The sequence below is a fragment of the Aythya ferina genome (assembly GCF_964211825.1).
Source record: "Aythya ferina genome assembly, chromosome: 3".
NCBI classification, from domain to species: domain Eukaryota; kingdom Metazoa; phylum Chordata; class Aves; order Anseriformes; family Anatidae; genus Aythya; species Aythya ferina.
In genome coordinates this window covers 43,351,863-43,484,459 of record NC_140298.1, presented here as the reverse complement: position 1 = coordinate 43,484,459, position 132,597 = coordinate 43,351,863, and the positions used below count along the sequence as shown (strand labels likewise).

Here is a 132,597-nt window from a genome sequence, read left to right as displayed (position 1 = left end):
CAGGAAATACTGTGGCCACTTTACGAAACATCACAGCCCGGGCAATGTGTATACAATTATAGCCTTAATTCAAACAAAATGTAACATGCATGCTTTTATGTTACCCTAAGAAAAAAGAACGCAGCTGATTATTTCACTCGTCCTTTTACCAAATGTTTTATTTTTTTAGTGAGGCATTACTCAAGGAAGAATATAAAAAAAGACTGTATCACAGCAGCCCAAAGATGAACCCAGTCCCTCTTGTCTTTAACAATAGCCAGTAATGGATACCGAGAGAATACAAAAGAGTGTAACAAAACAGACGTGAAAAAAAAAAAAAAAAAAAAAAAAAAAAAAAAAGATAATGAGAATCTGAGGAAGAGAAAAAAAAAATAAGGCAGGTGGAGGAGCTAAAAGAATTCCCCCAGTTTTGTAGGTAGTTGCATGTATGTGTTGTACAGAGGCAGTTTTGCACAGAAGCAGCACGTGTTGAGATCAGCTCTGCTGCTCAGGGGCACTCCAATATCTGGCTGTGGAGAGGGAAGACCATCTGGCCAGGCTGCCAGGGCAGAGTAGTGGGTGTTTGCCCAACCAGTCATTTGTATTATTATTTCTTTTCACTTGAGCTATCTCCCCTAGGACACAACCAGTTTTAAATGCAAGCAGAACTCATGCATTCTCAAAGTATGTGCTGGCATCTTTCTATAACCACCCGGTTGGTCAGAAGATAGATATTATACCAGTCCCACCATACTCCTTTGTCACAAACTCAGCAGATCTCTGTCCCGGAATTATACTGTGCTGTCCTAATCTCTCCCTCTCGCTATTCTTCTTTTAAATTATTCCACTTTGCTTCACAACTTTGCCTGCCCTTGATCTCCTAATAGGATGGTGACCCCCTGATCCCTTTTCCAGGAGTGTTGCCTGCAACTTAACCTTTTCAGACAGCCAAACTTTTTTTTCTCCTCATTTCCGTCCTGCTGTGCCACCAGTTTCATTGTTTCCTTTCTATATCTCTATCTCTGCATTTTCTTTCATTATTTTTCTGCTAGGAAAATGCAGCTTAGCCTACTCACTGCTGAACCACCACAGTAGTTGCTGAGTGATGAAAATCACTGGAATATTAAAGAATTTGCAGTGGCTCATTTAGCAGCACAGCACATGTTTTGTACGAGGACAGTGTGGTTATTTACATTTGCTTGTAATAATTGGAATGTTTCCTATCTGAATGCCGCTGGCTTTAGGCTTTTTTTTTTTTTTTCTTTTTTTTCTTTTTTTGTCCTTATTTGGTAAAATCTCCATCTGTGGTGTGCACAGGACACAGGTCAGCAAGTTGGAGTTCAGTGGTTGAGTGTGGGACACATCTCACCACACTGCGACTGTCGCAGTAAGGGTTTTGGTGCTGAGGTAGGTACCTCAGTTGTTCTGCAGGCATTTCTACATTTATTTATATATATAAAATAACACGTATATAGGTGTGTGTGAGTCCCCGGGCTGTGCCTCTCCAAGGACAGCAGAGGGAGCCCAGAGGACGAGGTCAGGACCATGCCAGCCCTCAGGTGGGCCGCGGTGGATGGTCCCAACGCCACTTCTGGGGACTCTGCCTGCTGAAGCGACAGCAAAAGCCTCTGGCCAGGAGCTGGAGTGGTGCTGTGGAGGACAGGGAGGAGAGGGGTGCATCATTGTTTTGATGAGAAAACAGTTTGTATGACAGACCCTCACTAAGGTGCAACCACCACTGACAAAAGTCCCCCATGCAGGCAAAAGATGGGACTTTCTAAGCTGAAACTTGTTTAAAATGCATGTAAACATGTTCTACCTGAGTATCTTTGCATAAGAAATACCTGTTGGTCAGTTCTGAGCTTTATTCAGCTTGCTTTTCTGTTGCTCTACCACAACCTAGAGAAGGTGGATGGGGTGAACAAGGTCTGCAGGAATTCTGGAAGAGGTGACCCAACACAGACCAGGATGGCTTTTTTTTTTTTTTTTTGATATTAGGAAAAAATTCTTCTCATAAGGAGTGGTTAGGCATTGGAACAAGTTGCCCAGGAAGGTGGTGGAGTCACCATCCCTGGGGGTGTGTAAGGAAGGGATCGATGTGGTGCTTAGGGACATGGTTTAGTGGCCAATATTGGTGGTAGGGGAACAGTTGGACCAGACGATCTCAGAGGTCTTTTCCAACCTTAATGATTCTGTGATTTTATGATTTTTCTTGTACTAGTTTCCTCCACTTTGATATTTAAAATGTCTAGTATTTGTACTGTGCCATTTGTCAGTGCACTACTAATAACTGTAATAATAGTCACAAGATCTCTGGAAGTATTCAGGTGTGGTTTTGTGATGTTTTAAGACACTCAGTTGAATGGTGTTATATAATAAGAAATCCAGACTATTTTTCCTGTGCATTAAAATGTTCTATTTTACATCTCTATTTAAAAAGATAGCATGCCCTGCATCTGGATTACAGGAAAGAAGCTGTCTTTGTATTCCAGCAATACAAATGCAACATACAAACACATATATATACACACACAGCTCATCCTGCACAGCTGTTAATAAATATGTATTTTACATTTAGCCACTAACTGCTGTTCAGGGTTTCTTTCCAGATGCCCAGGGATGAGTTAACATCACTTTGATTACAGGGTAATGCATTCCCTATATCAAAAGCTAGCAAAAGGAGCTCCTTTGATAGCAAAAGAGACAGCCAGTGGTGATTACAACAAGCAAATGTCCTGGGGAGATGTTTGAGGCAAACTGCAGACCCTGATCAAAGCACAGGTACTGTCAGCAGCATAAGGTTAGTGGGGAGAAGCAGTATCTTTTATTAGACCAGCTTGCAGTACTGGAGAACACAGACAACTCTTGATGGCCTTTCTTCAGGTCTATCAGTTAAGCTAATAAAAAGCATCCTGTCTCCCTAAATATGTTGCTTCTTTTGCATTTGCAGACCTCTCCTGAGACAATATTCCTAATGCTAAGGTAGATGTAATTTTTATGACAGACATGATTGATGCCACACTGTCTAACAGTTTATGGGAATAATTTAAGATCCCAATTATTTCAGTACAGAAATGCAGCTCCCAAAGAGAATTTATCTGATTTGTTGAAAGAGAGCTCTGTTAGAGAAAGAAGACACAAAAAGCTGAAAGATGTGTTTGCCAAAGCCCAAGAGTTCTAACATAACAATGGCAAAAACCTATTTTTGAACATTAACTGTAGCACAAAGCTGTCTGACATCTCTCACAGTCAGTCTCTGGCTTTGTGCAACTCAATTGCAGTGACTTCAGATTTTTATTTGCTTCTTAGTCTGTAGCCTCTCACTCCTCTGCCCTACCTGACTGTCTGCTTGCCTCACCAAACAAGATGGAAAAAGCCCTGCCTTCACTTTCACCCAAGAGCTGCTGGATGGACAGGAAACACATCCAAAAGCAAACAGAAAGCTGAGAAGAGCCCTGTCTACCTCACCTGTGTGGGGGATTCACTGCTTCTCAGCTCTCCCTCATCTCTCAGCAGCAGTTTCCTTGGCCCGCAGGACTTGTGACCTCCATGGGGAAGGAGGCTGAGCTAAGATCCTGAGCCACATGTGACACTGGAAAGAGAAAAGAGTGGAACAGGGATGGAGAAGGGAAAGATTAACTAGGATGAGAATTTTTGCAAAGGCAACATTTGACATAGAGACGGGCAACAATTTAGAGAAGAGAGAGCCATGAGTTCACGTTTGGGCTATATGAAATGGATTTTGGGGTGGAAATTGATTTATCCTTAAAATAATTGGGTGCCTTGGAGAATTCTGGGACAGAACTGAACTGGTGGGAGGCAAGTAAAAGCCCTGGGAGGCTGGTGTGTCTGTTTTGTGAGATGTTGTTTCAGTCTGCCTCCCCTTCACCAAGGTGTGCTCGAGGTTCCTTCAGGGAAAGGAGCAAGACAAGAAAGAGTGGGGCAAAATGATAAACCATGCCTTTATTTTTTGTGATACTAAAAAGAATATTTCCATGAGGCATTTTGATCGAAGGTAACGCTGACGTATGCTCCAGTTACAGATCTGCCAGCTTGCTTCCAAATTGTCTGTGAGCAGGAGAACATTTTCACCAGTCTACTCTGCTGCCAAAAAGGCAGGCAAGCAGGAGTGATACGGAGTGGCTGACTAATTTCCAAATGTCAAGGTTTGCCTTTAACTCTCTCTCCACCCCAGTTTCACGGAGGCAGGCTGAAGTTTGTGACTGCAGTGCCTTGGGCAAGAGAGCTGTTATTGCTCTGGATCTGGCTACAGATACTGCGCGCTGCTCCTTGACGTGTTCTGAAGTCTTGTCGCAGAGCAATCCCCAAGGAACGTGTCTTCATCTGTTTCTTCAGGGACTGCTTTTTCCAATCTGTGTAATACTGTGTGAGAAACTGCTGCAAAGTCCTGTGCAAATGTCAGCTGCACTTTGCTTGTCAATGCAGAGCTGAGCTCTTGTTGCAGACACTGGCTTTGTGCAGTACCAGCATGTACCTGCTCATTCCTTTCACAGGCAGATAAGGTACGTTGTCTACAAGACTCTTCAGAGAGCACATCCCCAGTTTAACACTAACACATCTCCAAATGTATTCCTTCTCACTGACAGAAAACACAGCGTTTCCCAAAATAAACACAACCCCAGCTATCCAATCGTTCCGTGCTCCTCCAGACAAACACCTGGTGAAACAGATGAAATCCTGACCTTTCCCTCACAAGCAGCCCACAGAGGCTGGCACAGAAGTTGCCTCCACCAGGCCCGTGGTATAGCCACGGCACATTAGCTCCAGGCACGTGCTGTGGAAACCCCCACCAGCTCTCAGGGACAGAAGTGATTCCGTAGCTGTCAGAAGTCAGCTCCTGAGGTATACGCAGCAATAAACAAGAAGCTTCTGCAGCTGTTGGGAAAGAGGCTGTCAGAAATGTCCATCAGTTTCTGTCCACCGAAGACTGCTCACGCTGTGAGCTGTCAGAGGGTTTTGACAGCTGTATCCCGTCGCAGCTGCAACTTCTGTGAAAACGCTGCAGGGTAATGCCAGATAAGTCACGTATAAGCAGGTAGGCATGGAAAAGCTACACACAAAGATGCAAACAAAGAGATGTGAGTGGGAAAATAAGAACTCTTCACGGAATCATAGAAGCATTAAGGTTGGGGAACACCTCCAAGATCATCTGGTCCAACCGTTCCCCAACCACCAATACTACCCACTAAACCATGTCCCTAAAACAAGTCTTCATTACGCACATTAACTGAAATTTTGGGGAAAATAGGGGAATCACAGAGCACCCTCTTCCCTGCATGCATTTCAGCATAACTGTTCTTGTCCCCCCCCCCCCCCCCTTCTTTTGGCTTCTCCTTTCTTCCTCGGTGACCCTTTTAATGACTGTTTTGGGGGTCCTACTTTCTCAGCACTGTTTCCAGCAAACTTTTCATTTCCTGTTGGCACATCTTTCTTCCTTACTTCTTCTCCTTCATTATCGCTTGCTACACACCTCACCCAGCTGTTGGGGTGATATCCCCTGAACAAGCACTTGGCATTTGCTTATTCTACCCCGTTTTCTTTGCTCCAGCCAAATCCCTGATGTTCTTTGAGCTCAGCTCCTTCTTCTCTGCAGAAGTCTTAACCTTAGGAGAGGCTCTTCTTATCTCTTCACCTTGTTCTTACTTCACTACTTCTTTTTCAATGTCATTATCTCTCTTTTCCACCACCAACGCAACCTTCACAAAGCTGCCCTTATGTTTCTCGTCTTCCAACCCCTCCTTAGACTCTCCTCATTGAATTTCCCAGAAGGATCCCTGCAAAGATCACAAGACCTGCAGAAAGCCCTGCCAAAGTGATGAAATATGTATGGGCTCTATCTGCACAGATAGCGATAGCCCCTTCAAGCCTCCCGTGTCAGTTATGAACTCTGTTGCTCACATGGCATCCTGCAAAGATGATAAACTGAGCATGGACTCCCACAGAGAAAATAAAAGCCAGAAGGGCTCCCCTGGTGCTTCATATTACACTGAGGCTTCAAAAAGATACGGATAAATGCATTCAACCTTCGCAAGACGAGGAAGTACAGCAAAATGCTCCAGAATGACTCATTTAAAGGAGGTTCAGGGATGAGATGGAAATGCACAGCACTGGGTTAAGATGCAAGGGCGACATAGAACAGGGTGGTATACAACTTAGGAAACCTCAGAGCAAAAACAGGAGATAGGGAGAAAACAGAGCTTGGAAATTCAAGGTTCAGTTAACCCAACTGTTGCATATACAGGCAATCAGGACCAAGATAGCTTGGAAAGACTCAGGTCTGTCTCAGCACCTTGCCACTCCAGCCTGTCTCAGTGTTTGTCCCTTGACAATAAAGTACCTGACACTCTAAGCCCTCTGCAGCTTTATTAGTTCTTTGGCCCATATTGCAGTCATCCTAAAGTAGGTCTAGCGTGGTTTAAGTAGCAGAGGGCATACATAAGGGAATATCCTTGCAGATGGGGCTGTAGTTTTTTTGAAAATCCTAAAAGCTTAAAGTAGATAGCAATTTCCCAGCCACTGACATAAATAAATTATACAAGGAAAGCAGGCTAAAATGAGTTCAGTCTTTGGGTGAAGTGTGAGAAGAAAACGAGGTCAGATACCGCTGCTGTCTTACCAAAGCAGGGACAGGAGAATGGTCTGCGGTCTTTTTACAGCCTTTCGACAGGTTCTTAGGTATGATACGTGGCTCTGTCTGGGGCAAGGGTGCTAAACGGTCCTGAGTTCCTCCGCCTTTTAGCGTGAGGCAGCATGAATGTACAGCACACCCAGCCAGCCACATCAGGGATGCCTCCTTCACTGCCTGGCTCACCCGGTGCTTTAAAATGATGTCCATGACACCACCGCTGACATTCACGTATGCAATTCATTTTGCATTAGCAAATTTTGCAGGTCAAACTTCTGCTCAAAGCTAATGGATTCAGTTTCAACTGTCTTAAAATATAGCATGTTTTTTCTGCAGGTCCATTACAACAGGCAGCTTTAGCTTGATCTTTCAACTGCTTTTATATAACCATCTGCTTCTACACCAAAGAACAGATGATGAGAGCTAAACAGAAATTTATTTCTGTAAGACTTCAATAGAGAGCAGTGATGTGTTCAGGCTAGCTTTGTCGTGCTTCCTTCCTCTGATATTTATATTTCTGGTTTTGATCAATTAATCAGTTGTGATTGTGGGTTTTTAATAAACTGAGAACACAAGAAAAAACAAGGTCTCCTTTTCTCCTACAGCTCTGGGCTACCTACCTCATGAGCATAAAACATTAAAAGACTTAATAATACCGCTACTTTTAGTCATCTTTTAACCTACATTGTTCTTGTTTATATTTTACTTGTGTGTTTAATTAAGTGGGCTGTTATTTATTTATCCTTTATTTTTCATCTAAATACCAGTCAAAATGAAGCAGCGCATGGTGGCTCAGAAAAATTACCACACAGGCAATGTTTGAAAGAATGTAGTTGTGCAGTTCTGTGGATGCGAAGGGGAAGAAGAGCCAGAGGGGGACAATGCTTCCTCCAGGCAAGGCTGGCTCTGTCACCTGAGAGGACAACACTGAGCCAGCGGGGCATTGCCATTTCCACCGCCATCTGAGATGTGCCCAAGGGGAGCTGCGCTTTGCTGGCTCAAGCTATTTGCCTTCCCATCTGCTCAAGTTGATTTAGAGACATGCATTACGCAACCTGCTGTATTCCTGCGATGCCGGCGGTCAAATGGATGCGGCAGCACACTTAATGCTTCGAGGAGAAGTTTGGAGGAGAAGGAGCGGTTATTTCAAACCAGGCTTTTCAGTCTGCTGTGGTAAAGATATTCCTATGTGACCAAAAAAGAAAAAAAAAAAGGCTTGAGGAGAGCTGAAGAAGATTAAAACTGAGAAAGGCTGAGGCGCACTCAATTGTATGGGCGAGGATTAATGCTTGAAAACCGGTCAGGACAATGCTAAAGACAGATTATCTGCACAGTTGGGGGGTTTGGCAGGGAAACAGTGTTATTGTACAGCAGCCTAGGGCTGGGTCGCCTGCAGTCCTTCAGACGGTCTGGTACCACTGGGCAGGAACATTTGCAGAGCACATGTTAAGTGCCTTCAGCTAAGAAAGCCCAACACATTTAGCTTGTGAATTGTGATAAAACATTCCTATCAATATTTAGTTTAATGAAATCCCTCCTAAAATTCCCTACATTTTCTGTGATAAAACTATTTGACAGCGTGCTTTACACAGGCCGGTACTACAAATGACACAGTCTTTCCTTCCTGATCTCTCCCTTTATGGGGCTGTCACTCACCTACCAACTTCCACCAATACTTCATTAGCATCCACTTTGAGCAGTCAGCATCTCTGCTTGGCTTCCTCAGCCAGCTCCCGAGTTTCTTGGCCACCTCTCTTCTGCAAAACCCTAACACTTTGGGTTCGGGGACTATATCCACAACAAGTAGGACATGTGCAGGCCTTCTACAGGGAGCTTATCCCAGCCAAGGACCTCACCAAGCTCCCTTCATAACTGAATTCATTTTCAGAAACAAGTCCAGAGCAGAGACAGAAAAGTATATAAGGTCTGAAATGATTAAAAAATGATGGTATTTTTAAGTTAGCGCTTGTTTATCTTCTGATCCATGACAATTCACCAAAGCAATGTAAAATTATCATCTTATGTCTCTCCCTAGCTGTCTCACAGCAGTGTCAGAGCAAAGAATGACTCGGCAAGAAGAGAGCTGGTAAATATAAACAGCTTCATCAAAGGTGCAGGTGCCTCCGGGTGCACGTCACCTGCTCTTGCAGCACTGACAGAAAAGTGCTGATCCTATTCTGAACACTTATATAATTTTTGGAACATAAAAGAGCTAGTTCTTGCTATTTTTTGCTTGAAGTTGAAAACTGGCAAGAATTGATAAGGATATTAAAGTTATTTCAGGTCACTGGTATTCCAAAAAGTTCTGAAAACTCCTCATTAATTAAAAAGCAATTGTACTCCAGTAATCGACCATGTAAAAATGATAAGTTAAACTCAAAGCAAGTAAACGTTGCACTCTAAATCCTATTTTTCATATTGTAGTGGCTTTATGGCCTTGCAAAAATTATGGTTTTTAACCTGTCACAGTTCTTTAAAAAAATGCTGAAGGAGAAAGGTGAGTGAGAAGACCTGTGCTCCTTTCGCCTTTCAGATCTGTAAATTCAAGGTCTGTTAAAGATCTCCACCGCTTTTGCCTCATTAGTGTTCATTTTGGACGGAAGCAGAAATCAAGTTATTGATGGGCCTTAGAACTGACTTTTAGGATAAATTACACTCAAAAACATATTGAGCAATGTAGTTTTTCCGAACTACACGGATACATCAGCACAAAGTTGCTAGTTACTGATGCACAAAGTTCACCCGAAGAAAGAGGAGGCTCTGAAGCAATGAACTTGACCAACGTCCTGTTACCAAAAGCTCATTTTCATGGCAAGTGCAGGCACTGTCAGTAACCATACTTCTGGTGGTTCCTCCTCAAGCAGTCTCTGTAGGCTTCCATCTTCCTTGGCTGACTTATCAAAGAAAGACAAAGGATGCTTTAGTTCATCTTTGCATTGGCAGAACAATTCTTATTTTGGCAAACTTGCCAAAAAAACTTCAAAAATCCATGTTCTTGCCTTTTAACTCATTTGCACACCTGTTTGTTCCTGTCAGGGGCTGATTAGTGCAGCAGTGATTGGCTTGATCTGATCTCATTTCCAGCACAGATGTCGGGTTTTCACAGCTTCCCTTCTTTGCGGATATTGCTATCACGTTTCCCCCTGGAAGGGCTTTGGTCTTTTGTTTTGTTTTGCTTTGCTTTATTTTTTTGTTTCCTTTTGCAACTATAATATATACTGTAGATTGCTTTTTTTCTTTTTTTTTAAGGCTCTGTGTGATGTTCCAGATGGCACCTAGTTGTAACATGGCGAAGTGACTTGAATTGTCACACGGTTTGATCCTGCCACACGTTGTCTCCAACAATACAACAGGTGCATAAGGTACGGGCAGGAATCATTGCACTCCAGAACAGCTTTCACTTGGCAATATGACTCTTGCCAATACTCTTCTCCCCCAGCATTTCTACTAAGGAAGAACAGCTCTGAGGAGCAAAGAAAACCAGAGGGACTTCACAGAGGTGAGCTGAGCTGAGCCTTTGGATCACTGGGGGATCCCCCGCCAGAGCCTCCCTCTTGGCAGGCTCAGCTAAAGCTCTTGGGTAGAAGTCAGGGAAGCAACCACTCAGTTTGGAGAGCCTGAGAGGGGTCTTTTTTTGGTGGTGTGTGTGCGTGAATTGTTTTCCTGCTGTTTGAAATGTAAACCGCTTTGATGGCATTTCTCTGACAGGTTCACTTCGGGTAAAAATCTGGTATCGCAGGTACTCAAGCCAAGAAGTTATTTTCAAGCTTTATGTTTGCTGTACGGAATATATTTCAGTTTTAAATGCTGGTTATATTTCAAAGTTATTCCTTCGCCTCTACCATTACAAAAGTTGATTTCCCATACTAACTAAGGCTCGGTCTTGTTGCTGTTTGGGTGCCACGTACTCAAATGCTGCAAGAGGCAATGAACATAACTCAGCTAGCAGAACATCTGCCTCTGAGTCAGTAATTGCTGAGTGCCCCTGCACTGAATTCAGGGGTCACTGGGCTGCTGAATGTGCTGTTCTCGTATGAAATATGAAACAAAAATTCTAATCACTTGTTGGCCATTAAATAACTGATGACAGTTTTCATCAGAGACTCACAATAGCTTTGCTCCTCTAAGTGTGCCAGGTAATTACATTCTATCTACCTAAATGAACTTTCAATTACAAAGAGTACTTTTCTCCTCTAAACTATTTAGAAATAATGTTATGCACTGTTAAATTACTGTCCTTGACCTATCTCAGTAATAGACAAAGAGATCTGGGTATATGGAAGGATACCTGACCGCAGGCTTTGTCGCAGCCGCGATTCAGCAACCAGATTTTGTTCTCAGGCGTGCACTTTGGCCTCATGAACCCTGTGCAACTTGAGCTGCTGGGAGGTAGAGCAACCACTGACATCTGCTCATCACTCTCCCCTTCCAAGAGCTTGCACAGACGTGCAGGCTGTTTTCACCACCAGGCAGTACTCCAGCACAGGCAGGAGGTGCTAGGTGCTAATGGAATTTGGCCTGGCTCAACTGAAGGATATGTATTTTTTTTTTATGGCCTCAGTTTTGCCTTTAATTATTCAGCACTAGTCTGTCTGCTTGCACTGGTGGAAGAGGAAGGTCGTTTTTCAGGAACACAGGTATGTCTGAGTATAAAATTACCCCTCCTTAAGAGCAAACATTATAGCTATACACGGCTGAAGAGTGTTTATCTTCTGAACAGTGTAACCTGCATCCATCTCACGGAAATATGTTATCTCACAGATTTTTGCATTCAACCTGGAAAAAAATGTCACCTGTAGATTTATTAAGGGAGAATGCAGAAGAAAGAAGCAAGAAATTATGTTTATTAACATTAGTTGAACATGGTAATATACAGAAACTTCCATGTTTGGTTACAATTGAACGCCTTGCAGAGAAATAATTCTTTTTAGAAGTGATTGACTACGGCTCCCCACTCAAAAATACTGCAAGGCAGATATCAAACTGCTAGAGAATCTGCAATATTCTGCAATCCGTAAGCACAAATCATTCTTACTACTTGTGCACATCAGCAGGCATCCCTTTTCAGCAGCACTTCATTTCTGCCCTGCAATTTTGCCTGCAGATTTAGACCTCCCATCATTTTTACCTCAAATGACCTCGGCACGGCTTAGGCAGCATCCTCAGGGTTTGACCCCGATGCAGGTCTCACTGAAGGAAAGAGTCTGCTCAGTGTCACTGGGATAATAAGACAAATACCCTCAAAGCCTGTAGCTCTGATCCCCTGGCTATCTACTTTCAGTAATCAGATTCTGGAAAGCTGTTACTGGAAGTCAGGAGCAAGCAACCTGTTGTTGGGAGGCTAACAAACTGAACCCAACGCTGGAGCAGCAGTAATAAAGGCCCGCTCAAGCCATCATTTTGGAGAGGCAAATGATTCAGCCCAAAGCTTATCAGAACTACACTGAGCTCTTAGGAAGCATGGGGGGAAAAAAAATCAAAAGGCCCTTTGAAGTCCTTAGTTCCTTTTGTATTTTTGATGCAGAAGGAGACTAAGGGAAGATGTTCAATGCCGTTGAGGGCTGTGGGCATGAGGCTCGTCTATTGCATAATTATCTCACAAAACTCTGTCGTGTTCTTTTATGCCTATGAATTTCCACATAATACTGGAATGATTAATTCCTACAACATAGTATTGTTTCTCATTTCATTTTGGTGGATTTGCTTTTACCAGCTGATATGAAATCCTAAAATGACTTTCTTTGTTAATTACAACAGAAAGAAGCTTCGTTCTGAAGAGGAGGGTGTTGCAGCAATATGATTTTGGTGGGGTCTAAATGACAACTCTCTTTTCTGCTAGCTAACATAATGGGGAAGAATCCATGAGACTGGAGAGGTAGGAAGAATAGACTGATACTGTTACATCTGATTTAATGAAGTGAGAGGACACAGGAGATTTTAAAACCGGTGTTGCAGAGCACAGTGATGTACTATGGAGAAGATTTATAGTTTGATCTAAGGTTAAACAGAGACATGAACAAGCCAGATTTTGGCATCATCAGGAAAATAAATGGTCGGTTATCTTAACTCCCATCAATTTTACTATCAGGTCAAGTCAATGTTTATCCTGAGTATGATCCTTCTATAATCCTAAGCCAGAATTTCTGATATGGAAGTACAGACTTCGATTGTGTCTCTTCTCTCCACAACACAAACCAGTAGCATTTGCTAACAGATTAAAATGTGAAACAAAGAAAGAAAAGCAAAACAGTTTGAGAGAGGAATTAGACCTGTAGTGATTACAGAAATTTAACTGGCTATTTGCCATATGCACCCAGCCTTTGGATTTTCATACTGCTTCTTACTGCTTTCTGCTGGGCATAAATTATTTCAAAAATCCCTATCATCCTCATTGTGAAAAGGAGAGAGAGAGAGGACAGAGCTCTGGTTGGAGTAGCTGCTATTTGTGAACAAAAAGGAGAAATGGACCTACGTGCGTATTATTGCTGGCTGGCAGATGCTTTCAGTGGAGAAATTGTTACTCATCTACACTCACAAACCTCTACACACCAGTCCCTATATTTATATATCCCTATATATATATATCCTCCTGCTGTCAAAAGTTTGCTTTTCTAGTTCTCTATAAAAAAAGGAAGAGCTAGCAGTCTGACTTTTCTACAGAAGAATAAAGGGCAGAGTTACATATTAAAGAACAGCTGAGGAAGGCAGCAGCAAGAGTGCATGTGTGGCAGCTGTTGAAAGAGGGACAAAAGCAAAAGGCAGGTGTAGGAACTAAGGGGTCAGAGATCATAACTAGCAGTCATTGGTTCGGACAGGGTTCTTGCAAGGGCAGGAACTGGTGAAAAAAACAGCAACAAGTATCAAAATTGGGACTCTTTACAGTTTTATTTAAAAACACTTTTTGATGTGGTTTTATGACACCTAAGAATTGAACAATCTTTGGCTGAAAATCTCATTTCTGCTTGGCTATGCCACTATGTGGAGCTGTGTATCATGTGTGAATTATGCCCAGCAACTTCTACATTCTCTTAGCCAAAGGACCAAAATCTGTAGCATTCCCAGAGCATCACAGAACAGCATCATCTGATCTCTGTTCCTCCACATCAGTGATGAAAACCAGAGGCCTCATGAGAAATAGAGTATATTCAAGGCATTCTGACTGCAGGAGGAAATGGGAGAGTAAACCACGCGTCACTAATTATTAATTTGTCTTCCATACGCCTAGTTCGTGATATCTGGATCCTGACCTGTCATTTACAAGCAGTCATGGCTGCAAGTTGACCCAATGAGAGACATCTTGCAAACAAACAGGACTTAAAAATGCCAATGGCAGTGACAGATGAGCTCTGGTGCATCTTGTTTGGCAAGTTTAAGATACCCCTGCAGCACAGTGGACAAAATGTGACCTTAGCCACATCACTGCAAAGGCTTAGAGCAAAGGTGCTGCCCTGCACAGGGTAGCTTAAAGTTGAGGTTCACGTCCTTCTGTCAGAAGGGTGGGATAACATTCAATTAAAGGTGCCATAAAGACATTTTGGGGTTGCTACAGTACACGTTGAACTGCTGCAAAAAGCTTTATGTTCTAAGGAAAATCATCCCTAAGAATCACAAAGTAGGCACTTAAAATTAGTAAACATGTTTTACCGTGACCTACCTTCAGCTCTGTGTCCTGGTTCCCTATCCACAGAACAAATAATAATACCATCTGCTATCACAGGGGTGTCATAAAGAAGAATTCATCAGCGTTTGTAGATAAGTCAGTTATTACAGGGGAGAGCATTATAGGAAAGGCTGCAGGAAACCCTCATAATTTATCAATCCAACGTGCTCTATAGTGAATATATATCACCACATCCAGAAAGAAGAGTATTAGAAATGAGGTATAAATGATACACGAGTATCGTCTATTCTCATAATGAATGAGGAAAGGAAAAAAAAACAAAACACATAAGAATATAAAATTAAAGATATACCATAATGCATTTGCATGAGGAAATGGCCTCTATTCTGACACTTCCTAGTTCTTTATGACACAAACTACATGATGTATATTTAATGTGTTTTCTTTTTTAAGGTTGTATCCTTAACAAAGGACAATTGTGAGTAACATTTCTGCATCTTGGTCCTAGGAAATAGCACAGACTAAGAGATTTATACAGCTAAAGAAAGCATGTTTCACAAAAGCACAACGGACAACTGTGAAAGACTCCAGCTTCTATTGTCACCGTGTTATAACTAGGTCAGACTAAATAAAGAAGTTGGTTTAGATTTTAAAGGCTAGCTAAGAACTTAGAATCACAGAATATCCCAAACTGGAAGGGACCCACAAGGATCACTGAGTCCAACTCCTGCCTCCACACAGGACCACCCAAAAATCAACCCATACGTCTGAGAGCATTGTCCAGACACTCCTTGAACTCCTTCAGGCTCGGTGCCATGACCACTGCCCTGGGGACCTGTCCCAGTGCCGACCACCCCCTCTGGGTGCAGACCCTTTCCCTAACCCCCAGCCTGACCCTCCCCTGCCCCAGCTCCATGCCATCCCCTCGGGTCCTGTCGCTGTCCCCAGAGAGCAGAGCTCAGCGCCTGCCCCTCCGCTCCCCTCCCCTCCTGAGGGAGCTGCAGGCCGCCATGAGGCCTCCCCTCAGCCTGCGCTGCTCGGGGCTGAGCAAACCAAGGGACCTCAGGGGCTCCTCAGGCATCGTGCCCTCCAGGCCCTTCACCATCTTTGCAGCCCTTCTTTGGGCACTCTCTTAACAGCTTCATGTCCTTGTTTAATATGAACAAAGGCTAGGTAAGGTTGCCATCTGAGAGATGAGAACCCAGAAAGTAAATTTTTTGACTTTTCGGTTGACAAAGTTAAACAGCAAGCCAGCATAAAGATTGTTAATAGTAATGATATGGCAATAAGGTGCCTAAAGGCCCTGAGTGTGAAAAAAATGCACTTATAATCTAATGGGATCAGGCAAGCTGAAAAAAATAATTATGATAAGCCGGTCTAGATAAAATAAGAATATTCATGAGCTTTTCCAAATAGCTGTCATCTGGAAAAAAAAAAAAAAAAAAAAAAAAAAAAAAGGATGAAGGGATTGGAAGGGATGCAAATAAATAAGCTATATTTGCTTATAGAAAGCAGGAAGATAATAATGTGCCTACATTGTCAGCAAACTGAATCAATATTTTTGCTGTCAGACACATTTAGCCTGCAAGGACAAGGGCTTTCTTAATGCTTTTAATCTACAACAGGAATGGTCTGAAATGCGTTCAGTGTTATAAATGCTAACAGCACTATTTCATTTTTCACAATCAGCTGGGGCAGAAGTCACAACATGACAAATGGAAAATAAAAATCCTCTTGACTCTAATGTACAAAGCATTAAAATGAAGAGCAGATCATCTTAAAAACCAATCCCCGAAGTAGCACATAAATACAAATAAGGATTGGAAAAAGATTCCTCCACCGTAAGCCAGTTTAAAACAATTGTCAGGGGGGTTGATGAGAATGAAATCAGGAAAAAGCCACATGAATCTGCGAACAAAACACAAAACGGTGTGGAGGCTTAACTCCACTGCAACTCCATAATACAGATATTAAAAACCACTGTATGTGGTAGGGCTTTATTTGAACAAAATATTGCACAAACAAAGCGAGGTTGTGGCAACAGGACTACACCTCTAACCATCTGCTCCTAGCAGTCTGGCTGGGCCATGGCGGTGTGCTCCCAGAGCTCCACCTTTACCAAACTGCTTTGGGTTTGGTTTTTCGGTCTCCAGCTGTTGCACAAAGGCAAAGGTCCTTCTGGCAGGCAGGGAGGCTGTCAGAGGTAAGGTGGGGTATATACAATACGGAAGCATCTGCTCTGTATAAAGTCAAGAAGCGTTTAACTATTCAATATGAAGTCAGGAAGCTTTTTACTGCTCAATATTTAGCTTTCAAAACCCCTCTTGCCTTGCCATTGCGCGCAGGTTAGGCTGCCGACCCCAAACTGCCACGAGTGCTCAGCAGCCTCCGGAGGGGGGCCCCTCAGGGGTTTGCACGGACAGATAGGGACAGACGGGGGGGGAGGAAAACCACAAAGGTCTGGCCGAGAGCTGCCCGACCCCAGGGCTGCCCCCACCGCCCGGGGCCTGCGCTAACGAGGCGGCGGCGCTAATTGCCGCGGGCAGCGCTACGGGAGGCACCTGCTGCGCGCTGCAGGCGGCGCCGCCAGCACGGCACGGCCCGGTACAGCTCGGCAGGGCTCGGTACAGCCCGGCAGGGCTCGGTACAGCACAGCACGGCCCGGTACGGCTCAGTACAGCCCGGCCCAGTAGGCGGGGCGGGCAGCGGGCGGTGCCTCCCCGGCGCGGAGCCGGGCCGGCCCTTCCCGTCGCCGCTCGCCGCTGGCCGCCGCCGCAGCATGAGCGGGCCGGGGCTGCCGGGTCCCGGCGGCGGCTCGGGGCTGCCGCCGCTGCCCAAGAGCCTGAGCGGGCTGCTCAACTCCTCCTCCTCCGGCGGCGGCGGCCAGGGCGGGCGCTGGCGGGACCTGGAGCGGCTGTACGCGCAGAAGTCCCGCATCCAGGACGAGCTGAGCGGCGGCGGCCGGGGCTCGCCGCGGCCCCCCAAGCCTCCCAACCTGGACGCGGCGCTGGCCCTGCTCCGCAAGGAGATGGTGAGGGGCGGCGGGGGCAGGGGGGCGGGGGGGAGCCGCGTCGCGGCCTCCGGGAGGCCGAGGCCTGTCTGGGCCAGGGCTCGGCCTCCGGGGCTTTGTCCCCTTCGCTGAGCCCGGGGAGAGGCTTTGTGCCCCCTCCCGAGGGTGCCCGGCTGCGGGGTGCGCGGCGGCGGCCATGGGAGCGGGGCGCCCCCCCCAGCGCTATTGGGGGTTAGCGCCCGTCCCGCCCCGTCCAGGGGCAGCAAGCCCCGGCAGGGCTCTTCTTCGGGCTTTGTTTTGGGTCCGTAGAGCCGTGAGAGAGGCAGAGCTCCTCCTGAACCAGCGATTAAAGGCGGGTTGGGGTGGCTTGTGCCAGGTGCGGCTGCAGTGACTAACAAGCGACGGGCGGTACGCGCCCTGTGCTCCCAAACAAGGCACGGGACGGCTAAAATCTGCCCTTTCCAAGGCCTTTTTATTCCTAACCATGCCAAAAAAAACATGCTTTGAACGTGAGATACTGTTGAGAAACCTTTGTGTAGCTTCAGAAGGATGTGCAGCCTTAGTCTGCCGCCAACAAGTAATTCAGATAAAGTTTTAGACAGCCCTAAAATTGTGCTGGAGCACAGGCAGCACAAGTGGCCGTCCACCCCAGTTTGTTTTTTTCCCTATAGTCTAATAAAGGAACACAAAAATATGATCCTACTCATCATAATCCTACCTGAAAAAGCAAAGGTAGCTCTTATAAAAAGTCTAATTTATTTTTCCTAATGGAAAATCAAACGAGATGCTGGTTAAAGTCATTTGACACCCGCATTCCCCTTTGATACTCAGTTATCCTTGATGATAACTTGATAAAACCCTTCTGAAGAAAAAAAACACTTTGCCTCCAAACACATCAAAGGCGTTCAAGCAACAGTCTCTGCAGTTCCAGGTGTGCTTTTTTGTGGCCCGTACAAATTAGAGAGAGACTCACATCCTAATAGCCCGTCTTTCATCAAGCGGGTAACAGCACGTTATTATTTATGTTGAACGCTCTTCCTCGCACCAGTCAAAGATAGCATTACAACTGGGTAATGAGCTTACCCCAAAAATTCAGCACCAAATGGAGAAGCTATGCATAGCAGCATCTTCCCCTGCAAGATCCTCTGTGTGGGTTTTTTAAGATGGGAAGGTGTTAGATTTAGATGCTTTGCGGGGGGACTGGATCATGAGGAAAAGAGTCGACAGCAGGGGAGTGTGCAGTGGGTTGCCTGGTAGGTGCTGTGAGGAAACCTGAGTCAGAGTCAGCCTGACTGGGATTGAAAACTTCATGCTTGTGCTAGTAAGCCCAGACGTTTCTTTGGGCTTTTGCTACCTTCAAGATTGTACCTGAAAGTTGTGAAGAGCTAGACGCTGTGTTTCTTTCTCAGCAGATCTACTGTTCGTGTTTGAGTTCTTGATGCTGGTGACAGCTATGGGTGTTAAGGCCTGCTAAATTAATTCTGCTGAGCAATGTCTGGCTCTGAGATTAGAGTTAGGTGTAGAATTAATTGTTCTTCACTGGAGTGCTTCACCAAGAAGGAAATTCTCGTGCATTCCTTCGGAGACAAAGATCTTGCATCTGGAATCTCTCTTCTGTCTCCAGGTTGAATTTCCTTGCTCGACCCATTCCCTTTATTCCTAATCCCTCTTTGAAAAATTCCTCACCACAGCCTTGGCCCTCAGCGCTGATGCAAGCTTGCTTAATCTTTCGGATGTTTACAAGTAATAGTTTTAAGCCCAGCTTCACAGAGTTCTTTCTTACCTGAGGTGAGCAGTTTGTTTAGATGGGGCAAGCCAAACCCCTTTAACTGCCAGCCATAAAGGCTGACGTTCAGACTTTATTCTTGGGCAGGTAAACATTCATTAGCTTAACACCTCTGAAGAAATTACCTCAGTAGGACTTGAATAGATGGAGGGGCCTGGATATGGTACAAATACCTCCTTTTCGTTTTCCCTTTTGTAGTCTTTCTTGTTTTGTTTTTGTTTTTGTTTTTTTTTTTTAACAAATTTCTGCCAAAGGGGATTTGCCCAGGTGCTGTTTTCCTCTTGCAGAATACAGGAAGACTCAGAAGACACCACTAAGTGAATTTTGTTTCTTTGCTTACTGCAGACTGTTTGCTTAAACGAGGAGAGAGAAAGCAGGCAGTAGTGTTCTATAAATAAATTTTTAAAAAAATGGAGATGGGGAAGAAGAGCAGTGTTGATCTGAGGGTATTGAAAGGCACATCTGTAATCTGCTGGCCACTAGCATAACATTCCTGAGCTTGCTCCAAGTCTTGGCCTAAAAGGCATGAAAGCATTAATGGTCTGGTTTGTAGGAGACATGATGTCTGGGCTTCCTGGCCTGACCAGGTAATGCACATTGGCTCTGAAAGACACTGTATCCTATCTAAGTTGGAGTGGCATTGTGTGTGATGCTTGTTTTCCCTCTTACCACCTTTAGAAAAAGGAGCTCATAGGATAATTCAGGCTGGTAGGGACCTGAGGAATGCCAGAGAAAGATCTTCATATTAACCCCTTGTGGTTTTCTCATGTGCTGGATGTACTTCTTAGAATTTAAACACGTAAGGAAAGGTTTTGGAGAAGAATTCTCATTCTGTGTAACACGCAACCTGGCTGCGAGGCTGCAGTAAAGGCTAAGTTTTTTCCTCATCTTCAAATACAAATTATAGCAAAAAAAAACATGCAAAACTTTACGAAAATGTGTCTTGGTATAGCCTGTTAGCTTAACACTTCCTATTCTAAAATTTAGGCATAACAGCTGCTTGTTGAAAAACGTTATTTTGGGTAGAGGTTTAAATTTACTGCAAGAGGGAACCTACACTTAATTTGATCTTGCCTGCGTAGGTGAAAATGTCAAAGGAACTCTCTGTTCTGCTGCCACAGAGGGAAACCACTTCAAGTTAAATGACTAGCTTTATTTTACTTTTCATTGTAATGTACACATTTATGCCTGAAATACAGATGCAGACCACAAGGTAACTTCCTTTGCTGTTGCTCCAAGTCTTTAATTAGACCTGGAGCTGATATTTTAGAAATCTGGGGGACACAAAATATTAGGGTCTTCATTACAAAGCAAGCCCGTGTACGTCAAACTCTGGGAGTACCAAAAGGACTCTTGAGTAGCACACAAAGACACACGTCACTGCTTGCAAACCTGCCGAGTGTTTTTATCTGATTCAGCTTTAGTGTTGCTGCCTTCAAGTGGCGTGCTGTATTGTGTTAGACAGTGAGCCTTGTCGAGGCAAACACGTCAGCTGCCTGTGTATGTCAGTATAGAAAAGAAAACTGAGTAGAGAGAGACCTCACCATGAAGTGGGACACTCGTCAGAGCTGCATTTGCAAATCTTTATCCAGGCAGTTTTAAACAAAAGCAGATAGACGTATGAAAGATACGTCTGTACGTGGTGTGGTGGTACTGGAAAAGTGTGTCTTTGGCATTGTTGCAGTAAAAGCATTATGCTGCCAATGAAATTGAACTTGTAATAATGGTGTTTTTTTGGTTGGTTTTTGTTTTTCTTTCTCTCCTGCTCCTCTCCCATCAGGTTGGCCTTCGGCAGCTAGATATGTCGTTACTGTGTCAGCTCTACTCCCTCTATGAGTCCATTCAAGAATACAAAGGTGCCTGCCAAGCTGACTCTAACGCAGACTGCACGTATGCTATGGAAAATGGCTTTTTTGATGAAGAGGAGGAATACTTCTAGAAAGAAGACTAATCTCCAGGCTGGCCTAGGTTCCTTTGTCCTTCTCTCCCTGTACTACACATCACGAAGAATGACTGGAATCTCTACGGATCTCTCTTCCTGAGGAGGAACACCCAGCTACCCCAACTGGTGTTAAATTCACTTATTTTAACAGGCTGTCAGTACAAGTTACTCATGCAAATACCACTTGAGCAAAGTGCTGTACTATAACTTTTGAAGAGTTCTCAAGCATGTTTGACAAGAGTTTTCAGTTTAATTTGCAAGGTGGGTGTTTTCAACTTACGAATATCGGTAGCTTATAACTGGAATTTTGACCATAGAAGACAGCAGTGACTTCCTGAGTTGTAATAACTCCTTAAGGGGGGGGAGGGAAGCCTCCGCTGTGGTGTAAATAGCTGTGATTTATTTCTTTTTTTTTTTGTCAACAGTATTGATAAATGCATTTTGAACAGGTATCTGGATGCACTCACATCCTCAGCTCTGTTAAGCTAGTTCTGCTCTTATCAGCTGCATCCAGTTTTGTACTGGGTGGATTGTTTACACAGTTTAATTTTTTTCTTCTTAAGCTAATTTTGACTTTTCCTTATACCGAGCTTACAAGCTGTACGTGTGACAGTGAATGCTATCAGCAGTTTTTTTTCCTGTTGATCTAATTCACTTTCTTGGTACTGCCACTTGGCATTAACTTTTATACTATTGTCTGGATTTCTCGCATAAACACAGTTCTTTGACCTGCTAAACTCTGTTCTCAAATGGTTTGCTTAGCTTTTGCTACACTGGGTAGTAAAAGCACCGACTCAAACATAGTTTGTCTGCCACTGTGTGGCTTGGAAATAACGTGAACTCTTGTGCAAGTGTTCTCGATCATATGAAGAATAAGGAAACCTCTCATATGACAAAATGGGACAAATTGCAATATTTTATACTGGGTGAACTTTGTTTCTGTAAGGTAGACTACAGCTCTTTTTAAAAATGCAGAATAAGTATTTTGAGCACATACTTTGCATACGTTAAAACTTTTTATACTAACTTGTTCTTTGAAGTATAACTTATTTTTGTTTTCAGAACTTACTAAAGCACTCAGTTGTGTTTTTTTTTTTAATTTCGTAGTGTGTATCTGTAATGCTTCATTAGCTTGGAATATATGAGTTGCCACAATTTTGCTCTTCCCCCAACTCTGTTTTAAATAAAATCAGCTCCCAAAGCGATTTTTTTCATTTCTAACCTTCATTTTAAAGATTGCTGTAAATCACAGTGCCTGAATCTTGACACAAGCTAATAATTAAGGGCTTTAATCTCAAAGGGTTTTTGCATGGTTTATGTCTGGCATGCATACAGTTTACAGAAAGAATTGGAGACAAATTCTGGGGTAGCTCCTCTCTTAGTTTTCAGCAAATGCTAGGATGTTGCAGTGATAAAAGCAAAGAGACTTCCAGGGTGGAGTTTTTGTGTATTCTCTCTAAAACTGGCTTCTTTTAGTAGAAATTAATGGCCACAAGAGTAAAGACTGTGTTGTAATTGTGTATGTGCTTAAGCTCTTAAACTAGTCTGTGAAAATGGTTGGATTTTTTTGTTGTTGTTAATTCTGGTCTAATTACTTCACTCACAAAACTAAAATGAAAAGGCAAACACAAATAATCCAAATGGCTACATTTAAAATGTGTGTGCATACACAGACACACAAGCGTACAACTTCATGCTTTGACCTAGGAATGTATCCGTTTTGAATATAATTTGCTGTGCTTTTGGTATTTATATGAGGCTTTTTCTAGTCTGTTGAAATACTGCTATTTTCTTGCTCTTTCCAAAAAAAAAAAAAAAAAATAAAAGCATGATGCTTAGCATAACATTTTAATGTCGTGTGCATTTTAATTTATTATTTAAATCTGAACTGTTGTTGTCTGCTCCCTGCTTCCCACAAAAAACAAAACAGCCTATCACTAGTCATGACCTCTGCAGTGAAGCAAGCTGTTTTTAAATTAGAATGGAAAAGGTTCTGTCTGTCTGTATTTGGAGTGGGAATTTCCTACTTCTGTTTTGTGTTTTACTTACTTTGAATTAAGCATAGGAAATCTGTCTCCACAAGAATTAAAAATGATTTACAAATCCATACACAGTGCAATTCATGAGCAGTCCCACTGCTGAGAATGGTCTTGAGAGAAATTCACAGTATTTTTTTTTCTTGTATAAATGAAACTTTAGATTGTCAAGGTAAATAAATGTTTTTTAATTTTATTTATTTTATTTTTAATGCCTCATGCTTGTGAGGTAGGGAATGTGGAATGTTTGGCTGATATTCACTGTATTAAGAGAAGCATAGAAGTCTGAAGGCTTTATTCCACAACATTATTTACACTGGAAAAAGGGTGGATTATTCCAACTTGTTAAGTTTTCAGCACCTTCTTCCTTTTAAGACTACCTTACATGGGAGAGAAGTCATGGTTTGTGTTCTGAAGCCAAATTCAAACACAGTGGAGACTGGCTAGCTAGTGAAAAGTTTTGAAAACAATAAATTTAAGTCAGTAAACAATTGTTGCGGAGTCATATTTCTCTGCCTGGTGTTTTGGCTGCTGAGCTGCATCTCTTCACCACATTATAACAACATGAGGTAGGGAAATTGATTTGAGAGACAGATGCTTGGTGGGAAAATACAGCTTAAATACTGAGTAATGGTTACATGCAGCTCCGAGTCAGAGTTTAGTTATGTGCATGATAGAATAAGCTGTGTTACTACAAATGCTTGCTGCTCTCAGTCCAAAACACGTACCGGTAATAACACTTCCCATTTTCCCTCTGCAATTCCACTTTAAATTACATACAACCTTTTAAGGATATAACACAAGAAACTCTTGAAACTTTTTCTGTATTGCTGGACTCTAATACCTTTATAGTTTTCTTCCTTTCTTTGTCAGGAAGTATGAATGAAGCTGGAACCAACGCAGTTGATTTAATTTGTTTTCTGTAAAGACTCTATGGCCTTATTAGCAGTTGGTTTATTCTAGAAAAGGGCTGAGTCCACAGCTAGTATACCACTGCAGTAGTAAAATGGGGACAGCTTCTGTTTAAGCAAGGAAAATGAATTATATGTTGCTGAGTACTTACTGAAGGAGTCCAGAACTGACTCACAGTGGTATCTCCCTTCCAGTAAAGTGAATGAGTGTTAATGTTTAGTCAACTACACAATCATGGAGCGTACAACATACCTCTTGATTCTTCTGTCTCCTTCCTTCAGCACAGCTGTGTGTCTGCCTCACTGTGCCCGTAACATGGTACGAGCATGCTCTCCCACCAGACTAAGCTGTGCTGCATGCAGGAATCGTGGTGAGAGGAAGGGCGCTGGGTCTGTGGGGCAGATGGGAGACCTCGGCCAAAGGAAGGCTTCACAGATGTTTCTGAGCACATAAGAGAAGTAGCTAATGCAGGGAAGATTCTTCTGTTTCAGACTGTTCAGATACATGGCTTTGTACCATGTGAATACCATGCCACTGGCAGTCCCACACAGCACAGTCAGCTTAGCCAACACGGCGTTAAGAGATGGAAAAGACAGGCTTTCAAGAAAATAGGGACAATTTCCTGCTGCTCAGAGATGGAAAACTTAGTGAAGTGGTTAAAAAGGTAATTGTAACCATCCCTTAACCACCACTGGTAATCTACCATCGTTAAGTCTTCACTAGTCATTTTCCAGCACGCCTACCAGTGGAGTACAGTGGTTAGAAATAGGGAGTTACTAGGTCTGTGCTAGCTGTTTGAAGGCTTTTGAACAACATGCATTCATTTTATTGCTGTGACAACTGCAGAGTCATACCAGTTGTAATTAAATCACAGTCTAGTTGTTTTGAAATGCTCTGAGTCTGCAAAGAGAGAAAAATCTTTTCAGAAGATGTGCTCTGCTCAGCAACGCAAGCGTCATACAAAAATAGATGGATGATGCTCTAACAGCATTAAGGGATGGGCGTTTAGGTCTAGCTTCAAGTCCTGGTGGGTTCACCATCAGTCCTGTTGATTTTGATGGGATGGAATTGGAAGCGACGATCTCTTCCTGAAATCAGAACTGCAGCTCAGCATCGTTTGTTTCCACAACTGAAAGAGCTGCATGGTATCTCCAACCACCTGTGCTAACATACAAGAGGTATTCAAATAAACAGCCCAAGTATTTTCAAAGGTGCTACATTGTAATGCATCAAAACTTGCCATAGATGATCATTCCATTAACTTGTAAAAAAGAAAAAAATAAAGTGTTCACAGAAGTTTTCCAATAAAGGCGGAACAAAGTCGCACTCTCTGTTTACAGATAGCTTGGACTCATCTTTCAGGTGCTTTCTAAAGCTGAGTTCTTAATACAAAAGTAATCCAAAATCTAGTATAGTCATGAAATCAAAAGATGGGAAGAATGATTATCCAAAATTACTATTTTTGCAAATAATACTTAAGTTCCTAATTATAGTTAACCAAACTGTCTTAGATGGTCTTCTAAAATATGTTGATTTTTAAAAAATTGTTTATATTTCGTTGTAAAGAATTCGGTTTGCAAATTTGTAAATGTAACAAAGAGAATGGCAAAACTCCCAGAATCTCTATAAAAAGTTAACAATTAATCCACTCAGTGTCTATTTAGTTACTGAAGGCTTTGCTGTGCATTTAGTCTACTTCCTCAGGGAACACAGCTTATGTAATGACTCTGTCCCTGCATTTTACGTCATTTTTATTTTATTTTTTATTGCTAATAAACTAAATCTGACTGGATAAAATTTGCAAAGTTGCTCTCTTTCTAGAAACTGTAAAAATTAGCAGCTGGTAGAGGAGAGAGGCTTGCTGGTGCTTCGGCTGCCAGAATCACAGGTAAAACTCACCTTTTCCTTTCTTTATGGTCACCAGCAGCCAAAAAGCAAAAGCTCTACAGCAGCCTCCGTGCCTGCTGTGTCTTCCCTAGTTTTGCCTGCCAGGCAAAATAAATGTAGGTGGTGTGGGAAGGAGGCGAGAGACTTCAGTGCGTCTGTTAGCGTGGGTGAGAACTGGGTATGTTGCACGGGGGAAGAGGCTTAGGGGAGAACTCAGATATTGCCTTTTGGACTAAATGGGGTGTTGGGAGGTGTGAGTGTTGTGGTGAAGAATACGAGTGCTTTCAGAGGACAGAGGTAAGTTCAGTTTGGAAGGAGATGCCGAGTACCCAGGACACAAGTTGTTGAAGGTCCCGTGTTTCACTAGCTCTGCTGCTCGCAGCTTGAGGGATGTTTCATTGTTTTCCAAAAGACTTTAAAATCTGGGTATGCACTACTTGCTTGTCATGGATTTCTAACGTCAAAGTCATTTGTTGCAGATGCATAGATTTGCGTAACTGGAAAGAATGCATTTTACTTGCCTTGCTGTCTAACTAAAACCATTAATTGTCTTTAAGGAGTTAGATTGCTCTGAGGGCAAGGGGAACTAATTTCCCCGATCTGTCATTCAGCTGACTGCTGGTGACAAGTATGAAATGGGTGGATTCATAGGTGTGTACCTGCCAAAGGGATTCCTACCAACAGGTATGTTTTCTTGTCCAATGTGCAGCTTTGTGTCTTTGAGCCATTCCGAAAGAATTTACTCCTGTTTTCTTGACGTCTGCCTGCAGAGAACACATCACCACAGCAGTTTCAGGTTCATATTCCTTTTCATATAGTACGTACACTTTCTGAGAAAACAACTCCTCATGTGTATATTTTCTGTCCATTATATTTGTTGGTTTATTTGAATCTTGTAAATTTAACTCTAGACAACACTGCGTGACCTCAAGAAATAACTATTTTATTTTATATATATATGCATACGTATGAACTACAGCTCTGTCTTATTTACAAAGCCATCTTTACATTAATTTGAACATTTTTTGGTGAGTTTTAATGCTCCATGTGCTATGCTAAGTGGTAAAGCTTCCTAACAAGCTGTTCCAACTGGCTTCCTAGCTACTGTAACCCTGTAATCAGCTCTGCAAACGCGTAGGGTCTGTTGCAAAGGGCTGGCTTCTTTGGTATTCCGAGGTTGAAAGAATCTGTGAAATCTGTACACATGGTTTGCATGCAGTGATAAGTTATCCCCAGATCAGATTGTCTGGAAGAGCAGACATGGCCCACAATGTATATTTGCTTAAGGGCAGATGTAATAGATTAGAACTGTAGGTGAGTCTCGATTTGTGCTGGACTGGCGCCTGCAACTTGCAGGGCAATTAAACTTCATAAGAAAGTGATGGTTTCATAAGAAAGGAGTTCTCACTTCAGATCACCAGCAGTAAATTTGGCTGTTTGTGTTTAAATGACAGGGTTATTTTGGAGGGGATGAATATTCACTGCACAAGTCTGTTGCTCTGACTTTTTTGGCTTCCTTTCATCCTTCCTATTCAGGAAAATTCATTAGATGAATGTGGAAACAACCAACATTGAGTAATCGAGCCCACATCTGATTTCAGAGGAATGTGCTGTTAGCAATAGAATTTACATTTTTCAGATAAGGCTGGTATGTAATTTAAAGAGACAAAACCTTTTGAAATACACGGGTGTGTGACTGCTTCAACTCTTCACTGAACTTTTGCCATGGTTTTAAATGCATTGATGCTGCAGCAGTATTAAGATAATGTCTTTAAGATAACATAATTTTTTGAGATTTCCTCAATTTAAAGTGAGAGGAGAAATCACCTGCAAGTTGTGGATTATTACAATTTTATAGATGCAACCAGAGCAGACTCCGTAGGTTGCTGTTTGGAAGTGTAAGGGTGTAGAGTTTGGCTGGGTGCCAAACCGCTGCCTTAAATTGGTGCTAGCAGAAGTATTTCAGTTGTTCTCGCAGCGCCAAACACTCTCTCCTTCAGAAATCACAAGCATTTCTTCCATGGGTCAGAAACTTCCCTGTGATTATCTGGCTAGACACATGAGTAATAGTTTGAGAGCTCATTTTGGCTCAGGATACCAAGCACTGTCACAAACAATAAAGGTGCCTGTCTGCGTCCTGGTAGCTATTGCTTAAACTGTTCTGACTCGTCAAACAGCACAACCTCTTAAATCATTTACAAAAGGGCAACATAGTAAGGTCATTACCTCACTTACAGAAGCACCTGTACCACGCAGACAGTAAATTTTGTTATTTATTTTTTCCTCTAACCTCAACCCTTTACGGTGTCTTCAGTTAACTCAATCCGGAATTTAAGAAGGTACTGTAGCACCAATTATTTGTACTGAAAGCCCCCAGAGCCTACAATTTCATTCTGGTTGCTTAAGATATTGGAAAGTTCAAGCATTGCATACAGGCGTGAATTACTAAGAAATGAGGCAACGTTCTCTATAGAAGTACAAGCTTAAACAGGACCACATGTGTCACTTGTATTACTACTAAATACCATCATAGGCTGCTCATACACGTATCATGGAATAAAATTATTTTTTTCTGTGTTGCATTGCACAAAAAGTAAACTACCTAAAGATTTAAACACTTGTTTGGTATAGGGGAAGGACATTTTATCAGAATGAGCTGAGAGAGAAATAGTACATTGTTAGGATGAAAATTCATTTCTCATAGTACAAACATACCCAAATCCTGTTATCACTTGTTACCTTTCTGTGTTTTGAACACGGCACATCCATATTCTAAGGGTCTTGATATTCCTTTGTTCTTCTCTTTATTATTGTACAAATCATGCAGATTCTTTGCTGATATCTTCCAATTACCCTTGCTTTTTCTGACTGACTTAGCCACACTGCTCAAGTTGGCGAAGGATTTCCATAAATACATTCAATCACACCATATATTATTCCTGCAGAGAGAAACAGAATATGTAGCACCTATTCAGTATATCATTTATACCTTTCTTTCTGGGCATTTTTAGCGGAGGAAAGACATTTATGAACAAAGCTCTAGTGTATTTTGGGGACAGTCGTTGCGCTTGCATAAAGGATTAAAATTTAATGATAAATGAGTGAGGTAGAAATTTGTGGTAATCTCTAGGGGGGAAAGGAATTCTCCTATCTGTTTTATGCATTTCTTTTATCTTGCCTCATGTTCTTTTCTGTAGGATTTGCTTGAGGTCTGAGTTTTCATATGTAAATAGATTTGTCTTGTCTTTAGTGCTTTATATGATTATACAATGGGACTTTTTTTCCCTGTGCCACTTATCACTAGCCAGTCATTCAGAAAGTCCTTTCTGTTTCTGTTGCAAATGGAGAATTGTTCTAGTGTTTCAATATAACTTCTCACAGAGAATAAAACTCTTTTCTATGCCTTTAAATGCAGGTGTGGAGAGACAAAATATGTCAATCAGCATTAGAGAAGCCAAGCATATCTCGCTATTACTGCATACGCTACTTTGTAAGAGTCTGTTTAAAACTGTGCTGACTGTAGAAATTCAGATGACAACTTATTTTACAAATTAAATGGGTGTTTGTACAGATGCATTTATTATTCAAGAACAGAGATCTCAATTCACCCATTCTTTCATTGCCTTCTGAATTAAATACTTGAGTTTGCAGGCAGCGATCATATTTTTGTTTAAACTTAACTGTGTGTAAGCCAATGTGTTAGTCCCGATGAGAAGTCTGTAGTAGATTTGAAGAGGTACAGACTGCCTTATTTAAAGTCCTTTACACTTTGCAGTTCTACAGCTAAGGAATCTGATGGATTTTAATGTACCTGGCTCAGCAAGGCTGTTGCAGGGGGCAGCAGAGTTTTTGAAGCATGCAACCAGGAGAATAAAAATAGAGGATGCTGCATAGCTAAGAGATCAAGCCACCATCTTCACAATAAGTAAGTCCAGGTTTAAAAGCTGAAGAACAACAGGACATCAAACTGTTGCTGCACATAGCAAAATCCAGCAGGTCTCTTAATTTAGGAAAGACAGCTGAACTTTGGCTCCTCTGAGGCAGGATCTCCGGCTGCCAGCCAAAACATCTGTCCAGAGTGCCAGTCCAGCCTCATGGCTGGATGAAGGACCAGATGATCTCTGAGTTCACTTTTAGCCCTATCTGATTCTGTGAAAACAGATCTCTTCCCTCCCTGACAGTGGCAGAGCCAGCTGCCAGCTCAGGACAAAGAGCCAAGTGCTCAGGAACAGCTGTTGCGAGGAGTTTAGAGGAGCCAGCACTTTTCTGTATAATGGCATGAAATTGCAGATGGCTATCTTCCACGCAGCCTTTAGAAAGAGGAAGGATCTGTGCATGAGAACTTCCTGTTTTGCTGTCCTCTATCAGGACATAATGTAGAGGATTAAAAAACCTCTCTGAACTTCCTATCAAAGAGCTCCTGCAGCTGAATTAGATTAGCATCACCATGACGGCATTTTTTTAAAATGAAAACAGATGAGTAACAGTGAGAAGGCAGAACTGATCTATATACATTTTTCATGCTGCTTTATCAGGGACTTTTTTCTTAATGATACAATCTGTTATTGTTGCATAGTCAAACTGTTGTGAGGATAAGGTGCCTTCCTCCCAGGTGGCATTTTCTTTCCATGAAGAACCTTCACATGGTGCAGCTGAGGTCATATCTGCAAGGTGGCATAGATAGAAGTTACACAATTTAATACTAAGGCAGAAAATGCACAGGCTGTAAGAAGATGATCGATGGACCTTCCCTATCTCTCTTTGTGTATACGTGCACACATATGATTTAGATAAATTCCACAGTTCAATTGAGTAGGAAAGTTTTTTTTGGGAAAAAAAAATAAAATCTTAAAATGGAAGCAGTATAAAACAAAATTTGAACAGAATTGAGTTTTCATTAAAACTAGTCTCTTCATGTGCTTATGTAAGGAAATGTATATGTAAGGAACCATTGCATTCATTCCTAGCAAAAATCATTTGTTTTTCCCTAGCAAAGATTTTGACTTATCTGTCTGCCCTTTCTGAACAAATACTTCAATGATCAGCACTGTCTTACTGTCATATTGCTCTCTCCCAGGACAGAATGAGTAAGAGATGGGTTATGGTTTCCTAGCTGTGCAACTCGCCTGTCTCTTCCACACTGCAAAGAAGAATTGTCCTCAGAGAAACAGAGATCTTTGATGCTGAAAAAGATGATAAGGAGTGTACTCAAATTGATATATTTACTTTTGCTCTCAATCCTGCAAAGTCCAAACCATTTTTCCTGATTCTGGTATGTGGCACTTCATTATGCAGTGTGTGCTCTCTTCTTCCTAGTTATTATTACATTATTGTTGGCTTTTGATTTCTGTTGATCAAAAGAATGCTGTACTTGTACAGAGAGAAAGAGATGCTATCTCTGCTGTAGCCAAGACATGATACACCTGTGGCTTTGAAGGTAAGAACCAAACCCTTGCACTGAAAGTGAAGTGAGAGACCAAAGAAGGGATCAAAGTTTGGGAGTGATGCAGGAATGACAGCATCAGATGGGCTACAGGCATGTGGGGCAGGAAATCACTGTAAAGGTAATAACCATGGCTGCTTACAAGCAGGGAATTAGCAGTCCTAAGAAGAAAATGCAAGGTGAGTACAAGTGCTTCTGTGTTGACATTTTGCTTTCTTGTATAAATTTGTGCAATGTTAATGGAGTCATTTACTGAAAAGATATTAGTAATTACGAATATGTTTTTCAAAAAAACATTTTTATGAAAGACATACCTGTGCTTTCTACCTCAAAGTCTCATACTGTCAAATAAAACAGGATACCTAAATTCTCCTTTCAGATAGCTGAAAGTAAGATCAGTTAAGGTGCCAGCTCCCACCCCTCCAATTTTCTTAACTAATTTCAGTTTTATTTTGGCACACGTAGCAGCTGTAATAACTTAAAATTCACGATAAGGGATTCATGATTTGCTGTATATACCCCTAAAAGTCTACAGATATTTATGTTATAGAACTGTAGGCCAGCAAGGGTCAGAATTAAAACTTCCCTTGACATAACAAAGAAGAATTCTTTAAACACATCAACTTTGATATTCACATTCTCTGCCCCCTGGCATCTCTGTTTCCATGTCTGACATACATGGTGTTGACTGCAGCTGAGAGGACTTAATGCTTTTCATCTTTTTAAGCAGACATCAACAAATTAATCCTCTCCCAAATCCTGTGGTGGTGGAGGTACAGTCATTTCATGGAGATATGTACATGACTTGCTCAAGGTCACAGCAGCACTGTCTCATATCCAGAATGAGGATACAGACCCCTACTGTTGTGCTCAGATAGCTGTGCCATGCACTTCTGTGCATATTATGGACAATTCTTTTGCCTAAAAATGTATTCAGAATTACAGTTGCAGATTATAAAAAAATTATGGGAGGCATCTGGATTTATTTCTCCAGCAGCCAGCATATATACAAACTATACAAGTTCACACTCATATTATGTGAAGGAATTTAAACCACAGTTTTTCCAAGGAAAAAAAAAAAAGTATCTCTAATCCTATTGAGGAGCAAATAAAACATAATTGGCAGTATTTCCTAGGCACTTTCCAGGCCTGCCATTTATTTATACAGTGCTCAAAAGAGCTTTGCAAATTTAGGACCACAGATCATATTTAGGAAAAAGATTTTACAAAGCTCCTCAAATTCAGATCTTCTTTCTAGTAAGTAATATAGTAAGCATTATTGGAAAGGCTAAGAAGGTCAGCATTTTAAAAGAGCCAGAAGAGAATTCAGGAATCTTGTCATATACTCCTTCCTGCAAAGTCTAACTGCAGCAACTTGGGTTTCAAATTAATCCAGTGTCAAAATTCCTATTGATTTTTAGCAGTGAAGGCATGCATTCACTATGCCTTTTACCACAAGGATTTTCTCTAAAATCAGTGAGACTACTCAAAATAATCTTAGTTTGCATGACTGTTTGTCTTAAACAGGATGATGCCACACTAAAATAATTTGCATTTCATAGCTTTCCTGGTGGAACAGAGAATGGACTTTTATACAAGTTATGAAACAATTATTTTGTGGGCTGATTTTGATCACTAAGCTCATTTTAACACGTCTCCAAACTGAAAATGAGTAATACTTTCAGAAGCTTGAATTAGTGATTTTCAAAAAAATAAGATGAAAAGTGTGTTGATGCTCCTTCCAGTTTTTAGAAACAATAGTGCTTCACTCTTCAACTCCAGATGGCACTGTGGTGCTTAACATTCTCCACTTGGGTGAGAGCTGACGGACTGCAAAAGCACACAAGTTCCTGAAAAACAAAAGCTTTCTTGTTTTAAGAGAAATCAGCTGCTAATAGTTTTCCAGTGCAGATGTGATATTATACTTTCAACTTTGTGAAGACTGGCTTAACAAATGGCAGCTTGTATGCCAGAAACAGGACTTGTTGTGTAAGAAAAGACTTACTTGTCTATACTTGAATGAGGTCACGAGGGTAGTAGTAGCCTTTTCCTCACCAGCAAAACCTAGAACAACGTGCACTATTGCAGAATCAAGGGAGAATCCCTGCTGAGGCATACCCCTTCCTGTTCACAGCATGTAATTCTGTTTATCTCTGTATAATTGGTAATTCTGTTTGTAGGAGTGTGTTTTCAAGGATGGGGTGCAAACCACCGAGATAATAAGGTTACCAGCAACTTTTCTGAAGAAAAACCATAGACTTCACTGTTTTGAAAACATCATTGGCCACTTCATGTTATCAGTTAGACTATTACAAAAATATCTACAAACAACATTTTTCCTTCCTGTTCACCCTTAGAAAATTTGAGTATGATGTTCATGCATTACTTAAGTCATACACTCATACTGTTTTATAACACATTCGTAATGGCTTAATTTTTTTCCTACACGTTAACTTTTATTGGGACTATTCCCCTATCCCCTTAGTTTTTATAATCTTCTCAACTCTTAATTTGGTGGAAGTCTGCCCAACTGCTACCATCTTTTAAGTCTTCCTTCTTAGCTTATATGCCATTTCTTCACTGTTGTACCGAATAATTTCTAAATACTTGTTATTTGACCTATGGACCCAGTAAAGTTCACATTGCATAGTCACTAAACCTTTGCTCAATCCAAGTCTGAGTAACATCACGGATTGTTCTGTGAATTTAATCCAACAGAATTCTGACCTTTCCTCCACTTATCTCCTTCCTCTATAGGCTCCAGAATCCCATTAGATTCTAAGCAAAACTCACTACTATTTACAGGGCTTCATTTGCTGGCTTTTTTTTTTTTTAGCCCAAATAATCCTTTGTACATAAGTCAATGAAACAATATGAGGATATGTAGAAAGGGCAGGCTATTTTTAATATATCTTCTAACAAAGAAGACTATTTTATTACAAAAATTTTTTGAAAGAGGATATATAAAAAAAAGAATAAATATGAGAGACATGACTATTTTAAACAGACAAGCCTTTGAAATAATCTAGGTTCTCCCTGAAGCACCATACAGAATCCTTTCCCAAAGGCATCAATGTGCACCCCACACACATATGCAGAGGAAGTTCTCAAGTCCCCCCTGGACTGACAGAGTATTAGTGCATTTGTCATTCCAGTTCTGGTAAATTAGGAGTCATAAAACCACGTAATGCCGAACGCCCAGATCATGATGATGCCTCTTGAAGAATGAAAATGTGTACAACACCTACATTTGTTCCACAGCTGCGTAGTTTTAATTTTCTTCTCCTTCCTCCTAGTTGCCTAAGAATAGTGGTGGCTCCTGATAACATTACAGAGCACAACACTGAGATGTTATCACTATATGTGATACAACATTACGCACTTCCTTTGGAATGTATTCATGTCCATTCTAGGTCTTCTAAATAAAACTCAAACTGTCCCAAAGATTATTATTTTTTTTTTAATTCTAAGTAAACTTCAAGAAAACTGTTTTTCCCCAAAATTTACATACATTGTATTTACATTTTTGCTGTTGAATAGGTAATATGTATGTTACATGTCACACAAAATCTTTCCTTTCTATTACCTGCAATTAAATGTGCTCCACTCAGCCTTTTGACTGAAATCAGTGCCAGAGCAGATGAGACATTCCTTAAAAACAAAAAAATCTTCTGTGTATACCCATGATGCATAAGATTAATAATAATAAAAAACATAACAGGAACACAAACAAAAACATTGCTTTTACATCATTAGAAAAAAATAAATTGTGGGTGGGTGGGGAGGAGAAAGCAATTCCTGAAGAGGGACATACAGAACGGTAAGAAACTTTATCAGTTGCAATGCTGAGGTACTTCTAAGATGAACAGAGAGCTGACTAAATGCCAGATGACAGCTACAGTAACAGTGGGAATTAGCTCAGCACACACCAGCATCTTCCTAGTGCCTATTCTTCTGTCACCCTCTCTGCTGCAGCAGAACTGCATTCCCTCTTACACTATTGGCAGAAGGAGAAAGAAGAAAATGAAAGCAGGCCAAACCAGCACCCCTCAAGGTTTTCTAAAAGATCTACTGCTCTTTCCCTTTGCATCATCTCAACCTGCAGCATCTGTTGCAATGATGTGTTGGTATTGTAGGAGGACAACAAACACTAATCTATGCACCTTATGCAACATACTCTTCTTAAAAAAAAAAACTTTTGGAGGAGGAGTATCGCCCCAAAAGTAATTATGTAAAGCAAAGCATGTTCTAGATACCATGTTGACAATGCTGCTGCTCAACCAATGAACAACTGCACACCCACAATCAGTTGTCTGGTCATTAATTGACACCAGTAGCAAGGTGGAGCCCTCATACTCCTTCAGAACTATGTGCTTGCTGGAGTACTTGAAGTGTTGACTTGTCTTGTGTTCTTAAAAGAGGCTGTGTTTTTTGTTGTTGTTGTTGTTTGTTTGTTTGTGTGCTTTCTCTGGCCTCACTGTCACATGCTCAGAAAGATAACAAATCTAACAAGTCATATGTGAGTGGTGTCAACCTCTGACCTATTAAAAAAGAATTAGCAATCATTTGCTTTTCTAACAGAGTAACTTAACATGGCTTGTGTTGTTGCAAGGGTTCTAAGAAGTCTGATGTCTTCTGTGCTCATAATCTAGATTTACTCTAAACCTGTTCATAATTAACTTGAAGATGTTGCAAAATGTTAATTTTGTTAATGCATTTTCCAAAACAGAGATAGGAGACTGCATGTGGGAAAAATGAAGTAGGGAAGTAGTATCTGAGTCAGTACAGCCTTCTAGAACTGAAGCAGGAAAATTAAACACTGGATGAAACATGATGGAAACTGATCTGCAGAAGAGTAAGGTTAGTGTCCTAAATGCTGCCTCGAGAAAACCAATTCTGCCAGTTCTCTTGTGGGTCATCTAGCATTCTCCTTGCCTGTTGGGGAAAAAGGATGCAGAACTTCTATAAACGTTTCTTTATTAATACAGTCCAAATCTTGTTTCTTTTCCAACAAATAATACTCCATAAAAGAACATTGCTGAGCAGCCTCATACTTCACTTTTGATGAGATCACATAAAATTCAAAGCCATTTAAAACTATACGTCCTAGAGATTATTCTAGAACTAAATATTTTATTATTTTGGATTGTTATATAAGCACTCAGGAGAATGCAACTTAATTTATCCACTGCAGTTTCAATCTGTAATAGCTGCCTTTTCTCTAAAAATCTGTTTGTATGTGTTCACTTCTCTCTGAAAATCTGGTTTAGTGGAAATGTCAATTTTGCCTTTTATATTTTTCCACTAACTTTTTTCCTTCCGTTTAAGGGAAGGATTCATCCCCATCTTTCTGACAAAATGCAGTGATGGTTAGCAGTGCTGATTTTTTTCAGTGTACCTTTTTTTTTTTTATTACAGCCATACAGCCAGAATTGTAAGGCTATTAGGATAGCGACATATTCATATTTTTAATGCAAAAAACTAAGGCTGAAGTTTTATGGCTCATCAAATTAAACAGGACACCTTCTGAAGTTTCTCTTTCGAACTCATCCTAAAACCATCCACTCACACCACTAATGAAAATTTTTGTTATCCATCATCTTCTTTATCACTATAAAAATAGTGTCTTCGGAGCCTGCTGGCAGAGATCATTCTCAGAAAATGATCACCACGTTGTATTTCCTTAGGTCTGCGCTGACATTTCAAACATCCCATCCAATTTTCTGGACCAAGCAAACCACACCATTTTCCAGAATTAATCCAAAGACGATGGCCAACCAAGAGAGCATTCGGTTCAAGTTCAATGTAACTGCAAAAGAAAACAAAACAAATGTATTGATTTCCAGCTAAGAAGTCCACAGAAACCATGTGAGAATTCATATTAATTTGTACGTGTAAGAAATCACACCAGTGTGTTAAAATCTGAATTCCAAAGCCATGCATAAAATTAACATGAAATTTTCATCTTCCAGACATACAAAGAATTCTATTTAATGTTTCAATGATCCACGCTAAGGTGTCTCAAACCGTAACTGATGTATACTATGTAACATATACAAAGAGATGGTGGATAAAAAAAAAAAAAAAGAAAAAGAACCTCTTATCTAAGTTTTTTTTTAAAATTCACTTGATATGAAAGTTTAAATATTACTGTTTTAGGCTGAAGCTATGTCAGTGATGTCTGATACTGATACAACAACAACAAAAGTGACTTAAAAAAACTTTAAAAGTGACAAAAGTGACTAACAGCTGCATTCTCACACAAGTTCTACACAAATCATGTAGTAACAAAGCAAAAACATACCTCTAATTGCCTGAGAGTTTGATGTCAAGACAAATACTTTTATAAACACAAGGCACAAAGGCGTATAGTCATGTTCCCAAATAACAGCTGGAATTAGCAAAAGTTTTCCATAGCCAGACAACAGCAGTGCTTTGAGAAGTAAAATGAAGTCAGACTTGGTTTTTAGCATCTCAGGTCTCATCCACCACAAGGCAATAAAGATGCCAACCAGAAATGAAGTTTGTTCTAAGAGGATATAAGAGGAGATGGAAAGAGAGAATGAAGCACCAAAATCAAGTCTTTTTTTGAAACATTTTAATGAAATGCTTTGTGTCAAATGAAACTGAGACACTGCTATTTAAAAGACATATGTAAACATGAACATGTCCTCCAGCTCCTGCATTCATTTTAATAGTCATATGTGACTATTACTTACCTAAGCTAATTCTGTATCATTACATTCAAAATAACTATCACAGATTTCTGTATGTAGCATGGTCATACTTGTAATTTTTGACACCATACAGCACAGGCAGTTTAATACATTAAAACTCTACTTTTCAACAAAAGGAGCTTTTTTTTTTTTCTTTTTCTTTTTCCCAAGCTGTCTGTTCATCTGTAAAATAAGATCATCAATACTTTTTATTTTTGAAAAGGTCACCAGCAATGAACCCTTTCCATGCAGCACCAGGAGAAACACTGAAGTGAAAATATCATTGAGCTATTAGACTTTTCTTGACACCTTCTCTCTGTGTAACACTGGAACTCATGCAGATGTCAAAACAACTCTCACAACAACTGGCTGAGCTCTATACTAGTTTTCAAACTATGAGAACGGTTCAGACCACGATTTTGAATATTGCTACTTTTCAGTGATTTGATATGCACCAACTAACAAAAAAGGGAGGGGGCCGGACTGCTCGAAGTGATTATGGGACCCCTCTGTTGTGGGGTTGCTGAGGGTCGAAGAACAGCGAGTGCCAATCGCTACCACAACTGTGCACCGGCGGCAATATCGCACTAACCGAGACTCCCTGATTCCCATCCATAAGCTAATTCGTCAATTGGAGAGCCAAGGAGTGATCAGCAAGACTCATTCACCTTTCAATAGTCCCATATGGCCAGTGCGAAAGTCTAATGGCGAGTGGAGACTAACAGTGGACTATCGTGGCCTGAACGAAGTGACGCCACCACTGAGTGCTGCAGTGCCGGACATGCTGGAACTCCAGTACGAACTTGAATCGAAGGCAGCCAAGTGGTACGCCACAATTGATATCGCTAATGCATTTTTCTCCATCCCTCTAGCAGCAGAGTGCAGGCCACAGTTTGCCTTCACTTGGAGGGGAGTCCAATATACTTGGAATCGGCTGCCCCAGGGGTGGAAACACAGCCCTACCATTTGCCATGGGCTGATCCAGTCTGCACTAGAGCAGGGGGAAGCTCCTGAACACCTGCAGTACATCGATGACATTATTGTGTGGGGTGACACAGCAGAGGAAGTTTTCGAGAAAGGGAAGAAAATAGTCCAAATCCTTCTGAAAGTCGGTTTTGCCATAAAACAAAATAAAGTCAAAGGACCTGCACGAGAGATCCATTTTTTAGGAATAAAATGGCAAGATGGACGTCGTCAAATCCCAATGGATGTGATCAACAAAATAACAGCTATGTCTCCACCAACTAACAAAAAAGAAACACAGACTTTCCTAGGTGTTGTGGGGTTTTGGAGAATGCACATCCCAAATTACAGTCTGATTGTAAACCCGCTCTACCAAGTAACCCGTAAGAAGAATGAGTTTGAATGGGGCCCTGAACAACGACAAGCGTTTGAACAAATTAAGCAGGAAATAGTCCATGCAGTAGCCCTTGGGCCAGTTCGAACAGGACCAGATGTAAAGAATGTGCTCTACACTGCAGCCGGGGAGAACGGCCCCACCTGGAGCCTCTGGCAGAAAGAACCTGGGGAAACTCGAGGTCGGCCCCTGGGGTTCTGGAGTCGGGGATACAGAGGATCTGAGGCCCGCTATACTCCAACTGAAAAGGAGATACTGGCAGCATATGAAGGAGTTCGATCTGCTTCGGAGGTGGTCGGTACTGAAGCGCAGCTCCTCCTAGCACCCCGATTGCCGGTACTAGGCTGGATGTTCAAGGGAAGGGTCTCTTCTACGCATCATGCAACTGATGCTACGTGGAGCAAGTGGGTTGCACTGATTACTCAGTGGGCTCGAATAGGAAACCCCAGTCACCCAAGAATATTGGAAGTGATTATGGACTGGCCAGAAGGCAAATACTTTGGGATATCATCAGAGGAGGAGGTGGGTCGTGCTGAAGAAGCCCCACGTTGGGCGCCAAAAAGACTCGTGGTTTAACCCGGCTGGCAGCTAAACACCACGCAGCCGTTCGCTCACCCTCCCCCCTCCCTCTCTGGGACGGGGGAGAGAAATGGAAAGTGAAGCCCGTGAGTTGAGATAAAGACAGTTTAATAAGACAGGAAAATAATAATAACAAAATAATAATGACAATAATAATAATAATGATACAATGGTGATAATAGGAAAGTAATAATAACATGTACAAACAAGTGATGCACAATGCAATTGCTCACCACCCGCTGACTGATGCCCAGCCTAACCCCGAGCAGTCCGGCCCCCTCCCCCCGGCTAGCCACCCCTATATATTGTTTAGCATGACGTCAGATGGTATGGAATACCCCTTTGGCTAGTTTGGGTCACCTGTCCTGGGTCTGTCCCCTCCCAGCTCTTACTGCACCCCCAGCCTGCCTGTTGGCAGGACAGAGCAAAAGGCTGAGATGTCCTTGGCTTGGTATAAGCACTGCTCTGCAACAATTAAAACATCGGGGTGTTATCAGCACTCTTCTCATCCTAAGCCAAAACAGAGCATTCCACCAGCTACTAGGAAGAAAATTAATTCTGTTCTAACTGAAACCAGGACAATAATGCTGATAATATTGGTCTAAATTGTAATCAATGTTGAGATATGAATTTCATAGAATCATAATCATAGAATAGCTTGGGTTGGAAGGGACCTAAAAGATCAACTAGTTCTAACCCTCCTGCTAGTAAATTAGAGAACATGTGCATAATCATTTAACCATGCTGGGTCGGACATGACATCTATTCTAATGTGTTGTGTTTTTTTTTTTCAATACAGGCTTGCTGAAAGACTCATAAAATTATTGAATGCTTAGAATGTACACTTGATAGTTAAATGAAATAATTATTGATCTTACCTAAAGAAGCAATACCAAACATCCTATAAAAATCCCATTCCTTGGCATATCTGATTAAGTCATCAGGATCTGTATTTTGGCTTGAATCCTGCAGTTGGAGCCACCTGAGATAAGCTTCACAGAGCAAACAAAATACGCAGAGCTTACCATGAATCTGGTAAATGAAAGAACAATAAAATCATTACTGTTAAATCAGCATAAATTAAATCAGTGTTAAATTAGTATTTGATATACATTTCTATATCTCTAAACAAACAAGCTCTGTAGTTATTTTCTATTTGCTTAGTAATATAAGCAAATTACTTCTGTTGAGCCACTAGTTTAGCACATCATCTTTTTAACATCAATTAATCTGATAGGCAAATTAGAGGGTGTAGAAAACTGTGTTAACAGTTCTGCACAGAAGAAAATACATAAGTAGTTTTTAAAGCCTGCTTTTTATTTTTATATTTTTTAAATTGTTAAAACTTCAGAGAACAGTTCCTGATTTTTACAGCTATTCCAACCGATTTAACAAACCTAAATATTGTCTTTAACATAAAAAAGTCAGAAAGTGGGGGCATGGCAACTTACATTTATCTTTGTATTGAAAAGAATGTGTCTGTATGCTTGTGCTTTACACAAAATTGCATTAATCAAGATGATAACAGGATCATACTCAATGTATTTGTCCACAGGTTTCTGGCAGGATTTCTGAAAATCATAAAATAACAAGAATTAGGAAAAAAAAAAAAAAGAAAAAAGTTTATGAAATGTTCCTCTGAGCTTAGCACAACTGCAGAAATACAAAGTAGCTAGTCAATTCTTGTTAGTCTTTCCTTAGTGTAATCTTAATTTTCAAAAGGTTTTTAATTCATCCACAAAAATTGTACTTTCCCCCTTTGACACTACGGTTAATACAAAGATTTCCTTTGTAAGCCAGAAAGATACACCATTTATTTTTGTAGGCTTCAGATTAACACAGATCATTAAATTATGAAGGATGTACTTAGTTACCATTTCCTTCTTTTTAAAGAGACGCTTGATCCTCCTGACAAGAGGCTCTTGTAACAGTTAACAGAATGGCTATGAACAGTCCTACAAGAGCCTCAACCAGGAGACCTGAGGGGGAAATAACTTGTAGGAGCAAGCAGAGGAGCAGCAGCACCTCAAGTACTGTGATCAGCTTTCGGCTCCTCTCTACAAGGACATGGAGGCCCAGGAACATGTCCAGAAAAGGGCTACGAAGCTGGTGATGGGCCTGGGACACAAGTCCTGTGAGGAGCGGCTGAGGGAACTGGGGGTGTTTAGCCTCTACCAGCTCCGCCTGCAACAGCTTGGGCTGCCACGTCGGAGGAAGAAGGCGCAAAACAAGCACGGGAGAAGAACAGCCCCCGTGCGTCCCCTCCACAAATTCATCTAGAGCGTGCATCCCGTGTACCGGTGACAGGAAAGGCAGCGCGGCGAGTGAGTGCTGCTCACAACACTTTACATTTGGAGGCTCTGCATAGGGACCTGGAAAGCTTGGATCAATGGCAGAGGCCAAGGGGATGAGGTTCAACATGGCTAAGGGCCGGGTCCTCTGCTTTGGCCACAACAACCCCATGCAGCGCTACGGGCTTGGGACAGAGTGACTCGAAAGCTGAGCAGAGGACAAGGATCCAGGGGTGCTGGTAGATACTCATCTGAACATGAGCCAGCAGTGAGCCCAGGTAGCCAGAAAGACATCCAGCATGCCTGGCTTGTATCAGGAATGGTGTAGCCAGCAGGACCAGGGAGGTGATCGTCCCCCTGTGCTCTGCTCTGGTGAGACCGCACCTCAAGTGCTCTGTTCAGCTTTGGGCCCCTCACTACAAGAAGGGCCATCAAGGCCCTGGAGCGTGTCCAGAGAAGGGCTACGAAGCTGGTGAAGGGCCTGGAGCACAAGTCCTGTGAGGAGTGGCTGAGGGAACTGGGGGTGTTTAGTCTGGAGAAGAAGAGGCTCAGGGCAGACCTCATTGCTCTCTGCAACTGCCTGAAAGGAAGGTGTGAGGAGCTGGGGGCCGGCCTCTTCTCACAGATAACTAGTGACAGGACTAGAGGGAATGGCCTCAGGTTGTGCCAGGGGAGGTTCAGGTTGGAAGTGAGGAAACATTTCTGCTCAGAAAGAGCAGTCAGGCACTGGGACGGGTTGCCCAGGGAGGTGGTGGCATCACAAACCCTCTGGGGGGTTTTAAGGAAAGGTTGGATGTGGTGCTTAGGGACATGATTTAGTGGGCGACAGTGGTAGTAGGGTGTGGTTGGAGCAGATCATCTTGGAGACATTTTCCAACTTTAATGATTCTACAATTTTATTCAACCAACAGCCATTTTGGGGCTTTCTTCTTGATAGGGGCTTCCACTCTGCCCCCAAGAGGGTTTTGAGGAGAACCGTGCCACGGCTGCCCCGCTCGGATGTGGCTCTGCCCACGGCTCCCTCTCACTGAGAAATCCAGGGCACAGTCCCAAACACAGGGGGCTCAGGCCCACCGCCCCGCTGGTCAGACAGACACCCCTCTGCAGACTGCAGTGGCAGCAGCAGGCTTCGAAGCCCAGCTGCCCGCATCCTCCCCAGCCTCACCATGGCCTTTGTTGCCTGCCCGTCTCCAGGCGACAGGCCCTGTGACCTCAGACAGGGCTGGGTATAAAAGCAGGCTGCGGCTGGGCACCGCTGCTAGTGCTGTTGGTCACTGCCGCTAGTGCTGCTGGTGATTGCCACTGGTGCTGTTGGTCACTGCCTCTAGTGCTGTTGGTCACTGCTACTAGTGCTGGTAGTCACTGCCGCTAGTGCTGTTGGTCTCTGCTGCTAGCGCTGGTGGTCACTGCTGGAGCTCTGCTCAGCGTGACAGCCATCCCTGCGTTGCTTTGTGTTCATCAGGAGAGAGCAGCATGAAGTTCATCCTGGCTCTCCTCCTGGTCACGGCTCTGGCCGTGGCTGTGTTCCAGGCATGTGGCCTTGGCCTCTGCGGCCACCACTGCTGGGAAAGGGTCAGGGTCAGCCGGAGCCTAGGCGCCAAGCACCAGGTCTCCAACTGGCCCTGCAGCCTCGGCCTTTCCAGCTGCCCCAGCTGGATCCGGCTCAGGCTGAACTCCGTGGACCCTTCAGAGGGCCCAAAGCTACGTCCCGTCGGCACCGAGCGCCAGCCCTCCGACCTGCCCTACCCCCTGCTCCACTTCTGGGAACACCTTGCCCTGGGCGGGAGAGTCTGGCTGCTGTGCACTCACTGGGACACCATCTGCTTCCTTGGCGTGGGGCTGCTTGCCCACAGCCTCTGGAGAAGAGTAAAGAGACGCCTCAGACAGGTGAGTGCTGGAGACGCCGCGTGCAGGAAAGGGCCAGCCTGTGGCGAGCCCCCACGGCTGCCCGGAGCAGTCCTACGAGGCTGGAAGCTCCGGAGGAAGCCGAGCCCAGCAGGACAATTCGCCACCTCGTGAGCCCTCGTCCCTGCCCTTCACTGTGCCACTTCTCTTGTTGCTTCCAGGGCACGGGCCGGCGGGCCTCAGCTTCCTTTTGGACAGACCGCCGGGGAAAGGACACTCTGGATGATGGAGCCTTGCTCTGCCGGATGGAGGCCAACGCTGCCATCATGGTGAGGTGCCTGAAGCGCCTCTACCAGCTCCGCCTGCAACAGCTTGGGCTGCCACGTCGGAGGAAGAAGGCGCAAAACAAGCACGGGAGAAGAACAGCCCCCGTGCGTCCCCTCCGCAAATTCATCTAGAGCGTGCATCCCGTGTACCGGTGACAGGAAAGGCAGCGCGGCGAGTGAGTGCTGCTGGCCATGGGTTTGGGGAGGCTGATGCTCCAGGAGAAGGGGGTAGAGGAGCTCGGGACCCGTGGCTGGGGGTTGCCCCATAGGAGGAGCCCATGACCCAGGGAAAGGGGCGCATGGCCCGGCCACCACCCACGGCCCTGTAAGATGGCAGTGGCCAGGGAATGCCCATGACCTGCTGGGGTAGCCCTTGGGCTTAGGACCTTCAGGCCCGTGAGAGGGTAGGCATCGCACTGGGAAAAGGGGCAGGTGGAAGGAAGTGCCTGGCTAATAATCGTGGCACAGCATTTTCAGCCACCTGACAGTCAATTCTCTTCAGATTGACAGCGAGCCGGTGAGGCAGGACACACCTCAGCCCTCCGAAGGCTCTCGCTGCGCTGAAGGCATCTCCCCTGACAACTGGATGCCAACATCGCCCTGAACACCTCCTCCCTGCGTGGGCACCACCGACAATGCCAGCTGTCCCCTGCTGGGCTGCCCACGCCCAGCCAGAACAACAGCCAGCGGGGACTCGCCATTCATCTCATGAGGACCTCTGAGGAGAAGTCTCCTTTTCCATCCTCCCTGAGGTGCCGCTGGGACCGCTGGCATCCCAAAGGACGTGGCTCTGCTTTGTTGCTCCACAGAGGACAGCAGGAGCACGCGTGTGCAGCAGAGCTGGCTGGGAGACTCTGGAAAATTTCTGTTGGTAGCAGACCACTTCTCCCAGCTCAATAAAGATCATCCCTACACAACCTGTGTCCGTCCTTTTGGTACCAAGGGGCTTGGGGCAGCAGCCACATGGGAGGCAGTGGGGCAAGTGAGGGCTGCTGGGTGTGCGTTGTAGAGAACACACCTGCAGAGGAATGAGGGAGCTGGGCCGGGAGAGAAGAGCTGTGAGGTGCCGCCCAGGCGCCCCCCAGGCGCCCATGCCCCAGGAGGAGAGACCACATCCTGGCAGGGTGCCCGTGTCCCACTGAGGTTTCCTGGGGGTGCCCATGGCCCTGGGAGGTGGCAGTGGCTGGTGAGTGCCCAGGACCCCGAGAGTCATGGCCCTGGGGACTAATTCCAGACTAACTCCACTCCTACTTCACAACACTGTACATTTGGAGGCTCTGCATAGGGACCTGGAAAGCTTGGATCAATGGCAGAGGCCAAGGGGATGAGGTTCAACATGGCTAAGGGCCGGGTCCTCTGCTTTGGCCACAACAACCCCATGCAGCGTTACGGGCTTGGGACAGAGTGACTCGAAAGCTGAGCAGAGGACAAGGATCCAGGGGTGCTGGTAGATACTCATCTGAACATGAGCCAGCAGTGAGCCCAGGTAGCCAGAAAGACATCCAGCATGCCTGGCTTGTATCAGGAATGGTGTAGCCAGCAGGACCAGGGAGGTGATCGTCCCCCTGTGCTCTGCTCTGGTGAGACCGCACCTCAAGTGCTCTGTTCAGCTTTGGGCCCCTCACTACAAGAAGGGCCATCAAGGCCCTGGAGCATGTCCAGAGAAGGGCTACGAAGCTGGTGAAGGGCCTGGAGCACAAGTCCTGTGAGGAGTGGCTGAGGGAACTGGGGGTGTTTAGTCTGGAGAAGAAGAGGCTCAGGGCAGACCTCATTGCTCTCTGCAACTGCCTGAAAGGAAGGTGTGAGGAGCTGGGGGCCGGCCTCTTCTCACAGATAACTAGTGACAGGACTAGAGGGAATGGCCTCAGGTTGCGCCAGGGGAGGTTTAGGCTTGAAATGAGGAACATTTCTTCTCAGAAAGAGCAGTCAGGCACTGGGTCGGGTTGCCCAGGGAGGTGGTGGCGTCATTGTCCCTGGGGGTGTTCAAGGAAGGGTTGGAGGTGGTGCTTGGGGACATGGTTTAGTGGGTGACATTGGTGGTAGGGAGACGGTTGGACCAGATGATCTTGAAGGGATTTTCCAACCCTAATAATTCTATGGTCACAGCCACCACCACAGCTCAAACAAGGGCACTTGCAGAAGGCAGTGCACCTGTGGGCCGGCTTTCTCCTGCCACCGATCCTCCAGCCTCTCCTGAGCTAATCCCACTCCCCTAGGCCTAAATATCGGCTGCCATCCTCAGAGTACCAAAGTCACAGAAACGGTCCCTATTTCCATTTTAATCAGCGCACAGCTATGCATTGCCAACACAGAAATCTGCACAGCAGCTTTCTGAAATGCTGCCACAGTCAGAAAAATCAACATTAGACAACGTGAACCTACAGACAAACTCTCAGCAAAGAGCAAAAGGTTTCTGCCATTTTAGAGTATTCCCTGTGTCCAAAGCTAATTCTGATAAATATAAAGGCAAAGATATTATTGGAGAATTTGAGCAGGTAAAAATTCACTAGCAAATTGACTCAGAAGACCGATTTCCGTATCAAGAAAAGCATCTGAACAAATGTTTCGTAAATCAAATAGACTGTCCGAGGAACATTGCTACCACTAATCAATGCTTCTTGGTCCAGCTCAAGGAAAACAACAACAAACTTATTTGGATCAGAAAAGAAAATACTATGTATAACAACAGTGCAGAACTCAAATATTAAAGTTAATTTAAAAATTAACTTAATTATCCAACCGTTGGAAGGGTCTAACGTTAAAGTCAGAGTGATGGAAGAAAGGATGTAATTACCAGAAGACCACAGTTACAGCATTTAATAAAGAGAAAAATCTACCACAGAAGAAATTTTAATTATAATTAAAGGCAATGCCTTGCTTCATTTCCTTCTACAGGAAAATCATGAACACATTCATTTAGGCAGCTATTTACTTATGTCAAATCTCTGGGCTGATGTAGCACAGGTAAACTCCAATTTTTTTGTAAGTTTATTCACACAAGCACTGGACAAGCACAAACAAAAGATTTTTCTTCAACACAGCATGTGTTGTAAAGGTTAAGGATGAAGGATATCCTCCATGCCCACAAATTCATAATGCTCTCCACTCTTCCTAGAACTGAACGTTTTTACACCAGGGCCCAAAACCTTTCTGAGAGGAGTAAAGAACCGTTTTTGCAAATGAAGGGGTCCTGGCCAAACACCCATCAAAACCCCTACGGCTAAAATCTACTGAGAAGTTTTCACTGATGGCTGAGAAGCATTTTAGATTATTAAAATATATCAGACCAACCCTCCAGGCAAAACAAACCATCTGGAAATTCTACCACAAACATACAGGGCGACTGCCACAAGTAGAGCATTAGCCTTGAGTATGGGGCTTCTCCTCCAGAGCTTCTGGCTGCCACAACCAAACAAATCTTCTGCAGCTGTAAGGATGATGCTTAATTCAGTATTTCAGCATACCACCACCAAACATTTAAGAATCCTATTTCCCTTGCGTTATTTTAATGGCAAAAAGAAAATCTGACATATCACAAAACCCAGCATCTTTCAAGGACATTTCACACGAAGACAGGAACCTACATTAATGTCTGCCTGTCTTTGTGAGTTAGACCAGAATCCTATTCTTAATGTACTCAATTTCTATTTGCATATTAACCATATAAAGGAAAAATCCTTTTTGCTTATCCAGCCATTGACCTAGCCAAAGTGAGTTTTTGGGAGATTCAGGGACTTGTGAGATCTTTGAAGCATCGCACTGAAGACTTGTATGTGTGCTGACACAGACTTACCAGACAAAATGAAGACATTTCTTATATCATGAGGACGTTACAGAGTAAGTAAAACCTCCAAAATCAAATTTTCTCTGTGCCTGGCTTTGCTTTTTTTTCTTTTTTCCTACCCCTTTTCCCACTGTAATACTAAAACATCTGCCACTAACCTTAAACACCTAGCAAGGAAACTCGTGACTAGAGCCTGACTTCAGCAAAATCAATGCAAGCAAAGGTTAATGCAGTTCAAGTGCATGTATGTTTATCTTGACAGCTTTAGCTAGGTAAAATGATGTAACTTTATGAACATCGATAATCCCTAGCTCTTCTGCAGCAGATCAGCAGGAGCAGCTCAGCTATGCAGAACTGGCGGCAGGCCTCCTTCTAAGATTTCAGCCAGGCTGCTCAGAGTGAGCTAAAATACTGGTGCTCATGTCTAATTTCCGCTGTACAGCTGTAGACAACAGCCCATTCAGCATCTCCGGTGAAGTATATCTTTAACAAAACGGAGCTTTTTCAGCTTTCTTTGGTCTTTCTCAAATAAATGAATAATTTATCACAACCAGATCTAAACCTACTGAAAGGAGTATCTGGATTTCGGCATGTTTTTAAAACAGTTTCTAACTTCTTCCTTAAACATGCAATTGACGTCATAAACAGGACATAACTGGTATGTTTTCTTGAAAAAATAGATGACTTGGATTACAAGCTATTTTCAGGTTATGCTGCAGAAGAGACAGGTCAAATGTGCCACCGTTAATTTCACTTACAGATTTTCTTCTAAATTGCTACATTTCAGTTTATAGGAACGCTTGATACTAACACACTCAAGTCCAATAAATACTTCTATCCTCTAAAAAATGCTATTTTGAATGTATTTCAGTATTCCAATGAATTAAAATGAATATTAATTTATGAATTATTGACAGTATTTGAGTAGGTTACTTTACTTAACTTACTGTTAACTTACTTCAAAAAACAAATTTCTACTCTATCACACAGAATCACAGAATTTCTAGGTTGGAAGAGACCTCAAGATCATCAAGTCCAACCTCTGACCTAACGCTACAGTCCCCACTAAACCATATCCCTAAGCTCTACATCTAAACTATGATAACTAGGCACATTTTTAAATCAAAGTATTTTATTTTAAAAAAGACATCTTTAAGATGCAAGCCTCTTCAAACACCAGTATACCCACGTTCTTCAGTTAAGCTTACAAGATGCTTTCTGATCAAAACAATCAGAAAAAAGATCAGAAAAGCAATATATATTTTAACAGCAAGTTTTATTAAATAAGAATAAAGTACTAAAATGCTAATTATTACTGCATTTTTACCAGCCTTTTATAAAATTCTGTTCAAAAGGTGTACCTATTCTTTATTCATCAGAGATACTCAGCTGTGAACACAGTCCACAGATTTATGCAAAATAAACAATGGCATATAAATATTTGGGGAAGTACCTACTGTCACCGAAGGGCTATGTTCCTGAAGTATATGAACACACATTTTTAGAGTGCTCTCTCCAACATTAAAATATACTGGATTTTTAAGTAAAAGCATTTGAGAATGGGGCTGGAGAAGGAAAAAGCATTCTTCTTGAAGAGAGTCTAGAGCGTACTACAGAAAATAAATACATGTATTGAATAACCAGGCTCCATCCTAAATTAAAAACAACATGAATACTACACCACAGCAGGAATATATTTGCAAATCTGTGGATAATAGGAACACCAGTGCAACAGTTTCATTTTAGTATTGCTTTTTCTAGTGTTTAGAGTTTGGCAAAATGAAGCTACAATTTTTTGCTGGTCTACCCGTAGAGCAAATCTTACCATTTCCATGGGTTCAACATGAACACAGGTTCAGTTACATAGGTTCAGAGGGCAAAATAACATGCAGCCATTATTTTGAGATATTACCCTTAACCCCAGCAGCACCCTTAAACAATAAAACGTAATCAGCCGTGCTGCTTTCAGGAGTGGGTTCTTTATGAGGGATGCAGCTGTATTAATATGCCAAAAAATAAAACATTTCAGTTTGAAATGCACTCCATTTCACAAAATTAAAATTAAATATATTTTTATAATATTTTTCCTAAATGAAACACATTGCAGCAGTGAATTGCTCTGCAGATTGAGTTATGTAAATACGGTACTTTATTTTCCAGGATGATCTTTTTACTCTCGAGAGATCCTTCACCTTACCACATAAATGCTTTGCATTCAGAGCATTTATAGTCTCTCTGCTTTGCTGCAATAAAAGAGCTTTTCAATTATTTTTTAATTGCAGAAAAGCTAAATGAAGTGTGCCCTGCTCAGGCAATTTGGCTTTCTTATTACAAAACACAAGGGGGATCCTGGCTGAACGCTATGCATTGCAATGGATAATTTATTTTCCTTTGTTAGGGTCTGAAGCTATTAACAATTTTGAAACTCTTTTTAAACAAAAAAGTGGTTTAAAATCAAATACAAAAAAAAAAAGAGCTTTTCCTTCTGCTTTTGAATCAATCAAGTTCACTAATTCCCTTTTATATTCTTTCCACTTCAACTGCAGAATTTATCTGAGGTTAGCCCAATTTTTTTATTTATTTTTTTTTTTTTTCCTATAGCATTAATACTATAATGGCTACGTTATCAGAACAGTACTTTTGTTACTGCTGTTAACAGCTGGTTCAGAATATTATTAACTGAATATTCTGCTATGTTACTTACACATCATTTCAGTGTTAAGGATTTGAGTGTTAAAAATCATTTCTATAACGGAACACCTACACTTACTTTGACCATCACTTCCGGGTAAAAATTGGGAAAATGTCAGCAAGCTTACAGTGAAGGACTCACACCGGACTGATGAGTGACAGACACAGCAGCCACCAAACCTTACCTTCACTGGAGGCAATTCTCACACATCCACCCCGTCTGCCTCACTAATTATCACACTGAATCAAAAAAACACACTGAACAGGTTCTTGCTGAGGAGGTGAATTTCCTCAAAAAAATACTATCCATTTATAAATACCTCTAAGTCCTTTTTAAGGAGCAACAGCCCACCTATTCTTTGTAATGACATTTCCACAGCAAAATCCATGCAAGATGAGAAAAAGGTTCATTCACTAAATGCAAATCTCAAGAATGAATGCACAGTCTCAGAGGTCTGGGGTTGGCTTCTGCTGAAACTAATACCAATTAAACAAATTAGATTTAAGAAAAAAAGAAAGTTAGAATTTGAAAAATTTGTAGCAGTTGGCCACCCCACAGGACTTTTAACAAAAGACATGACTCCTCCATCCCAAATTTCATGGCACTAAGTGGAATTTTATGTTTGATAAAGGAAAAATGTTTCCTTAAGTTTTTCAGTAGCCTTTGCAAACTTATTTCCAGAGTACATATTAACACCTGTGAGGTCTGCTTGTCTGCATCAGAATTACACCATGGAGCTCTAAGAAACTTATTTTTTGTAAGAGCAATAGAAACTATTACTGGAACTAAGCTGAAGCAGTGCCATATTAGATCAAATTTCCTAAACTGCACTCTATTATTGTGGCCTGGAAACAGATGAGCCGTAGTGGAAGCTTTTAGTATTTGCCTCTGGAAAAAAAAAATCCATTCTTCTCTCGAGCATTAAGAATGGAATACAGAATTGTGGTATTTTGCGTGGATATACAAATTCAAATCTTCTACCCGAATATTAGTCCCAGATCATGTTAAACACACCTTAAAAATAAATGTAGGGCTAGATGGAAGATCATGTTTGGAGAACTCAACTTCTTCAACCTCAAGATGATGTTCCAAATGGTGCTGCATGACAGGACCATTCTGACAATGGCAAAGACCTTCTAGGTGCTGATTTATTAGCTCATCAAGGAGCACTTTAAAATAGGATTGGAGCAAGTTCATAGGGTCAATATAGAATAGTGATAGCTGTGACAATGTTCTACATGCTCCTAATTTTCTGGAGATAAAAACTAAGTAGATGAGCCTATTACACTTTATATTATTTTAATATGAAACAGATAGTTTGTATTTTCCTTTACGTGTCACTATTTCAAGGACTACTTGAAAATGGGAATGAGATACAAGTATCCCACTGCTGTTTAACAAAAAAAAATATTTGGATAATGTCCATTGTTTTCACTTTGAGTATGATTATACAGTCTTTTCCAGGTAGGTATTCTTCATTTTTTTGTTCTTTATGCCATAAAGGACTAGCAGTCTAACTCCATGCTCTGATTTCACAAAGGATGTTCTCAGGTCAAGTGAATACGCCTTCTGGTCTCACCTTAGTCCTCCAAAATTTCTGAAATACATTCAGATTTTCATGACAGTTCCCACTGTAATTTAGGGTCTACATTCCAAGCTATATAAATGTCTGATCTAAATGATATTTCATTCTGGTAAGCAGGATCTTTGCATTTTTTGAAGTGCAGAAAATTCTACTGATTACAATTTTCAGGGTAATGACAAACTCACTCTAACACTGCTCTTGAATTTCGTGAAGGGTATCAAGTGACATTCCGTGCTTGGATAGTTCTTGTCAACAGCACGATGCTGAATGTTACTGCGGTGACAAGAACGTTCTTCCAGATTAAAGGGCAGAAATGAAACAAGAATTGCCCTGTTATTTTTATAATTGCCATGAGTTCTTGATAGCTGAAGATGACAACAGTGCTTTCCTGCAATACATACATAAAGCTGAATTTAGATCAGCTCACTTCAAGGAGCCTTTTGATCTTAACAATTTTCTAACATTCTGATCTCCACTCGATAAACTGTGAGGCGACGTGCTTCTTACCGCCTGTTCCTCACATGGCCTGCTCCTCCTCTCAGCCCATCCTGGGTGGCCAGAAATGGAGACAAAGGATTAGAGATTATGTGATAACACCAAGTAAGGGCCACTAGGACTAAAACAAATCAAACCATGACAACCCACAACATAGGTGCAGGAAAATGATTGACAGGAATAAGAGAAGAATGCTACACATCTGGACCTGTATGGAGAAAGGTAGACTCAATTCCAATTCATTAGGACAGTGTGGTTCGTTTATTCTTTCTTTTACACTGTTATTTGCTCTTTCAAACAGTTCTGCATTCGTGATGAACACAGCAACTGCGACTTTTGACTGACCTTAATGGGATGCCAGAGCTCCAAGAGAACAGGGTTCTCTGTCATCAAATGGTTAAATGCTAAGAGGAGCGAGTGCCATCTACTGGATCCCGGTTTCCCTTAGAGATTATCACAGCCAAATAAAAACTGTAATTGATAACACGGGTTCACAAGATGTACTAAGTCTCATGGGATATGGCTGCAGGCATAAACATTACACTTGTCCCTTCGCATCCAACTTGTCCTTGATTCCAAAGACGAGTTTGAAGCTCCAAAGTAAACTGAAGGATTGATATATAATATTAATGCTAAGAAGTGACAAAATCTGTCTTTCCCTGCAGTGTACAAGCCTACAGCCAGCAGAAGCCAATTTCTATTACCTAGTTTGTCTTCCACCTCAGAAAAACTGTTGCTCTCTCCAGTTTTTGATCAATCTGTAGAGGTTTTTGTGTATGTTTTTAGCTGTTTTATGTTCTACAGTAACAACCCATTTTAACATTTTGATCTTTTACTATCTATCCAAATACAAATCAGCCACAGATCTCTACAAAATGTGTGCTTCCAATCTCTATTTCTGATTTAAGAAACGCTTGAATGACCCCAGATTTTACAGGTGTACAGGAATTTCAGCACAAACCTGGCCACAGCCTCACAGTTAGCCAACTCACCCAACTTCTTGCAGTGCTCTCCGAGTGCCAAGGGCTGTGTAAGCAGGTGAGATGAACACAAACGAGGCCTGAACAGCACACAACTAATTTAAGCTTTACTAGAGGGTATCATGTGATGTGTAAACGTGCCAGGTTCCCAGAGTTTATAAGGAGAAGTATAGCATATTGTGAAAAATGCGGATAATTGGCTTAGTGAAGATGTACATTAATAAATCCCTCCGTGGCATATCTTTTCCCCCACGTTAAAATATAGGGTGCTAGGTCGCTCAGCTTTTCCACGTTACCAAAAAAGAAAAAAAAGGAAAAAAAAAAAAGAAAAATGAAGAACATAAACAAAGAAAAACAAAAAAGAAGAAAAAAAAAAAAAAGAAAAAAAAAGGGAAAAAAAAAAGAAGAAAAAGAAAAAAAAAAAGAAAAAATCACCCCAAAACCCAAACCACCTCAGAACTATCCCCTGGAGGAGAACCTACCCAAATGTCACCAAACCTTGATAGGAGTAACTCGGAACGATCCGAAGGCCCCGGTTAAAGCACCAAGAGCTTGTTTATTACTTCCCCGTGCGATCTCCAGGGGAAGGCAGGGCCGTGCAGCCGGGACGAGGCGGCTGAGCCCCCCCCGCACCCCGGTACTCACGCAGAGGGCGATGCGGAGCACCCCGCGCTGGTAGTCCCGGTACAGCTCCTCCGCGCCGCCGCTGCACTCCACGCAGCGGTACGCGCCCGGCTCCGCCATGGCGCCCGCAGCGCCTCCCTTCCGCCTTCGGAGGCGGTGCGGGGACCAGCCCGCCTCGCGGGGCGTGCCGGGAGTTGTAGTTCGCCGCTCCTCTCCCCGGGGAGACCAGCGTGGGGGCCGGACTCCGTATCCCAGGAGGCTCCGCGGCGGCGCCCTCCTCCCTGCCCGTCCCTCGGCGTCCCCCCCTGCGAACATGGCACCTGCCGGCGGCGGCGGCCGCGGGGCCGCCCGGGGGCTGCGGGCGGCGCTGGCGGTGGCGGCGGCGCTGGTGCGGGCCGCGCTGTCGCTGAGCGAGCGCTACCCGGCCGTGTCCCTGCTCAAGCAGGAGCTGCACCGGCAGCGCCAGGGCCCGGCGGCGGAGTGGGCAGAGCAGTACGCGGCCGAGTGCGGTGAGACGGGACGGGGACGGGGACGGGGACGGGGACGGGGATGGGGCTGGGACCGGCAGCGGGGCGGGGAGGGGGAGCCCCGGGGTCGCTCAGGGCCGGGGGGGATCGGGGGGTTCGCAAAGCCGTGAGCCGCGGCTGGCTGCGAGGGCCGGGCAGACTTTCACCCGGCGCCGAGATCAATAAAAGCTGCGCAATGTGGTGGGGAGGGCTGGCGGAGAGCCCTGTGGCTGGCGGGGTACGGGGTGCTATGAGACAGCCTTTAATTTAATATATGGATATACACGCTCACCCTACTTGCCCTAAAACAGCAGCGCAGCACTCCGCTCCTTGCTATTCAAATCTTGTGGCCAAGTGAGTCGCCCGCTGGAGGAGTCCCTGAAGCTCCCAGCTCCTTGGGCAGCTCTCCCAGCAGCCGTGGCTCTCGCTGTCTCCAGGCGTTCCTCTTGCTGCCTGCCGCCAGCTCCAGGAGTGTCTCCGCTGATCCCGCTGAAAGCTGCTAACAAAGCAGGGTGATACAGGCTTGAGTGTATCTAACCTGTAGACAAAGACAGCTCCACTCCTCCTGTATGCACAGCATCTTCATTGCCCCGAGAATTGCAAAGGTGAAAGGGTGCTTTGCCCCCTCTGCCTTGCACCAGGCAGGCTGTTACCATGCCCTGCCACCTTGTTCAAAAACTCGTTCATTAAATTTTCACTGCTATACAGAAAAGGATTCTGGAGTTAGCAGCTCCTGCCGGCATCTCTTTATTTTGACACGTGAAGCCAGATGTGCTCAGTGAGCCTACGCTGAATTCCCCATCACTGACTTAAGAGCACCAGCACAGAACAAATAACCTATTGATGATGCTGCCCATGGCACGGGAGAGAAACATTTTGGCCAGCATAAAGAACAGGGCGGTGCTGAAACCTCTCCCCAGCAATGATTTTTCTGGGAGCTGTGGGTGGTGAGCCACTGTTCTTACAGGACTTTGTGACTTCAGACTTTCACCTTCTGCTTTTCACTAGCCCTGCTTCTGTTGTAAAACTTCTCCCACCCAGTTATCATTTATGGCTCAGCTTAGTTCCAAGTTTCTGTTTACAGCAAATGGTTTTAGATACTCTTTGACTTCCTTATAAGAAGGCTGTTTCATTTTGTTTTTCCCCTGCACTTGAGCGAAATGGGGAGTTAGCTAACTGCAGGCCTTATGTCATCAAACTACAAGAATAGCACTGCCTGCCAAACTTAATGAGAATGCATGTACACCCTCCTCCCCCCTTTCAAATTTAGCATCAAGCTTATTTCCACTCTTGTTTGTAAATAAAATACCTGGTATTTGTGATATGGAATCAAGGAAGTAATACTGTTGCTTTTTCTTGTTTGCTTTTGCGGTGTTTCAAATTGATAGAAGCTGTAGGATCTGAAGATTGGAAAGCTCACAGCTCTGTTGGGCTAGTAGTCAAAGCACCATGTAGGTGAGATAGTGACTCCTATGGTCAGTCTAGGGGCTTTTTGTTTGTTTGTTTGTTTTTGCTGTTTATTTACTTCGTTAATCTTTTTCTTTGCTGTCCTAACAAGCTGTGTATCATTCCTAGATTTGAGTGTAATGTTATCATGTAATATACCTGTGACAGTCCTGCATATGTTTAGTCAGTTATGGTTTGCCATGTTCTCTCTACTTTCTGCAGTCTTTGTTAGCTCTGTGTCCTGGACTTCCAGCAGCAACTCTTTGCCCACCTCCATATGATCCCTTCCATTAATTTTCTTCCGCAGGTTTGGAATGATGATTTGGTCTTCAATTTGTTGGGCAAGAAAACAGGATCACAGTGCTAGCTGGGGACAGACCTACCCCATTTTTTTTTCCCTTTCTTGATTCCAGTTTCCCTCCCCCTTTTATTACTCCCCTGCTCTTTTTTTGGGGGGAAGCTAAGATAAACATGAGGAAGTGTGGGATGTGTTGGCAGAGCATGTGTGTGACTTCTTGAATTCCTAAAGGTCTTAATTTTCTCTCTTTTTTTTTTTTTTTTTTTTTTTTTTTTCCCCTAGACTCATCGTTTTTGCACTTCCGTGAATCAGATTGTGACATAAGAGGGACTTCATCTTGCGAGTCTGTGCTTTCTCTCAACACAGAAAAAATTCTGGTAAGCTGCTAAGAATATAATGTACAAAACAGTTTTTAGTAGATTGAAGTGACACCACTTTAATTCCAACTGGTTATGCAGTTAATTTTCAGCAAATAACTATAAATAGAATCTATTAATTTGCAGGCACAGGTCCCCAAAGGGCTTAAGTACAAATGAACTAAAGTTGCTCATGAAGGAATGGCTTCGTAGTACTCCAGCATAAGTTTTTAGGGCTGTCAGCAGTATAAACCATTGAAGCTTTCTTTTGATTATAGGAACAGAGCAAAAAGTGTATAATGGGTTTGGGAAGGTTACTGTTGCACTCGTAGGTGGTTGAAATATCTTTGTCATGGGTGCAAGTGATGGGACTTCTTTTGACTGAACAAGACAAAAATAAAAACCAAAACCAGAAGGCAGGAAGACAAAGCACAGTCCTCTCAGTAGAGGAAATGAAGTTAAAAATCTCATCTGAAGCTTAAAGTGTTAAGCTGTTTTCTGCAAAGTTAAAGATGTACAGATGTGCAGTTCAAAAGAAGAGAACTGAGCAGTGAGAGAAGTTAGTTTTTCCATTCTTACTTCCAGTTTGAAAGGTTTACTGAATGAGAGTTTTGCATTTTTCTAATGTGTGTTGCTCTGCTAGGCTTACAGCTATCTTTGGAAAAAACTTATGAAAACGAACAGGGTAGAGTATGTCAGTAAATGGGGGGCTGTCTCAGGCAAAATCAGTTTGTGCAGATAAGATTTGTGTTCCCAAAATAGTTTAGGCTTTGCTAAGCCTGTTGTAGTCTCAGCTGTAACCAATTGAAAGTTCTTAGGACAGCCTTTTTTCTTTAGCATGGCACTACTAAGTTAAACTTGTCTTTATTGCTGGAGCTATGCTTTTTTGGTATTTCATTTTGTGTTTTACTCTTCTGTAGTACTCTTCCCTTTGTAGGAGACAAAGGAATAGTTGATGGGGTAAAAACTGAAAATTTCCTATGAAGTAACATATGTGTTAAACTTCTAAAACTTCACGTTAGACAGGTGTAATGTGTAAACAGCAACCACTCCTGGAATACTGTCAATGTTCTTTCATTTGAAACCTTTAGTTAGCCTTTTGTTAGAGAGGATAGTGGCAGTATCTGACTGAAAAACAATTTTTTTTCCCTGTGAAAGACTAGGATTGAATTTGTTTTCAATTAGAGCAATCACAGTAGTCTTAACGCTTTGATTTAAAGCATTCTCTGTTAAAGTTCTGTTAAATTCTTTGTCGCTGTTTGCTAAACACTACAAACCATGATGTTTTACAGAGTCAAGCGAAGTCACTTGCAGAGCAGAAAAGATTTCCATTTGCTACTGATAATGACAGCACAAATGAAGAACTGGGTAAGGTGTCTTATATGAGGTTTGTTTGTGCAGGTGAAGTACATGCTGAGTAGTAGTACTGAATGCTTTGAAACTAAACTATTGATTCCTATGTGATACATTAATTTTAAAACTATCCTAAAAAGCCCAGTGCATTTTCAATGGTTACGCAAAGAGAAAACAGATATGTTTTCCTAAAAATCCTCTCTGCTATGCTCACTGGAATTCTTCCCTGAGTCTGCTTAAGCAGGTGTTCAGAAATCATTGTGATTAAATCCTATTAAACAGTCTCAACTACTTTCTGCTTCCCTTTTCTGTCACTATTGATGGCTAAAACTATTCAGGCATCCAGAAAAATATCAGTGGGATGTGCTTTCTGAAAAGTATAGGTCTTGGACCTGTTTTGTGCTCTTCACACACTCTTTGTGCTTACAGTCAGTAAGAAGGCTTTCTGAATTTGTGTCCTTCTGCAGTCCACTACTTGTTGATGTTTTTTCAAAGCACTCTTGGGGCAGAAGATGGAGGCATTTCAAATAAAGCGACAAGAAATCCTTTTCTCAAAAGCTTTGAGGAAGAAGTTAGTTGCACTGCTTCTCCAAAATGGTATCCTGTGAAGGAAGCAGTGGGCACTACGAGGCAGCAAAGAGATTGGTGAGAATGTGTTTCAAGGAAGACAGCAAAGGGTCTTTTGTATAAGAGCAAAGAGAGTCTTTCCTCATAATTTGTGTAACAAAGTAAAAACAATTGGGTAGTTATTTGTTGATGTAACTTCTGCCTTCAAGGATTTATCCAGCAAAAGTTAAGGATTTAATCTTTCATATTGCTAGCATACCTAACCATGTTTCCAGACTCTTTTAGGGAATGCTGAACTTCCAACCAGCAGAAAATATTTGATGCTTTAATATCTGCACTGTAGACTCTGAAGAGTATGCCAGAGGGTCCCTATTATCATGTTTTGCCTGTAGGCTGACATCTAGCTACCCACTTTATTTCAAGTATGTCCTGCTGTGAGGAGCCTGGGTCCCTCTTGTTTCTGTGCTACTGCTTGTAACTGTCTGAGGAAAAGTAGCATGGAATGTATCTTGCATTCTGAAGAAACTTAGTATGCAGATACTTGGACAAATGGATCATTGTTAACCCTTGTATGTCATTATGAAAAATCTACTTGTAATGTTTCTAGTACTTGAAGATTAATTGGAAAGCTGGAATTGAAAATGCTGATATTCTGTCAGCTACTGTCAATCACTTGCCATAGCTTTACAGACATGGTCTACAGCCTCGTGTTTTGCCAAGAGTCTTGAGTGAAGATAAAACTGAAACTCATTATCAGCAAGACAAGTAGTTTCCATTTTCTTGCTTCCTCAGCTTTTTTGTTTAATGATAGCATGTTTGAATTCATCTTCTTTTTATTTGCTGGTTGTTCTGTGTGCGGGGATTGGAACCATAAAGATGATACCAAGAAACCTGTAGGCTTGGAGGATAGTGAAATGACAAAAACTCAACAGCTCTTCAAACTGTCCTTGATTCTTCCTGTTTTCTTTCAGTTGGTGGCTATGCTATATGTCTGCACAGAGTGAAGCTTTTTATGTATTGAGGAAAAAGCTTATATTGCACATGCACTTCCTTCTGTGTAAAATAAATGCTCCAAGAATTAAGGAGTCTCTGGGTTAAACACATTTCTCACTTCTTTCACTTATCTTTTTTTCTTCCTTTAATGAACAGAGTTTAGTGACACTGCCTGAAGATTGTGGCCTGCCTGAAAAATCTCTGTGTCTTATAAAAATACTTGTGTTCTAATTGGCTTTATTTGTCTGTTTATGTTTGAGTAAATAATTAAGCTGATAGACCTCATCCATTCTGCTTGGATGACTGCTAAAACTCAGTATAAGAGTGAGGAAAAGTAAAATTCCAGTGCCCAGTTCTGCTCTCAACTGTTCATGTGAACTGCTGGGGGAAATGTTTTTCTTTACCTTTCATAGCTCTAGTTTGCAAGATGCTTGCTTTTTGTGGGCAGCGTGGGCAGATCTTAGTCCAGAGCTAAGACCGGTGAAAGATTGTTTCATTAAGCATGTTGTAGGTATTCAGCTGTCAAAACTGAACTTCAGTCGCATAAGCACAACCACAGCTTTTCAGTCTTGTGACTTGACTATTTTTGTATCCTGTGAAGATTACAGGAACATGTTACTAAAAACAGTGGTCTGTTTCTTTTTCAAATACTTAGCTTCTGCTCCAAAGGCAGGGTACAAGAACTTTAAAACTTTTTGTGTTTTAAAATGGGTAAGGATTCTGTGTTTTTCAATCTCAGTTTTATAAACAACAGAGTCACTTTTGTTTTTCTAGGTACTTCAAGTGAACGAAAAAAATGTGAGCTATTAAAGTTTAGCAAAATGTATGCAAAGAAATAAAATCAGATGCTTTCTAATAGGAGTATCAAAAAACTATCAGTGTTAGCCAAGCGCACTTACAGTTGAGAGTTCACATAGGGCTACCAAATAGGGTTGTGGTACCTTTCTAACATGAACTCTTTCTTAAACTGCTCGCAAAAAAAGAGAGGAGCGAGGGACAAAACCCAAAATCAGGTGAGCATAATCCAAACTGAAATAATTAACAAAGGGTAGGTAATGGTTGAAGAAGGCAATTTCAGTGGCAGTTTAGAAAACAATTGACCAACTAATATAAGTTGCTAGTATGTACATTATGTATATTCCTGTAAATGCAACCAAATTGTAAAATGTATGTGTGAAGGAAGCCAGCTGTTTTTTGATGTTTTACTTATGCTTGTAATTTCTTGTTAGCAATTGCTTATGTGTTGATTGGCAACGGCCTGTATGATGAAGCCATACGACAATTTTCAACAATGCTTCAGGTAAGCTTTCTTTTTGGACTCCTCAAGCTAAATGTAGTATTTAAGGGAAAAAAAAAAAAAAAAAAAGAAACACATCACTTTATGAAATTATCCGATCTAACCTATGGCTTTTACTAAACCATATTGAATTAAGGGTTTAAAAATGAGAATAACAGCTCTGATATTTATTTTTTGTCCAAGCATAAGCATGCTCTTAAAGTCAGGTGATTCATATCTTGGTTAGTTGGTGAGTATTTTTCTCATCTGTACGAATAATTTTCTTTATGATGTTTCGATTTAAAAAAGCATCTTCAGAAACCGATTTGTGCAAGATTGAAGTTCCTTTAATTCCTGTCTTAGTGTGTAGACTGAGATCATTTAATTTTGCTGTGTATGGGAGGAGATGGGCTGCAGTTAGGATGCTCCTAGTAACATCAGGAGAAAACAGAGCAAGATAACTTACTGCTAGTGTCAAGTTCCACCTTGCATTCTTAGTGATAATACTTTTGTATGATGGATTTATCCTTCTCCAGTGGTAAACATGTGATGAGTTTGTAAGTAAAACTTAGCTAATACTTCAGGATATTTGTTTCTGATCAAGGTAAAGAATTCAGAATCTTCTATGAACCTGGGTAACCACTTTTGAAACAACAACAACAAAAACAAACAAACACAACAACAACAAAACCAACAAATAAACAAAAAAACAATACCTAAAGCTGATATCAAAATACTGTGTTTGTATGGCCAAGAACCTGTGACTATGAGAAGTATGTGCCTTCTTTTTTTCTAAACTGGTTGTAGTGCACAAATGGAAGTGGTAAAGTAGTACTGCAAGTATCATGCATGTTTTGACTCAGGTAGCATATGGCTCATACTTTGATTGAAAGTATAATAACAAAACTATTATAAATAATAGTTTTTATTAAAAATAATAACAACATTATTATAGGGAACTTATCAGAGGACAAACAAGCTACGAATCAGAACTTTTTCCAGTTATTTAGAGATCTGTCATTGGTATGCTTCTAATGTAAGGAATGATTTAACTTTTCTAATGAAAAATCCTGCTTCTAAAAATTAAGTTATAAAGCTCTTCCTGCCTTCTCTTGAGTAAGAAGGTAAAATAGAAAGTGAAGATAAGTGAGATATATCAACTGTAGAAAGTTACTGTGAAAAGTGTGCATGTAATAGAGCAGATTTGTAATGCACACACTTCAGCTGAAATCATGATATCATGATTAGATGCCTCAAAGAATGTAGAGTCATTGAGATCATTCACTCTGTCTTCCGTAAGACAATTTTAAATACGCTTATTAAAATGATTATTGGAACATTTAACAGAACAAACCATTCATGCTTAGTCATTATATTAAAAGTAGGGAAGTTACCTGAACTTGACATTGGCACGTGTACAGTTGGGATCGGTTGAAGTCTGGCAAACTGTCAGCATTGGTTACACCACTTATCTGTTGTTTAGTCAATGCAGTAATTTGTTTCCTGGCAGTTGTCCCAGGTAAATGAGCACAGCTACGTACCTGGTTGCAGGTATTTAAATTGGCAATTTCTGACTGGATTTCAGGGAACCCCTAACTGCCTAGAAAAGTTGTGCCAAGAAAACCAGCTCTGCAGTTGTAGTTCTTCATATTTGGGTGGGAAGCCATGGCTGGATTACATTTTATTGCACAAGATGTTGTTTAACTAATAGAACCTCTCAGAGTCTAAACTCCTTCCCTCTTGTGTTATAAAAATCATAAATACAACGAGAAGAAAGGAATAAAAAGTATACATGAAACTTTTCTGTATCTCACTGTCGAGTGCTTTTGCTATAAAATAGTGTTAAAAATGCTGTGGGTAGCATTTCTCATATGAATTCTCTTCTCTCCCATCAGATTTGTTGGAGATGTTTAGCTCTTTTTCCAGACAAATCCTGCCCACTAATTCCAGTATATTAAACTGGAAGGTTGTGACCATATGAAAGTATAGGATGTAATACAATCCATGTGATATCTTTGCCTGGCAGCTGTGGTTGTTCATTGCTTGCTAGTTGATAGCAACAAGAATTAAACATTTATTGAAGAAAGATGCGTATTTTTTAAGCGATTACTACATTTGTTCTTAATCTAACAGGAAGAACCGGAGCTGGTTAGCGCAATCTATGGACGAGGGATAGCATATGGAAAAAAAGGACTCCATGTAAGTAGATGATTATTTAAAGTTATAGGTGACTGAATTATTTGAAACTAACCTATAAGAAGGCCTTTTACAGGAGGAGCTTAGATCGAACGGTATGTACCTATCAAGTTGTAAACTCATGCTCTCTTGCTATAGGCGATGCAGAAGTGTCCCATGTCCTTCCCTTGGTAGGTGCTCTGTAACCTAGTGATCTAGTGGACCATGCTGCTCAGCCCATGGGTGTGTTCTTTGTGGGACTGTGAAAGTAAAGCAACATGAAGCAAGGTTGCCAAAGGAGAATATAGGAACAGTTGTGAGTGGTGAATTTTAATGCTTAGCGCTGGGATCTACAGCTACTTGAAAGAGTTATCAGATAACGAGCAGTGTCTTCTAAAATGCAGGTTTCTGAAGCCCCACAGAATTTATCTTTGTATCTGGTCTGTATTTGGAAATAAAAAAGTCTTTTATTTCAGCATGGAAAATCGTCAGCTCTTGCAGTCCAGTAGGCTTTATATTGCTTCTTGACAGACATGCTTCTTCAAATCTTATTGAACAAATTAATACATTTCAAGTTAAATTACTTAGAGGTGACTGCTCAAAATTTTCCTGAGCAAAAATAAGTTTTAAAATAGATATAGTTTATGTAGCCCGTTAACTCATGATTGAGTGGTCTCTCAGTATTCTAGAGGGAAGAAGAGTTGAATAACTTCTTGAAAATGTCTCTTGTGCGGGATCTTTAATTCTTTAGTGGTGCTGACAGGAGCTTAAAGTCCCTCGTATTTGCATATTTTTAACACCAGTCTGATTTTTTTCCCGAGTTTTGTTAGATGTTGCTACAGTTTCGCTTCAAAAAATGAGGTTTCTGTCAACAACTCTTTTGAGACACTAAGATGGTGTTTAGCATGTTAAAACTGGTTATATAGCAGCTTGCATAGCTGCTTATATAGCAGTTTTTGTAGTTGAAGTATGTGCTCCCATCCTACATCTTATTGAGGAAAATCTAAAAACTTAGACAAGACACTGATGCCATCAACTGATTGCCAGAACTCCTTAGATCGGGTTATAAATGGTATTGATGAAAGCACTGGTGTGCGTGTGTGTGCGCGTGCATGTGTGTTGGAGTTCGTGTGTGAACTTGAGCCAGCTTTGCTGCCAAGAATAAGTTATTAGAGCTGCAACACAAAATTGATGTTTACAAGCAGAGTTCATTTTCTTATAGCAAATAGGTGTTTTTCAGCTATTTGTAGCATGCCGCATCTTAATCTTGTTAGCGGAGGTGTGAAGGGCATTTAATGTAAATCAATGCATTTTCAGAGTCTTAGCCAAATGAATTGTTCTTCATCGCTCAGAATGTATTACTGTAAGTACACACAGTTGTTTACCTTGCTTATTTCTCTCCTTTTCAGGATGTGAAAAATGCTGAACTTGCTCTTTTTGAGCTCAGTAGGGTAATTAGTCTAGAACCAGATCATCCTGAAGTATTTGAACAACGAGCAGAAGTGAGTATTTTTTTCTGTCTTTTCAGGTATTTGGAAGTTGTTAAAATTGCACAGTGTTTTCAAGTATAATTTTCCATGTAATTTCTGGAACGTTTACTTTTAAAATTAAACATACATGGAATGGAATTACTATAGACAATAGTATAGCATATATTATGTTTAAGTGTACAATTATTTATAAAATATAAAATATTTATAAATATGTTTTTTTTTTTAGTAATCTTGATCTAAAAATATGAAAGGCATTCATATAATTGGGAAATGGGCAAATTTTGGTTGGGGGGAATATTTTGCCTAAACTGAAAAGGTTTGAGAAGGTTTTAATTACGTTTTCTGTTGAGTATGTTGGAATTACTTTGAAATACAGTGTTTTGCTTTGGTTGTCTTGTTTCTGTTCAAAATATTAAGTTCCTAAAAATGATGATGGTTGAAAGTACACTGGTATTTCAAGGGAAAGATGCTTTCAGATTTTCTATTTCATAAGAGCTTCGAAAAAGGAGAATTTTCTGTCCTGTTCTAAAAAATATAGTTATTCTGTTACAGCTGAACATGAAAAAGAATAGTTCTCATATTTCTAAAACTAATCCATTCAGCCTGCGTGCTCTAAACCGATGTTTTCGTTGGGTCTCTTAGATACTGTCCCCTCTAGGACGAATAAGTGAAGCATTATCTGACCTCACCAAAGCTATTCAGCTACAGCCATCGGCACGGCTTTACAGGCATAGAGGCACCCTGTACTTCATATCTGAGGTTAGTGGATTTGGATGGTTCTGTTTGGTTCTGGTTGTGTGGGTGTTGCTGGGTTTTTGTTTGGCATTTTCTTGTGTGTTTTTTTATACCAATTGCTACTTTTGTTCAAGACCATCTTTACTATTTAGGCGGAGGGGGGGATAGCCTTGTTTTTAACATATTTAACTTTCCAGCAGTTCAAAGATATTATTCAAGGATTTCATCTGCGTTTCTATTTAATGCAGAGAAGCAGAGGGCAACTACATGGTTTACCTTGCGTGCTTGTCTCCCATTATTGTGTGTGTTTGAGGAATAGGATATGGATAAAGAATTTGATTTATAACCTCCAATTGCATTTAAGGAGTATTATTAAATACTAGTCTAAAAAGGAAAAGTTATGGCCACCACAGTAACTACTATATATGCTTAAAAAACAAAACTAATATCCTGTTTTGTTATGTAATCAGTTTGTGTTGATTTTCTTACACTTTGATGATACGTTACTCATTTTACATTAAAGATTGTCTGAATTCTAGTAGCTGACAGCTCACTTTGCTCTGATCTGTCTCTGTGCCTAGTTTTTTTTTCCATTTACTTTTTTTATTACAGCACTCACTGAAAAAGTTGAAAGTGTATTATTCATTCCTTATTTGTTGATATTCTGAGTGGCAGTTTACAATCATTGCTGTTTGGCCCTGAGGATAACTTCATATATCAAAGAAAATTCTGTAGTTTAACTTTATGAAAATACAAATATATATTACTCTTTATTTGTATAGCGTTTCTTCTGTCATCTAAAATCTACTTTATCACAGGATTATGCAACAGCCCACGAAGATTTTCAGCACTCACTGGAACTGAACAAAAATCAGCCTATAGCTATGCTTTATAAAGGCTTAACCTTTTTTCACAGAGGACTCTTGAAGGTAAAGTTATGTTAAATAACAATTCTCTATTTGAGGTTATTTCCAAAAAATAGTTGTAGAAATCTCATTTGGTGTTGGCATACATATTTCTCTCACATAAAAACTTTAAGGCAAAGGAGTAAAAGCAAAATGAAAATGCTTTTAGTCCAATTCTAACAATGTAATGCTTCATAATATGACATATAAGTACTGCTGGTCTTGATGGGCGTTGGTAAATCAGTCATAACTGATGATGTGTTTATGTAGTGCTTTCAAAGATGTTTGTGTTTTGCATCTCTGCTGAGATCTGCATGGTTGTATTAAACTTTTTTTTTTTTTTTTTTTTCATGAAATGGAGACTCCTTAGAGGAGCCTGTGAATGGGAAAGGGATGAAGAGGAAAATAATATTAGATTCTTTCTTGAATGAGCTAGAATCAAGCTATTATTCAAAGAAACCAGGAATAGAGAACCCTACATCAGTGCCTGTGATATAAGTTGATTCTGAAGTGCTCATAGATAAATAGGGGGGACATAATTGTTCCCTCAGATTCTAAAATGAGCAGAGAAGTTGTTTCCTTTTTCAATCAACTGAAACCAATTTGAGATGCAAAGATATAACTGTGATTCTTAAATTTCAAGAAAGTGGATTTTTTTTTTTTTGCCTTTACTAACAGCTTGGAATTCAGTAAAGGTTGTATGAAGAAAGCCTGACAGAACCAGGAGACAACCCAGAACTCCTGGGTTTCAGCCCAGTATCTTTCATAGTTTATCACTACCCTTTTTGTATCCATGCTGGTATTTTCCCCTCACACACACACACTCACTGTACAAGGTGAGAACTCCAGGATGTCACTGAACTTACTGTCTGTATCTTATCTCAGTCAAGTGAGGTACTTGCAAATAATAGTTGGATTGAATTTCTGATTTTTGATGTAGACAGCCAAAAGCCCAGAAAGTGAACGTGGAAATATAACTGACAAGAGTAAATAATGCCTCAATCTTCAAGATGGGAACAATGCTTTCTTTTTTCAGATTTGCAAATCGACACAATTCTATGCTTTCCTCTACCCTATTTTTTTTTTTCCTGGAGGAAGTATCTTACCCATTACAGCCCTTTCATCCCTCTCTAATATTCTGTTTCTGAGAGATTGTTACTGAGTGGCTCTGTATTTCCAAGCATACCTCTACTCCTGTTTATCCTCTAATAAATTACTGTCAGGAGTGGTTCTTAAAGCAAGGCTGTACAGGTCACCTCTTAGGTTTTACTAGGCTTGCTGGAAACTGAGCTTTGGCTCAGTTTGAGAGGGTATTAATTTTTGGGGGGGGTGTTAATTTTTGAGTGAAAAGACATTGCTTTTGGGGATAATCTTCCGTCATCTAAAACTTATCTAGAGTATACAAGACAGTCAGTAATGGTAGATGACTATCTTATATTTTTGTTCAATAAGTATTTTGGTGCTTCTAGGAGATAGTACTCAGAATATATTTGATGCCTATTCTAAATAAGAATCTTGACAGGATTTATAATAACTCTGTACAAGTAACTTAAGTTTCTTACAAAGTTCTGATGAATAACTAAATCCATGGCAAGTAACTATTGATGCTAAAATGGTACGGAGGTAGTAAGTGACAAACTTTTTTGTTATTATCTCTCTATAGGAAGCCATTGAATCTTTCAAAGAAGCTCTGAAGCAGAAAGCAGACTTCATAGATGCATATAAAAGTCTGGGACAAGCCTACAGGTAAGGACATTCAGAAATAGTTTTAAACTTCTTCTATATGATTGTCTTCTTTAAAATGCACTCCAAAGTTTCACACATTTGTTACAAAACCATGCAGAATCATATGTGTCCTTGATAGCTCCTGTGGCCAGTATGGCTACGTGAGCATGTGTTCAAGACAAATAATTTTCAGGTTTGCTCTGTAGTTTTATTTCAGTCCCTAGCTGCTGTGGATCAAAGGTTAGGTGAATGGCAGGTATCAGTAAGATGGGAACATAACATAGTCATCAACTGAGTATCTCTGCACATTGTAGTTCTTTTCCCAACTTGCTGTGTCTTGTCAACTTTCTATTTCATATTTTACATTACTATTTTTGGAAAGTACTGATCTGCAGCAGAAATGCTGTTGCAGCAGAAGCATATTCTGTTTATCAAGGGTTAAATGGGGTAGGGATGGTACACAAGCATTTCATACAGATTTTAGTTATGTGGTCATGTTCTCTTCAGGCTGTATGCTTCCTTCAGCATACAGAACATGCAGTATTTACTGAAAGCAGTGAATTACATTTATTACATTAATTTTTTATTATTAGCTTTGTGGACTTGTGCCTTATTACAGTCTCTGCATTCTGAGCTCAATATAATGGTTAGTTTCCTCATGAGTTTTTCTGTGGTATTTGTTACTGTGGTGTGTGAATACTTTTCAGGTGCTAATGAATTGTCAGTAATTTAGCCTGGAATGTGGGTAGGTGCCTTTTTACATTTCCAATAAATCCTTTAACTATGTGTTTTGTGTTTGGATGTGAGACTTTCTCTCTCTCATCTTTTATATCCTGTGTCCAAGAAACTTCTGAAGAAGTTTTGCTTTGAGGGATGGGGATGACGGGGAAACAAGCTTTTTAAAGTTTCATTTTGCAGTGGATTGTTGTCTTACAAAGCAAAAGTCACTAAATCAGAGCATTCCAATCAGCTGAAGTATGTTGCTTTTCTCCCCTCTCACTGTCCACCACACTCAAAGTTCTCTGGTCCTCAGGAAATAATGGCAGAAGGAATGTAAAAGAAACTTCATTTCTTGTTTTGCTTGTTTTTTGTTTTATTACACTTAATATGCAAAGCACAATTACTGTTGGCTCATCTAAAATGCTCAGCAGTGAGATAAGGAATCTCAGCCAACAACCAGAAGATGAATGGAATATTGTTTAATAACAGAGGGGACTTATAACTAGTGGCCAACTAGGAAAGTCTGAAATACTTTCCCATAAACACACAGGTGTTATGAGAGGCAGAAATAATACCTAAGTTCTCCAGGACAGCCCTTGGTTAACTTCAGCTGACAGATGCTTCTTTCTTTCTAAAATTACATATTTTAAGTTCACACCTTCTTTCTTCTACATTTCAAATATGGTGCTTAAAAAAAATCTTTTAAAGATTTTTTTTTTTTTAGTGGAAGTAGGCAATTCTGAGTCTCCGATTTGTCCTTCTGCACAACATCAGTTATGGCATTTTATTTAATTTCTGCTTTGAGTCTAGTGACTTCTGTGTTCGTGCATGTGCTTGAAACAGAAGAGCTGTGGTTAATCACTGATCTGTCTAAAAATTCTTTTTGGCAAATGTACTTAAAACTAGTTAATGTTGTTAGTCTTTTCTGGCACTGCTAGTCTGGATTAATTTCAGGTAATGTAACTTGACCTAGAAAGAACTTCAAGATCTTAAATTTTAAAAATCAGTCTCCTGGACAAATATTTGAGGAAAAAATTACTTGTGTACTATTTCTATTTTTATTTATTCTGGATAGTAAAAACAGACACAGAGAAACTAAAAGCTGTCCTGACCATGGAGTAAGTCACTACGTTTGTTAGTATGTTTTTAGTTTCATCTTCCAAACACCACGCGCTTTCTTATTCAACATTTTAAGTATTTTGTATATTAAATACTGTTTATATAAAAAGTTAAAAGACCTGTCAGAGATTGCATTCTCTAAGAATGCATTTTTTGGAAATTTTGGTTCTGTTAGGTTCTGAAACCCATACTTAAATTATTTTTTTTAATGGTTTATGTCCATATAGAATTGTGGAAAATTTTTGTGGTCTTGTGGCATTGCATATTAGAGTACACATTTCAGTTAGTAAAAAACTGTGCAGCTGTTAATACCACCAAAGAACAGTTAGAGAATTACTGCTTTTGCTGAAGAAATTTCCTATTAGTATTGCATTCCATTTTGATGATATCCCCTGTGGACACATGAAACCAACTTTTAAAAAGTAAATTTGCTGTCACCATTAACTTCTGTATTTTTCACTTTATACTTTATGGAATTCCCTAGGGAACTTGGCAACTTCGATGCTGCTACAGAGAGCTTCCAGAAGGCTTTGCTGCTAAATCAAAATCATGTTCAGACATTACAGCTCAAAGGAATGATGCTTTATCATCATGGTAGCTTAGATGAAGCACTGAAGAATTTTAAGGTATGTAGTGTAAGACCCACTTTAAATAAGAAATCAAAGTATTTTAACAAAAATTAGTATACAAGAATTGTTTTAAAAAAAGACAAATTCCAAGTTTTACATTCTGAATGCTAATAAGAATGTGCATTTGAATATAAATACAGTTTAAGTCTGTCATAAAAGATTTATTAAAAGCTTGGAGTTTAGAATTAAAAATGAAATTTGGCTAAAACTAAGATACTTCCTCTACTTTATGAATTCCTAAAGTCATGCTCTGGTTGAAACGTTTTATCAGTTTTTTGAAACTGGTAATTGTGTTCTAGCTAATATTTTACTTTGGGTTGAAACTTAAATGTTTATTTGTACCTGGGGGAAGAAAGGATTTAGTCTTCTTTGTAATTTTAAGTTTAAAATATGCATACAAAGTTCCATTTTTTTTTGAACAATAATTTCTGAGGCATTTTCCGTGTTTTGAAACAACTCATGCTATGTAGGTAGCCACTGACCTTGGGGAAAAAAAGTACATAATTCTTTAGGTAAATAAAATCTTGCCTCTTTCCATGGACACTAAGTAACAGCCTCATTTTGCAGGCAGAACAATAATGATATAGACATGTGGTTAACATTCGCTTTTAAAACAATAATTGAAATGAGATGTGAACATGACTATATCCCCTTTGAATGCAACTGTGCTTATTCTAAGGAGAACAGTTCCTTAGTCATTATGTATTCCTCTTGTAGAACACAATTTGTAGATACTGGTATAATTGAAAAGATGATTTAACTTTTAAGACAGAAATGTTCCTCTAAAGAGATGTAATTGTTAGAAAAAGAATCAGAGCATTGTTTAAATGAATGAATATCAGTTTGCTATGTGTTTAACATACAGTAAATATTTGACTAAAATAATGAAGTGTACTAATGCATGAACTAATGAAGATATCACACCATTTCTTCAATCCATATGTTGAACTAGTCAAGAAAACCACATTAATATAATGACTGTTTTTTTTTTTCTAGTTTCATTCAACTAATGAAACTAGACCTGTTATCATTAGTGCAAACACAGTCTACTTTCATAACAATTAGTGTGATCAAAAGCATATTTGCACTGGCAATTCCTTTTCTTTAGTAAAGCTGGAAGTATTTTTCTTTGCTAGCAATCTAACTTTGGTGGAAAGCGCTTCTTAATAATCAGTAAATCTTTTCAGTAGGGAAGGCCTTCTGACAAAACAGGTTAGCTTATTTGAAGATTCTCATTCTCTGTTTCTTGATTTGTGAATGCTTTATTCCTTTAACCTTCTAGAGGTGTCTACAGCTAGAACCATACAATGAAGTATGCCAGTATATGAAAGGACTCAGCCATGTTGCAATGGGACAGTTTTATGAAGGCATAAAAGCTCAGACTAAAGTTATGTTAAATGATCCACTACCAGGCCAGAAAGCCAGTCCAGAATATCTGAAAGTGAAATATCTCCGAGGTGAGTTGATTTTTTTCGCTTTAAATCCTGTAAGAACCCTGAAAGTGCAGGTGTGGTTATAATTATGTCAATTTTAAGGAAACATTGTACATCCTGAGGAGCACAATAGAGTGTGTCATCCAGAAAATGTACACACTTGTTTGTTCATGCAGTTAAAAGTCGGCACCATAAACCTGATGCATGTTTCTGTGAAATGGTAAAGTGGTACTTAGCTGAAGTAGGCTTATGTCTGTCTTGGAAATTAGCTAATAACAAAACTTGATTATTGAAGAGTAATACCTTATTTAAGTTATGTTGGATAACCGACAAATGTATAATCTGTTTTCTGATCTTATATAATTACAGAAGTAGAATGATCATGCGAACAGTATTTAATTTTATTTCTTTCCTCCAGAGTATTCTAGATACTTGCATGCACATTTGGATACCCCTCTTACAGAGTATAATATTGATATAGATCTTCCTGGAAATTTCAAGGACCACTGGGCAAAAAATCTTCCTTTTCTTATAGAAAATTATGAAGAACAGCCAGGGTTACAGCCACATATAAAGTGAGCAATTTTATTTTTTTTAAGCCTACTCACAATGCTTTTTTTTCTGCTTGACTTTTAAAAATGCTATTCTGAGGCACTTATACTGTGGAAATCCAGTGAATGTAGGTTCTTTTGAAAACTGTAGCAACTGGAGTTGATTCAGTTCATAAAAGAGGAAGAATGATACTTACAATGACTTTTTTTCAGTTTGATTTTCACATAAGCAATATTGTTTCACATCATACAGCTTTAATGATTTACTATTCTATTTTGTTTTCTTTGCAATCGGTGTTAAGGCATTGAAAAGTTTGAGATGCTGAGTGCAATGCTATGTAGCACCCTTACTAGTTTCTTGCTATGTGTTAAGTTTTGTTTTGTTTTATTTTATTTTATTTTATTTTATTTTATTTTATTTTATTTTATTTTATTTTATTTTATTTTTTATTTTATTTTATTTTTTATTTTATTTTATTTTTTATTTTATTTTATTTTTTATTTTATTTTATTTTTTATTTTATTTTATTTTTGTTAGAGGTGTAATTTCTCAACTGTTAAGTAGATTTGTTAATAACATATGGGTTTCACTAGGAAAAATATTCTCCAGAATAATTTAGATAACCAATATTTTAGGGGCAGCATAATATCAGCTAACAGAGCACGGGATTTATTAGACTAGTCTTCAGAAATATGCACTTAAAGGAAGGATAGCAGTTTCTCCTGATGTAAATGAATTTCTAGATATATTCTCACTTAATTCCTCTATGTAAAAATAATGCTGAGTTAAAAATATATGGCTTTTGTGTTAAAAAGATGGATTCTATTCCATATATGCAAGTAGCTTTTACAGAATTAAGGGATAATTTGCAGAATAAGACTTCCAGTTTCTATATGTATTCTTTCCTTACTTAGTGTTGAGGTTCCTCAGGTAAGCGTGGCATTTCAAGGTGTGTTATTGGTTAACTTTTAGTGCCAATTACTATGAGAAAGTCTGAAGATGAAATAGTTTTTGATAATAATAAGATGAGTAGAATGAGGATTTGATTTGAGATAGTGTAACTGCCATATACTGTGTATATTTAGTGAGGTGGGAAAAGAAACGAGTGTCAAAAAGTCAGTTTTTGAGTATTTCCCACGTGAACAGTATGGATTACCAGACGAACAAATTGTTTTATAACTTCCAAGACCTATGTTGCCAAGTTATGTCTGATGTATGTTTTTCTCCTCTGTAAGAGATGTGTTATTTCAGAATTTTGAAAGCTATAAGACTGATGTGCAAGAACTCATATGTGTAGCTGATCATCTGGGTTCCATGATGCAGTATGAGACACCAGGATTTCTTCCAAATAAAAGAATACATAGAGGTATACTGAAAAAGCTCTCAACTTGAGAATTAAAAAATGAATGTGGTTACAATTTAATGCCATGCCTTAACTACCTGCAAATTGGTCTTAAGCTCTACTCATTTTGAATACTTATATAAAAAGTTAAAATGAAAATAATAATTATATCAGCAAATTTCCTGGAAAAGATGATCTCCCAGTTTTTAATGATATGGGAATTTTTTTCTGTAAATACATCACTTCCCTGCTTCAGTTTTCCTGTCAGTAGAAAAAGAAGTGTGTGGTTCTGATTGCTTTTCTGTTTTTGTTGTTTGTCCTTCTCTCCTCCTCCTCCCAGCAATGGGATTGGCTACTTTAGAAGTAATGCAAGCTGTGCAGCGGACGTGGGCAAACTCAAAAGTTCGGATGAATGGGAAAACCAGACTGATGCAGTGGAGGGATATGTTTGATATTGCTGTGAAGTGGCGAAGGTAATGATAAGAGAGAAAACAAGCCTTAAGTTGTAATAATGGTGCATGCTTCAGTTAACCAAAGGGCTGTAGTCTGAACAGGTAGAACAATTGTTATTTCTGTGCTAGAAACAGTTGAATAAGCTAAAGGGAGTCAATCTTAGCCTATATACTTGAATGTATCTTTGTGCATATATTTGTGAAAAATCCAATGCATTCCATAAAGGGCTGCATAACAATAAGTAATCTAAACAAAGAGCTCAGACTGAGGCATTCTGGGGTTAGAGGGATTCTTTACTTGGTGTGTTGTTTCATTTTGTTGTTGTTGTTGTTTTTCTTACATTCTTCATGGAAAAAGAGTAGATAAAAGCAAAAGTGTGTTGCTAATGTAGAGAGGATGGATGAGTGTTTTGGTAGGTAAACACAAATAGATCATTCAAAGGTAATTAAGACCAAACCAAATAATGTGTGTTTTTTTGAATACTTTATTGTATCTTCTATTAATTCTCAATTACTTTCACATTAAATTGTTATCAGAAATAGAAATACTTTTTTTTTTTTTTTTTTTTTAAAATGTTCCATAGAATATATTTTAGTCATCTTGAATACTTTTGTTTTTTTAATGTTTACTTGGTTTTTCTACCCCATCTCTATGGAAAAATTGCACAAACTGATTGCTGGAGACCTGAATCTGATTATCTCTTGCCATTGTAAATATCAATGATTTTTTTTCATTAGTGTACAACTAGCATTTTTTTTTTTTTTGCATAAATAATTATTTATTCGAATAAATTCATTTTTGTTAATTTTTTATTCTATGAAGTTATTAGCAAAATACTTCATAGTATTTTGCCTTTCTGAACAGCCTTTTGGAATGTCTTGCTTTCCCATTTGGAGATTGATAGGTTTGGCGAAAGGATTGCTCTGGTTTTGTTTCAAATGCAGTCCAGTTGATTGAGCAGAAGTTATCAGAGTATTGTGTCTGAAACTGCTGGCCTTGAAAACAACAGACGTTTAATAGCAGTCTGTGACAATCTTGTCAGCTGAAATACTCAACATTTGAACTTTTTATTTTTTGCGTGATTAATTCACGTGAAATAATTCACAAAAAATGCAGTAATATAGCCATGTAACATTGATCAGATTGGGCTCATCTCATCAGGTTCCTCAGTAAGAAAAGTTACTATCTTGAACTCTATAGCTCAGACCAGTGGTCAATAAAACTTTGCATCCTGTCAACAGCAAGAGCTAGTTGAAGGTTCGTAAGAAAAAGTGTAAGAGTAAAACAAGTACAAAGCAATCATCCAGAATGGTTTCCCAGTCTGTCATAGTTTTCTGTGGCTTGTGCATTTTATTGAGTCAGAAGTGACCAATAACGTACTCAGAGTTGTAGAATCGTAGAATGAGGCAGCATTTTTCTGCTGTTATTCTGGCAGTAACATCTGTGAAGAACAAGACGGAATCGAGGCGTGTTTGAATTTTTTTTTTTTTTTTGAGTCCAGAAAGACAAAATACAGCAGTCACCTCACTTGTATTGGTTTAATTCTTTATAGGTTTTTGGTTCTTAAAAATCTCTCCTTAGTTAACACCTGTGCATTATAAACTAACATACTGTGCAACGTCAAGCTCCCTGCTGCAGACACAGTATTCAGTTTTGACATGAAGATTCCCACAACCTTCCAAGCAGTTAAGGCAGAGGTGACTCAGAGGACCTGGTACTAGACTTGCCCACATTTTTAGGTCTTATGCTGTGTTGGGATTTATTTTTCTTAAAGCATCACTGATACTGAACTCATTAATACTTAAGGTGAGCAATTCTGATGCAAGTGAAGGCTGTCGTAGGAGGAATTGTGTATACCTTTATCAGTAGGAAGACATACTTGTTTGTGGATTTCAGGGGTTCTGTTGGCAATGAGAATCAGATTTTTCTTTTGTTTTATGTACCCTAAAATGGAATAATTGTAGGCACATTTGACTGAAGAATCCTAATTACTGTAGGGTAACTAATTTTATTTGTTTATATGATAGTAGCAGCTAGGGGCCGCAGTGGAGTCCCTATTACACTTACTTCTTTTGTAAAGTAAAAGACAGTTGTGCTGCAAAGGTTCTATTTTCTAATAAAAGGCTAAACCAGGTAGGTGAAACAAACAAGAGAGTGAGGAAGAAATAAAGTAACATTAGTGTTAATAGTTCTTGTGCAGATGAGTGAGATATAATAAGCCAGTTATTAGTAGCAATCAGACTGATAGCCACTCCTTAAAAATAGATCTGCCAAAAAGGTGTTTGAAGTATATCAACAGAACAGCACTAGGAAAACCTCTGTTTTCACTGCCTGTGCTGCTGTTCTTAATTTATTAAATGAAAGACACGAGAAGCAAGCAGCCTCATTTTTGCACTATGGAATTTAAAACGAGGCGAAAATTACATGTAATACTAGCTACCAATTCTGTAAGTAAGTATTCTGATAAAATAAGAGGATGCTTTAGGTACAAGGAGTGCACTTCTGAAAATACTCTGCTTTCCGCCTTTAAAAAGAAAGGAAGGGTTGGGAATTACATTTTCTGGTTGATGCAAAGCTTTGAAAGACCATAGGACATATTGCAACTTTGTTTGAAACCCTTACTTTTTGTGAGCCAACCTCTAGCTACATAAAATGCTTATAAATTCTTTTCTTATGAAAACCCTATGTACATTTCTTTAAAAAAAAAAAACAAAAAGCATTTTTTGTGACTTCTGAATTATAGCTTTTGTGAAAAATTGTGTGAGAGAACAAAGTTCAATTAGAAATATTACATGGAGTGAAACGTGCCAATGTTAACATCCTTTGTCTTTGTAGGATAGCAGACCCTGACCAGCCTGTGCTTTGGTTGGACCAAATGCCCGCCCGAAGCCTTAGCAGAGGTTTTAATAATCACATTAATTTAATCAGGTATGAGAGTTTTGCCAAACAGCTTTTTCGCACACACTAAGGCACTGTACCAAAACTTACTGGTTGTTCATGAAACAGCATGCACGCTAAGGACATATGTGTCCAATACTATATTATTTACTTTAATGTGTATTTATTATTTTCTATTGGAATATTTATTTGTTGTGCACTCTTATTTTTCACTGATGACATTTTCTCTTCCTCCTGGATTTCAACTGTACAACTGAGTTACAGCAAGATAAAAAGTAGTACCTGAAAGGTGCATATTTTTACATACTGTTTTTAATTCCCAAATGATCTTTTTTTAATGTAAAGTTAATCACAGCTGTTATTACTGCAGATGATACTTCTTGAAGACAGTGGCAATTATAATGAAACAGAGCTTTCTTATTGCCTTTATTCCCAATTTATAATAGGGAGAAAACAGTTTCTTTAGTTGTTCTCAAAGTAGACCAAATTAAAGCAAAGGTGACAAAATAAGTAACCCATCAAAGGTAATAGGTGCATTTTCAAACAAAGCTCAAATTAAAGATTGAACCACTGTTGTACGTTCCATCTTCTCCCATTCTGCAAGACTCAGTATTGCACTCAAGGTAGTGCTACCTCCCACAAAGTGGTAGAAGTGTGAGAGACTCAATGTGGCAATGTGGCAACATCACTGTCAATCACAGGAGCAGAGTGTTTGTAACTAAATATGTAGCCAGATTACATCTTTTTTTTTTTTCTCCCCCACTATGGGAAGTATTGAATCTTTGATCTGTCATTCTGCTTTCATATCTACTTCTTCCTTTTTTTGAGAATGTGCTTGGAAAAAGCAAGACAAGGAAGCAAAGCCTTCTCAAGAATTTTAAAGTAAAAAAAGTGATAGTCTGATGTTCACAAATGATGATCACTACTGATAATTCCTCCACGCTCGTCCTACCATTCTACAAGGCTCCCCTTTACTTTAAGGAGCAATGGCAATGTAGTTTTAAACTCCAAATTGCAATTGGTGGTTGCCCTTCAGGGATGTACTCATTATTGGACAGTCTTAGGCTTAGGCTTCTGTCTTCCCTCAAGTCAAGTGTTACATTTGGGCTCCAAACTCTGTCCATCTTTACTGCATTCCTCTCTACACACATAGGCTTCAGCTGAAATCACAACAATCTATTCTTTGAGACAAGGGTGTCTCCCATACTTCATCTGTTTCTGTCTGTTTTTATTTTAAAATGGGAGAGGGGAAAACTTAATTATTAGGTAGTCTAAGGTGGCAGAATGCAAGGACATTAATATAACAACACTTGATTACTATGCTGAAAGCATATTCTGAAGAGTGCACCCTTGTTCAAGATCTCTGTCAGCAACTGTTTTTCACTGAGCAAAGCACAGTAATTGCTTTGCTCATTGCATTTAATAATTGCATTTAATTGCTCTGCTGATAGGAAAACAAAACTGACAACTTACTGTTCCAGTTATTGTGGTGGTTCTGTAGAAACTTAAAATAAGCATTATGAACTTTGAGAATGATAGGCCTGCAGTTTTAATCTTTTGGTTTTGGATCAGCCTTGACTTTTGGAGATCTCATCAGCATTTTGGTTGTGCATTTTTTGATAGCAAATCAATGATTATCAGGGAGTTACCATTTAGGGGCTTTTTTAGAGGGAACACTAGATTTGAAGCAGCCTTAAGAGCTGATCATGGTTCAGTACTGGCTGCTGACTGCATCCTTTTTGATTCTAGGAAGCAATACTTGTTTGATGATTCTGCACCCCAAGTAATAGCTGTTTTCCTTGGTTAGCTTCCCATAGTGATTTGTTTCTGTTTTTGGATTCCCTCCTGATGACTTCACATGGGGCTCACCCCCATCTGGAGTACTGCTTTCAGCTCTAGGGCCCCCAGCACAAGAAAGACATAAAAGTATTAGAACAAGTCTAATAAAAATTACTTTCTCTAATAAAACGATTTTATCTAACAATAGAACACCAGCCTTTTGTTCTTTGTTCCAAGGGAATAGGATAGGTAACGGTTCCTGACTTTCTAATTTGTTATGGGCCCTACTGACAGAAGCTCAAATAATACTTAGTAGAATATGAACTTAGTAATATTTTGACATTCTGGCTAATGGCATACGTTGTCTTGGAAGTATGTAAGAAATATAACTGCAAGTACTGGGTGTAGTTCCGTGTAGTTCATACCGGTAACTACCATTTCTTCAGTTGTGCTGATTCAGTGTCTTACTGCACATAACATTTAGTATTCCTATTTTGCCATGCATCTGTGTAGTTTATTTGGCAAAAATTAGGGCTGGGTAGCTCTAGGAGGGATAGTGGAGAGCGTAGAGGAGTAATGTTTTAAACTAGCTAGCCACTGAACGATTTGAAAAGTGGAACTTTCTTTCATTGTTTTAGTATTCATGACAGATGTAGTCAGGCTGAGCTCATGCTGTCTCTAGCTTGTTTGATACAAATTGTACACCAGTAGTTTCTGTGTGCAAAAATACTTGGATTAGATATCTTTTAGCGTATGCTTTTTCTTTACCTCAGAATTCTTTGCATTTACAGTCCACTATTGTTGAATGATTTTTGGAAAAAAAAAATGTTTACATGTGGAGGCACTAGCATTCAGTGAGTTCTGAATTCAAAATTATTTTCCAGAATGGTATAGTGATTGAAGAGTGTCAGAAAACAGTTTTGTTTTCATTTGAAGAGCTTTTAATAGAGGGTATAAGAGAAGTCTTGTACTTCACTGTGTTTAATGGACTTCCAGATCTTAACAATCTTAAGATACAAATATATTGGCTATTGCTGCTACTTTGTGGGTCTATACACAAGCACAACTCTGGCTGATCTCTTTTCTGGCAAATGATTAAAGTTACCAAGTTTTATTTAAATTAGAGTGAATGTTCTTGAAAGTTTGAATTATTTCCAAAACAAGGATTTGGGATCAGCTAAACATTAATGATACACTCAGTGTTCTTACCAAAAAAAAAAAAAAAAAGTAAAGACACTCTCTAGAAGAGTGCTGCTTTTGAAGTTTTGGTAGTAGTGCTTAATATACAGAAATTAAAGCTGACCACCCACCAAAAGTCTTTTCTCAGTACTGCTGCTTCTAGGTGGTAGCCTTATGGAATGATAGGTCTGGTTTGGATGCATTTTCCAAGATGCCACTTAATAAAAATCCAGTTCCTTATTCTGACATGCTTCTGCCTGTTGTACAGATTTTTTTTATACAGATGGAAAATGATGGGACGTACAACAAGGGCAAATTATGCACAGAAATTTATCTTCATCCTTTCTCTTTCTATCTCTCCCTCCCTTTCCTATGTGCAGATTATGTATGTGTTCTAATTCTGTTCGGGTTTTTAAAGACCGATTCTGCAATTACTCTGAGACCAGGCCTGCTGAAGTGAGAGGTGGTGGAGTGAGACAGGGAGTTAAGCTGCCAAAATCACTTACTCAGAGTGAATAAAAGCTAGGTGTGTACACCTTCCTGTGATTGACAGTGGTTTTGCTTCCTCAGAGAGCGATAACGTTTGCTTTATAAAATCTTGTTTTGTAGACTGGGAGAAGAGGAAGGACTCCTACAAATGCAATAATGGTATGTAATTTTTCCTCTCAGAGTGGTTATAATACTAGCAGGTTTTTATCAGGTTTTTATTTATAATTTTTCTTTGTGTTCTATGGGGGCAAAAAAACTTGTTTCCTTATTCAACAGTTACTACTCCTGTTAGGAGTCAAAGCAAAATTACTTCAGTAAGTAGGTGCTCAGGTGAGTAAAGAAAACTGTACCTGGAAATGTGAAAACTGTACATGGAAAACTATGTTAGAGCATATTAACACATCTGTTCACAAATAAGTAAAATGGGGAATGTTGGTTCTCAAAGTAAATCAGTGTGCACACTGATAATTCTCTCAGCTCTGCAATTTCTACTAGTCTAAACAACTGTCTGAGAAAATTCTGTCCTATTACAATAGATAATTATCGTATAGATAATGGATATACTAAAAATGGGAGAATACCCATGAAATGCAGTTTATCTGAGAACAACTGTACCAATAATACATGAATTTTTGCAAGTTCAATTGGGAATCTATGTCCAAAGTTGTGGATGGGCAATTTGCCATTTCAGAAAAAAACTCTAATTCTTTACTTTGATCTAAGAGCATCTGTGGATAAAATATTGTCAAATTTTAATGAACAATGTTTGCCTTAGCCCTGGAATGTTGGCTTGAAAAACAGGACTTTAAAGAGAAACTTTTCTTTTGTTTTGTAGGGGCCAGGTCATTAACATGCGGTACCTGGAGTACTTCGAGAAAATTCTGCATTTTATCAAAGATAGGATCCTTGTTTATCATGGGTAAGCTTTTGATTTTTTTTTTCACTTCTCCCTGCCTGCTGCTTCACTCCCCTGGTAATACTGATTTGAAATTTACATAGTGATTAATTTCGGAAAGTCCAAGTGACATTTCTGTAATTCTATGTTCTAGTGTTCTTAGTGTCTATAGCTGTTATACTTCCTAATAGAAATGCAAAATCCTATTATTTGCCACTTAACCTAATCGGAAAAATATTGTCAGTTATAGTATACTTCTAATTAAATAATGGTATTAAATTTCTACCCACAGCTTTTGCATGAGTGGGTCTTAATTCTTTCTATAAAATATGACTCATTAAAGATGTCTTCCCCCCTGGTAGAATGGAGTACAGTTCCTGGTAAAATAGACTATAATTTCCTCTGGATATTGAGATTAATTTTTTTAATAGAGTGATAAATCCCACCTTTTGGAGTGAGGAGAAGGAAAAATAGAAGATATGAAAAGCAATTTTATATAAAACTGGTGTTTGGCAAGTAGTTTTATCAGAACAGAAAATCTTTGCTACCTGTTATATAGATGGGTTTGTAGAGTACTCAAGCAGAAGATGGTAGTAGAACCTTAAACAGAAGAATGTAGATAATCTTAAAATTGGTGTTTATATCAATTTCAAACTTTGATCGCTCTCTTATGCGTAAAATGTCTTCCCAACCTGTGGCTTATTTGTGGCAACAATGTTCTGACAAAGTTTAAAAAAATTAAGAAGCTCTTAGGTCTTCTAATTTTTCTTTGGCCTGGTAACTTCTGTTAAATATTACATTCTATTATTCTTTGTGCTATGTGAATACCAAAAATAAAAGTACAGAAAAGCTTTTTAACAGTTGAAAACATTTAAGTTTTAGAACATTTCTGATAGCTACTGATTCATAAGCTTTGTCCTAACTGAAAAGTCTACCTTCTATTGAAAGCTTTTTCAGGCTGAGCCAGTAGCCTTTGACCTTGAACCAGAGCAGTTTGTGCAGTGGTTTTAAAATATACTTCAATTCTTAAAATCTGTGTACAGTGATAAATTTTAGAGAGCTGGTTCAATAGGTTTCTTCACTATCCATCTGTGCCTGCACCTGTAATATATATGTTACATTTGAGGCTGCACAAATGCACTCATTTTGGGAAGAGCATTTCTAACATTGGGAAGAGCATTTCTAACAAAACTATTTTTCTTCTGTCTTCTCTCATCAACAACCCCTGCCCACACATACACACAAGCACTGTTCAGTGTTCCAGAGTGGCCAACCACAAATAAGATAAATTTGAAGTTTGAAGTTGAGGATTGAAACTGAAAAAATAAGCTGAGGTGATCTAGGGTGGAAAATCCTTTTTGAAGAAAGTGACTCTCTTGTGCTAGAATAGGTGACCACGTGGTCAAGTATGAAGAAACTCCTTTTCAGAAAAGAAGTAAATACCTTTCAATAACTCATTGTACTAACCATTGGTATGGCTAATTAAGTTAAAGCTAGATGGATTTCCAGAATTGTTACACGTTCAAACATTGTGACTCCATATTTGATCATTTCTTTTTCTAGTGCTAATAATCCAAAAGGACTATTGGAGGTTCGAGAAGCTTTGGAAAAGGTACATAAAGTAGAAGATCTTCTTCCCATAATGAAGGTAAATCAAAGAAAACATTTCAAAATATGCTGAAAATAATACAGCATATTATGGGACATATCTAGTTCCCCAGAATGTAACAACCGTGTATAAACTTAGAAATGACAAACTGGAAACACTAATTAAAGGTATTTCTGCCTTACCAGCCAGAAAGGTTTGTGGTCAGATCTTTTGTAATGGTCTGATAGCATGTGTGTACAGTATGAAGGAAAAAATTGAAGATATGTCTGAAAGATCAAGAGCAACATGGAAGGAACAAGTTCATTTGGTGAATCTAATGTGAAACTGTTGTAACTAATGTTGCCTGTAGTCACTGATAGCCAACCTGAAACTGTGTTTTACGTTCTTGTGCTCTGGAAAAGGAGTGAGGGAAACCTGCATTTTTACTATTTGCTGGTGACGGTATCTGCAGAAAGACAGTGGATCATAAGGCATGCCAAATGAGTTATATTATGATCTCAACTTAAGCAATGAGACTTAAGCTGGATTTAAGTAACGGGTTTTCCCCTCTTCCTTCAATCCCTTCAAATTACTCTAGGATGACCCTTATGTAAGTATTTGGGTTTGGGGAAACACCATTACAAAGTATATATTGCTAAAAGATTGAACAGAGCTTCATTTAGAATAGAATAAAATTTGGGAAGGAATATGTATTCCAAATAGAGACCAACTCCTAACTTTCTGTTGGTACGTCTGCACTGTGGTTTCATGGACAGATACCAAGCTGTTGCTGATCAGTCACTCTGACTGATTGCCACAGAACAGTTCCTCAGAAGATTTGTTTACCTTGCTGCTACTGCTGATACACTGGTTTTGAATTTCCTCACTTGTGCAATATAGGTATCTTCACAGAAGCCACATGGCTCAAGCACTGAATTTTTCTGTGGTGTTTTTAATAGGTTTTACAAATATAAGGGTCTACAAAATTCATAGTTTTGGAAGTCTGTCCTTTTTAGATTCCTGTCTTGTCCTTGGCCTTTGAAGAGGAATCCACATGAATACCAGCTAAACCTAAACAAACTTGTGATGAAGAGACTGTAGATATTGGGGTGGATAGGTGATTGTGTTGCCTACTGCCATATGAAAGTGCAAATAACAGCCCTGTAGAGCACTTCTTATGGCTACTATAGAATCATAAGCCAGAAAAAAAGAGAAAAGAAATCCTATTACTGGAGTTAAAAATACAGGTTACTCCAAGACAATGATGAAAATGTATAAACATAGTGGACTATACATAACCTAGTTTGTTATAAATGTTTCTAAGAACTGGCAGCAAATATTTTTCCTGGTTTTCATAACCTGTACATTTTGCTCTGGTTTGAATCAACTGTATCCTATTCTGAATTGCATCTAAGTGGAATGCTATTTCTCATTAGAGGCTTTTAGATTTGTTTCTTTAAAAATAAATGCGGATTCTCTTTAAACATAACATTCTGGATCACAAGTTCTATCTTAAAATAAATAATTGTCCTAGTAATTCATTCAACACTATTGCACAATAGTCATTAATAGTGCCTGTATAAAATAGCTGCCTGCTAATATTGACGCAGTTTGGTTATTCAGATAGCTGAGGAATGTTTATGTCAAAAGCTGGGCTTTTGGCTTTACTTAAATACAGTTTTGCCTGGTTTATACAATTCTTTGGCTACAGTGCTACATTTAGATAATGTAGCTTTGTAAAATTCTTAAACTCTGTGATATTTTTCCTTCTGATGAGGATAAACATTAATTGAAATTGGATCATAGTTAACAAAGTGTTGCTATGAGATTGTGTTCTGGAATCCACAGTTAAACTAATACAACTACTTCTTAGTGTAAACATAAAAAGCAGACTTTCAGATTCCTGCTTTTGCATTTACATTGTTACACCAAATGGTTACTGTCAACGTGCAACTTGGGGAGAAATCTGTACAGTTCAAATTACAGTTGCTTTTCACACATGAGGCAGTTTTATATTCACTATATAGTTAAAGTTGAATGGCAAAATGCCTCATTCGGTACTTAAGATTTCCATCCAGTAGCAAATGAAGAATGAATGAAATAATGTAGTTGACAGTAACTCTTTGTACTGCTCACCCAGCTTGTCCACTTTCATTTCTATTCCAGTTTTAAGTGTTTCAAAACAATAGAGGCAGACTGTCTCTTTGCATTTACTCTAATATTACTTCTCTTTTTCTCTTGAAAGCAGTTTAACAGTAAAACAAGAGATGGGTTTACTGTGAACACAAAAGTCCCCAGCCTTAAGGATCAAGGAAAAGAATATGATGGATTCACGATTACCATAACAGGAGATAAGTATGTTTTCGGGGGCTCAAATACCTTAAGTAATGATGAAGTATTGGCAATTTATCTTCGCAAATGCCATTTCTACTTGCATCAAGTGGCTTTTGTTTTTCACTGGTGACGTTCTTGCCACCATATTTTTAAATTTTATTTCAGCACTTCTGATTCCTCTTGTGTCCCCTGACAGAGAGGGAATATGGACAGTAATTGTGGAATTCAGTTGAGATGATTCTCTAACATAAGTGAAGAGACACCTTGTTATTCATTTTAAAATATAAAAAGCCTAAAGGAGGAAAAATGCCATTCTTTATCCATATCAAAATACATTTCTTGTTGTGAGACCTTGTCTTTTATGGAGGCTGAGAAGTCCTGAATGGAAATTTCTTTGACCAAAGCATGGAAAAGACTCTTCTATTTGGATTTTGGCCTTTTAATTTTCTGTATTTTTGAGATGTTTGCAGACCTATTTCTGCCAGTTTAGACTATGTTATTCTTCTATGAGGATATGCTCAGGTGGGACCTCGGGCTTATCTCATTGAGTGAGATAGCAAATTTCTCACTGTATAGATACTGACTCCTTGTCTTCTCAAAGAGCGTTAATCTGAATCTAATTAGAACTAATCAGAAACCCCTTCCAACTACCAGCTGAAAGATTGACTAGACAGCTCATGCTGTTGGTTTATTATGGGATTTTAAATTCTGTGCATTGGATTTTTTCCCAGAACTTGAGTGCTTCTAACACTGGGACATGGAAATTGAACTTCTATTCTGAAGTGTTAACATATTTCCTAACTTCTAATTTTACATTCTAAATCATAAGCCTGTATACGCTGAAATGAAACAAAACATGCCTTCACTATTTTAGAAAGATATTTTGGTATTAGTAAAATGGTATACCATTTACTTCTTACAAATATTCTTCTATATTAATCTGTTTTAATCCATAGTTTGAAGTCATGCTTTTATACCAAAACAATTCCATTTTGGTAGATTTAAGTTTGTAAAACTGTATTTTGCATTCTATACAGGAGTCTCAAAGCCAAGAATATGTTTTAAAATTGGATAGCATCTTGATGTATTCTTTCAGATAAACTTACAACATGGCAAAATGTTTCTAATTTCAATGTTTGTGTTTTTTTAAACTAAAATGGGGACAATGCACATAATATAAAGAAAAATATAGGAAAAAGTTATGATGTAGTATTTAACTGTTACACATTTGTTACTTAGCCTGTGTATGTGCAAAAAAAAATAATTATGTTCTTGTTTAATCTGTTTGATAGAGTTGGAAACATATTATTTTCAGTAGAAACTCAGACAACAGAAGAAAGAACACAGCTGTATCATGCAGAAATAGACGCTCTATATAAGGATCTAACAGCTAAAGGAAAAATTTTAATTCTGTCTGCAGAGCTGGGGGTAAGACTGTTTTAATGGAAACAATGAGTTCCTTGATAAAATTCTATTATGTTTTTATACCTTGTGTTTAACAGTCAATGTCTTAATACTTTTTGACAGAGATCTTAAGTAATAAAATAGACTGCTTCTTTAAATCCAGTTATGTCAAATATTATAAGAAATTGCCATCATTCTGTCTGCTACTTAAATTTGCTCTGCTTTGCTGCAGTAATTGGAGAGAGTCCAGACAAGGTCTTGATATCACAATGTGTTCTGCTACAGAAGTAGTGGATATTTCTTTCTCCTTCGTTTGCACGGGTCTGTCATCACTGTTTCATTGTTCTGATAAGCACTACTTAAGATCATATGCAGATTTGGTTTATAGTTGCTGGATGTAAGATGAGAAGTAACGTGGAGTCATGGGAAAAAAAAAAATTGTGTTCATGTTGATTTCTGTTGTAATGAGAATTTGGCCAGATTTAAGCTTGCACTTTCCACTTTTCATCCTTTAACACAGTATAGGTAAACAGTTTCACCTAAATTTGAAAGGTATAATAAAATAAGTTGTGTATATATGTTAATCAAGCTTCAGCTTGATATTTTTCACATTTGAAACAGTTATTCTAAAAGTGCTACAAGATTTTTCCAAATATATGTTCATACATATAGTAACATCTGGATATTAGACCATCTTTAATTCTCTTTTTGTCTTTGCTTAGGAAGCAGATGCTGTGTGCAACTTGATCCTGTCATTAGTTTATTACTTCTATAATTTAATGCCACTTTCAAGAGGATCTAGGTTAGTGATTGTTTTTTATCACATCTGTTGTCTTGGATGCACACTGTAAAATGTCCATGTATTACAGTATCCTAATATATTTTTAATATGAAAAAATAGAAGTTGGACTGTCTGTCCTGTACCATTTCTTATTTTAGCTGCCATGATGATGAACACTGATTTTGTAGTGTTTTAAAAGCTAGTACGTAACTGCTGATAGTAACTATTCATAGCTGCATGTATATTTAAAATGGCTAGTAGTATTTATGGACTTCAGCTCAGGGATTGAAAAGTATCTTTTTAAAATTGTAACATTTGGGTTCTTAGTCCACATTGTTAGGCCACTGTAATTTAATTCAAAGCTTTACTGAAACATGTATTGTATATGAAATATACTTTGGTATAACTTAAGATAATATTTACTTTGCATTTTTTTTTAATATTTTTTTCAGCTGTTAGGGTCACCAAATGAAACATTAGAATAAAGTTTTCCATATTTAATTGATCTCTTCAACTGAAATTCTAGTTTAAGTCATACACGTAGCCAGGTTTGAATGTTACTAATCTCTTTTCCACAGAGCACTTACGAGTTTTAAGCTTATTGATAAACACAGTTCAGTAGAATATAAACAAATAATCAAGAGACTCGTATCTTTAATCAGCCTTTTACTTTATCTTGCAGAATGAGAAGATTAAAGAAATTGTTTGAGTTTCACAATTAAAAAAAAAAAGTTGAACAGATGGGGCAGGGGAATCCCTTTTGGTCCTACAGTGCCTCTAGCTCTGTTGCAGTGAAGTTTATAAACTTCTGGGCTACAGTTAAGCTTCTTGGAAACAGGAGTTTGCTCTGTATTCAGCTGTGTGGAGTTTTAAGAACTCACAATTCTGAAATTGTAATTCTGACTACTGTAGAAACAGTGTTCTTTAGTAGTTAAACTTCATAGGATCTTTATTTCAATGGTTTTGGAAAATAAGTGATTTCACTTCTTAAGTGTGTTGCACTTTATTTTATTTCTAAAATAACCACATCTGTAACTTTTGCTAACCTTCTGTGAAACAGCAATATACACAATTTGTGCTTTTTGTAGTCTAAAAGAATGCTATTTTAAAGCTATTATTTAGTATAACACTATGGAAATCTTTGACTTTTTTTTTTTTTTTTTTTTTAGTGTAATAGCTTATTCAGTGATCATGGGAGCACTAATGGCAAGTGGAAAAGAAGTATCAGGAAAAATTCCTAAAGGAAAGGCAAGTATCAAAACGCACTGCTTCAGCCTTGGTGGAGGAAGAAATGCATGTAAACTTGAGGAAGGAGCTGTAAAATGAACAGAAGTTACACGTTTATTTACTGGAGATGAGGTAGACTTAGTGAGTTTTAAAGATTCCACTGCTGAACTGAGAGCAGGTGAGATTTAGCAACTGTATATACAGTAACTCTGCTTAGTCAAATGGTAGCAGCTTGTGTCCCACAGTAATTACACCTTTGGAAGGGAAGCAGTTCTTGTATGCTGAGCTGCATTTTCCAGCTTTCTTTGAAAAGGATTCTGAGAATACTTAGGCAGAATGAGCAGCTCTTCTGGACACACAGCAGAAATTCTTTCTTTACTCTCAATGTATTCTTAAGTACTTAGGGCTTAGCAATCAAAAAACGTATTTGCAGTTTCTCGTAATACCTCCTCCTCCTCTGAAAGCAGTTTAAAATGTAGTCAGTTGAAAGGTTGGATTGCATTTAAATATTATAACACCTTGCTCCATTTTCCTTTCTTTATTCAGCTAATGGACTGTTAGCTGTATCACCTCCTCAGCGTGAAAGGAGAGAGAGCACCTCTGTTTCTTTAATGTATTGTCAAAAGAATCAGCAAAATTTCAGTGAGACTCAGTGTTGAAGGAAATACCCTGTGTGGATAACTGAAGAAAGAGCAACTTTCCTTTCTATTCTAGAAAATCCTGAAAACAATAACGTCTGTCCTTTTAGTACTGAGTTTAGAAGGCTGATAATATTAAAAACAACAGCAAAAACATAAACATGGACATGAAAAGAATGTGTACTGTACTCCTAGCTGCTTTTAAGAGCAGATAGCAAAAAAAACTTCAATTTCAGGGGGCTGCTAAGTTGATATCTTCAGTGTTTTATAGGAGCCCTAACTAAGGTTGAATATTTACTTATGTGGAGTGTTTTTTTGTTGTTATTTTATTTTAATGCATATTCTTAGGACTTAATAAGGTAGTGCATTTTGCTGACCAATTTTAAGTGGTCAAGCGATGTTTCATGTTTACTAAAAACCAGAATTTCTGTCTTATGGAAAACTTCAAGGCAATTCTTATGTTTGAGGCTTTTTAAAATTATTTTTTCCTGAAATAGCACCTGAATTGAAACAAAACCATTTTTAGGAAGGTTTTCACTAGCTGCAAGAAATTGTTTTTTTCTAGTCAAATGAAACCTGGAGTTATTGACAGATTTCTTAGAGGGGGATTTCTGGTCCCAAGCTTATTACAGCATGCAATATCAGACTGCTCTGAAGCCAAGGATGTAGTTGTCAAGCGTCCTGTTGCTGCCTTGGAAGGTCTGGCAGTAGCCATGGACTGCGTATTATTTATTGTGGACAGGAATGCAAACCCACAGTCAGATTCAGTGCTTGGCATGCATGCTGCTATTCCAAATTGTTTGGTGATGAGGGAGAAAATAGCCTGGGCACAGATTAGTTAGCAAGCTTACTCCTGTCCCACCAGGAACAGAGGAAACATTTGATTGGAACCCTTCCGTAAATTCAGCCAGAGTTCACTAAACAATTTTAACGAAGCAGCGTCTTCGAGCACTGCTTTGCTGAAAACTTGCTATGAGCTGTAGATATGAAGTTTCCAGAGTTCTTCGCTGTTTGTAATTAAACTCTAAAAACTTGTTGTGGAAAGAAATAATACAGAATGCCTGGAAAATCCAGTATAAGTCTACCATTCCTATGGTATGATATTTTGCAGATACAGTGTGTGAAAATGTGAAATATCCCAGTTTTATTTGTTAATTGGACATTATAATAATTTTTTGAAGATGGTCCATATTTTCTGTCACCAACTGAGTAGTATAGACATCTTGCTTAGAGGGAGAAACTGTATTATGTCACAAAAGGAAAAACGCATTTTTAAAATTGAAGTTATCTATTAAGAATATTCAGGGATTAACTTCCTGGAATTAGAGAACTTGAAACTTCTCTCATTTCTTAAGATCTCTTCAATTTTGTTGCATTTTCAGCTTGTTGATTTTGAAGCAATGACAGCACCAGGATCTGAGGCTTTTAGCAAAATAGCAAGGAGCTGGATGAACCTAAAAAGGTAAATCTTTTTTGTTCTGATGGTGGAGGAGGATGGGTGTGGGGTAGTAGAATATGAAAGACTTTAAGTCAAATTTAAGCCTATGCTGAAGAAGTGACTTAGACATTATGAATTTAACAAATGATCCAGTCTATTTTTAACTTTCAAATCTTGTCTTAACAAATCCTAATTTGTAAACAGTTTCCTAGGCTAACAGAACATTTGTCTACACATCCACTCATCATGTGTTACCACTGAGAAAATTCCTTGAATTAATATTTTCTTCATTTTGTCCAATGGTATAATTTGCCTTTTTTTCCTGTAGTTATTATTAATGAATCTTGAGATTGAGTGGAAAAAGGGGGGAGGATTCAACTTGGTGGTTCTTTCCATTCTTATGGATCTCTAACCTATACACTGAAAGTGATGTACTTATCTGTTGGTGCTACTTTAATTTGAAGAATAAGTATTTTCAAAGTAAATGGAAGTTTTGTATATGCAGTATTACATTAATATAACAGTATGACTTCTGTATTATGCCAAAAAAAAAGTTTTGATTTTTCTTAGAGTGGTTTTTGACTACTGAACATGCTAATTCCTTGTCAGTGTTACAGAACTGTTGCATTTGATTTGTCCCTTAGTGGATATTCCCCATACAAAATCTAAAAATGGGGCTAGAGACAAAAAAAAAAAAAAAAAAAAAAAAAAAAAAAAAAAAAAAAGTTTTAGTATCTTTTAGGACAGGGTCAAGTCACTTAAAGGGTGCTGAGAGAACTGGCCAATGTCCTTACAAGGCCAGCTGTAATCTCTGAGAGGTCATGTGGACCTGGGGATGTTCCTGGTAACTTCAGGAAATGAAATCTTGCATCTGCCTTCAAAAGGCATGAAGGACAACCCAGGGAAACTAGAGGCTGGTCAGCCACACTTTGGTCCCTAGGAAAGCAAACAAACTAAATGTGAGCTGACAGCAGGGAAGGCCAGCAGCATCCTGGGCTGCCCTAGATTGTGAGGATGATTTTGCCCCATTCAGTACTTTAGACCACACCTGCATCCAGTTTTGGGGCTGCTGGTACAGTAAAGAAGGATAAACTGGAGCAAATTCATGAGAGGACCACCAGGATGGTAAAGGGGGCTGAAGCACATGTCTCAACAGGAGGGAATTGGGCTTACCTAGCCTGGAGAAGAGAAGGCTTTGGCCTAACAGGAACTTTCCAGTTCCTGACACTACCTTTACCACACAAAAGTTATCTTCTCTTGTTGGAGAAAAGTCAGCTTAAACTATTCCAACCCTACCTATGTGTATCTGACCCTCTCAGTTGTACTGCTGAAATTATGTGTGGGATCTCATAGCAAACCAGATCAGGAAAATAATTTTTGGTTTTGACAAGGTTATTTTTAACTGAGACTGTTTCACAGCATAGGATTTGCTGGCTCAACTGAGAGATGGGTGAGGAATGAGCCAGAGTGGTGAAAATGCTAAAGCTGGTTCTGCTTGATACTGAGAAAAGTATCTGTGGAACCACAGCCCAAATAGCTGGAAGTAATTATACAATGATAATTAACCTTGGGAGCTAATTTGTCTGTGGTATAAAAATTATAGTGCGTAAGGTAAGTAAGGTTTGAAGATTTAGAGCAATAAAACTCTGCTTTAAGTTCTGCCATTTCAGAAGGCTCTTATTTAGTGATTGTTTTCATTCTGTATAGTGAGGGCAGCTCCTGAAGTGAGGAGTCAAGAGAAACAAGAACTGGTGGTGATCAACAGGTTCTTGGCTTTGAGTCCCAAATGTGTTGAAGCATTTGAACAGAAATACAAGCTAATATGTTAACTTTCAGGGAAATTATTTTTAGTGCAGCAAAAAATTAATATATTTTTTTTTCCTTTTTCAGTATTTCACCTTCTTACAAGAGTCTGCCATCAGTATCAGAGACTTTTCCTACCCTGAGAACGATGATTGAAGTACTAAATACAGACTCGTCTTATTGTCTAAAAAAAACTATAGCTGTTGTGTAATTTATACAAATAAAAGACCAAGATATGCTGCTCCCTAAATTATTTTGAAGGGGAAAATATGGTCAAACTGGGTTTATTGTTTGTTTTTTCGATAAATAGAGTACACAAACTTATTTGAGTAATGATCACTAGGAAAGGGAATCTTTGTGACCAGTAATATTAAAAAGGAAAAAAAAAAAAAAAAAAAAAAGGAAAACAGTTAACTTCTTGTATCCTGACATACTCTAACAAGAAATACAGCTGTCTGGAGGGGGGCAAAATGAAGAGCAAGAAGAAATTTCCATCTCACTTATGTTCTGAATGCTCTGCAAGTGAAGATTTACTTTAAAAAAAAGTGCATTGAAAATACCATCGTGCGACTTCCCTTTTAATTTTTTTTTCCAAAGCCTCTGTCTTCTGCATGGAAAACCTCGAGAAAATGTGTGAGTAATTGGTAAATACACAGGCATTTCATGTAATGTAATCCAGTGAAGGAACAGATGTCAGCTTAAAGGAACGGATTTTAGAAGAACATAATTTGGAAACAAAAACAAACAAATGACATTCGGGGTTAGCTTCTCGGTGAGTAAATGTCAAAAACACAGCAGCAGTGCATTAGTTTCTCTTTCCGTATACCCATTGGTGGCGGTATCTGGCAAAAGATATCAACAAACTTGAGAGCATGTTGGGAGAACAATCTAGGGCTCCCTGGGTTGTTTTTGTTGGAAGGGGACTGATGGAAAGACAGACTTCCTGTAGGGTAGAGCTAATTCAGTTCAGACAACGTGGACAATACCATGAACCAATTTCTCATTGTCATACTCGTATTACTTCCAGTGAGTCTTAACTGTATTGTACTCGTTTTAGGTTGAGCTCTGTGACTTTACGTCTATTCCTCAGGTTAAATGAACTCAGAAAGGGCAAGCAATGTTGGGACAAATATGTAGTTTCCTCAGCAACTTCAGGTTTTTTTCTGTGTTGATTTTCAACACTTCTGAAAATGTACAGAACTTTTCCGTTTTAGATATAGATTTCAACTTGTTTAATATTGATGATCTTTCAATTTTCCAGAGTTTAGGGCTTTGTGCAATAGCAACTATCTGTCCCAATCATGCAGCACAAGATAGTGTAAAGAACAAGTTATTTTCCAAGGGAGAGGTGAAAATATCCTGCATACACCTTTTTTTTTTCTGGCTACAGCATGATGCATTCCAAATTCCCTCTTTAATTAAAAAAAAAAAAAAAAAGCAGCAAAGCCTCAAGGATGTTGATATACATGAACTACTTTAATAATGGGGCTGAAAATAGGGTAGATTATTGAAGGGAAAGTGCTTGTTGATTATTCCACACAATGTTATTCTGTATTGGATTCAAAGTGGGCTCTGTGTATGTATGTATGCTCAGATGTGTGTAAGTCCTGGAGCAAGAAGGAAAAAAAAAAAAGGAAAAGCCACAAGAGCTACTCTGAGTACTGACATCCAGCTGGAGGACTCGATTTAAATTCAATATTTGTTAACTTCATCACTGGCAGCATAGGACAACCATGGGTAGCTAGAGTCTTGAATGTTCATGTGGGTTTTCCTAGAGCTATTTCTAAATGAAACCTGAAAAGTGAATGTGTACTATGTCTACATTAGGAAGCAGCACATCCCACCCAGTATAAGTAGAACACTTCCCACACTATTAATTTCAGAGGTCTTTTTCTATACTTGTCTGTTTTGTGAACTGACTGCTCACTACATTTGGAATGCGTGTTAGCAATGCATCTTCTGGTTTGGACTTCTTGGATGAAACAACACATATTCTGAGACCTTCCTGTGGTGGGAAAAAAAATGTGATAAGTGGAGAAGATGAGGAGATCCACTTCAAAAGTGTGCTCCTGGTCAAACTAAAATGGTGATGCGTATCTATCCACAGGAACTTTTTTCATTAAGTCTTGTATTCTAAGATTACATATTGAAAATATTAGAGTAGGGAAAGAATGTGCTTTTCTTCCACTTAGCGCCTTCTACCATCTGTTGCCAGAACGTTTTGCTGCCCATGTAGTAAGTATGTCTCCAAGAACAAGTGCTATTATAGTATTAACTTCTAGTTAACAAACTAGAACTACTAGTTCAGTTGGAAGGAACCTACAAAGGTCAAGTCCAACTGCTTGACTACTTCAGGGCTAACTAAGATTAAAGCATACTGATGAGGGCATTATCCAAATGCCTCTTGAACACTGACAGGCACGGGGAATCAACTGCTTTGCTAGGAAACCTGTTCCAGTGTCTGACCACCCCCTTTTTGCAGGGCTGCTCTCAGCCACTCATCTCTCAATCTGTACCTGTGGCCAGTGTGACTCTCTGCTAGCTTATGGTATTGTTACTATACATGTAAGCAGAAATTAAGTGTGAAGGCAGGAGGAAGGAATAAGTAGCATTAAAGATGTTTTTTAACCCTAACTTGGGTCTGTCTGAGTTGGTAGGTCTAGGATCCGTTTCAGTCTTTGCATGGAGCTTTGTGCTGGAGCTACAGAGATGTCAAGGTTAAATTTGATGGAAAAACTGACCCACCTCCCACCTAAGGGAAGAATCCAGTGTGCAGTATCCTGAAGCCAACATCTGTTCCTCAAGTATCAGAAGGCAAGTAGGCTGCCCATATCTGAGTACAGTTTGCTTAAAGCCTAGGATTCTCTGCTCCTGCTTGTTTGTAGGTAAAGTATTAAATACGTTCCAGTACATATATTTGATCAATGGGGTACAAAATGTGTATATCCAAAAAGCAAATCTAGGAAAAAAAGAAAATGGCTAGAATCCACGTTAGTAGCCATTAGTGCACTTCATGGTATTGCTAAACATCGGGAAGGCTTGGTATAACTTTGAGAAAGGAAGTGAAACTCATCAGGAAGAAAAAAAAAAAAAAAAAAAAATTTCATATGCTGACCTAAAATTCATCAGCAAAGCTGTAATAAAGGCAAATTTGACCATCTGTCTGATGGGTACTAATGGGAATGCATTTTAAACTTTCTTGGTCAGAATTTACATTAAGGCCTAACTTAGGTATTTCTTTCTAAGTAAGGGTAAAGTGAAAGGTAAAGCTTGTGAAGTGAAGGGTAAAGTTTGTGAGCTTTTATTAAAAGAATTGAGTTATTTCACCAAACTTTTCCTTGAGTACCTTTCCCTGCCCCATTATAAATAAGCACTGTTTGCTTCTATGATGCCTTCTATTTAAAGGTCTAAAAGCATCAGAAATATCTATTAGATACCATTTTTGGGGAAAAGAATCATTTCATTTCTACATAATGGGGAAAGGTTCAGAAAACAGGGAAAGATTCCTAAACTGATGCCTTGATTGTATTCAAACACTGGTCTTTCCTTTAGACCTGTACGTTTTATTATAATTCACTGACAATTGGGAAATCTGTTTTGGTATTGACCAGGAAGTTCTTGGAACTGTAAAATAAGAGCTGTTTTGTTTTATGGCTTTGCTTTATGGCTTTGATAAGAGGGAGTAGAGAATTGATGGTGGGGAAGAGGAAAAATCACCTGGACAAACAAGCTGTGTACAGCTGTCCAGGTTTCCTGCTCCTTATTCATTTTTACCCATGTGCCTGAGTTCATACCCATCCCCCTGCTGACAGCCAAAAAGATTGTTAGTGGCAGATGAAGGCAAAGGTAGGCAAAGCGTGTGTTGCATCCGCGTGTGTGTGCATAGGTGCTTCAAAGGCTTGTTTCTCTGGGCGATACGTATGACTAAGAAAGTGAGCTGGAGTCAAATAATGCTCTCAAACAAGTTTAACAAACAGAACAAGATTATATAACTGGACTGGTATGTGAGGACGTGGAGAACTGTAATTATCTCCTTAGAAGTAGATATGTGGAGAAATCTAATTATCATTTTTCATCTTCTCCTGTGTCATCTTAGACAACTGGTCTAGCTATCGTTTGAGCTTTAAAATGGGAACACAGATGCGTTGCAGGCCCAACCCAACCACTTATCTATTAATATTACAGAACGTATGAGGAGAAAAAATAGGTTAAGCAATGGAAACCCATTAATCTGAACCTCAGCATTTGTGAGACTTCATAATATATTTTGAAGATCATAAAATTTCTTGTGCAACTACCCAGCACAAAAGGCAAAACAGATTTAGTCTCAATATATTTACTTGTCTTTGGTAAGCCTCCTTTTTGCGTATGTTACCACACACAGTTAGGACTTGATACAGAGTACGCTTGTACAGAGGATGAAGAGATCTCTGAAAGGGAGAAATAAGGTGGTGGTAGGCAAGCAGGTTTGTAGTCTAATCTATAACCTGCAATGAAACTTGCAGGTTATATGGATGGGTTAACAAAATGAGGCTCAGAATAGCAGATAGGGAGAACTCCATGTCTGAAAGTACCTGAAACAGGTTGGAAATCATAATTGACAAAAATCAAGTCTCTTATAATTTCAAACTTTTTTAGTTGCAACCTACCTACAATTTGCAGCTATCATCCGCCTGCGGGAAAGGCATATGAAATTCTTGATTATGTCAGGAATATTTTGAAGATGTTGTATTACAGTGATGGGCTCCCCTCTGGGATACCGATGTACTGGGGAATGCTGGTGTACAGCTCCAGCCAGCTGGGGCCGATAACAGACTTCAGCCGGCAGCACACAGCGAGGCTAACACTAAACAGGGTGCTGGAGTGAAGGCTGGTTTCACACAGGCTGTCCCTGTAAATACAGTAGTAGGAAACATAGATTTGGAGAGAAGAATGGAGGTTAGAAAGAACCATGCTCTTAGCACAAGCTGGTCATAAGGCAAGATTTCAGAAAAGGGGGGCAGTTTGGTAATTTTTTTTTAAGATGATGGTTTTGTACTGCACTCCTGCTCTAGATAATAAACTCATGAGCAGACTTGTGCTGTGGCTGTCAGAAATCCCTTATAATTTATGGAAGAGGCCAGTGCCACGTGGAAACTCAGCAGTGCACAATTGTCTTCCTTAATCTCAGTGACAGAGGCGGTAGTAACAGGAGTGCTGTGACACAGTGAACATGCGCTACTGCCACTGTTCTTCCCTGACTTTCCACCCCACGCTTATCCTAATTCATCGATCTTTTGAGATCGTTCTTCTTCACCGGGCAGCACACCTAAGACAAAACAAAAAGCCACCACAGCTTCAGTCCGTGGGCGATGCCTTTATTCGGGCATTTGGGGTACATCCTCCAAGCTCAGCCCCGCCACACTCCCTGTCCCTTACACTGGGGCTGCGACTTTTTGGGGTTTATTTCACCACATAACACGGTTGTTTTCCAGCGGCTACCTGCCGAGCCTGTTGGGTCGGCCGAAAGGGGCAGGCCGGCTCCGCCAGGGGGCCGGTGCGTGTGGGGGAGCGGGGTACAGGAGGGGGCTCTCCGGGGGCAGGGGGGCTGCTGAGGGGGCGGGTGGGCTCCGCAGGGGCTCTGCCGGGAGCCGGGGGCGCTTCTCCTGCCCGGGTCCTGCCCGTGTCCTGCAGGAGCCCCGCGGCAGCAGCGCTGGGCGTGCGGGAGGCGGGCAGGGGGGCGGCGGCCGGCGTTTATAGGGAGCGAGGGGAGGCGGCGTCTGTAGGAGCGGAGCCGGGAAGGGAAGGGAGGAGAAGAGGAGAAGGGAGGGAGGGAGAAAGGAGGCGGCTCCCACTCCCGCCGTGCGAGCGCGGCCGGCTCGGGGCTGTGCGGGGCTGGCGGCGGGGTGGCCATGGCCTCGATGGCGGCGGCGATCGCCGCCTCCCGCACGGCGGTGATGAACGGCAACCGGCCGCTGGACGAGCGGGAGCGCAAGCGCTTCAGCTACTTCTCCTCGCTCAGCCCCATGGCGCGCAAGATCATGGCGGAGAAGGAGCGGATCCGCGAGCGCTACGGGCCCGAGTGGGAGCGGCTGCCGCCCCGCCAGCAGGACGAGATCATCGACCGCTGCCTGGTGGAGCCGCACGTCCAGGCCCGCTACGCCGCGCACCGCGGCGCCGCCCGCCCGCCGCCGCCGCCCGCCTCCTACCCCAGCCTCCGCCTCAACACGGGCCAGAAGCTGGTGCGCTTCGGAGACGAGGTAGCCGAGGGGGACGAGCCCCGAGGGGATCCGCCATGCAGGGGCTGTGTGTGTGTGAGGGGACGGGGCGCGGTGCTCGCTGGAAGCTGAGGGGGTCGGGGCGGGTTGGAGGCGGCCCGGCGGAGTTGGTCCGAGAGAAGCAGGAGCCATCCCGGAGGGGATTTTATTAAAAAATAAATAAATAAGCTGAGAGAGGAGGCCTTCCCGAAGCTGTCCGGCCGCCCTGGGTGTGATCCCCGGCTGGATAAGGGAGCGCAGGGAGTGTTTGCCCCGAGTTGAGTCCCTTCCTCTTTGCGCCTGATTTTGGACGCGGTTAAAAATGCAGCGCTGAAAACATCCCGGCTCCTGGGGTTTCTGACACCTCAGAAAATGTGGCCTTTTCCGCGGGACGTGCCAGGAAAAACCAGGGTGTGGAAAGACAGGCGACAAAAAGTGTGGGTTTTGCAGCTCCTGAGAGCCACCTACCCAATGGCAGAGTGTGGTGGAGAGCGCAGGTACGGGGAGCCCGGTCTGGTCCCCGTACGGAGAGTGCTGCTGTGAAAAAGGACTAACAATCATCTCTTCACACCCTGTATCCCTCTTACTCCTTGTGTGAGGTTTCCTTTGGTTTGCTTTGCTTTGTTTTCAAGTCTTGGTGTGATTACAGAGCCCATATCTCCCCTCCTGCTCATTTGATTTCTTCAAGTGACCTATTGTTCATCAGCTTGCGTGACTGCTGCCAGAACAGGGCAGTCTGCTCCTGCACTTGTAATCATCCAGTCTAAATTGAGCAGCGCTTCTTTTAGCTACCTCACCGGTATCTTGTGCACTAAGGTTTGGAAGAAGTGATCGAGGCATCGTGGTTCCTCGCTGGCTTTGTGGTGCCTCGTGTGTCGGGAAGGTAGGACAACGTGCAGCACACACATCACAGCTAGAGCCAATATATGCTCATGTTTAGTTTATATAGCCAGCGATACCAGAAATTCTGGGTACATATTTTCTGGTAATAAACCATCACTTTTGGTGAAAAAGAGTGTACAGAAGGGCATGGACAAATTTGCTTGCACAAGCAGTCTTTGCAAGGAAACCTAAACTTGAAGTTGCTTGTGAAAGGACTGAGGTTAATGGCTGTGGAAACTGAATGTGTTCAGCTTTCCCGGTCTCAGACAGCTCCGCTGTGATTTCTGCTTTGAATTATGTGGATCCAGAAGGAAAGCAAGCATGTAGTAGGTTGTTGTGCTGCACCATATGGAAATAATCATTTCCTGCTCAACAAAAGTACAACTAGAGAGTCCATCTGAAATTTGGCAAGTCGTTTTCTTTCTCCTCTTCCCCCAAAATACAGCTATGAAGCAAACAATGTTGTTCTTTAGTGTTGTTCTTAGCCCTTTTGTAACCATTAACTAAAGAAATCGTGGCTCATCAAAATACTCGATGCGAAGTGTTTAATTTTGGAATCATCTGCCTCAACTGACTTCCTCCTTGACTTCCAAGCTGAAGTTAATATAAATTGCTTTTCTGAAGAAAGAGATTCCACTTGTTTTGGCATCCTCCATTCCCATTTTAGTTCTTCCAATAGCACTATTGGGCCTCGGAGCTTTTCCTGGCTCCTCATCTGATAGCTTCCTCTCCCCCCGCTCCCCTTCTGGCATCCGACCTGAGTTTTGGACATTTGCCCTGGCTCAGTAATTGCTCCTCCGCGTCCTACTGTTACAGAGCCACCGCGGCCAGTCCCTTGCTATTCCAGGTCAACTTTCCAGGCTTGCAAACTTTTTGCCTACGGAGCTCTGTTACCCTGCTGCCTTCTGAGCTGACAGCATACCGAATGTGCTGCTGCTGTCCGTAAGATGTAGCTGCTGAAAATACTGCGGTCACCTCACACTTGCTCAGAGGGCAGTTAGGTTGGTGCTGGCTCCTGTCCCTGTCTCTTGGTGTAGGGTATCCTGAGGCAAAGAAGCAGAGAGTAGCCTGCATACCCCCCAAATTGTTAATTAATATTGCAGCCCTTACAGCATAAGCGTGCTGGTCCAACAATGTCCTTGGTGACGCCCTCTCCACAGGTGTCACATTTGGCCACAGAAGTATTGCTCTTCTTCCCTGGTGACTAGTGCTGAAATATGCAGAGATCTACCTGTGCTTGCTCAAGCATGAAATATTAATCTCCTTCTCCTCGTGCTCTTTGGAGGACTTGGGAGAAAGCAAAACAAGGATGAATGCTGAAAATGCTGATTTACCCTTCCAGAACTCCCAGCATTTCCTTCCCACTTTAATGCACGTGGCCACTTGGATAAGCTGGTACGGAGGATATATTTAGTGGTATACATTATATTTCTGGACGGTTTGTTCCCTCTTTCTCCTCCCACCTCTTCCCATAGATCTTTTCTAACACCAAACCGATTTCCTGAACCTCTAGTGCAGGACTGCAAGCTCTCAAAGTATAAGCATTTCCATTTCTTACATTTTCAAAACATCTTTCAGTACATTGCCCGCGTGGGAAGGCTGTGACAGAAAATAGATGCGCAGTAGCAGGACCACAGCAACCTGTAGCCACGATCCAGTTGTGTTGTAGTGCCAGAGTGCTGTGGCACCATGTGTGACTGCTGGCAAATGCCTGGAACCGCCTGAGTCCCACGGCTCCTTCCCTTTCGTTACCTCACCCTCCCTGCAGCACTTCCAGACCCCGATGTAATGCCTGAAGATGTGTGTGCTCTGTGAATCTCAAGTGCTGCTTTTTAATCTGCCATCCCGCTGTCAAAGAACTGAGTGTACTTTAAAAAGTTACAAAAAGCTCGATGAAAGGAATGGAAGGACAGGAACCAGATTCTCTAACTCTACTGTTTCACTACCACAGAGTTTGGCTGGGTGGCACCCAGCGCGGTTGACGTCTACCTGCGTGCTCCACACTCATGGTGAGGATGCACATAATCAAAAACGCCAGCCACTGACGTGTCCACCGTCAGCTTCGCGATGTCAAGTAAGACTTGCAAGTTGAAACAGGCTCCAGAGTACACCAGCTTCACATCCTGTATGGGGTCACAGACCTTGCTGTTTTCCAACACCTGCTCTTCGCAAAAAACATCTCTTGCCCCTCAGTTTCTGTTTTCTAGAGTCATGTGCTCCAGGTCAAGCATATATTTTTGTTTCTTCCGGGCTAACAGGGTCATTTACACCCCCACAAAAGATTTTCTATCCTGTTTGCTGAAGATTTAGTGACTTGTTATCTGCATGTGGGCACAACAGAAAACTGTTTGTTGCTTCACCATCATTGCCTGTGTCCAGGCAGTCTACGTCTTTTGGCCAAGGGCTTTTGGATGCTGCAACCTTCAAGCAGAGCTTCATCTTCCCTAAGAAGGCTTCAATTGCTGATGTTTCCCCAGCTGGTAGAAAATAGGGGTAACTGAGCAGAGAAAAATCTGGAAGTAGAATTTGGGATTTAATGTAAAAGTAATATACATGTAAAGGGGGTATTTTTGAAATACATCATAAATTGTGTTAAGCATCTGACATGATGATAGTTGATGCCACTGGATCCTCCCCCTTGAGTTTGGTGGAGGACAGTTTAGATATTTAGCTTACAGCAAGTTCTGCCATCTCTCCATACCATCCTTGTTTATCCACAAGTGTGACGTGCACATAGATTCTGACTATTTTTATCTTTAATTCTTTTTTTTAAGGCATATTGAATACTCAGAGTTACTGAACAATTCAAAGAATTGGACTAACAATAAATAAACTTTTTGTTGAAGAACATGCCTTGTGATTTAGAAAATGTTGAATAGTTTATGCGGAGGAACAGGTAAGAGAGTTTTGTTAGTTTCATCCCATCTTTTAATAGGGAAGCTTGACTTACCTACCTGAAGGTGGGTGCTGTATTCGTGTTACTTAGCCTTAAGAGGTTTGAAACCAAGCCAAAGGATCAACCCTTTTATCTCCTACTTAAAAATGCTTTAAAGCAGCAAGTATTCAAGATAGCAATAGCTCTAATGTAATGTCTGTTATAGATCTGTGCTTTTTTTTTTTAAATAAAAAACACAGTACAATTTTTGAGCACAGTTAAACCACAAGAACCAGCAAGTCCTGTTCCGATAATGCTTCTGAGATGGATCTGCCAGCACAGGAACGCATTTCATGGTAGTTTTGGGATGGCATGGTCATTGTCAGCTGCTCTGAGCAATGCTTATGTCAGACAGCCTGGCATCTTTCTCCCAGTGTCTTCCATTTCGAAATTCTCATGCTGTTTGGCAATGCAGTGCCTACATGTAGCCAGCATAGTACATGAATCTTTTTAATATATTCTGCAGCTGGTTGTTGAAATCAAGTGTATGACCAGATTTTTGTCTCTCTTTCTCTCTATACTCCCTCCCCCCCCCCTTTTTTTTAAGCTATGAAATATGTTGCATGAGGTCCTCTTTCTTACAAATGGTTTCTTTAACACTGGTGAACAAAAGTTTATTTATTTGGCTTCTTTCTGGAAGAGAGCTTTGTGTGCTGAAAACAAAAGCTGATCAGATATGGATCTCTTCTAATCCGTGCTGATGCTAAATAGCCTCAAAGATATTTTTTTTTTTTTTGAAAAAAATCTCCATTTACTTTTGTGAATATTAAAATTGTTTATGGTTTTGCTCCCGTTTTCTTCAAGCATGAGAGAACTTGTTTATTGCACAGAAAGCAAAATTATTTCTGGGATTGAGTTGGTGACGGACGTGCATCAGGCACATCAGAGAGGAAGCGTCAGAACTGCGCTGTTCTCCTGCTGCTCACTCGGGCCTCTGCGTGTCCTCTGAGGCACAAGAGATGGAGGCCACAAACTTCCTTCCCTTCTGTGACAGTGGACAGAACTGGTAACTGTTTATCCTAGCTTCAGGTACACTTCAGGTAACCACAGACATCAACTCCTTGAAGCTTCGAACCATGTGTTATGAAATAGATTGCTAGATCCAGTGGAAGACCTCTTCAATAAGGGCAAAGCTCTTCAGATTTACTGGCTGGGAAGTGCAAGTGTGCTGGGAAGTGGAGCCTGAAATACAATGAACCATATGTGGAAGAAGGAAAATCTGCTTTTCTTTCAGGGAGCTCCTCCAGCCTAACAGGTGTCTGCCACTTATATCTTCAGAAATTACCCAGCGAAGTCTTAGGTCTTGTCTCTGATAAGAACCTTTTAACAACAGCACCAAGATACCGTTAGTTCATTTCAGGAGCGTTTTGTCTACCGAAGCTGGAGATTGAGGTTATATGCCCACAAGTTCAGTGGTTGTTGAAGACAACAATTTCTAGTAAGTGGAAAGCTGACTCACTCTGTTCTGTAGGGATTGATCTGTCCTGGTGTATGACAATGTTATATGTTCACTCAGTCTTCCCCGTGCTGCTTTCCTGTCCCTCTTCAGGCAGCGTTTTGTCAGTAGGGCCTGCTGGCAGCACCAGCATCTTCTCTGAGTTGAGGACGTGCAGAGAACTTCGGGTGAAGAGGTGTCTCCTTCAGCGCTGCCTATGCTTGTCCCAAATACAGGAAAAGAAAGAACTGTCTGTCTTGGATCCAGGACGACATGGTCCTGCCTTGCTGCCAGTTTTGTTGCCAGCTGGTTTGTGGCTGCTTTGCATGTTGTGTAAATGGACCTGTATCACAGTCCTTTACAAGGTCTATTTGGACTTAACGTGCCCTCTTTGTTACCAACACAAGATTTCCTTTTGTTATTTTCCACTGGAAATGTCTGACAGCTAATAGGAGTTCATTTAAGCCACCCATACGTGTACAACTGGCTGACCTACAATCTGTCCCAGTTTATTATTGGGATCAGTCTCATACTAAGTTATTTTCCCCTGCTCTCCAGCTTGTGCTCATGAACTGTGAGCCTTCTGACAAGAAGAGGAAGCTTCCTTTAAACTCCTGAGATAAAATACACCGACAGCTCTGTTAACATCTGGAGTTGTGAGGCTCCACGGCAGCATGTGGGAGTTTGGACTTTGTTCCTGTCCTCTAGTGCTGCGGTTAAAGGCCAGAACTAATTTGCCCAGACCCCACGTGGGCACAGGGACTGTAGTCCTACCTCCAGTGCGTGAGCCTTAATGCAGCAGCTGGGCTCACTGAATGCTCTTTCCAACATGTGTTCCCCCCGGGCCGTGATTCCTGTCAGGCATCCTTCAGAGGTGGGGTTACCACTCTGCCCGTTTCAGATGCGAAAGATCCCGTTCTGAAAGGGTTTTGAAAGAATTTGACAGCTCACCTGCTGCAAGGCATCCCCACTAAGTGGTGTGGCATTCCCATGCGGTCAGCAGCACTGCCCAGGGCAAATTCTGATAGAACAGACTATAAAAACAGACTTCTACTCACTTTGTTTCCCTTAAACAGTAACAAATAAGAGTATCCGCTTCCTAGAATGAGAGAACCTAGTGTTACACCCGTGTTCGTGGCAATTTCCTGTGTCGAACTTCCTTTCTGGTCAGAATGCCCCGTCCAGCAGAGCCCAGGCTTTCCCTTTCAGGTGGGCTCTGATCAGCCCGGTTCTTTAGATTTCAGAAGTATTTTCATCCATCCTCACCTAAGATCTTGGCCAGTAAAGAATTAGGTAGGTGAATCTTGCTTTTATATCCTCACAAAGGAGTGAGGGGTTACTGTCATATACCACAAACACTTTGCTGCTAGAAACCCTGTGCTTCACAAGTGAGGAAGAGTTGGAGATCGCCACATTTTCATGTTTAGATGGCAGATTCCTGACCAGTAGTTAGCTTAAAACACGGTCTAGTTCTATTTAGAAGTGCGAAACAAGCTTTCCAGGTCTTGTCCTGTCCTGTCCTTATGCATGGTTACTCCAGGCCTTTTTTCATCCATCCATCCATCCATCCATCCATCCATCCATCCATCCATCCATCCATCCATCCATCCGACTCTTGTGCCTCCCCTGTGGTAGCAAAGCAGTGTTACACTTGGTGTGGAGGCTGCAACTCATTACCTCTGCCAGCGTGAGCATCCAGTGTACAAATGAGTCTCATCCATGACTAGAACTAAAAGTGCAACCATTTTATTGCAAGTTACGAAAAAACGTGCACAATGTGTGTTTATTTATTTATTTTTCACCCCTTCTTTCTTGATGTGGGTTGCGTGTCGTTCTGGAGGGCATGCTCTGTGTGAAGAAATTACCTGAATTTGTCAAACTGGGATTATTTTCATACTAATAGCTTCCTAAATTTTATCCCATTACTCATTCTGGCCCTAGTAATAAAGCTGGAATACGGTAATGATCAAAACCAGCAGAGTTCACTTAAAGCTCTTAAGGAATTCCCCACCCCTCTCCTGCAGCATTGCACATGACCAGAGTCTCCCATACTCATGAAACCTCACCGTACATTCCCAGAGAGGCACTGCTTGGATTCAGATTGGGATTTTACTCTTTCTTAAACAGCACCAAATACTTATTTCAAAACAATTGTTCTTAACGTGCATAAAGCTGTATCTTGCCGGGGCCGGGCCCAGCTGTGGCTTGGAGGGATGGATGTGCAGCTCTTGTGCTGCCACGAGGCTGCCCGCTTGCACATGCGCCATCCATCTGTGGAGTGGGGAAATTGGGACTTTAATTCCCTAAGGCCCCCGTTCCTCTGCTTAATTCTATCCCTGTGTGTTGCTAGTAGCTACCGAGGAGCATGTAGAGTAGAAAATTGGAGCTATAATATATTTCAAAGCAATTTATAGAGAAATCATTTCCAGACGTTTAGACCACATTAAATCTTCATATACTTGGGTTAAATTGTCAGGTTAAATTGGAATACTAATCGGTAGTCCTTCCCTCTGAGAACTCAGTCAGTCTTAAAATGTGATCAGTGATATCTAGAAGTAGTGCTCTCACTTTCGAGCTAGTTCTGCCGTGGTGGTGATGCTTCCAGCAGTGCAACATGGATGCACAATGCAACCTGTGTGATTCTCTGAGCAGGTAACGCTGTTCTGATTTTTACATTCTTGAATTTTATTTCAGGACATAACTTGGCAAGATGAACACTCGGCTCCATTCTCCTGGGAAACGAAGGTGAATATGCAGCACTTTTATTTTTAATGTTGGTTTGTCATTTGATGCTGGTCCTTCTGCTTTTGTATTATCTTCATTTCGATACTTGATAGGCCAATGTCTCTTCGATTCTATGGGAGCTGTATGTAAAGTGACCCTACTCAAATGGGACAGGGCTGGTGTACTTTGATTTACGGCAACAAAACCACAAAATGTACTTTCTACACTGATGTTCTGACTTCAAGTGCAGGTGTACAACTGATTCATTCCAAATTATTTGATATTTTTTTTCACTGCGAACTTTCAAAAGCATTTTCCATGTTTTGTGAGGACAGGAAATTGAACCTGGAAAATGCGTGTCAGTTATTGGGAAAGCATAACTGCATTTCAGTTTTGAAGGCAGGAATTAAGTAGTTAGGGAATGGGGTGAGAAGGGTACATGTATCTAGTAACTTCATTAGAAGGTCATTTTCTGTTTTCTTGTAGACTTGCTTATGCTTCATCTTTTTGTTATTTAGTAGAGTGTAATGAAACTGGTTAACCTGGGGCAGTGCTGAAAGCATTGTGTTCTTTCCAAAAGGCAGCTCCTTCAAAATTTATTTATTTTTTTTCCCTGTAGTGGTTTTATATGTATATATATTTATACATTTTTTTTTTTTTTTTACTTTACTCTGCCCCCAATATTTTGTTAAAGCATCATTTACAATGGGATTCTCATAAGGCTAAAATAGAGCCAGATTTCCCCATGTTTGTGAACTTGCAGTGTGAGGAAACAAACACAGTTGTACCATGTTTCCAGTGGGAAAACACAGTGCACCCTTTCTCAGCTGGGAATGGTGGCCGTGTTAATTTAATCGCACGTTTCAGACCTTTCATTTTCTGGATTTATCTGCCAGAGAAAGCTGCTTTTCCCCCACCTTCATTTTTTCGCCCTTGAAATACGTCGTTATCATGTATGAGCTTATGTATATAATCTTAGGCTAATGCAGGGTAATTACCTGGAAACGCCAGTGAACACTAAATTAATCCAGTTGACCCAGCCCTAAAATTGTTGTGAGCCTTCCTGCTCAAGGTTACTGCCTCTGGCTAGCACCCCATCTGTGTTACCAGCTGGGTCAGGAGGGTTTCTGGCGGTGGGAGCCTGCTAGGTCAGTGAAACCCTCCTGTCTTTTCAGTACTCTTAGAAGAAGCAGCCACAGGCTTTTAGGAGAATATTAGAGCGGCTTGTAATGTGCGTGTGCTTGGGTGAATCTCTCAAGAAGAGTGGTGAGAAGAGTGTGGAACTCATTGACAGTAAGGAGAAATAAATCGTATGCTGGAGACAGTTATGTTGTCTCTCCCATACTTTTTGATGCAAACCCCAAAACTCCGTCTTGGGAACATGGCAGGTGTAATCATATTTCTAGGCTCTGTCTTGTTGTTGACTCTTTCTACTGTCCTCCTGGTGTCTCAGAGGAAAGGATGATGCTCCAGTTTCTTGCCTTTCCGTAACAAACAGGATCACAGAATGACATGCAAGCCCTCATGTGACTGCCGAAGAAAAGTGAAGTGGGGGGAGGCTGCTCTAGGAATAATTATTTGTCTCAGCTAATCAAAATGTGCTTCTGGCTTTCCCCTTCCCTCCTTGCTGACCGGAGGGAGATAAAAGCTGTGCTTCGGCTGCAGGGTGAGAAGCTGAATAACCTTTTCCTTGAGCAAAGCTCCAGAGAATCCATTTTGTCCTGCCTCGTGGCGTGTGGGTTGGTTGCTTTGTGTGGGTTCCTCCTTTTGTTTTCTTCCCAGTGCCTCATCGTGCTGTGGCAGTCTCAGCCCAACCCTTCAGCTTCTCCTGCTCCTAAAGGCTGATGTCTTGCTTCATGCTTACTCTTTGATCTCGTCCCTAACCAGTACTTTAGCAGGAGAATACTGGAACACAATTTCTCCGTGAGGTAGTGCCCGAGTAGAAAATATTCTTGCCCAGTCAGTCCAGCATGGGGAAACAGAAAAAAGCCTGAATGAGCCTGAATAAGGTTGCTGTGTTGTGATGCATGCTCAGAGTCTTGCTAGCCAGATCTCCCACTGTTTTTTAGCCTATCAGACTCTTCCCATTTCATTAGCCCTACCTCAGGATGGGCTGTTCTCTCCGTAATATTCTTTTCCCTGATCTCCTGCTCATGAGGAGTTGTTCTGTTTTATTTTGTTTTGTTTTCCCACACTATAGCCGTGCTGGCAGAATGCCTTCATTCTCTTGCAGCTTTGTACAATTAGCTTTGGGTTACCTACAGAAGGGAACGTGACATTTAATGTCTACTTTTGCAGAGGAGGAGAAAACAGAGACTTAAATCAGTAAAGCCAATAGGCTTGATTTTTATTTTTAACACTGAGACTGTACGAAAAATATAAAGTAATGAAATCAGTAGTTGCCTGTAGGACAACTATTTTAGGACAGCTGAGAGGGTAGTGGGAACAGTAGGGAAGAGGGGAGGGGATGGTTTCTGCAGGTTGGAGCCGCTCTCAGCTGTTGCAGTGATGACAGTGCTGCTTCCAGCTGATTAGGCATGGGCACGTTTTTCTTACAGTAGCTAGTGCAGCAAATTCCCTGATTTCGTGGCTGTTCCACTTGCCATGAGAACGGTGTGCTAAATTGCTTTCGTTTGGGACAGAATGCAGGTGGGGGGCTCGATAACCTCTCTTCTGTCAAAAGTAAATGTTCTGTGCTCTCATTTTAAACCCAAATGTGAGATAAAGATTAAGTTGCTCATAACATATCAAATACTCCTATGAGTGTCTCTAGCATTTGAAGCTGTTTGAAGTGATTTGAAGTTCTTGTCTTACCTCTTTGCTTTGTTTGCAGGTTAAAAAATAGAAACAATAAATTTCTGAGCTAGCTGTTAGGCAGCTATTTGAAGGATCTAATATTTTTAATAGAAAACTGCAGCACTTCTCAAAAGGAAAATCACTTAGGAAGCAACATGTTCTCATGGCACTGCAAATAAGCTGACATTTTAAAGCTAGGGACAGAGTTGGACAGAGTGATTTGGTTCATGGGTGGAGTCCTCGTGAATATAACACATCATGAAATGTGGGCTACATTTTTTTAACTGAAGCTAAAGCCAGGTTTGTGAATTTAGGTCATTCTATTTACGGCTTCAGGTTTAAGTGAGATGAAAGCTGACATTCTGGCTGAGTTTAGGCTTTGAGGTTTCTTGGTCTGTTTGATGTAAAAAATCAGTGAAACTCGGCATGGACCTCAAGACAGAAATGGAAAACAAGAATCACGCCTGGTTTTGGAAACAAAATTTGTGAAACTTTTCCTGAACTCAGAACTTTCTGTGTTGTTTGCTGTTGTTGTTTTTCAATGAATTTAGTAGTGGGCAGAAAATATTTCAGTCTGCTGCCTCAACTAACACATCGAACACATAGAGCAGCATGGGAATAAGTTGGAATCTATTTCTAATTCATGCTGTTAACTAAAATAGGTTTCATTCCAGATGTTTAAAACAGAAACATGCTCATCAAAAAAAAATGTTGGTCTTGCTACAGCTAGAATAGTTTTGGATGTAGCTGTAGAGCGTCCTTTCTATAGGTGTGGGGTTTTTGTTTGTTTTATTTTGTTTTCATTTTTTTTGTTGCTTTTTTTGTGTGTTTGTTTGTTTAAAAAGCTCCTGACTTTTTCTCCTTCAGCTCTCTTTTACTTACGACTTATGACAGCCCCTCAGATGTTAGTTGAAAAGAAAAGCCTTCAAGGTGTGATATTAAAAAAAAAAAAAAAAAAGACAAGGAAAAAAAGCATCAAGCTTCAATCCCCTCCAGTAATCTGTTTGCTATCTCAGTGTCTGAATTCACCTTTTTATGTCTTTATGGAAGTGATCTAATTCCAGCAATGATTGAGAAAGAAAATAAAAATGTACTACTTATAAATCAAATACATGGTATTATACAAATTGTGTTTCCTGTATCTAAGGGCTAAAACTAAAAGGCAGTCTTCAATATCCTGACTTGTACAACTCCTAGCTGTTTTTTTAATTTTTTTATTTATTTAAATAGGAAGAAAGTAGCAAAAAATATTTTTTCCCTCCTTGCTTAGTAGCCTGATATTAGATTAATTTTTCAACCTCTAATTTGGTGCAATTATTTTTATCTAATTGGCATAAATGGCAATACTTTCTTGGAAGGTAAGAAGTGTGATGCCTGAGATTTGGGGTTTTTGCTTCCCCTTTTTTATCTAGACTACAGATATTTAAAAAAACAGCGCTGCTAGACTACTGTTGAGTTTGAATTCTTGAGCAAAAGAAATAAACTGTGATAATAGGAGCTGTGTTCAAAGTTTATTTTAATCTGCATGGCCAGTTGGTCTTGGCTAAGGATTCAGGCACCTGCATCAATCTTTGGACAGCTGTTTTTGAGCATAAAACCTTGCACATACCAGGTACTGATACTCTGAGTTTGCTCAGGCTCACCAGAAAGAGTGACAAACTTGAGTCCAGATCAGGAAATTTCTCCTGAAGCTACGTGCTGTGCCTCTTCCACATTATCTCTTGGTATGGACTAAAATTACTCAGATTGTTTTTGCTCTATTTTTGCCCTTGCCATTAGTCTCTGCTGACCTAAGGATTTCTTTCTGAAAAGCTCCTGAAAACACCCACTGTGTGCACAGGAAACAAAGCAAAAACTGCAACTACTTTGTGTCCATGTTTATTCTGGTTTTGTCCATTCAGCAAACCAAAGTCATCTTCTAAATCATTTTTATCTTGGCTTTCTTACCTCTGCATATATCAGGCTGTGCTTGAAACAAGTTGCTTTTGACAGCATTTCTGCAGTCTTTGTCCCAACGATTGAGATTTTTCAGGCTGCCAAGCAAAACTATTTGCTTTGGCTGTGTTTGCGTGTCTGTTTAGTAAAATACTACACATTCCTGATGAGTGAATAAGTTGCTTAAAAACAAAACAAAAAGCTCCTGGGTTCTTTGTGGTCATCTTGTTTATAATATAGACTTAGGAACGAGACGTGATTCTATACAGTGTTATTAAATCATCATTAGGTTCCTGAAGTGTGGGGTTCCTCCCTTTCAGGCTGCATTGTTTCCCAGGAGCATACACAGATGGTTTTATGATTTGGTGGATTGTCCCTCCCCCCTGTGGGATGCTGAAGTTAGGTCTCAATGTTTTTATTCCAATAAATAAAATTGATAGATACCTTTCCATGGTCTTTTGAAGGAAAGGTGGATACACAGATTCCTAAAAGCTACAGTTTTGAATATTTCTTCTTCTTAATCTATTGGACAGAGAGATGATCCAAGACCTAAGCATCCTTTACTTTAACCCTTTCCTTGCAGGTGTTTGGGACCAGAGGGGTAAGATCTATAACACAAAAACAATAACAACAGACTTCTACGTTTGTTCTTCCTCAAAATAGTACTTTGTGTGTTTGTGTCTGCTCTCTCTCTCTCTTTCTCTCTCTCTCTCCCTGTCTCATGCATTGAGAACTGCTCGCTCTTGCAGGCAATCCTGAAAATACTACTGCTGTTGATAGCTTTTATATGAATTTGATAACACATAGAAATTGCAGTTGGAACTGTATTAGCCTGTCTGTAAACTACTGAGATACTTTCTGAGCTGAACAGTTTCCAGAACTATAATTTGGGCAAATGGTAGGAAAGGAAGTGTTTTTATCTTATTCATTAGATGGGAAATTAAAGTCCAAAAATTGTAGCTTATTCAAAATCATACAAAGCCTATGAAAGAGACTGAAAACCAATCCCTACAATTCCAAATTGTGCCTCAATGTCAATTTTCTATTGATTATCTAATCTTACCAAAATGTTTTGGGTTTGTTTCCCCAAAAAGAGTGTCAGTAGACCACCACAAGTGCAGTTCTGCTGCTAAATGTTCAACTGCCCAGCTTCAGCTGACAGCAGCACCATCAGCCTTGTGAGAGCAAACGCACAGCACAGCTCTCTTTGGAACAGCTGCTGCCATGAGTCAATATTACCAATTTTGTGACTTGAAAGATACTACGTATTAGTCGTTTTCTTTCATCAGCAGCATTTCTCAGGGGTTCAGACATCTTAAATAACCTATAAAGTCAAACGGAAATGTCGTATGTTTCAAGGAAAATAGAAAACTTGTGACTGATCCCCAGAAGTTCCTGGGAAGGAACTATTTGATCTCCAAACCAGGCTGTGACACAAACATGTGATCTTAAACGTTGTGTGGGCCTTTCCTGTGAAGCTGGAAGTTATGGTCACCCTTAGCTGTGCACTGAATGTGGTATTAGAGACTGACCAAGAAAGGGGAGGTTAGCTCTTTTTTATTTCAAAGGTAGATAAAGTAGATTTAGTTTAAATTAGACAGAACATCTACACAGAAAACGGATTTAATGAATATTCAAAAAGTTCCTTCACCACATGAAAGATGAAAATCTCCAAGAATTGAGAGCAAAATTACAGAAGCTGTGTCCAAACCGAGAAGCAGATATTTTTCTTTCTCAAACCAAGCTTCTATTTTTTGTTAGATTCAATCTCACACTTCAGCTACTCAAACTGTGGTCTTATTTTGGTACATTATTCCCCGGAATCAGTTTTGGGTTGGGATGACTGCTTCATCCACAGTCCTGTGAAAATACAAAGATGTGTGCGACTCCGTGCCACTGCAAGGTCTTCCATCTATAAGACAAAGGCATATCTTCTCCCAGACACACATCGACGAGTGGGTTGGAGAGGGTAAAACTGCCCGAGGCTCTCCTGTGGTGCCACGCTCTCCTCTTCACCAGAAGCAGCCAGCTGCTTCCAAACCAGGGCTCTCAGCTGACGTTTGGGCCCTTGTGAAAAAAAAAACACGACGTGACCACAGGAAGTGGCTTCTGCTCCACAACACAGAGATTTTCCAGGAGACCTGATGTTATTTGTGTATCCAGCTACTGCTGAAGAGCAAAGCCATCTTGGTGGTTTTGCTTTTTTTTCTTATTTTTGATCCAGAAGGCCCCCGCTGCCCTTCTGTCAGTGTTTTGCCCTGATTTTGGTTCCAACACCAATCTGGTAGGTGTGGGGCTGGGGTGGCCCCTCTCTGCTCTTGGCACTTGGCTGTTTTACTGAAACTGCTGCTGTGATGGCCCTCAGCTAGTGTCAGCTCCTATGTAAGCCTTGGGACAGGCTGCTCACAAGAAGGAAAAGGCTACTCCTGAAGGACAGAAAGTAGCATTGTTTTAAGTACATTGTCATGTAGGAATCAAGTCTTACAAGGTGCAATAGAAACAAACCCCAAAAAATTACGTTTTTCTTTTGATATGGGGGAAATGCAGGTCTACTTTATATTGTGTTGTGGGGTTTTGTTTGTTTTGTATTGTTTTGAGCTTGGATTTTGTCAGCTGTGACTCTTAATGCATCTTAATTTCAGGGTGGTAAATCTCAATTCAACAGTATTGCCAAGTGACCTCGGGGAAATGAATCCCTATGATTTAATACAGGGAACGGCAGTCACTGCAAATCATCTTCAGCATCATTGCACTCCTAGGTGGTTTAACACAGAATTTATCTCCTGTTCTTATCTTTAAGTCATGACTTTGGGTTTGAAAAGACGAATAAAAAATAAAGCGTTGTGGTTTCCCTCTCTGTTTTTTGAGGGTGGAGCAGGGAGTTGAGCTCTTTGGTAAGGACTTGCACCTGATTCCAGCCGAGCTGTAATTGCTCACAGCGTTTATGTTCTGCCTCATTTGATGACACAGTATATTCCTAATGGAAGCATGCAACCTGCTGCTTCCTTGCCCATAACCTTGGAAAGACACCCAAGGTATCGAATTCTTTAGAAACTTCAGAAGTTAATTCATGATTCATTTATGTATAGCTCGCAGCTGACAGTTCAAAACAAATTTGGTTTATAAATAATGAGTTGCAGGGTTAACATTTGGACTTTGTTGAGAAGTTTCTGATTATTAAATGCTAGGTGTGCAAGTCCCAGATCTAGAGTCCATCTGAACTTAACATGTTCAGTAACAGAGGTCTGAAACACTTCTAGTAAAACTGATAAGCAGTTTGGACTTGTTTTAAACCTAGGTCCACAGATGCTACTGCAATTTTATTCAGGAGGGGACAAGAAAAAGAGAGAATTGGGAAAACTTTACAAATTTGTAATGAACTTCAAAAGTATCAGCAGGTAATAACCAAATCTAGTATCTGAAACGTCCTCTAGGCTTTTTGAAAGCTAGTCAAGCCCATAATGACAACAGTGCAGCTCTAACTGTAAATGCAGGGGGTTTTTTTGCATTGTTTGTTCCATTTTCCATACAAAATACGAGGCATGACATTGCTCTTTTCTGGCACTTGCTGTGGTGTGCTATTCGTACATACAGAAACACTTGGGGGTTCCTCAGAGTGAAATAAGGCTTAACTTTTCTTAGCCTAAAGAGTGCCCAAATGACATCAAGAGTATTGGAGTGGCGGTAAGCAAAATGAACGTTTTGTGGTACTGTTCACTTTGAGGTGGCTCTTGCAAGCTCTGTTTTCATGCCTCAACTCTGGTCACTTGCTTCCCTGACCCAGTGTAACTTCTCAGAAATGAGTACAGCCATCCTCATTGTGAGTAAAAGCAAAACAGCTCTGGAGTAAGTGTTGAACTGGTCCTGCTGGAGGTGTTTCTCTTATTTCAGAGATGTACTTTAGGCATTAGAATCATAAAAGTTGCTTATTACACACACCCATTGCATCTAATTTTTGATCTTGGAAGTAGATGGAGTTGTAACATGTTGCCAACCATATTGAAGACCTTACTGGAAGACGGCCTTTTCAGCTGCTCAGTAAAGCATGTGCATTTTTGCTTAATCTTCTCATGTAAAACATCTGTAGCTTTCAAGACGCATCCCCACCTATTCTAATGTTTCAGAGCCGTGCAAGCTATGCACTTCTACCTCGGATGGCACTGTATGATTGTTTTCTCTCTGCCTGACTCCTCTACAGCAGGTCTAGGACTCCTACATTTGCTTGCATTTCAGTCTTTTGTTAGTTGTTATAATGTAGCTAGGAAGATAGACATTTATGGAAAAAATGAGTTAGCTTTGCTGTGTGGGAGTTGCCTGGCTGTTGGTGAAGGTGTTATCTATACGCATCAAGATCAGAAGTTCAAAACTGACGTTATGAAGGGCTTTGAAATACTCTTTTTTCTTTCCTTTAACCTTGAACAGAGTCAGATGGAGTTCAGCGTTGCATCTCTGTCCATACAAGAGCAAGGTGGCGCCCAGCTGCAAAACGAACAGAGGCAGCCACTTAAAGCAGCACCTGGTGTCCAAGTCCCTAAACCTTCTCAGGCTGCCAAGACCCCCGGCTCTGATGGGTTGATAGCACCCAGAAAGGATGAGGAGTCTTCCTTCTGGAAGATAAATGCAGAGCGCTCCAAGTTTGAAGGAGACAAGTCTGAGTTCCAGTCCCTGACCCCCAGCCAGATCAAGTCCATGGAGAAAGGAGAGAAACCCCTGCCCTCCTTCTGCAGACAGGAGTCTGCTCCAAAGGAGGTGGTGAAAGCCGAGAAGCCCAGCGTAACTAAACCAGAGAAGTCTGTAGCCCCCAGTCTACCTTCTGTATCTCTCGAATGGGAGAAACCTCGACCCTCTCAGCTCCCTGCTAGTTCTCTAGATGATTTCTTTCTTCCTGACCCGCCGCAGTACCTGGCATCTTCTAGGACAAACAAGGAAGATAACGATGGTACTATACTTTCAGATCCACAAACGCCTGGACAGGTAAGGACTGCTGTGTCCATGATCCTTAAATTTGAAAACAAATTCAGCACATTAAAATATGATAAGGTCATTCTGGAAGATCAGGAATTCCATAAGCATTAAGCCATAACTAAGCTTACTGTTTTTTAACCTGCAACTTTAGGGAAGTCTATATAAACAACCTGTTAACTGCTCTTGTTTGTTTCAGTCAAGTGTTTTTTAATACAGTAAAATTCATAGGATGAGGGCATCATTTGGATATGATAACAGAAACACTGACGTGGCATCCGTTGGCTGACTGACAGCAAGCTACCTAACACTTTAGGGTAAAGAGCTTACTATATCAAATAAATAAATAAATAAATAAAACTATTTTTTTTCTTAAAACAGCAGAACACTTATTGGAAAAAGCTCAACTTGAATAGTGGATCAGCTAGAGTCTAGGCTACTTTCTTGGTACACGCAGCTTAGCAGTGAATGGTGAGCTTGTTTCTCAGCTGTTTTAAGCAGTAGCCCGACAGCCACTTCCCAGTGTTTTGTCCCAAGCAGCTGGGCAGCTTTCAAAAGTATTTTCTCTTGAAGTCCAAAATGGAAATGGAATGAGCTCCCAAAATTAGCCTTCTGAATGTGTTTTTCTTTTTCTTAAAGAAAAACAAATAGCTCAACAACAAAAAATATCCTCAAGCAGCTCAATAGCCCGTTGGAGCTATTTAAAAAGCAGATGCTGACCTGTGAGAAAAGAGAGGGAACAACAGGATATGACATGATGAGGGAAAGAAAAGAAAGAGATGTGAAGCCTAAAAACTGAAGCCGAGAAGGAGAGTCGTGGTTGAAACAAAGCCGTGCAGTTCTGTTTGGGGTCTGTAGCACTGCACTCAGGCATACGCCTGACATATTGCTGTACACCTCAAGCATGTCACGTAGCTTTTCATACCATATCTTCACACTGGTGATTGTTTAAATTCCAAACAAGATGATGTAAGGTCAGAAAGATGCAGGCTGAGGTACATACTTGAAAGCAAAGTGAGTGGCAGCACTTACGAGAGAACATTACTTAAGCCACTTCAGCATTTGGAGCCCTATGTTTAGCCATTATTTTTTTTCCTGGAGCTAAGGCATTACTCTTCTGAGGCTGTTTTGCCACAAATTGTGACTGCAGTAGTTATTTAATTTTAGATAAGGACTTTGCCATGATTTCCTACAAATTAATGATTTGTTCAGCGTTAATTCCTCTGTGAGTGTTTTCTAGCCAACTGGAATAGTTTGAAAAGCCTAGTTTTCCTCTCCGTGCAGAAACAATCCTCCCATGTCAAAATGTGAGCAGAGTAGCAGAGAAAGATCCATGAAATAGTTCTCATTTCCTTTCTGGATTCTTTCCCCAAAACAGGGAAGTGATTCCAGAAAGAGGAAATGAAGATAGGTCATGCTCTAGGAAGAGGCTCCAGAGACTCAGACGTGTCCCTGGAGCAGTCTTCCTAAAAGGTGAAATCGCCTCAAATGTCATGGCTGGCAGCGCAGTGCTGCAGGAGCAAGCACGTTCTTGAAAGCCTGGTAAAATAACTTGTCAGCAGGGTTTAAAACATGCAGTTTTCTGGAAGCAGCTGCCTGTCACTGTAACAGACAATCCATTTGAATTAGTAATGCCTATGCTCTGTGGTGGTTTTTTGTTTTGTTTTGTTTTGTTTCATTCTCTGCAATTCCCACTCTAGTCTGAAAATTGATCTTCATGAGTAAAATAGCATTTTCCCTGCAGACCACTACAAGGATTTTTTTCTTATCTGGAGTTGCCTCTTTAGCCATCATGAGTGTATCTTCATGTCTAGCATTTTCTGGCATAGGTTCTTAGGCATGCTAGAGCAAGGTGAAGGACTTGAAATAGCGGCAGACAACATTTTAAGCTTTCTTTTGCAGATAAGCAGTCAAGTACTGAGTTTGTAATACCATAATTAACAACCACATCTCATTTCATTTTCTTTCTCTTCTCTTGCAGACTAGTACAAGCAATGTTATCTTGAAGACTGGCTTTGATTTTCTAGACAACTGGTAAAAGATGCATCAAAATAGTTCAAACCAATTTTGGGAAGGAGTGGAATATCTTTCTCCTTGTGTGTTAATTTACTAGTATTTGTGTCTTTTTCTAGAAGTAACTTTCAAACTCTTAAATGTTGCCTTTGTATAAACTTTTGTAATACCAGATGCATTTTTGTTTTTTTAAACAGTGATAGATGTGTGGTTTCATTTGGACTTATTTTTTAAAATCTGTCAAATTTTTTTAGTAGCCACTGTATTGAGAAGGTGGGAGAAGTTACCAAATACTCGTTAAAGAGAAATAAACGAGTCTCCACATCCAAGAAGTGGAACCTACAGAAACAGGTTGCTATTTTCATGTGAAACTTTGCTAGCATGGCCTGTAAGTAATGGCATAACATAGCATATGCAATGGTTCCCAATAAGCAAAGAACTCCGTACTTCAGATAACTAGCAAAAACAGTATGAAAAATACACTTACAGAAGAATTGTATTGATTTCTCTATCTCATTTAGTTTGAAAGTAACTTTTATACCACTTTTTTGAAAATACTTTTCTTTTGAAGAGGGCAAAGGCATTGCCAAAATGATGGATCCAAAGAAGCACTGTGTCTGTACCCTACAAATCTGCTAAGTTAACCAGAAGAGTGTTAGAAAAATGACCTGGGAAAATGACGGGTGTTTCTGGTCTTTGGATTAAAGACTTGGGGGCGGAAGGGAAACGAGACAACACCTTACGATTGGGAGAAACTGTCTTCAGGGAACACAAGCCTAATGATTTCACTGCCTCCTTGCTAGAGCATAACTCTTAGCAGTAGTGCTGGATGCACAGCATTGGTGATTGCTGGAGTGTGGATTACCTTTGTGTCAGGAAACCACTATGTTTATGGGAGGTCGTAGCTGTATGAGGCTTCTTTGTTTTTTTTAAGCAGCTTATCGTCTCAAGGACTTATCAACTTTGGTGCTTTTTCCTCCTGGTGGGTAGCATTCGACATCTGGGTTACATTTGTTCCCGAGGTGCAAAGAGGCATCTCAAGGTGGCCCTCAGCAGTTGTGCTTTCGGATGATCTTCGTGTGGTGTTTTAAATGTAGAGAACAAGGTTAGCTGTCATGTGAGTCCGTTGTCTCTGAAATGCAGCATGGTTTACACACTGACTCTCACTGTGTTTACCTCACCTCGAAGCCTTAACTTCCCCTACGCACAACCAGTGGGTGGTCTGCTCCGATGCCAAAGGTCTGACCTTCCCTTTACCTCAGCAATAGTCCCGTAGCATTTGTTTGGGGTAGAAGGCAAAACACAGGGCTCTAACGGCTCGAGCAGGTCCCCGCCAAAGCCCTAAGAAGGTCTCCATCTACTAGACCGTACCAGTGCTAGGCTTCTCCTGGGTTAGTGCTTGGCATTTGGTTGGACGCCCGTGGCAGCTGCATGTGCAGAACCGGCTGCTGCAGGGCTCCCTTCTGCCTGCTGTGAGGCTGTTACAGGAAGGGTTGGAAATGTACTGGAAGAGTCCTCGCCTCTAATTGCTGTACCGCCTACTCCTAACAAGCATTGTGTGCTGATAGAGCATTAAAAACTTGCTTGGTGATCAAGGAAGATGCCGTAAGCTGCCCTCCTACCCCCTGAAAAATAGAAGCCCCAAACCTCCAGTTTTTCTAGTAAGTGTTTTCTTAAAAGGTTTCGTAGCTAAGGGGGCAGATTGCCAGAGTATAAGCCATTGCACAGACTTATTTATAGAATTCTGAAAGCTTCTTTACATCCTTCTCGAGATGTACAAATTCCTGTAATTCGGGATATTGTCTCTGCATTCAGCAGTTCACAAAATACTTTCATTGTTTCTATTGGCCTAGGCTTTACAGCTGGCTTTTTCTTAGTTGCCCTTTTTTTAGGATTCCTTACAAGCATCCGGCATTAATACAGCTTAGAACACCTTCAGCAAAACCTCCTTAGGTGTATAATTAGTATTGACTTGCACCTTCTTTTCGAAGCTGACGAATGCTAACCCTGGATATTACCTTTGCCATTGAACCTAATTTTCTATGCATTCAGCTGCTGAAAAGTTTTAAATCCAGTGTAAAGACATGCATTCTAATCTTACTTTGATAGGGGCAGATCTTAAAGCAAAGCCTCCTACTGTTGAGGAGCGTTACATTAAATCTCTGCTGACTACATTGAAGCTTCTTAAAGAAGAACCTGGGCTGTCTGTCTCTTCCATTGGCTAACTCTACCCTAATACACATTGGGACCAGCTGGTAGAACATGCTGCAGAACTTTTTACTTATCCTGGTAGGTTTTTCCTGTGCTTTGACAAGAGTTGATGCTCCTTCTTTCTTTCATATGTTTTTATTAAACATTCTTACAAAAAAAAATTGTACTTGGTCACATTTTATATTAACAATGTTTTAATAAAGTCACTTTAAATAGAACATACAAGGCTTTTGTACTGCTTTGTGTTCTGTCGCTTGCACCCTGCTCTCCTCAGTGCCATTGGAGTTGTTTGGTACATCTTGAATTTCCCTAAGAGGCAGTCAAGAACAATTTGGTCTAGAATTTAGAAACCAAGTTTTTCATATCAAAAAAATAAAAAAATAAATCTCTACACTACAGCCATTTTTCAAACTTCTAAGTGAGACTGTCTGGGGAAATAATTTGCTTTATCGTTTTACCTGACAGCTGGGGACAGGAGATTTGGGACTTCTGTGAAGACTGTAATTTATTTTAACTTTGCTATAATGGACTTTGAACTTAACACACAAACCCGGTATCTTCAGGTAGTCCAAATCAGTATCTGGAGCAATACTGTAGGAGGAGTCTGAAAACTATACTTGGTGGATATGACCAGAAATAGCATCAACTGTTTCATGCAGTTGTGCTGTCAGTGGATGGTTACCTACAGGTTTTAAAGCACGTCACAAAAAGATGCTGGCAGAGGCCACTGGGTAGCCTCACTTGCTGCATTCTGTCTTACCCTTAGAGAACCTGCTGCATAAGAGACTCAAACACTTAGCTACAAGGCTGGTTCTTCTGCATGCCCACCTCCACTTTTCACAGAAGTGTATTTTGAAAAGCAGCTCAATTTGTTTTATGCTTGAGCTAAATTTCTATCAACAACTAAAAAGGCATTTGAAGAAGAATTTGGTTTGGAGAGACTCGACAGCCAATTAAGGGGTGGTGTTCCAACTATATTTAGGATCTGGCTTACACATAGCTCACCTCAGCCTTGCTTAAGCTCCATCTTAACTTTAAAAAATCCATTCTAATAAGGGCAAATCTGCAGCCTCTGGGGGTTGTCTGGGTGATTGGAGTCAGCAGGTCTCATAACTGAATAAAGACAGCATAGAAAAGGCTGTGGCCATCTGCCTGTGACCAGCAGGTTGTAGATCAGGTTAGCTACTGGTGACTCCTGCTGTATTTGCTGAGGGTCAGTGAGGATCCTGGTGGCACCCCTGCTTCAGGCAGCACAGAGCTGGCTTCCAGATCACGGCTGTGGGTACCGTAGCAGCACCCAGCAGTGAGTCCTGTTCACTGCTCAGCAGCAGCACCCCCAGAGGGCTGGCAAGTCACGCGCAGGAGATGCAAAACCTAGCTCTGCAGGCGTTCACAGACAGGCCCCTGGACTTCGCTGCCCAAGTTTGCTCATGACCTACTTGTAGCAGTATGTGCTTGTTACCATGAGGTACAAATGCAGCAGAAGTGAGAAAGAATTATGACTGCATATCTGAGACAAGCCCATAATTTGCTGTCCTACATTTATGGGTTAGTGAAAGCCTCTACAGAGCAGGCGAGCCTGGCATGCCTGATTCTTTGCAACAGGACTCTAGATTTATCATTAAAATCTGTTATCGTCCTGTTTTTGCAAGTAGGCTTTACATCTCAGTACTTAATATAACCTTGTAGTTCATAGCGAGGATCTGGCACTTGCATCTGACCTCCCGCCATCAGGGGAGCCTTGGCAGCACCCTCTGGAGTCAGAGTGAGGTGAGAGATGACCATGAGATCTGTTTGCAGCCTGGATCCAGCAGTTCCTTTCAGCACTGAACAGCATCCAAGAGATGCTGATCTGAGGTCGATTGTGAGGTATTATTGTGAGAAGAAAATCTCCCAGTTACTCATCCCTCTCCTTCAGCCCTTCATCCCCTTGGATCCCCTTCCCAGGGGCATTGGTCCTTCCCATCCTCATACCTTCTGTCCAAGGTGAAGACACCAGGGGAGAGGCCACAGTTCATCCTGCTCCTTACCAGCACCCTGAACTTCTTGCTAGGACGAGCACCCATGTCCTACACAGTACGGGTACCCACTCTTAGGGCAGCAGGCTGCGGGCTGGCCAGCCACCCATTATCCCTAGGGCCGGCTTGGTTGAAAGCCTGGCAGCCCTCTCCCTGCTCACCTCCAGCCCAGCACACTGCTTTGAAAGCTTACTGTTTGGCCTTAAGCATCACTCTAGGTTTTATTCCAAATGTCTTCTGGGGCAAAAGATTCCATTAAGCAACTTCTAAATCACAGCATTTATCGGCTCTGCTGCCTAATGGCTGTGAAACTTGGACCTCATTTTGGAGCCAAGATACAGGGATAAATGCCCTTGGCAGGTCGGTGCTTTGCTGGGATGCCAACGAGTCAAAGAACATGTAGCTGCTCTGAAAATAGCATGCTGCAATTTTCCTTTAATGCTTGTCTCCAGAAAGAATGAGGGAATGAAAAAAAATAAGGGGGGAGGGAGAGGGGAGTCGTCTGTGTATTTTGGATGGCTCAACTTTTCAGTAACCAACCAGAGGTTTACACAGGGGCCTGCCCTCAGCCTTGACTTCCCTTCTTACCAAAAGTGGCAAGAGTGCCGGTGACCCCAAAGTCAAGCTGGCCATCTGCCTCCTGGGTTTGTGCTCTGAAGTCAGAGAGGCAGAGTGAAGGCAGCCTTTGAAAATTTCCCCCATCAGCCAGGCACAAAGTGTTCTGTAGGGATTGCTGTTGCTGCTGCGAGATGCCAGCTGCTATGGAAAGGTGCAGTGGCACACAGCATCGTCGTAAAGGACCAGATGAAAAAGATGAGAGAAGAAGGAGCAAAGTCCAAATGGAAGTAGAAAATTCACCACTTTGCTCCTCTCCACCATGACGTGTTCCAGCTACACGAGCTGAAGCATTGGCTACAGCTAACTTGGTGGCAAAATTTATTTTGAGTTGCAGGAAGCCCGGATTTTATTACAGCTGTTTGTTATTAAAGGGCTGACTGAACATCCTGCTCTCCTTGCCACATTTTTCAGGGTCTGTATCTGCCAAGAAGGAAACTTCTGGTGTGTGCCTATAAGCCTATGTTTAAGAAACTGCTCGGGCCTCTGCGTTGTGCTGAACCCTTTGGCTTCCACTCTCGCTTGGCTGCAGCCCAGTTCCTCTGGAGCAGAGAAGGACGGCAAATACTTGTGGCCACTAATTACAGCTTATTTTCACTACTCCATCCTGGATTCTGGAGAAACTGAGCTGCTGCTGGCGATCCAGAGCCCCTGGAGGAACCGAGCTCCTGCCCACCTAGGTGAGCTGCTGCCGAGGCCTCGCAGCGGCCCCCGAGCTCTGCACCCGCAGCCTGAGGCACGCTCAGCTGGCCCCACAAACTGCATCTGGACAAAGTCACAGCAATCCCACAGGGAGATGAGAGGTTCTTGGCCCACTGCCCTGCCAGCACAGGAGTGTTTTTTATTGTGTGTCCTCTGTTTTGTCTGCTCTGGCTCTCGTCTCACCAAGGGAATGGTCTTGCTGTCACTGAGAGTCGTGCAGTGTCTTATTATCAGCGTATCAGGTGCTTGCTTTCCCTGAGGCACACCTGATGTTAAATTTCACACAGACCCCTGTGTATTTCCGCACAGATCAAACCATTTTGAGTGCCCAGTTCTTGGCCAAGTTGTACCACATCTGTACCACCAGCCTGGACCCAAGCTTTAGGATGGCAGGCTAAATTTGATATCAGCTGAGCTGATGGTGTCAAAGTCCTGCAAGGCAAGCTCCTGGCCACTGAGGTATCAGCAGTAATGTTTCAGGAGCACAGATGACTAAGAACAATTTTGGCAAAGTGTGTTCCTGTACGGTCTTTCCACCAGCCAGTTCAAATCCAGTCCTGTCTAGGAGCACGTGAAGCTTCTTATGACTTGCACGAACAAACAAGGGCCCTGTAGCCCCTTGTCACTGACACAAGTGGCACCGCTCAGTGAGGAACAGAAGTTTGCTCCCCACCAGCTCCCTGTGTGGCAGAAACTTGCCCAAGCTCAGGACAGGGAGCCAGTGCCCAAAGAGTCACTGAGCCAGGTCTCAGGCCTACAGCTGTGCTCTGGTGACCAAGACCTGTCTCCCAGGCCCGGCATCCCCTGGTCTAGGTCACTGCTAGCAGACAGCAGTCCATTTGGGTTATGGGTTGGGCTCTCCTGGGCTGTAGGGGTTTTGGCACTGATGGATGGAGTGGGAACTGGGAACTGGCAAGGTGGGTCCTGGCTCGGTGCCCCCGGCCTCACAGACCGCATCCAGCAGTCGGTGACTGCACTCACAGAGAACTTCAGCTGGCATGAGAAAAATCGCAATCTTGACTCCTTTCAACTGTACAGATTCAGCTAAAATCTGCAACAGCAACAGCACCGAGTCCTTCCGAGTTCCTTCCCAACTAGTCCTCCAGGGCATTTCTTTTTGCTAGAAATTCCATTAGCTTTTACTGTTAAGTTCACTGCAAGGCACTTCTGGTTTTAATTATATAGCCTTTATAATGCTTCCTCTGGCACTACCTCAGTATGGAAAAAATGAGCATAGGATGTAGACAGATAAAACAAAACAAAACAAAACAAAAAAAACACTATTAATTCCAGCACTAACAATGCCAGATCATTATAGTTACAAACAGATTTGTCTCTGTAACCCAGCGCAAACAGCTGGCTTTCAGTGTTTTTATAGGAATGTACTAAATATGACAAAAATGCCTTTATCTGGGGGAGCTAATTTTAGATACCATTTTCAGCCAGGCAGTGGAAACACTTAGGGAAGAAATGATGGAACCTCCAATTAAGAAACATACTGCAGGACGCATTGCATCTATCCTTTCAGACGCACTCCCCTCAGTGCATCCATCGCGTGGGAGCCTCTGCCCATCCAGCAGCGCCCATCTACCCTCTCGTCAGTGGAGCTCGTCCCGGTCTCCATAAGGCCACCAACCTCCAGACCCCCCGGCCACAGCTGTGCCCACCCCACCATCCTCCTTCTGTCCAGGCGTGGGTAAAACCCAAACCACGCATTTTTCCCAGCCCCAGCCCTTCCTGCCCATGACGAAGCAGCCTCCCATGCTGAGCCAGGGGAGCCAGGCCTCTTGCCTGCCTCAGGGGAGGCCCCTTCTCATCCGAGAAGGCTCCCAGTGGCTGGTTCACCTCCAGGAGAGCAGGCGAGACGTGCACATGTATTCGCCACGCACAGCAATGTAAACAGAGTAATTACAATCTAATTAAAGAGAGGAAAAGCGTGAGGCACGCAAATAACTTGTAACTGGAGAGGTGCGGGAAAAGATTTTTGAGTTATGCAGAGCTCTGCTCTTCAAAAATTCATAGGCTTCAAGTTATTTCTGCCATGTTTGAAATCCCTTTTGACTTCAACAGCCTCAGCACTCGCAACCAGATACCTACAAAATGTTCTCATTTCAAAACTGCTTCCCCAGCACCCATCTCCTTTTTCTGGGTTTTTGTTTCCTTCTCAGTCCGTGCAAGAGGCAGCAGGACCCTGCATTGGTGGTGGTTGTGGGGACGGGGTGTTTGTAAGTCCTCAAGGACACAAAGTGTGGACTGGATGCAAACAGATATATACACATATATTTTTAAATTCAAGAAATTGGGGCTGAAAACTGCAGGCTCTTGCTAACAGAAATCGAAACCCTGAAGATCTGCCAGCGTTTCCCCTTTTAGGGATGCCCTGAGGGCCAGCTCCATCCGTCACACTTTTTTCGGAGCAGACTGTGGCACAGCCCACTCTTTGCTGGCCTTTTCGACAGCAGAACCTCCTCCAGCTCCGCAGCCGCAGTGGATGCCCTCTAGTGAGGGCATCATTGCCTGATGGCAAACTTTGTGTGACCTCAGGTACCGCATGCCACCTTGAGATGCCCTCATGAGACTTCCTGAGGGGGTGCAGGTCCCCTGTATGTCAGCAAAGGTGTTGTTATCTTTCAAGGACTGGTGAAACAAAGACTATGGGGGCCTGTGCATCGGCTCAGTGCTTCAGTTTGTTATAAATAAAATTGCAACTTCCTTGCAAAAGTGGTTGCAAATAACAATGGTGAAGACCATGTGCTTGTGCCACTTGTGGCATTTCTCTGCCTCGGCGAGACTCTCAGCTGCGGAATTTCCTCTTACAAATTGCTCATGGTGCACAGTTCTTCACTGTTAAGAGCTAAAGAAGACGCCCTTTCAGCTTTTTGTACTGCATGAACTGTAGCCCAATGAATGAAGCTGCAAGTTTCATAATTACAGGACATCGTTTTGTTCCAGCTTTGAAATTATTCTAAAGAGGTTTTCTACACTGAACTCTTTCAGATTTTCACTGGATATCAGAAAGTATGCTGAGACTCCTCTTTGGAGACTTTGAATGAAAGCCATTGACTGATCTTAATATCAAATGGCAATGCTCGCCCCTAGGCTGAATGCCTGCACACAGCTCGAAGCATCATCTTAACCTCCTTAAAAGCAAAAAGCATCAGCTGAAGTCACGTGGAAGCGATCTCACGGTGGGAAGTGCAAGGAACAGACATTTGTAAGGCACTTGAGATGATGGGAAAGATGCCTTTGTGAGCCCTAGCTGAAAGCATGGGCTAGCTGAGGAATAAATGTCCCCATGCTCTAACAGGCTTCATGCTGGGTCCTGCACAGAAATGCCACAGTACTACACCGGGACAGGAAAGCAAATTTCTGGAAATACCTGAACAGATTCCTGCAAATTCCCCCAAATTCCTGCAAAATCCTGGACCACGGGAGAAGCTAGGCACACAGCAGATCCAATGCACAAAGCAACCTCAGAGCTTCGGCCCCAAGGCCAGACGTGGAGCTGGGGATGTCCCTCTGACGTGCAGTTTTGCAGCTTCCCAAGCAGCCTTCAGTGTAGATGCCCTTGAGATCCATATCACTCAAAACTGAGTTTTGAGTGAAGCTGAATTCATCGGAGAACCTGCATTTGCCCTTGGGACAGAGATAGGTCTGTGACTGCAGCCAATTGCCTCTGCAGAACAAACTTTTTTTTTTTTTTTTTTTTTTTTTTGGCCAGCTAGTTTTAAAACTGGACAATCCATGTGTGGTGAGTCAGAAGTTGGCTGTCAGTCAGTGTAGGGGACCAGCCACTCCCCTGCTGGGGATTCTTGCTGAAGACTTTTACACAAACTGGCCCACATGTATATAAAATAAATTTTTATATATGTTACAGATTTTATTTATTGTATATAAACATAAGTTCATGTATATATTCATATGCATCTGAAATGATGGTGTTCCACTTCTGCCTTCATTTATGCATCTGAGTGATGCACAGGGGCAACAGGACTGCAGGGAGGAATGTGTTTCTGCTTAGTGCAGAACTGCAGCGTTATAAAACTAATGTTACATCTCCAAAGCTCTTTAAATCACTAATTCCTGTTTGGTGTTAATGTTTTTAAAGAGCTGTTTGTTAGTAATCAGGGAAACTACAAAATTAACAGCTCTGGAGACTTAATTGTCAGAACATTTTCAATCATTTATTAGGGAAGGAAATCCCTGTCTGTAAACAAAGCCAGCACAGGGTTATTTTATACCGGGAGCAGTAACAGCACATCAAAGCATTCATGAGTCATGAGTTAAGGCCACTAAAATTATCAACATGGTCTGAACTTCAAAAAGTAATAAAATAGGGTTGGTCTTTGTTTATATTCAGTTTCTGAACATTTAACCTGCTCAAGTACCATTTTAGATTTTATCTGTTGCCATAAAAGCCAAACCTTATGGCAGACTTCTCACTTTCTCATGCAACATCTGGAGCTGAAGCTTTATGGAGAACACAAAATCTAGTGACACTGGCACTTGTCTCGTGCCTTCTGGGATGTCCTAGGTCCAGGTGTTAGGTGATAATGGCACCTCGTTGGAGAAATGATGGTTTGCTCTAGTCTATGGAGGGAAATAAGGACAGTGCCTTAAACACGCGCATTGTCCTGGTGCTGTGGGTATTCTGGATACACCTCTTCATCTACCCACAGCAGAGTCATCCAGTCATTGCCCTCCCAGACCCTTTGCTCCCTCAGTCAAGCCATCCTTACTGGGGTGGCTGGAGTAAAAGGCCACTTCACAGAATGATTGAGGCTGGAAGGGACTTCTGGAGATCATCTGGTCCAACCCCCTGCTCAAGCAGGTTTCCCAGGAGTGTGGGACCATGCCCAGGACCCATGGACACAGGTTGTTGCATCCCAGCAGCAAAACTACTCTTCCAATGGGTTGTCACTTAAGGGACACCTTGTTTCTTAAACAGAAAAACCTGGCAGGAGAATGGACCTTGGGTGCACCAACCCAGGTGAATGGGGGTCCCCGAGTGCCAAGTGCTAGCTCTGCCATGGTGCTCTCAGAGAAGCAGTTGTGGGACATGATTCTGCAGGGAGGTCAGCACCAGCAGGACAAGCTGCAGGATACAGGAGGGAGGGGAGGGTGTGAAGGGTGCTCATGCATTTCCCGTGTCTGAAGTTTTGCCATGTTGGCCTGCAGATTTGGTGGTCACCCACAGGAATTTGTTTTCTCAAGGCTAAAAGAAATAGGCTTTCATAATTACGTTGAAGTGTTGAAGACTGCTCATGCTGCCCCTACTTTCTCTCCCTTTCTCTTCCTTCCCTGCTCCCCCAGCACTCTTTTGCACGATGAGAGTCTTCTGTACTCCCAAAGAGGCATCTGCTTTCAGGCAATGCAAAAGTTAGACAGCTGCCCTCTAGGATGTGCCTGGAAGAGCACAAGGTCAGACACTGACTGTTGTCTTTCCTCCCAAGGAACTGGCCAAATTCTCAGACTCATGGGACCAACGTGGGGATTTAAATACCTGCATATGGTCAGACTTGTCTTTCCAGAAGAGCTTGCCCTGCAAATCACTCTTTGATGTCATTACAAGGGCCCTCTGCTGAACAGGCCTCTGCTCTTCAGGTGCTTGAAATGAAATGTGTGTGGGCCACGGTGCAGGCTGCTGAGGAAGCCATCGCTCCCTGGCCCCTTGCTGGCTTCCCCTGCCAAACCAAACCCAGTGCCAATGTTTTTTTCATCACCTTGAATGCACGCCTTTCCCCCAGAGCTTTTGCAAACTTCACCATGACTCCTTTTTCAGCTGGACAGCCAGCCGTGCACCTGTTTTCAATCAAAATTTCTTACTGTAGCTCTTGTTGGCTCGGAAAAGTGCTTCGGCAAGCTTGAGGTTTCCTGCCCCTGGAAGGAACAACATGTCTCTCAAACAGTGCAGTGGGCTCTCCTGGAGAGATGTTACCCTTCGCTGCAGAGAAAGTTGGACTTGCTAAAAGGTTCAGAAACTGAAACAGCCATTGTGGTGCTAAAGATGTCCCAGAACTCTTGGCCTTAAGAGGGATTTTGGCACCAGCGCAGGACATGACTTGGGTCACTGCCATTGCGGCGCACTCATGAAGGCACTTCTCAACCTCTGCTTCTTGTGCCCAAACGTCTGCCTTCACCCGTTCAAAAGATAGTGTATATACATCCTTGTTAGGGATAAAGTCAGGCTCTTCAGCTGAGTCTGGGGGGGGCACAAAGCTGAGCTGAGAGCATCACTGTTGCTGCCCACCCACTTGCCTCTCACCATTGCCATAAAAAGCCCTCACTGAAATTGGAGGAACACTTACGCACGTTTTCATGTTGGAGGAGAAATCTGCAGGGACAGCAGTTTCTGTACAACAGCCCCTCAATTTCTCAGGGACCCAGACCACTTCTGTCTCCCTTCTGCTTGAACCGTGTTCTGCTAAAGCTCCCAGCGAGTTATTTACCAGGTAAATATGCAAACCAGACATTCATCGTAACATACGGTGACAGTGACTGAGAGCTACCCTGTTAATTGCTGACCCCATTTCTATTTCGGTCACTCAGCACGTCCTCTAGGAAACGGATGGGATCAGTCATGATAAATCCATTCTCTGCAGCACCAGATAATCTGTTTTCAAGCTGGGGCAGGCGCTGAGCTGCCCGCCCTGGCAGCAGGCTGCAGGATGGCCACGGGGGCTGCAGTGCAATGTGGCTGCTGCGCAGGCTTAGCCATCAAGAGGAGCAGAGACTGCATCCCAGCTGCTCCATCTCCAGGCTGGGTGCCCAGGGCCAGGCTGTGGAGCTGGGCACGGCTCTGCTCTCCAGCACGGCTGCAGATTAATGGGCACGGCCACAGCTGGAGGGGCCAGGGGAGCCAGGCCTGTGCCCCCTGGCAGAGAAGGGAGCTCAGGAGGGGAGAGGAGGCCTGGCGCCCTCCAGAACAATGCAGCAGTTTTCCCTCTGGGCAGTTTGTTTCCACTGTATTTGTGTCCCCAGCTGCTTAGCAACTGGATAAAATTGTCACAAGACGCTGGCGGTGCCCTCCCTGACAGGGCAGGGGCAGGGCTTTGTCCCGCGGGGCCGTCTGCCAGGCAGTGTGGCCATGACTGGGAGCCCTGTCCCCGTCCCCGCCCTGTCCCCATCCCCACCACGTCTTGCTTTTGGACATTTTAAATAAACACAAAGACAAAATGGTGACAGGGAGCTGTGGCTGTACGTTCAGTGGGCCAGAAGAATGGGAAGTAAGGGGACCGGTGCCTATGGCCAGCCTGCCCCGTCTCCCTCTGTGGTGTCTAACACCCCCGTTGGGCCCAGGATTTCTCTCTCCCCTGGAGGCCGAGTCCTCCTCAGCGACATGGACCTCCCTTCAAGGGCCATGCAAAGGGCAGAGGATGAAAACTGGAGTTTTTGGGAGGGCAGTTTATAACACACTTTCCCTCACAAGTGGCTGACGTGCAGAAGATAGTTGTTTGCGACAGTTGACAGCTTTAGTTTACCTCAATCAGCAAGTATTTGTAATTTATTTTAAAAATATTGAAGTTCCAGACATAACTGGGAACATTATAAACTACCCTCAGCGCTCTGATGTGCTTCCAAAAGATGCGCTGCCATTAGCTGAAAAGCACAAAGACTCAAATATTTCCAGGGAGAGGCAGGGAGATGATGCAGCTGAAATGAAAATGATTTAGATAACTCAGCTATCTCTTCACAAATATTTAATTTTGATGATTGGAAGCAACCACAACCGCTATAAATTGGGAGAACAGCCTCATCGTTTCAAGCATCTCTCCTGCCTGATGCCACAGCACTACAAGAAGGAGGCTTTGCCAGCAGTATGACTGCGCTTCACTTTTTTTTCTCTCCCTCACCTCCTGACCCTTGTAATGCCTCAGGCACCCCCTGCGTTGACACATCAAGTGTTTGGGGACCAGCGTTAAGTCTTGTGGGGATTAAAATAGGCCTGTGACAGAAATGTGATTTTTCTGAGGAAGGTGTTGCTGCCAAAGACTCACCATTGCTGAGCCCAGCCAACATCTGGCTTGAGATTTCAGTAGCAGGCTTTAAAGAGGCATTTTCGGTTCTG

At 41.1% G+C, this 132,597-nt stretch overlaps 4 protein-coding genes and 2 long non-coding RNA genes across 8 annotated transcripts; 4 read left to right on the top strand and 2 right to left on the bottom strand.

The window, feature by feature from the left end:
- The first annotated feature begins 16,985 nt into the window (after positions 1-16,985).
- FAM89A (family with sequence similarity 89 member A) lies at positions 16,986-22,830 on the top strand. The gene is made up of 2 exons (XM_084515774.1): positions 16,986-17,277; positions 20,823-22,830. Exons 1-2 carry the CDS (start codon positions 17,026-17,028, stop codon positions 20,979-20,981), a joined length of 411 nt encoding a protein of 136 aa, XP_084371900.1. The 5' UTR covers positions 16,986-17,025; the 3' UTR covers positions 20,982-22,830.
- On the bottom strand, positions 22,062-30,587 carry LOC311435124. The gene is made up of 3 exons (XR_014691948.1): positions 28,559-30,587; positions 26,479-26,583; positions 22,062-25,091 (listed from the first exon to the last, which is right to left on the bottom strand). It is a non-coding gene; the product is annotated as an uncharacterized lncRNA (long non-coding RNA).
- A 10,915-nt stretch (positions 30,588-41,502) lies between these two features.
- On the top strand, positions 41,503-45,293 carry LOC311435120 (uncharacterized protein). Of its 2 annotated transcripts, XM_084515771.1 has the most exons (3): positions 41,503-44,092; positions 44,272-44,552; positions 44,879-45,293. In XM_084515771.1, the coding sequence occupies exons 1-2, from the start codon at positions 43,679-43,681 to the stop codon at positions 44,506-44,508; spliced, it is 651 nt and encodes a 216-aa protein (XP_084371897.1). In that variant the 5' UTR covers positions 41,503-43,678; the 3' UTR covers positions 44,509-44,552; positions 44,879-45,293. The 2 variants fall into 2 exon arrangements, with proteins under 2 accessions (XP_084371897.1, XP_084371896.1); XM_084515770.1 differs by having other exon boundaries at positions 41,503-44,552.
- A 7,030-nt stretch (positions 45,294-52,323) lies between these two features.
- Positions 52,324-54,507, bottom strand: LOC311435125. The gene is made up of 2 exons (XR_014691949.1): positions 54,395-54,507; positions 52,324-52,985 (listed from the first exon to the last, which is right to left on the bottom strand). It is a non-coding gene; the product is annotated as an uncharacterized lncRNA (long non-coding RNA).
- Positions 54,508-54,597: 90 nt separating this feature from the next.
- Positions 54,598-93,315, top strand: TTC13 (tetratricopeptide repeat domain 13). Of its 2 annotated transcripts, none has more exons than XM_084515753.1 (23): positions 54,598-55,045; positions 57,069-57,163; positions 58,435-58,510; positions 61,285-61,355; positions 63,465-63,530; positions 64,916-65,008; positions 65,642-65,758; positions 66,553-66,663; positions 68,303-68,385; positions 70,688-70,829; positions 72,115-72,289; positions 72,684-72,840; positions 74,053-74,183; positions 74,500-74,632; positions 77,448-77,540; positions 81,793-81,876; positions 83,416-83,500; positions 85,689-85,795; positions 87,067-87,202; positions 87,901-87,980; positions 89,129-89,207; positions 91,207-91,286; positions 93,153-93,315. In XM_084515753.1, exons 1-23 carry the CDS (start codon positions 54,655-54,657, stop codon positions 93,274-93,276), a joined length of 2,709 nt encoding a protein of 902 aa, XP_084371879.1. In that variant the 5' UTR covers positions 54,598-54,654; the 3' UTR covers positions 93,277-93,315. The 2 variants fall into 2 exon arrangements, with proteins under 2 accessions (XP_084371879.1, XP_084371878.1); XM_084515752.1 differs by having other exon boundaries at positions 54,603-55,045; positions 85,686-85,795.
- Positions 93,316-98,884: 5,569 nt separating this feature from the next.
- LOC311435112 (uncharacterized protein C1orf198 homolog) lies at positions 98,885-121,419 on the top strand. The gene is made up of 4 exons (XM_084515751.1): positions 98,885-99,304; positions 107,248-107,298; positions 116,431-116,982; positions 118,952-121,419. The coding sequence occupies exons 1-4, from the start codon at positions 98,957-98,959 to the stop codon at positions 119,006-119,008; spliced, it is 1,008 nt and encodes a 335-aa protein (XP_084371877.1). The 5' UTR covers positions 98,885-98,956; the 3' UTR covers positions 119,009-121,419.
- Positions 121,420-132,597: the final 11,178 nt, after the last annotated feature.

Excerpts from the sequence above, each read along its gene's own strand:
- FAM89A (XM_084515774.1), top strand. The coding sequence starts at position 17,026 with ATGAGCGGGCCGGGGCTGCCGGGTCCCGGCGGCGGCTCGGGGCTGCCG. Across the intron at positions 17,278-20,822 it reads CCCTGCTCCGCAAGGAGATG|GTTGGCCTTCGGCAGCTAGA; the intron begins GTGAGGGGCGGC and ends CTCTCCCATCAG.
- LOC311435120 (XM_084515770.1), top strand. The coding sequence starts at position 43,738 with ATGTGGCCTTGGCCTCTGCGGCCACCACTGCTGGGAAAGGGTCAGGGT.
- TTC13 (XM_084515752.1), top strand. The coding sequence starts at position 54,655 with ATGGCGCCCGCAGCGCCTCCCTTCCGCCTTCGGAGGCGGTGCGGGGAC. Across the intron at positions 74,184-74,499 it reads AAATAAAAGAATACATAGAG|CAATGGGATTGGCTACTTTA; the intron begins GTATACTGAAAA and ends TCCTCCTCCCAG. Across the intron at positions 87,203-87,900 it reads TTCTGTCTGCAGAGCTGGGG|GAAGCAGATGCTGTGTGCAA; the intron begins GTAAGACTGTTT and ends GTCTTTGCTTAG.
- LOC311435112 (XM_084515751.1), top strand. The coding sequence starts at position 98,957 with ATGGCCTCGATGGCGGCGGCGATCGCCGCCTCCCGCACGGCGGTGATG. Across the intron at positions 99,305-107,247 it reads TGGTGCGCTTCGGAGACGAG|GACATAACTTGGCAAGATGA; the intron begins GTAGCCGAGGGG and ends ATTTTATTTCAG. Across the intron at positions 116,983-118,951 it reads ATCCACAAACGCCTGGACAG|ACTAGTACAAGCAATGTTAT; the intron begins GTAAGGACTGCT and ends CTTCTCTTGCAG.